The sequence below is a fragment of the Mytilus californianus genome, unplaced genomic scaffold (assembly GCF_021869535.1).
Source record: "Mytilus californianus isolate M0D057914Y unplaced genomic scaffold, xbMytCali1.0.p SCAF_1, whole genome shotgun sequence".
NCBI classification, from domain to species: Eukaryota; Metazoa; Mollusca; class Bivalvia; order Mytilida; family Mytilidae; genus Mytilus; species Mytilus californianus.
Window position 1 is genome coordinate 84,750,383 of NW_026262581.1, and position 144,179 is coordinate 84,894,561.

Below are 144,179 nucleotides of genomic sequence, written 5' to 3' on the forward strand. Positions count from 1 at the left end.
ACTTCAGGGTGTTAAAATATCCATATCTACGGATATGAACGTAGATAACTTATATTATTGACAAACTTTTTAATTGTTTAAGTCTTCCATGAAATCTTTTTTGAAAATAATTCCAAAGTACTTAGCCTTACAAAACTGTTTTATGTCTTGAGATACGAAATAAAAATCTTCATACATTGTAGATGTCTAAGGACTTGCTTTATCGGTATGTCATATTTGTATTTTGAAGATATTTATCCTTACAAAATATTTTATGTCTTGAGACAGAGAATAAACGTCTTGATACTTAATTGAAGTCTAAGGACTTGCTTTATTGGTATATCATATTTGTATTTTGAAGACACTTATCTTTACAAATATTTTTTATGTCTTGAGATAGAAAATAGATATCTTGATACTTTGTTGATGTCTAAGGACTTGCTTTATTGGTATATCATCAGTGTATTTTGAAGATAAAATGCAGTATAAATAGAATATGACAGAAAATTAACATTATCATTCTATTAATTTGTAGATTTGTATAATTGTAAAAACTTGTCACGTAGATGTATATTCATATGTTTTTTGTTTAATGTCTCACCCAGAGCCCAGAACTGTATTTTCGGAGAAGTGTAACTGCACAGTGAATCAAATTTTCAAGAAATGTAAGTATATACACAGATTCAAATGCGTGTAATTAACGTTTGTTTTCGCGTAAGATGCAATTTACACGACTTAATTATGCTTACCGGTGTTCCGATTCAAATAGACGTGTACCTAATATTTTCCTAGACACAACTGTCGTCTTTCATCGTTGAGTTTTATTCTTATATTTTGGAATATTGACATATAAATGAATATTTCAGTAATCTATTTTATTCATTATGTACATGTGTGATGTTGAATTGTTATCAATATGCGTTATACTTTGCCCTTTATCAAATCCCGTTAACCGGTATACATGTACGAAAAACTAGAATCCCTACGAAACAGCTGGGCTTTTATGATACTGCTCATGTCTTGAGACATAGACAAATGTCTTAAGACGTTTAATTTTAGTTTATTATATCAATGCATTTTTCTGTATGGTTGATTATAAATACATCATTGACAATGTCCATGTCTTGAGACATACAGTAAATATCTTAAGATATTAAGTTAAAAATATTTGTAATGTGGTCTTCTGTTGGAATTATGTCGGTCGATGATTATAGCTGTGAAAAACAGATTAAACTGGTTCTTCCAAAATGAGTTCAAAAGTTTAAGTCATAAAGTGTCGTCGAGAAACAGGTTGACGTCTCATGCAATGAATGGATACGACAATACTAATACGGTAACCACAACACATACTTATATGACTAGTTCTGAGATTATTGTTGTGCAAACAGAAATTGTCGTTGTTCAAAAGCAAAATGTTGATGGTGTTTTAATTATTAGTCCACTCCGAAACATGACCTGCGTATATTCAAACACATGATCTAGAGCGTTAAATCGCTATTTTAAGAAACATTAAATGTTACCCTTTAAAGTTTAACCTGTGAAGTGTTTACTTTTTCTATCATACTGTATGAAACTATTACCTTACTTTATATATGTTCTGTCGTCAGTATCTTCAAGAAATATATATATGTTCGATCAAATATTTGAAAACGCGGTAAACATATTTTAAAAATTAATAATTTGTGCATACGAATGTTGACTCTTATTTTTGTATGAAATAAGGACATTAAAAAAAAATATTGACAAACTTTTTAATTTGTTATGTCTTCCATGAAATCTTTTTTGACAATCGAAATAATTCCAAAATACTTAGCCTTACAAAAATATTTTATGTCTTGAGATAGAAAATAAAATTTTGATACATTGTAGATGTCTAAGGACTTGCTTTATCGGTATGTCATATTTGTATTTTGAAGATACTTACCCTTACAAAATATTTTATGTCTTGTCACATTTCAGTCAGTACTTGCAACTCATATATCCCAGTGAACTGGAAATTAAGGATACTACTGATAAAAGAAGGACTGTTTCATACCTTGATCTTTTCCTCAATATTGACACAGATGGACGACTTCACACTAAAATCTATGACAAACGGGATGATTTCAACTTCCCAATTATCAATTTCCCATTTCTCTACAGTAACATACCCTCTGCTCCGTCGTATGGTGTGTACAAATCTCAATTGATACGTTACGCTCGTGCATTTTCACACTATACTGACTTCATATACATGAGTATGCTCCTTACGCAGAAACTGCTCCAACAGAGTTATGAGGAGGAAAGATTAAAAGTGACACTCCGTAAATGTTATGGACACCATCACGAATTGGTGGATCTATACAATGTGTCTGTGTCTAAACTAACAAATGACATTTTTACCACGTCTTAGATTGTGGTTTAACATCTATGTCGTCTGTCTGCTAAGTACCGAACGTGACCTATTCCCGAAAATGACTGTTATACCGAGAGTGAATTTACATGGCTATACGACGTGTCTCGGTAGTTTGTACATCCAACATTCATGTATTTATTTTTGATGTTTTTGTTATGGTTTCGGTTGAATAATGTGTTATGCCGTATCGTTTGTTGTCCAAATAGTTATAAAATTGCCTTTCCATACCATCAATGTCATGAAAATTGTTTGGACGAATATTGTGAAAATAATTGTATAAAGTTCGAGATTGGATGTTAGTTACGTAAGCGCGTCACTGTATTTGATATCCTGTGGTGTTGGTCGTTGATGTAATACGTTCGTTGTTGTTCTGTGGTTTGCATTTTGTGTCGACTATTATATTGTTTGTTTGTGCGTTTCTCTGTTATGAATGTTCTTGCGTGTTTTTGTGCTGTATTTCTGTCACTTAGTGTTTTAGCGATAATGTTTAACATTGTCATAAAGCGGGAGGTTTGGCATGCCATGAAACCAGGTTTAACCCACCATTTTTTCTTAAAATGTCCTGTACGAAGTCAGGGATATGGCAGTTGATATCAAATAGTTCGTTTTCTATGTGTGTTGGTGTTTGTTTTTGTTGCACTTCGCTGTTCCTGTTGTTCCTTTGTTTTCCTCTTATAGTTGATGTGTTTCCCTCGGTTTTGGTTTGTAACCCGGATTTGTTTTCTCTCAATCGATTTATGACTTTTGAACACCGGTATACTACTTTTGCCTTTATTTTTGAGACAGAGAATAAACGTCTTGATACTTTATTGAAGTCTAAGGACTTGCTTTATTGGTATATCATATTTACATTTTGAAGATACTTAGCTTTACAAATATATTTTATATCTTGAGGTAGAAAATAAATATCTTGATACTTTGTTTTTGTCGACGGACTTCCTATATTGGTATATAATAAGTGTATTTTGAAGATAAAATGCAGTATAAATAGAATATGACAGGAAAGTAACATTATTCTTCTATTAATTTGTAGATTTGTATAATTGTTAAAACTTGTCACGTAGATGTATATTCATATTTTTTTGTTTAATTTCTCACTGAGAGCACAGAACTGTATTTTCTGAGAAGTGTAACTGCACGGTGAATCAAATTTTCAAAAAATGTTAGTATATACAAAGATATAAATGTGTGTATTTAATGTTTGTTTTCGTGTATGATGCAATTTACACGACTGAATTATTTTTACCGGTGTTCCGATTCAAATAGACGTGTACCTAATAATTTTCTACACACAACTGTCATCTTTCATCGCTAAATTTTATTCTTATATTTTGGAATATTGACATATAAATGAATATTTGAGTAATTTATTTTATTCATTATGTACATATGTAATGTTGAATTGTTATCAATATGCGTTATACTATGCCCTTTATCAATTCCCTTTTACCGGTATACATGTACGAAAAACTAGAATCCCTACGGAACAGCTGGGCTTTTATGATATTGCTTATGTCTTGAGACATGGAAGAATGTCTTAAGACGTTTAATTTTAGTTTATTAAATCAATGCAATTTTTCTGCATGGTTGATTATAAATACATCATTGACAATGTCCATGTCTTGAGACATACAGTAAATATCTTAAGATATTAAGTTAAACTGTAAAAATAATTGTAATTTGGTCTTCTGTTGGAATTATGTCGGTCGATGGTTATAGCTTTCAAAACAGATTAAACTGGATCCAGAATGAGTTCAAAAGTTTAAGTCATAAAGTGTCGTCGAAAAACAGGTTGACGTCTCATGCAATGAATGGATATGACAATATTAATACGGTAACCACAACACATACTTATATAACTAGTTGTGAGATTGTCGTTGTGCAAAAAGAGATTGTCGTTGTGTAAAAGCAAAATGTTGATGGTGTTTTAATTATAAGTCCACTCGGAAACATGACCTGTGTGTATTCATGCATATGATCTAGCGATTTAAATCGCTCTTTTAGGAAACATTAAATGTAACACTTTAAAGTTTAACCTGTTTACTTTTTCTATCATGATGTATGAATTAACATGATTAAGGACATTAAAAAAATTTTATTGATACACTTTTTAATTGTTTAAGTGTTCCATGAAATCTTTTCTGAAAATCGAAAATAATTCCAAAATACTTAGCCTTACCAAAATACTTTATGTCTTGAAATAGAAACTAAAAATCTTGATAAATTGTAGATGTCTAAGGACTTGCTTTATCGGTATGTCATATTTGTATTTTGAAGATACTTAGCCTTAAAAAACATTTTATGTCTTGAGACTGAGAATAAACGTCTTGATACTTTATTGAAGTCTAAGCACTTGCTTTATTGGTATATCATATTTGTATTTTGAAGATACTTAGCTTTACAAATATAGTTTATGTCTTGAGATAGAAAATAAATATCTAATGACTTGCTTTATTGGTATTTTGGTGTATGCCCTTATATTTTTCAATTATGGGTTGTTTGACTGTGAGAGAGCTTTCACATGTTTATTATATCTTTGTTCTTAATTTTCAATTATATAGTATGGTGTTTGGATGTATAAATACTCATCCATGCCTGCTATTTTTTTTTATTGCCCCCTGCTATGGTTTTACTTAGATTTCTTACAATCTCTGTTTTTGCCCTGTGTTTGTTATATGTCAGTATTGTAATACTTAAGTCTTTACGTCGGGCCTTTTATAACAGTTTTTGTAAGAGTTACTGCTTTGCCTATTATTTCCTATTCCGTAATTGTGATCCTTATTCGTTGTTACAACCTCCATTATTTCTTATTTTTCCTATACCCCTATTTAATTATCATGATTTTACGTAATGGAAAGAAAATTATTAACAACACAACTTCTAGGATATCCACGTGCTTAAACGAACGTATTTGTAATGCCTCTACAACCAGATTGTTTAACAAAAATGCACGTGGATATCCACAAATTTTCCCGTGCAATGCCAAAAAGTGACTAACCTGTTTTAGATTAACTTCACAAAATACTGTACGGTCAACAGTGAACGGGAGAGCTTTTTCGCTCTCCTTTTCCCGTGACAATACCTGAAAAACTCAAAACCTTATACATGTGGTAACTTGAGCCCAACCTAAATGTGGTATTTAATATGTGTGACAGACGGGATGAGCGTATTACAAAAGAAATCAAGAACACCTTTACCGCTTTCGTAAACCTAAAAAATTCAACATTTGGATAAGCATAATCACAATCTAAAATTTATTAAATTCCAACCACTTGAAACCGTTCAGAAACAACCAGGAGAATCACACAAGCAATTTGAAAAATCACGTGAAGTTCGCGAATTATTTTGAATAAAAAGACTTCAAACAGCTTATCCTCTCGGTCTGAATGACAAAATATTAGGACAGGGGAACATAACTAAAACTTCAATCGATGTCATTATTATTGTCGATAAACGACTTAGAAATAAAAGGTCTCATGGCAAACGCAAAAACCTAAATCAACGTATTAAACATCGTATAAATTATACACTTGCAGATCTGTTATCTATAATAAAAAATAATGGCAGACATCAAGTATTATGCAAACTGGGTCAGATACCAATAAGTAAATTATATGCTTTTTTTCTGGAGTATGATAAAATTTCTTTTTTTAGCCCTATGTATGAATACACCCGTATTATTACAGCCTTTTGTCATCATAGGCTATTTCCTGCTATCGATAAACCTGAAAATCATTAACCTCATTTTCATAAATTAAAATATATAAATAGAGGTATTGATTTTATTAACTTATCTAGTATATTCAATGACTCTACCATCCTAAGCCAAATACCTCCATATTTTGATAATATAGAACCACCTATTATTTCGTATTCTTATAAAAAAAAGACAGCAGAAGTTTGATTTTTAATTATACGTCAGTTACATTAGACGTCAATATAGAAAATAATGTTCCTTCCACTTGAGATTGTGAAACATCTAGTTTTAGATATGTTCCCCATGGCCATGTCCTTACAGGAGACCTCAACATCGTCGAAGACCGTGAGGTCATAACTTTTCTTAAGAAAGGACCGAAATATCGTCCTCCATCTAAAATAGATTGGAAACAGTGTCGTCAGGTCATTAAAGACGCTCTGTCTGTCTACTGTAAAAATTGGTGTAAACTTGAAAAATCTGATAAAAAATCTATAGACAGTTATTTGAATAAAATTATGAATACTTTTAATATTCGTATATCTCATTTTGAAAACAATTCTGAAATTAGTAATAGGGTCCATGATATTCCCATTTCTAGAATAAAAAATAAACTCCAAGTACTCGCAAAGCGGTTTGTGTTCGTACCGACAGACAAAGCAGCAAATAATGTAGTGGTGGTGTGACGCATATACTACACGGAAGTTCTCCAAAACGAAATTACAAATTCATCTACATTCAGGTCCGTACGCTCCACAGAGAGTCAAATTGTAAACAAGCATATCACTGCCACTACCAAGCTTAAAGTCTTTCCGAACATTTGAAAGTCCCTACTATGTACTGGTTACCTAAATTGCACAAAAAACCATTTAAATTCCGTTTCATCTCCGCATCTAGTAAGTTTTCTACTACCAATCTATCAGTGTTTCTAACTACCTCCCTTACTACTATTAAAAAACTTGTTATTAACTTTTGTAGTAAAGCTTATGAAAATAATGGTATTAATTATTTTTGAAGTGTTAAAAATTCTTTAGAGGTTTTAGATAAAATTCATGCTTTTGATGGTCCTTTTAATTCTGTTGACAGTTATGATTTTTCTACTCTCTATATTACACTTCCACACAATCTTATCAAGAAAAAGTTTTCATATTTAATTAAATGGTCTTTTGAAAAATCTCATTACAAATTTATTTGCTGTAACTCGTTTAAAGCCTTTTTCTGTAACGAAAAAGGAAAGTATGCTAGATACACTTACTGGAAATGTGAAGATATGACTGAAGCTTTAAATATTCTCCTGGACAACATACATGTACGTTTCGGCGATAAAGTGTATCGACAAGTAGTAGGTATTCCTATGGGCACTAACTGCGCCCCTTTAATAGCAGATTTAATTCTGTATTGCTATGAATCTCAGTTTATGACCAAACTCAGTAAAGACACGTCATTGTTACATTTGGTTGATACATTCAACAATACCTTCCGTTATCTAGATGATATTTTTTTATTAAATAATCCAGAGTTCTCTAAATATACTACCGAAATTTACCCATTAGAACTTACTTTAGCTAAATCTAACATAAACAGCATTAGTTGTCCTTTTCTAGATTTGGACATTTCAATCTCTAAAGGAAAACTCCATACGAAAATTTACGACAAAAGAGACGACTTTTCATTCCCTATTGTTAATTTTCCTTTTTTAGACGGCGATGTTCCTTTGGCTCCATCATACGGTGTTTATATATCCCAACTCGTTCGTTATGCCCGTGTATGTAGTGATGTCATAGATTTTAACGAACGTAATCAATGCATCACTGGTAAATTATTAGGTCAGGGATTTCGTTACCATAAATTACGTAAAACTTTAATAAATTCTTTCATAGATACAAAGATTTGATTAGTGAATTTGGCTGTACCTGTAGAAAACTGATTACAAACGGTATTTCACATCCTAAATTTTACGGTAATATTGTACTTAAAGCGCGGAAATCACTATGTGAACCGTGTAAACTCATCGAACCTTTAAACAAACTTATTAGTAAAGGTTATCTTACCAATGTTGTAATTAGATCTTTGAATATAGTTTACATTGGCACTAATATCGATTTTGTCATCAGCAAATTAAAACATAACTATATTTGTATTCTTTTCAAACGGGATGTATAAAGACACACCCGCGTTCATTTTGATCTATAAAGAGGTTAAACTCCTAACTATCCTACTGCCTGTCGATACATTTATTTTTGGCATTGCACAAGTCATGTCTTCTTTGACTGTCCATGACGTTAAAATACTAAATCCCTGGGATGTGTTTTAGTTGATTTTAGTCTCTGATGCATGATTTTTTTATTATTAATTGTTTTTGGCTTTTAACTAACTGTCAGTAACTGCGAGTACTCTCAAATCGTACAAATCGTACTTTCTTGTTTATTTGACCTGTTGATACTAATTGAAATGCTCTTTTGTTATTTAATGTTATTCAGGGTTATATCTGGTCTATATACCAGCTTTGATAAGTGTTTGGTATAACTATACATTTTCACTTCGTACTATGAACATCAAAATTATTTGTTTTGTAAAAATAATTCCTTTCTCTATTTGAACTGAACACGTATACCTAACAACAATATTATTTTCATTTACCTCTGTTTAAAGTAATTACAAATGGCCGATATTTTTGTTCGAGCATATTGTTTTTCTTAAATTGTTTAACATTTTTAATAGCGGTATAACATATTACTTTTATTATTCTTCCCTTAGTTTATTAATTTTGTATTTACATTGTATCATAGGTCAAATTTATTGGTTCAGTGTATGTTCACTGGTGTTAATATGTCCTTTGGTTGAGTTAAGCTATTTCAGTTGATATTTGATAGTGTGTCTTTCTATGTTGTGATGTTACACTATTAATTCAGATAAAAGGTGAAGGTACCATTAAAACGTTTAAACCCGCTGCATTTGTTTGCACCTGTCCTAAGTCAGGAATCTGATGTTCAGTTGTCGTCGTTTTTTGATGTGGTTCATAAGTGTTCCTCGTTTCTCGTTTTTTATAAAGATTAGACCGTTGGTTTTCCCGTTTGAATGGTTTTACACTAGTAATTTTTGGGGCCCTTTGTAGCTTGCTGTTCGGTGTGAGCCAAAGCTCCGTGTTAAAGACCGTATTTTGACCTATAATGGTTTACTTTTATTAATTTTGACTTGGATGGAGAGTTGTCTCATTGGCACTCATACCACATCTTCTTATATCTATATAATCATATTTGTATTTTGAAGATACTTAGCTCTACAAATATATTTTCTGTCTTGAGATAGAAAATAAATAGCTTGATACTTTGTTGATATCGAAGGACTTCCTTTATTTGTATATAATAAGTGTATTTTGAAGATAAAATGCAGTATAAATAGAATATGACAGGAAATTAACATTATCATTCTATTAATTTGTAGATTTGTATAATGGTTAAAACTTGTCACGTAGATGTATATTCATATGTTTTTGTTTAACTTCTCACTCAGAGCACAGAACTGTATTTTCGGAGAAGTGTAACTGCCCGGTGAATCAAATTTTCAGGAAATGTAAGTATATACAAAGATATAAATGCGTGTATTTTACGTTTGTTTTCGTGTATGATGCAATTTACACGACTGAATTATTTTTACCGGTGTTCCGATTCAAATAGACGTGTACCTAATATTTTTCTACACACAACTGTCATCTTTCATCGATGAGTTTTATTCTTATATTTTGGAATATTGACATCTAAATGAATATTTTAGTAATCTATTTATTCATTATGTACATATGTGATGTTGAATTGTTATCAATATGCGTTATACTATGCCCTTTATCAAATCCCTTTTACCGATTTACATGTTCGACAAACTAAAATCCCTACGGAACAGCTGGGCTTTTATGATACTGCTCATGTCTTGAGACACGGAAAAATGTCTTAAGACGTTTCATTTTAGTTTATTATATCAATGCATTTTTCTGCATGGTTGATTATAAATACATCATTGACAATGTCCATGTCTTGAGACATACAGTAAATATCTTAAGATATCAAAGTTAAACTGTAAAACAATTGATAATGGGGTCTTCTGTTGGAATTATGTCGGTCGATGGTTATAGCTTTCAAAAACAGATTAAACTGGTTCCAGAATGAGTTCAAAAGTTTTAGTCATAATGTGTCGTCGAGAAACAGGTTGACGACTCATGCAATGAATGGATATGACAATACTAATACGGTTACCACAACACATACTTATATGACTAGTTGTGAGATTGTCATTGTGCAAAAAGAGGTTGTCGTTGTGCAAAAGCAAAATGTTGATGGTGTTTTAATTATTAGTCCACTCCGTAACATGACCTGTGTGTATTCAAGCATATGATCTAGCGCGTTAAATCGCTCTTTTAGGAAACATTAAATGTAACACTTTAAAGTTCAACCTGTGTAGTGTTTACTTTTTCTATCATACTGTATGAAACTATTACCTTACTACATATATGTTCTGTTGTCAGTATCTTCTAGAATGAGATTTATGTTCGATTAAATATTTGAAAACGCGGTAAACATATTTTAGAAATTAATATATTTGTGCATACTAATGTTGACTCTTAGTTTTGTATGAAATAAGCACATTAAAATTTGTTATTGATAAACTTTTTAATTGTTTAAGTCTTCCATGAAATCTTTTCTGAAAATCGAAAATAATTCCAAAATACTTAGCCTTACAGAAATATTTTATGTCTTGAGATAGAAAATAAAAATTATGATACATTGTAGATGTCTAAGGACTTGCTTTATCGGTATGTTATATTTTTTTTTGAAGATACTTAGCCTTACAAAATATTTTATATCTTGAGACAGAGAATAAACGTCTTGATACTTTACTGAAGTCTAAGGACTTGCTTTATTGGTATATCATATTTGTATTTTGAAAATTCTTAGCTTTACAAATATATTTTATGTCTTGAGATAGAAAATAAATATCCTAATACTTTGTTGATGTGGAAGGACTTCCTATTGGTATATCATAAGTGTATTTTGAAGATAAAATGCAGTATAAATAGAGTATGACAGGAAATTAACATTATAATTCTATTAATTTGTGGATTTGTATAATGGTTAAAATTTGTCACGTAGATGTATATTCATATATTTTCGTTTAATTTCTCACTCAGGACACATAACTGTATTTTCGGAGAAGTGTAACTGCCCGGTGAATCAAATTTTCAGGAAATGTAAGTATATACAAAGATATAAATGCGTGTATTTTACGTTTGTTTTCGTGTATGATGCAATTTACACGACTGAATTATTTTTACCGGTGTTCCGATTCAAATAGACGTGTACCTAATATTTTTCTACACACAACTGTCATCTTTTATCGATGAGTTTTATTCTTATATTTTGGAATATTGACATCTAAATGAATATTTGAGTAATCTATTTATTCATTATGTACATATGTGATGTTGAATTGTTATCAATATGCGTTATACTATGCCCTTTATCAAATCCCTTTTACCGATATACATGTTCGACAAACTAGAATCCCTACGGAACAGCTGGGCTTTTATGATACTGCTCATGTCTTGAGACACGGAAAAATGTCTTAAGACGTTTCATTTTAGGTTATTATATCAATGCATTTTTCTGCATGGTTGATTATAAATACATCATTGACAATGTCCATGTCTTGAGACATACAGTAAATATCTTAAGATATCAAAGTTAAACTGTAAAACAATTGATAATGGGGTCTTCTGTTGGAATTATGTCGGTCGATGGTTATAGCTTTCAAAAACAGATTAAACTGGTTCCAGAATGAGTTCAAAAGTTTTAGTCATAAAGTGTCGTCGAGAAACAGGTTGACGACTCATGCAATGAATGGATATGACAATACTAATACGGTAACCACAACACATACTTATATGACTAGTTGTGAGATTGTCATTGTGCAAAAAGAGGTTGTCGTTGTGCAAAAGCAAAATGTTGATGGTGTTTTAATTATTAGTCCACTCCGTAACATGACCTGTGTGTATTCAAGCATATGATCTAGCGCGTTAAATCGCTCTTTTAGGAAACATTAAATGTAACACTTTAAAGTTCAACCTGTGTAGTGTTTACTTTTTCTATCATACTGTATGAAACTATTACCTTACTACATATATGTTCTGTTGTCAGTATCTTCTAGAATGAGATTTATGTTCGATTAAATATTTGAAAACGCGGTAAACATATTTTAGAAATTAATATATTTGTGCATACTAATGTTGACTCTTAGTTTTGTATGAAATAAGCACATTAAAAATTTTTATTGATAAACTTTTTAATTGTTTAAGTCTTCCATGAAATCTTTTCTGAAAATCGAAAATAATTCCAAAATACTTAGCCTTACAGAAATATTTTATGTCTTGAGATGGAAAATAAAAATTATGATACATTGTAGATGTCTAAGGACTTGCTTTATCGGTATGTCATATTTTTTTTTGAAGATACTTAGCCTTACAAAATATTTTATATCTTGAGACAGAGAATAAACGTCTTGATAACTTACTGAAGTCTAAGGACTTGCTTTATAGGTATATCATATTTGTATTTTAAAAATTCTTAGCTTTACAAATATATTTTATGTCTTGAGATAGAAAATAAATATCTTAATACTTTGTTGATGTGGAAGGACTTCCTATTGGTATATCATAAGTGTATTTTGAAGATAAAATGCAGTATAAATAGAGTATGACAGGAAATTAACATTATAATTCTATTAATTTGTGGATTTGTATAATGGTTAAAATTTGTCACGTAGATGTATATTCATATATTTTCGTTTAATTTCTCACTCAGGGCACATAACTGTATTTTCGGAGAAGTGTAACTGCACGGTGAATCGAATTTTCAAGAAATGTAAGTATATACAAAGATATAAATGCGTGTATTTAACGTTTGTTTTCGTGTATGATGCAATTTACACGACTGAATTATTTTTACCGGTGTTCCGATTCAAATAGACGTGTACCCATTATTTTTCTACACACAACTGTCATCTTTCATCGTTGAGTTTTATTCTTATATTTTGGAATATTGACGTATAAATGAATATTTGAGTAATCTATTTTATTCATTATGTACATACAGTGATGTTGAATTGTTATCAATATGCGTTATACTATGCCCTTTATCAAATCCCTTTTACCGGTATACATGTACGAACAACTAGAATCCCTACGGAACAGCTGGGCTTTTATGATACTGCTCATGTCTTGAGACATGGAAAAATATCTTAAGACGTTTAATTTTAGTTTATTATATCAATGCATTTTTCTGCATGGCTGATTATAGATACATCATTAACAATGTCCATGTCTTGAGACATACAGTAAAACTGTAAAAATATTTGTAATGGGGTCTTCTGTTGGAATTATGTCGGTCGATGGTTATAGCTTTCAAAAACAAATTAAACTGGTTCCAGAATGAGTTCAAAGTTTAAGTCATAAAGTGTCGTCGAGAAACAGGTTGACGTCTCATGCAATGAATGGATACGATAATACTAATACGGTAACCACAACACATACTTATATGACTAGTTGTGAGATTGTTGTTGTGTAAAAAGAGATTGTCGTTGTGCTAAAAGAGATTGTCGTTGTGCTAAAGCAAAATGTTGATGGTGTTTTAATTATAAGACCACTCCGAAATATGACCTGTGTGTGTTCAAGCATATGATCTAGCGCGTTAAATTGCTCTTTTAGGAAACATTAATTGTAACACCTTAAAGTTTAACCTGTGTAGTGTTTACTTTTTCTATCATACTGTATGAAACTATTACCTTACTACATATATATGTTCTGTTGTCAGTATCTTCAAGAAATAGATATATGTTCGATCAAATATTTGAAAACGCGGTAAACATATTTTAGAAATTAATGTATTTGTGCATACGAATGTTGACTCTTATTTTTGTATGACATAAGGACATTGAAAAAAAATATTGAAAAGTTTTTTAATTGTTTAAGTCTTCCATGAAATCTTTTCTGTAAATCGAAAATAATTCCAAAATATTTAGCCTTACAAAAATATTTTATGTCTTGAGATAGAAAATAAAAATATTGATACATTGTAGATGTTTAAGGACTTGCCTTATCGGTATGTCATATTTGTATGTTGAAAATGCTTAGCCTTACAAAAAAATTTATGTCTTGAGACAGAGAATAAACGTCTTGATACTTTATTGAAGTCTAAGGACTTGCTTTATTGGTATATCATATTTGTATTTTGAAGATACTTAGCTTTACAAAAATATGCTATGTCTTGAGATAGAAAATAAATATCTTGATACTTTGTTGATGTCGAAGGACTTCCTTTATTGGTATATCATAAGTGTATTTTGAAGATAAAATGCATTATAAATAGAATATGACAGGAAAATAACATTATCATTCTTACTATTAATTTGTAGATTTGTATAATGGTTAAAACTTGTCACGTAGATGTATATTCATATGTTTTTTGAATAATTTCTCACTCAGAGCCCGGCACTGTACTTTCTGAGAAGTGTAACTGCACGGTGAATCGAATTTTCAAGAAATGTAAGTATATACAAAGATATAAATGCGTGTATTTAACGTTTGTTTTCGTGTATGATGCAGTTTACACCACTGAATTATGTTAACCGGTGTTCGGATTCAAATAGACGTGTACCTAATATTTTTCTACACACAATTGTCATCTTTCATCGTGAAGTTTTATTCTTATATTTTGGAATATTGACATATAAATGAATATTTGAGTAATCTATTTTATTCATTATGTACATATGTGATGTTGAATTGTTATCAATATGCGTTATACTATGCCCTTTATCAAATCCCTTTTACCGATATACATGTACGACAAACTAAAATCCCTACGGAACAGCTGGGCTTTTATGATACTGCTCATGTCTTGAGACATGGAAAAATGTTTATATTTTGCGGCTAGGGCGGAATTTCGTAAACTATTAATAAATGAAAACTAACTATTGTTATCAAAATGATTGGGTTGCTTTTTGTATTATTCCCTTTATAAAAGCAGGCGGAATTCCAGTTGAAATTAAACAAAAGAAATGGAACTGTTTGTTAAAGAAGGTAAAAAGGCGAAGTTGGTAAATTTGAAATGTTTGCATCTGTTTCTATGGGCTTTTAAAGTTTAATAAATGTGCATAATTTAGGATTTTATGCATGTTATGGATGTGTTTTTATTTAAATTATTGAATTAAGCTTCGAGATATTTGGAAACTTTTAAATTATAGACAAATTTTCACAAAATAGTCGATTGTGGTAGGTGCAAATTCTCGTGGATCTTTTTTGTGCATGAGCAAAAATTCTGCAGAAAAAATTCCAAAGGAAGATAATCGATTTATCCTTTTAAAGCATCAATTTGCATCTCTGCCCCCGGTGACATTTTTTTGGGGAAAAAATCTCCAAAATGGGCACTAATTACATCGAAAAGAGAAAGTCGAGTACTACTTTTTAGATTCAGGCATGTTTGAGTTGACTATTCTGTCTTGAAAACGTATTAAAGAAAAAATATTTGATACATCTTCTCGCTTCAGTGAGTCATAACAACAGAGTAGGTGTGTTCGAATAACAATGTTTTACTAAAAACCAAACTTTTCTGGTGGATCTTAAAAATGCATAACTTAAAAAAAAAATCATTTTTTGTGTGTGTTATCTAGGGTAATTAATCTTCAACCTCTGAAAGTTTTTTTTTTGTCTGCCCTTCCACGAAATATTTAATTAGAATTTTTTTAAATATTTTTGAAGTTTCAAAACTTCCCCCTGACAACCGATCAGGCAATAGTTTTAAGTTGAACAAATGCATAAAAGTACATTAACTGTTAACTGATGCTCAAAAACTAGTAGATACATTTGTCTTTTAAAATACAACCGGCATATTATGATCGTATTGATACTATGTGGATAAATTTATCGGTTTTCAAGGGCTAAATTGACAGGGCGTCATCACTACAATGGCTTCCATTTTTACGATTATAAAAATTAGGTGGCGTAATGAAGAGATAATCTTGACGAAATAGAATCCTGACTGAAAGGACATTAAAACAAAAATGTTTTTTCGTGGAGAATTTATAAATATTAAAACATATCTGCCTCTGAAATATAATGCAAATTGTGAAAGAAGGTATATATTTGTGTCAATGTTTAAAATCTCGCGTAGATGTGTACCACATACTGAGCCACTTTGGACAATTAAAGACACCAGACAAATGTTATTATATAATACAATATTAAAAATGTATTTATGATTAACATTCGGGCCTGTGAAGGCAAGCTGCATGTAGTCCTCTGGTACACTGCACAAAAGAGGTTCTTGATCTTTTTCTTATATTTCGCTTTCTGTCGGAACAAACGACACAATTTCGTTCTTTTCGACCGTCGAGTTTTTTCACTCTTGCTTGCCGATTCACGTTACCATTTCTGTGTGTCAAATAAGCAGACGCTAAACTTTCTATTACAGATTGGTTGAACTGAAGTCGGGACATAACCGGTAATGATGTGTTATGACGGTACAGAATATACGCGTTTAACATAATGCGGTGAAATATGTGATATATAATTTTTTTCTATACTTTACTGCATTTCCTGTGATCATTATATGCTTCGATCATTTGGTCGCTAAGGTCGACACCGCCCATGAATGTATTATATGCGCCTATGATCCTAGGTTTACCGTTTAGTTTTCAATAGCATTGTAGAAAGTAGACATCAATGTGACGGGTTTTTTTCTGTTGTGGTCGCGGAAACGGCAAAACATGTTTTGTCTCTGTCTAGCGTAAACAGCATTCCCTGTCTGCGGACATGCATTTTTTATCATCTGTGGCATAGGTCTATTAGTTCTCATTGTGCGGGTGAGATACGTACGCTCTCTCAATAATTTGTTAGCTAAATTAAGTGAAGCAAAAAAGCTATCGGCGAAAACATGAAAGACTTTTCCAAGAAGATGCGAATTCTTCATTAAATTCATTACTTCATTTGTTCCTTGTAATGTTCCAGCAGGAGTGGGATCGAAACGTTTCCCGTGATATACATCCATTTGTAAAACATACCCGGTGACAGACTCGACCTACATATAGAATTTAACGCCAAACCTTGAACGTTTTCCTGGCATATACTGTAACATACTTGTCTTTCCTTTTGTACCAACAAGGGATTCATCTACAGCAAGTTCTCTGCGGGGATTATAGTACCGTAAAAATTTCCTGTTAACGAAATCAAGTAACGGTTTAAACCTTTGAGATGGTTTGTAAGCTGGATCATTACGCTTAGGGAGTTTTTTTTATGTCCACCTGGTGCACAAATTTTAAGATGTTTTGGAATCATAAACATACATTGTACAACGGAACCAGGGTGTAGACTGAGATGGACTGTTCTTATTCCAATATTCTTCAAATGAGACTTTCCTAATTAAGCCCATGTTAAAAAGAAACGGCAAAAATTCCCTTAAACTCAGGTATGGTTAGTTTACCCTCCTTCTGCCACTGCATTTTTCTCGAAAATCGTCTGGTTTGGCGAATGGTTTTTATTGCAAATATTCTTTGCATATCTAAAAAAATAATCAAAAATAATCATAAACATTTATTATATAAAGTCGTAGAATCTGTTATGTAAATATTTATTTTTTTAAGGGAACGACCATATTACTTTGAAAATGTATATTTTTTGGTAGTGGTGATTAAGTGTGGTGTGTGTCTGTATTATCTTCAAAAAATATTTTTAATCCCAACTTTGAAGAAAAACATTATGATCAGGGAATGTTTTTTTATTATTATCAGTTTTTGCCATTATAATTCCAATATCAAGTGTCAAGCCTGACTCATAAAGCAAACCTGAATAAAAAAAACCCATAGTACCCCCTTTCAGAGTTAAAGGGCTGTTCCCTCAAGAAATGTATTATTTTTATTTTCTTCATTTGTTTTGGTGATTTGTTGATGTCTTCGTGCCATTGACTTATATCCGTTCTTTTTAATATTTTGTTTTCGTATACTGCAAAAATAACCGTTTCTTTTGAGTTACATGACGTGCTTTTGTGTTATTTTATATCCTGTCATTGGGGCGCTTCCCCTGTATCTGAGGAAGCTGCAACGCAACCACAGAAAAACATAATGTCCATTACTCTTTATTGAGCTGAACGAACAAACAGTCGTGTTGGGCTGTCTTTCTATTATCTTGATCGGTTTACACATACCATTTCAGCAGGACGAACACCCGTTTATTTGAAGTATTTGTAGGGGGATATAAAAGTGTTCAAAATTTTCTAAATTATGTTTTAGAAAGAACAATGTCATAAATGAAAGAAATTGTACTCACAAAGACTTAAACCGTATGACTTTGTTGATTATTCTATTGACTGTGTCATTAACTTTCAAATTCAAATTCAAATGTTTATTGTCATAAAAACTCTTAACAATACGTTTATGACAAATTATATGAATACAAACATACACAAAATACTTTTCACAAACTTGTCCTCAGTTCTAATGCCTGTTCAAAAAAGGACCCTAAGCTTTCTACTTCTTTTGAGGTTGATGGGCAACATTAACATTTCAACGGCGCGTTGGTTCTACATTGATGGTAAAAAATTACAATATGGCTATGCAAGATACGTCTAGTAACTATAAACTAACTCAGAAAAGATTATTTTACCAACCCGTTTGTTTGTTTGACAAACTCTTTGATAAGGTCAATAGAAAACAGCAAATAAAAGTAAGCTATTGGCGCGGCATTTCTTGGCGGCATATTAATGGGTCCAGTGAGTGCTCTATTAAACGGTGGGTCATTCATTGGCTCTGGTGGGAGAACCCAGAACCACGGATTAGGTTCAATTGCAGCCATGTTTCCTTCAGCGCTGCTCAGAGTCTATGGCGTCACATATTACGTCATTGATGCTGCACATCGGCCAAACAGTTGGAAAGCAGGTTACGGTTTGACCCCAAGTCTATCAGCAACAATAGAGTCACGTGACCGTGAAAATTCAGTAAAACTACGGCTGAGACAAACCTAAAAACTAAAAATGACGGGCTGAATTTAAATTTAATAAGGCGTCCCACTAAGACAAACAATCGAAATGAATATCCAGGCAACAGAGTTTTGGATACGCAAACGTCAAGTTATTTTCAACACGAAGCGGTGGTTTTTTTGCGGATTTTGTGCAAGGGGTTATCTCCCCTGATATCACAACTCAAAAATGAAAACCCAACAAAATCAATCAAAAGGGGTTAACCTCACAAAAATCAAGAAAAAAACAAATGAAATTCGATTTACAACTATGGTATTTTCGTATTAACAAGAGATACCGCCCTCCTTTTCAGAGAAGGATAAGAGGTCAAAATTAAAAGACAATAAATTGGTTAAGAATTATGAAATGTCTCCTATAGTCCATTTCAAGTTATCCTGATTGGGCTAAATCGCCTCCTGCGTAAAAATTACTTACCGCGTTTATTCAAAATTATATTATCCTAACGCATTTTTTTTTGCTGTTGACTAATTTCAATAATCATTTCCCCCTCATTGTTAACATATCTGGTACCGCCGTCAAAATTGCCTCCGATAGTGATCTCACAATTGTAAAGCGGCCATTATTTTTACCGGATGTGTTGCCTGGGAGGACGGATGACGTATGTAAACAATATTTTTTCGGTATTCCCGGGAGTTATCTTGGATAAGACGAAAAAAGAAAAGACATTTATAAATAGCAGACGATCATCAACTTCTGATTACTGCAGTTATATTGTAGAAGACTTCAAGGAATCAAATATTATATAACCATGGGAAGAAAGAAAGTTAAAACCACCATCAAAAGTGTTGAGGTATAACAACCTGCGTGTAAACCAAGAATGATGTTTTCTGAAGCTCATGTGAATCATTGTCTTACCACAGTGCCCGTGGTGAATGGTCATCACACTGTTCCAATTCAACTGTCTGATCACTGCTGTCAACTTGTGTTATTGAAAAGTTCTTTCTTGATATAATACAGAATTATTGTACAAGGATTACCCATGCAGTTCAGAAAACATTATTTACAACTTTGTCCTTCATATAAACTTTTCTTCCTTCTTCTTCTGAAGTTCTGTACATGTAAGTAAATAAACCATGAATCTTTGCACATTCAAGATATTATACATTAGACATTCCTTTAAATAGCACATAATGAAATTGGGATGTGGAATATAGGGTGCAAGAAAGTGGAACCTAGAGAAAATTACCATACAAAAAAGCTGGACTGGAAAATTACCATTTCATGTACCCTCCCCCTCATATATGTTGTAGATTTTCCATAGGGAAAAGTTGGGGTTTGAATATAATTGTTGAAGGCTCTAAATATCTGCAACAGTTATTTGTGTCACTAAACTGCCATCTAAATGACATCTACATGAGGATGTGTATGGGGGTTTACAGAATAGAGAATAATGGGCAAAATATATATAAAGAATATAAAAAAAATGGATCTAACAAAACAAAGAATAGAGAATAATGTGGAAAAGGTATAAAGAATAGAGAGTAGAGAAAATGGCCTACAAAATAAAGAATACATAAATGAAGGACCCCACATCCAGACCCTCATGCATACCTTCACCTTTTTTCTAGATATCAAGGTGAACCAAATCTTACTGTTAGCCTAATAACTTTTTAATATATATATTTACACCAAGACGGTGTTAAATGAAATTGGACACCATACTCATGCTTTCAATAACATATATGGTCAAATCTCTGATTGACCCCACTTCTAAATTATTAAACCCATCATTCTGCATTGACACCAATATCTTGGAGTAAATTAAAAACACCCATTCGGGTCAACACCCTCTAAAACATACATTAAAAGAGATAACAGGAATCCTGAAAAATACCAAACAGACAACAAAAAAAAAAACCCGACATAGTCCATGAATCCTGAAAATAAACTGTTAACACAGAGATTTGTCTCGCATATTTGTTATTTTGATAATACAAATGTTGAAATTAAAATAGCAATACTTTAACATATAAGTTATGCAAATACTCAAAGTCAATGAACCATGACTGAAGGTATAGGGCTAAACAATCTCCATGGAAATGAGATATGCCAATGCTAATACAACTGCATACCAAATACCATTGACTTTTCATAATTTGTTCCCTTTCAAAAACAAACCTAAACACATACACTAGCTTGTAAACTATGTAAAAGTTTCAAAGTCAATGAAACATAATGAGGGGGTGGAGTTATTAAATCTCCATGGAAATGAAACTAGGAAATGCCAATACATGTGCATACCAAATATCATTGACTTAACATTAGCGGTTCATCTTAACTGACCTAATCACAAAGTAATACATGTAAACTAAGTAAAAGTTTCAAAGTCAATAGACCATAACCGAGGGGGCGGGGCCAAATAATCTCCATGGAAATGAGATATGCCAATGCTTATACAACTTCATACCAAATATCATTGACCTACCACTAGTGGTTCCCCTTAAACTGACCTAATCACAAACTAATACATGCAAACTAAACAAATTTTATATACAATATAGCGTTCTTGCTGCCTGTACTTACGTACCTGACGCAGATTATGATGACGCAGAGCGACAATCTCATCCCTCTCAACGACATGACGTCGGCCCGATCCTTTCTTAGAAAACATGAAAAAACACCAGTTTAATGTCATGTCTGCAATAGAATAAAACATAAATGTTGACATTGCTTAAAAAATAAATTAGTGAAATACTGGTATTGCAAATACAATGTAACAAAATTAATAGCCTTCATTCCTTGCTGGATGCATGGCTGTTTAACGTCTACGGCTTTTTCCTGGAAACAATTGTGTTTATTCATGCATGTGTTCCTATTTAGATGTATTGTATAATTGTGTTAATGTTTCTGTAGCATTTATTGCATTTCTCTTCTGAATGAGGATATAATTGCTAGGCATGAATGTTGCATTTATAAATGATTTTTCACTGCAAAAAAAAATTATTATTTTAAAATACATCGTTTCTTGCATACTGATTTCTAGTGATACTTCTTATTACAGATTCCACATTTGGTTGATGATCACAGTGTGTCAATCAAATATTTCAAGACTGTGTAGATTTCTTGTGTTTTGCATCAGGTATTGTATGTTATATACATATATGATTCACATTCCTTGTGCCAAAAAAAATTAAATGAACATTTTTTTGTCCAGTAAATTCATTTCCTTGTCTACAACAAGTAAGTTATGTTGTTTGTCAAACAAAAAGGAAATAAATTTCCTACCTACCCAACCGTACAAAGCATTGGACCCCTTAAGGAGTTATTGCCCTTTATAGTAAATTTCTTGTAAATTTTTGTAATCTTATACAAAAATCTTCTCCACTTAATCTTCTGGGCTAAAAAGAATTAAACTTAGCCAAAATTTTAAATAGGATATCTTGATTGAAAAATGTATCCGATTAACCTGTCATCCAACCAACATGGCCGCCATGGCTAAAATTGGAACATAGGGGTTTACTATAAAAGTCTAAGGGAAAATTGTAAAAAAAAACAATTTCAAATGGTCACAACTTGAAAACTAATTTAAATAATGATAAGGGGTCTTCAGTAACAATTGTAAGACTACAATGGGATAACCTGCTTTTAATTTAACTACTGGGCCAAATTAAACCAAAATTAGGCAAAATAATTATTAGGGTATCTAATACTATCAATTATGATTTTAACCTTATTTTACATGATTTCGAAAACCACAGTAGATACAAAAACCACAGTAGATACAGGTGAGCGACACAGGCTCTTGAGAACCTCTAGTTTAGGAACACTGTTGATTCATTCATTTTTGTGGGTACCAGTTTTCCTTGATTGAGAAAAATTATGTTTAACTTCGACATATGTTTGGTTGCAGAGTAAAACATTTAAGTTCATGGTTTACATTTAATGAAAAAATCAAAGAAAAGTGGGACCACACAACAATAAGAAATCCACAGTTATTTCTTTAAAAATTAACTTAAAAATGTAAATTGTAAGATATATTTACCGAAAACCCAGTGATTTCACTGTTCTCACTACTGTGGACAAGGATGCATTAATGTCTTTCTCTTTCAGAACTTCATGAAGTCTGGGCATTGACACCACCTCTTTTTCGGTACATGTCATATATTGTCCGTTTCACCACATTCCTGTTAAATTCATCCAGCTTCCAAGGCTTTGGACCAGACTTCCGTACACAAGACTTATGGACTGCCTTTACAACATCCTGCACTGGATCAAGGGCCTCTATCTTCCTCCTGAGAGTACTAAGGCTTATTCCTAAAAATAGAGAGAAATGTCAACATTAAATTGTTTTGTGTTAAATATGTGCATTTTAAGTATCAACCAAGTATGAGAGTATTAATGTTTTCAGCAGATTTCATAATTGTATAGAAATATGTATACATTTTCTAGTACAATGTTATGTTGTATGTGACTTGTGTAATGCTGTCCCTGGTAAAGAAGATACATTTTTATTTAGATTTTAAATCTTTTTTATTTTGTGCAATTATAGAACAATAAACATCATATATTGAACACCACAATTGGGATATTGAAAATAGATTTCTATTTAAAGAATTTATGCATATTATTTTATTTAACATTTTTGAACTTAAAGCAATATTACAATACATGTGTAAATAATTTTATTTTTTATACACTTGTCTAAGGCGTGAAATATGATGGTATAACATTGTTCGTCTATTGTCAACACTTCGTAAAATAACTCAAAACCTCCTTTTCATGAAACTTTGGTGAATTGTTTATATATATTGAAGCAAGCTCCCGTTTGAATTTATAAATTAAAGATCTTATTTTTCTGAGTTATGGGATTTTATTTATTAAGAATAGGGGGTTTTCCAGTTTTATGACTATAACTCATAAAATACTAGCAGTGATTTTCAAGTTTTCAGAAAATGAACAAAAAATGCATTGAGCAGTTTTCGTGAAACTTTGGTGACAAGTTTATATCTTTTGAAATAAGCTAGTTTTTTTTTATATAAATTTCTAATATGACATTGCATAGTTATGGAATTTTGTTTGTTGAAAAATTGTCGAAAATTATTTTTAGTTTAATATAAATCCATTTAAAACATTAAGGCCAGCAGAAAGGGGATTGGTGTATCATGCGCTCGTGGCGCAGCTCTTTATTTAATCTGCATTGTTAGGAGTTAAACGTTTTATTTTTCTAGTATAATTTCTGAAACTTTAAGGTAAAATAAGGATAGATGAATTTGTAGTCTTTTTAAAATTACAATAGTACCTCAATAATTCTATGTTAATTAACTGGTTCATGAAATGAAATGTCATTTTGAATCAAAATTTTTACCATTTTTCTAGGAGTTTGGGGTAATAATTTCATAGCTTCAGTCACAACTCTTGCTGTTGAAATCAAGAATTATGATTTACCAATTTCTTTACCAGACAAATTTACACTACCTGTTGCCTTCACCATGCGTGACCAAGGATCACTCAAACACCATGGCTTTCCTTTCTTCTTTTCCATAGTGAAAAATTTGAACATCTTTTCAAGGCGGTGGGACACCTGTGAAGAAATGGCAAAGATATTTTATAATTTGATAATTTCAGTTGCTATGATATATAGCGTTGTGAAATTTTTTTTTATCAATTTCATGAAAAAGTTTTAATCGGAAGTATACAGTTAATATTTTCTATATTATGGTTTACACTTAATTTTTAGCAGACCATGATAATTACTAGTTTTTTTCTTGCTTGGTTTGTTAGATTCCTGGCTAAATGACATTTACCCTATACCTGCACTAATTTATATGAATTGTATAGTATAATTTTTATATTATCTTGCATCTTATGTGTATGTTTTATATGTCTTAATATTGTATGTGTTGTTATTGTTATTAATGTCAGCAAAATCTATACAGAGCTTATGTTTGTAATGTTTCATGTAAACCGTACATGAAATGAAATTTTCTGTTCTATTCTTTTCTAATTCTATTCATGAAATGTTAGTTTTTGATCACTTGACTAGTCTGCTAGTTTGAATGAAAAATTCTCCTTAAAAATTAATAAATGTACCAGTAGCATTTGCTTGGTTGTTTTTATTCTTATGATGCTTAACTGGTATTTATATGTGTTGCTTGCAATAGAAATCTAAGCAATTAAAAGAAAAATGTTAATATTGTAGCCAACCAATTTTCAAATTAAAGGGATATAAATCTATTTCTTATAGGTGTTATCTCCCTAAGAACACAAGTCCTTTAGTTAAAGCACAACAGTGAAATGATAATTTAATAAAAGGGATTTCCGCGAAGGAATGCTGTTTTTAATTGAATTTAGGTGCACAATGGATGGAGTAATTTTTCTTGAATATTTTTATTTTCAAGACATATTTGCCTAACTGTTTATGAATTCGAGGATAGTGTGACTTTTTATTTGTAAATAAGTTTAATTTTCATATTTATATCTTGGTTATAGGATATTAGTAAGACCACATGCAAATGTGAAATCTTTAATTAACATATTATAAACATTTCAAATTGAATTTTTGATAAACACTAGCTTGAGTAAACTTTGATCAAATTACCACAAAATTTAGACTTCTTTTGAGATTTTTAAATATAGGCTTCTGTCTTATTTAAAAGATTTCTGGTCTAATGTTCCAGAGTAATGGGACTTATAACACTTATGTTTTAAGCAATAGTTATATCACTTTGAATATCTCATGAGACTTTTTCAATAGGACAGTTGAACTGACTTCTTATTCACTTTTCAAGTGCTGCAAATTAAGAAAGTATTGCTGTAATGCAAGTTTTTTTAAATTTTGGAACACTTATCTCATCACAATTTATGGCATAAAAACATTGCGAACATTTCTGAATTAACAGTATTTCATTGTAATTTTGCAACAATTTCAAATGCAAAAGAAGGGTGCATCATTCTGGTTCATTGTTTATTTAATATTTAATTATTTCTTTAATTCATATTCACGTTTAGATGTGAATATTGTTCCACTTATAATGAAGACTGAATCATTGTTCTTTAAGCTGGGTATTATAAACAAGAATGTTACTACGGTTGTCAATGGAAACATGTAAGAACTAGAACATTGAACAAGTAAATAGTTCAATTTTATGATATTTTCAATTTGGAATCCTTCTTTTTATAATCTGTAGATATAAAATATTTAACGGCATTTAAAAAAGAATGATGATTTAATTTGTTTGATGATGAGTCTGTACATCTCAGTTTGTCAACTATTTCGAGGCCCTACTCACTATTTTCTGAATTTTATGCCGATAGGCGAGACATATCTCTGTGTTAACAGTTTATTTATTTTCTCGAGCAGTAGTATCCCACTTACAGATAACTGACAGTGTTCGATAAAATATAAGGCCAAATTATGTGCCATTTTTGTCTCGCCTTGACGGAGTCAAAAAGCGAGACATAGGTATGCTGTTTCCGGCGTCAACAATGTATTAGTTTGTGATTCGGTCTAGTTTGTGGTGAACCAATAGTGGCAGGTCAATGATATTTGGTATGCAGTTGTATTTGGATTGGCAAATCTCATTACCATGGAGATTAATTTGCCCCGCCCCCTCAGTAATGGTTTGTTGACTTTGAAACTTTGGTTAGTTTACATGTATTAGTTTGTGATTAGGTCAGTTTATGGGGAACCACTAGTGGTAGGTTAATGATATTTAGTATGCAGTTGTATAAGCATTGGCATATCTCATTTCCATGGAGATTATTTAGCCCTGCCCCCTCAGTCATGGTCTATTGACTTTGAATATTTGCTTAGTTTGCATGTATTAGTTTGTGATTAGGTCAGTTTAAGGGGAACCACTAGTGGTAGGTCCATGATATTTGGTATGAAGTTGTAATATCATTGGCATATCTCATTTCCATAAAGATTATTTCGCCCCGCCCCCGCAGTTATGGTCAATTGACTTTGAAACTTTTTCTTAGTTTACATGTATTAGTTTGTGATAAGGTCAGTTTAACATCAACCGCTTATGTTAAGTCAATGGTATTTGGTATGCAGTTGTATTAGCATTGGTACATCTCATTTCCATGGAGATTGTTTGGCCCTATACCTTCAGTCATGGTTCATTGACTTTGAGTATTTGCATAACTTACATGTTAAAGTATTGCTATTTGAATTTCAACATTTGTATTATCAAAATAACAAATAGGCGAGACATATCTCTGTGTTAACAGTTTATTTTCAGGATACATGGACCATGCCGGGCTGATTGTTTTTGTTTCCTGTTTGTTTGGTATTTTTCAGGATTCCTGTTATCTCTTTTAATGTATGTTTTAGAGGGTGTTGACCCGAATGGGTGTTTTTAATTTACTCCAAGATATCAGTGTCAATGCAGAATGATGGGTTTAATAATTTAGAAGTGGGGTCTATCAGCGATTTGACCATATATGTTATTGAAAAGCATGAGTATGGTGTCCAATTTCATTTAACACCGTCTTGGTGTAAATATATATATATAAAAGTTATTAGACTAACAGTAAGATTTGTTTCATCTTGATATATAGAAAAGAAGGTGAAGGTGTGCATGAGGGTCTGGATGTGGGGTCCTTCATTTATTTATTCTTTAAATTTTAGGCTATTTTCTCTTTCTATTCTTTATACCTTTTCCACATTATTCTCTATTCTTTATTTTGTTAGATCCATTTTTTTTATATTCTTTATATATATTTTGCCCATTATTCTCTATTCTGTAAACCCCCATACACATCCTCATGTATATGTCATTTAGATGGCAGTTTAGTGACACAAACAACTGCTGCAGATATTTAGAGCCTTAAACAATTATATTCAAACCACAACTTTTCCCTATGGAAAATCTACAACATATATGAGGGGGAGGGCACATGAAATGGTAATTTTCCAGTCCAGCTTTCTTGTATGGTAATTTTCTCTAGGTTCCACTTTCTTGCACCCTATATTCCACATCCCAATTTTATTATGTGCTATTTAAAGGAATGTCTAATGATTAATATCTTGAATGTACAAAGATTTATGGTTTATTTACTTACATGTACAGAACTTCAGAAGGAAGAAAAGTTTATATGAAGGACAAAGTTGTGAATGATTTTTTCTGAACTGCATGGATAATCCTTGTACAATAATTCTGAATTATATCAAGAAAGAACTTTTCAATAACACAAGTTGACAGCAGTGATCAGACAGTTGAATTTTAATTATTTGCTAGGGTTACATTACATTAAAAATTTAATACTAAAACGGTCGTTTGAACTGAATAACTCTTAAATGCATAACATTAAGTGCAAGGGAAAATGTTATGAGTGTTTTTTTTCTTATTTGTTCAGTTTATCTATGAAAGTACGCATCATCGAGAAAAATTTATCACCCCACCAATAGCCCTATAATATGTACTCCTTTCCTAAAAGATAGAGAACATTTCTGGATAAAGGAACTAGATACTGCAATGCCATATGGTTGCAATGATTACATCAAAGGAGTAGGAAATTTGTCAAGTCCAGCCTGCAGTGATGTTAATGTTATGGGCTTATTTAATACTACTTTAAGACACCAGCGTAGTCATGGGCAAAAACGTTACCATCGGCCCAATGTAAAAAGTCTTCTTAATTTAGATTGCCCTCTGGGAGCTTTGCTAACCATCCTTCACATCTTCATCATCCGCTAGGGTTACATTACATTATAACTATTCTTTTTTCACTGCCGGTTAATTTTCTAAAATGTTTGAGAGATTATGCACTTGACAAGGGATGCATAGATATATTTTCTTCAATATACAAACTAGTCAGTATAATTTGTGATGTAGCTCTTTTTCGTCTTTTTAAACCAGTAAAATCGGAACCTTTACATGATGAAAAGAGGAAATTCCTACCATTTAAGTTTTCAAATAAAGGAATTGATGCAATCAACATCAGCAACGTTCTTCATCAGAAGGAGGTAACATCTAAAATTCCACTCTATTTTCAAAATCATCAAAAATACCATTGCACCTAACGTATTCAACTATAGGCAAGCATTGCAGGACCTTGATTTAGAAGAATACCTAAAAAACCCTCTGACATGTGACTGTTCCCACTCGCCTTATATTTACAGCCCCTCTGGCCATATTATTACTGGGGATCTAATCATAATTCAACATGAACATCTCAGAAAGGTGATATCTCATGGTCCTAAGTTCAGAGAACACCAACACATCAATTGGAACCATAACTTCAAAATAGTTATGGATTCCATTGAGGACTACGCCAGAGCAAGGGCTAAACGAGAAGAAGTTGAACTAGATACTTTGTCAGAATGGGTCAAAACAAGTAGGTCTCTGATAAAACGTCGAGTTCATAAGTTGAAAAACTGTGTGAATGATCGACCAAAGTCCGTTTTCAGAGACAAAGAAGCTGTGAAATGTCTATCATCTTTTCTCGATAAATATGTTGTTGTTCCTGCGGACAAAGTTTCAAATAATATTGTCTTTGTATGTAAATCGTACTACTACAAATGTCTTGTAAAAGAATTAGGAATAAATGAGCACTCAGGTAATTCCACATACAAAAATATATCATTTGACAAGGATGAGATTTTGGCAAATCATAAGTCCTTCACGGCTTCAATGATCATAACATTGAACAGCAAATCTGAAAACTTACCTTGTTTGTATTGGATTCCTAAGCTTCACAAAATTCCGTACAAACAACGGTACATTGCCGGCTCATCTGCATGTTCTACAAAGGAATTGTCCATTAGATTGACAAAAATTCTGTCCGCAGTGAAAGAGGGTCTTCAGAAATACTGTGAAACTGTTTACTCGCGTAGTGGTATTAACAATATGTGGATTTTAAAAATCTCTAAAAAACTTCTGGATAATTCTAAATCTTGATCTTTCTCTGAAATTAATTCTATGAAAACTTTTGATTTTTCAACCCTGTATACCACCATTCCACTTTGAAATTGAAAAAATTGTTCTCAAGAAATAATCCACAACGCTTTTCAATATGAAAATGGTTTCCAAAAATGTCCTCTACCAAGTCAGGAATATGGCAGTTGTTATCAAATAGTTCGTTTCTATGTATGTTGGCGTTTGTGTTTGTAGCAGTTCAATGTTTCTATTGTTCCGTTGTTTTCCTCTTAAAGTTGATGTGTTTCCCCCGGTTTTGGTTTGTGACCCAGATTTGTTTTCGCTTTATCGATTTATGACTATTGAACAGCGGTATACTACTGTTGCCTTTATGTAGCATAAGCTAAATAAATAAACAAAAAGGTAAAACATGCTACACAGAGGAACAAGTGATCAGTATGCTGGAGTTTCTTATTGACAACATATTTGTTGAATTTGGAGGTAGACTTTTTCAACAAATTGTCGGCATTCCTAAGGGAACAAGGTGTATGACTCTCCTTGCCGACCTCTTCTTATTTTCATATGCGTCGGGTTTCCTTCAGACACTTATCAAAAACAAGAAGATCAAAGAAGCCAGATCATTTAATTTCACATTCAGATATATTGATGATGTTTTTTCCATAAACAGTCCAAACTTTTCTGATTGGGTTCCATTAATATATCCTCCAGAATTGAAAATTAAAGAAACAACAGGCACGGCTCCCCCTCATTTTTAGACTTGTACCTCGAATTTGACATCAGCGGTCATCTCAGTACCAGAATATATGACAAACGAGACGATTTTAATTTTGAAATTATCAATTTCCCCCACCGTAGTAGCAATATATAATCTTCCCCTGCATATGGGATATACATTTCCCAACTCATTCGGTATTCAAGAGCTTGAAGCTGCTACTCAGACTTTGTAAAACGTCACCAGTGTCTGAGCAGAAAGTTGATAAACCAGGGATATGTCAAAGAACGTCTCGTCCTGTTTCTAAAAACGTTCGTCGGAAGACACCAAGACCTTGTTGATAAATATTCCGTATCAACTTCACAAATAATACATGATGGTCTTGATGTATAGATTCTGGGTACTGACGTTGTTTATAATCTTAATTACGTGTTATAGTGTTCTTTTATTTGTCTTTGTAAATTAATTACGTTTACTGTTTGGTCCATTTTTTGGTAATATCCTTTAGACGTGGCTCGGTACTTGTACATCCCGCCATTGTGTTGTTGTAAACAAAAATTATAATTTTAAGACAAACGGTACTTAAACTAACATTTCATAGTATTAAATGTTCACCTAACTTTTTTTTTCAACAAACAATCGGCATTCCCACGGAAACCTACTGGACTCCTCTTCCTGCCGATTTTTTCTTTTATTCATATGAGGCTGACTTCATGCAGAAACTTCTTAGGAACTCTTGGTTTAATAGCTTCCATGTGATGAAGTCTTGGTTTAATAGTTTCTTGTCAAAACATCAATCCCGACGTTTTCCCCGAATGTGACCTACCGAATTAGACTTATCACTGAATTCGTTCTTACATGAGCAACACGACGGGTGCCACATGTGGAGCAGGATCTGCTTACCCTTCCGGAACACCTGAAGTCATCGCGAATTTTTGATTGGGTTTGTGTTGTTCAGTCTTTAGTTTTCTATGTCGTGTTTTGTGTACTGTTGTTTTTTTAATGGTCTTTTTACTTTTTGGCCATGGAGTTGTCAGTTTATTTTCTACTACTGAGTTTCAATATCCCTTTGGTATCTTTTGTCTCTTTTTCACCTAGTGTTTACTATTTATAAATTTCATGCGTCCAAAGCGCTTTGCTGGATCAAAGCCGAATATTTGAGAGCCAAGGATGTATAAAACCGAAACAGTTGAAGAGCTATAATACCAATAAAGACCCAAAAATAGCCAAGTCCATCTAAGGTCAACTTTGCCTGAGGGAGTTGAAACCTTAGTTTCTAATAATTTCAAATTTTATAAACGGACAATTTTATAACGTTTTGTTATTAATCATGTCAGCATCGAAGTACTGACTACTTGGCTGATGATACAGTCCACCAGCAGAGGTACCGACCCAGTGCTGTAAAAAATGAAAACAACACGTTATAAATTTCATGTGTCCGAAGCGCTTTTATCTAAAGGTGGAAGTCAGTTCATGTGTCAAAAAGTTGCTTGGTAAGTACTTGGCATATATTATGTTGTACTTTAAACGTTATGAACATTTGAGAACAACACTATTCAACGACAACTAAGACAATTACAACATCGATCTAAATACACTAGCAGCAAACATCAGATTAACACATTTATTTTGTAATAATTACTAATTGTTTCTAATTTAATTTTGAACAGTTTTCTTATCAGACAATCTGTGCTCAATTGATTACGTTTCCTTCTATATCTTCGTTTAAATTTTGAATTTTTTTTTTCAATAATCCAGAATAATGCGTATCATATCATGACAGTGCATTGTAATATAAATAAGAAGATGTGGCATGAGTGCCACGGGTATTATAGGCATATTTGTCCGGCTGGAAATCCATTAGTATATTTGAACATAATTGTTTGTTATAATTTAAGTTGCACTTTAATAATACCAAAATATTTATTCATTCAGTCATTCATATATTTTGTGCATGTAGTGACTTCTACTAGTTTTGTACTGAATATTTTTTCCACAGCTTCTGATGGATTTTACATCATATAGAATACATTTTTTTGTCTTTTTTCATCATCTCCATGCAGCTTTAAAAACAAACTGTTTTAGTACTTCAAGTTGTGGGCAAAGTATATCTGAGCTCTCTGTCTAAATGTAGTATAACGGTTTTTGCATTGATACCAACTTATTGTTATGCTGTTTGAAATTAGAATTTGAAAACGGACTATTCATTTCTACATATAAAATATAATGTATGAAAGCTGAAAAGTTTTGCATAAAATATTAAACTCATTAACAACTGTCAACACAAGGTATAATGAAGCCTACAATTGGTCCCTTTCCCTCAGTCATGACCTGTTGACCTTGAAGCATTTCCTAAGTTTTCATGATAAAATCTGTGATTAAGTCAGTTTAAAGGAAACAACCAGTGGTAGGTCAATTGTGTTTGGCATAAAGTTGTTTAAGGATTGGCATATCGTATTTTAATGAAGATTATTATGCGCCGCCACAACCTCATCATGAAGTATTGACTATGCAATTTTTGATTAGGTCAGTTTAAGGGAAACCACTACTTTAAGGGCAATGATATTTGGTATTCGGTTGTATAAGCATTGGCACATCTCGTTTCCATTAAAATTATTCGGTTTTGCCCACTCAGGCATGGTCTATAGACTTTGAAACTTTTGCATAGTTTAATTTACATATCAAGTTTGTGATAATTCATTAATTGTAAGTCAACGATATTAAGTATGCAGCTGTATTAGCATTGGCCTCTTCCCCCTCATCATGGGTCATTGACTTTACAACTTCTGCATAGTTTACTTCTTAAAGTTTGTGTTTATCTCAGCTAAAAGGCAATTATGTATGACAATTCAATCGTACTTTGTATGCAATTGAATTCGCATAGGCATTTCCGAGAGGTAATTTTCCCTTCTCCTTAAGTTATGGTTCATAGACTTTAAATGTTTTGCATTGTTTACATGTTAAAATATAGCCATTTTAATTACAACATTTGGATAATATTATCAAAATAACATAAAGGCGAGACATATCTCTCTGTCTCCAGTTTAGTAACCGTCTGCACTGCTCACTAAAGAGTCTCAAGTACAAGCGATCATTTATTTATTCGTCGTTTTTATGTAGAGGGAAGAAACTCACAAACTTAAAATATTATGCTTTTATTTTCATTAAAAATAATTTCGTTTTTATAACTTTAACCCATCCCTGGGAGTCTAGGCAGACAACATTTTAGACACACAATACAAGAATACTTTCTGAACTTCTTAGCTCACCTATGCCCAAAGGATCGTGTGAGATATTGTCACTGTTCATACATCGTTTGTAAACTTTTCACGTTCTAATCTTCTGCAAAATCATTCATGCCAACTAGAACCAATTTTCAGAATCTTCATATTTGAAGGTTCTTGCCTTATGTAGATTTTGTTGTATAGATCAGAATTTTTAAATGGCTGCAAGGGCCAAATAAGTATTTTGAATACCTGAAATAGCAAACAAAGGTTTTGGTGCATACTCGAAAAATAAACGTCAGCACAGTGGAAAAATAGTTTAGCAGTAATTCATGTTGGAAATAAATACAGATAGCTTTTTCAATTCTTTAACATTATAACCAGATATTAAGTTAATGACACTATCAAGTTTTGAAAATAACAGCTGCTACAATTTCTTTGAGAAAGTCATCCTAACCAATGAACAAGTAAACATTAGACTTGGTTACTTAAAAAAAAAAAAACAATCCGAGACTCAATAATATAAATTTGAGATCAACTTGAAATCATAAACTTTCAAAAACCTTGAACAAAGTGAAATAAAGGAAAATGTAAGAAATTAGAAGATGTGGTAGGATTGCCAATGAGACAAATCTCAATCAGAGACCAAATTACATAGAAGTTAACAACAGTAGGTCATTGTACGGCCTTCAGCAATGAACAAAACCCATATCGCATAGTGAGCTATAAAAGATCCTGAAATGATCAATGTATTAAACGAGAAAACTAATAGCCTGATTATATTTACAAAACAATAAACGAAAAAAGAAATATGATATTTAGCAACAAACGGCAACCACTGCATTGCAGGCTCCTAACTTGGGACAGGCTCATACAGAATGTGGCAGGGATGAACATGTTTTCTGGGTCAATCCCCCTGAAAGTGGGACAGTGATGTGACAGAATAACTTAAAAGAACAAACTATAAAACTCTGTTAAAAAGGGCTTTACTCATCAGATACATTCAAAGTACATACAAACCTTAGCAAAAACACAAAAGCACAAATCCGAGAGTACTCGCAGTTACTGAAAGCTAGTTCAAAGCAAATAACTACTAATACAAACTCGTATGTCTAACACTAACATGTTATAGGACGGAACACATTTTTTTAGAGGTTGTTGATGTGTAAACTAGGCAAATTAACTCACAAACTGAAAAAGGTCCGAAAGAAAACATGAATTCAATCCTTATTGACTGGATCACAGTGAAAGTTACGAAAGCAGTTTCGGCAATATGGTCTATCGAATAGTAAGTCAAGGAAAAAATGCTAACGGACCAATCCGTTTCATGTTTTTGTAGATATGTTAATCATATGAAAATTATCAATCAGTACACATCCAATATCCAATGGATTTAGTTTATAAAGGATTTCATATATAATGTTTATGTATGAGCTTGCTAAACTTTCAGCATTACTTTATTCAAGGAACAGGATTCCGTGGGTAAATATATATTAGAGCAACGCCAGTATCAATCCCAGATAAAGCACAAAATTCCAGGAAAAATTGTTTTATTTCTAGTGTTATCATTTGATAGATATAACATTATGTTTTAAAGACACTTCTCGACGAGCCCCTGCGATTTAAGATGGCATGACAACTGACTCTGGAGAACTTTTTGGCGGGCCTCAAAGGAAAAAACTGAAAGCTGAATTTTACATGAGTTTATGTCCATAAATGACAGTGTAGAAATTTCTTACGCATGCACACAATTTGAAAAAGTGGTTATCTCCTTAGGATAAGTAATATATCATAGTTATATGCCCGAATGGCAGGTTATTGAAAAAAGTTAATTTTGAACCCTGCATTTTGCTATTTTTGAGCTTTTGCTACTTATCTAAAAATCCTTGATTGATGTCACCATGGAACACAGTTTAACATAGAGATCTATGAAAAGTCATAGAAATAGCTCAGCAAACACCTGCTAGGGTCACAACTAATGCATAAAAACAGTGGTGGAGAAAACGGTGAACTACTGCTTTCGAACACGTGTTGGGAGATCTGTCAAATGAGCAAATTTTGTATCTCTATATCTTGACAATAACAAATGTACATTAATGACGATAACTGCATTTTAAATAATCTTGACAGTTCGATGGTTCACTATGTTATTACTGATCATTTTCTAAGAAAACTTATTGTTTTAAGGCACTTTTATGTATTTCGTTTTTTTTTTCCTCTTGCAGTTTTCCAAAAGTTGAATCACAAGACGTTCAAGGTCAGTAATGCTTAATACCCAATATGTTTGCATAAGATATATAGCACATTAAAACAAAATTTGTCAAAAATTTATTGATTAAAGTCCTACCCATTCTGCATAGAAATGGTCTTCAAAATTAAGTATGCGTTCAAATCGTGAACCCTTTTTTGCAGCATCTTTAACGTAAACCACTTTTCCACCAGTTAAATAACCAATCCACCAGCCAAAAGTTCCTATTGTCATGATTGTATGGTCACAAGCAACGACAGTTGCCATATCAAATTCTCTTTTCCCTAAGGATATAAATTCTACAGGAACATGAGAAGGCATATTATTTTTAGACCAAGCCATGCCATCTGATATAACTAGAAATATAACAGTTGCATACCTTTTAGCGTAATAGTTCACAGATCTGTTTAAATAATTGGGTGTTGCAATATTAAATCCGTCATGGTTTCCTACCTTATCACCTCTCCTTATATGAACACCTACCAAAGTAATACTTTTGCGAGACTTAATCTTCCGTCTCTGTAGTATTTTCCAAATGGTCTGTTCTGCAGTATTCTGAATATGCTTTCGAAATGTTAATTGCTTCCGTAACTCCTTATCATACATGTGAAAATATTTCCATGACTGAAGTCCATATCCTAGTTGAATGTTATCTTCAGAACTAAAATTTAGTAAACTTTTGTTGTATGTCGGAGATGCTTTATCTAAAACTTTTCGAAACCCCTTGCATAAGCCTTTTGATTTATTGGATGTCACATTAATTTCGAACACTTTCCGGATTTCAGCATCGGGAGGTACGATAAGCTCCATTTGTTTAGTCCTTGCAACAGCAAACGAAGTAGAAAATTGAAACAATCTATTTCCGAGACCACCTTGTAAAATAGGACATATTGACCCCTTCTTTTTCCTTGTAACTCTATCAAAATGTGTTGTTGACATGTTTCTCCTGTATAAAGGAACTGGTAAATTTGTTACCCTTGAGCTATCAAACAGCTGTCTGAGAAGAACGTAAACGGAAAATAGTAACAGGATACCTTAAATGTATAAAAATAAATCAGGGAATATATGTTACAACGTTATGGCAAATATCAATACATGTTTTGATAGATATAGTTAAAACTTGAACTCATCACAAGTCTTCAACTCTCAGAAATTTACACATGCACACGCTGCATAGACATATATGTATATTATTCAAGATTTTATCCATCCATCCATCCAAAAAAGTAACACTATTTGCATTTGTACGATGGAATTAAAGTCTTTGAAACGCACAATATTAGTTGTCAATAGAAAACGACGCAAATATTATAAACACACAAAGGAGACGAACCAGATGTTGCATTCAAGGTACTCAAATGATCACTGTATGCACTGTACCGAGGCACTCAAATTAAAATACACCATTACATTAGTTGCAGTGAAAATGCCGTGATTTTCCAGAGAAATATAAATCTATAATTTCACATGTGTTTTTCATTCATATAATGTAACAAATTAAAATACGTTTTTTGCATTTTCTATTCTTTTTTACTATTATGTCATTTGTCATTTTGGAGCTTTTATAGCCAACAATGAGGTATAGATAAGGCTAATTGTCGAAGGTCGTATGGTGACCTATAGTTGTTAACTTCTACCTCGTTAGTTCTCCGGTGGAGAGTTGTCTTATTGGCAATCATGCAACATCTTCTAATTATACGACCGCAACAAAATTTTGCGCTCGTATATTGGTATGACGTTGGCGTCGTCGTCGTCGTCGTCCGAAGACACATTGGTTTTCGCACTCTAACTTTAGTTTAAGTGAATGGATCTCTATGAAATTTTACCATAAGGTTCAATACTACAAAAGGAAGATTGGGATTGATTTTGGGGGTTATGGTACCAACAGTTAAGGAATTAGGGGCCAAAAAAGGGCCAAAAATAAGCATTTTTGTAACTTCCAGACATAACTTGTGTGTTAGTGTATGGATCTCTCTGACATTGTACCACAATGTGCCATATCACAAAGGGAATGCTGGGATTGATTTTGGGGGTAATTGCCTCAAAAGTTTAGAAATTAGGGGCCAAAAAAGGGTAAAAAAACAAGCATTTTTTTAATTCCATGACAATAACTTGTGTATAAGTGTATGGATCTTTTTGAAATTGTACTACAAGGTTCCATATCACAAAGGGAAAGCTGGAATTGAGTTTGGGGGTAATTGCCCAAAACGTTTAGGAATAAGGGACCAAAAAGGGGCAAAACAAGCATTTTTCTAGTTTCCAGACAATAACGTGTGTTCAGGTGTATGTATCTCTCATAAGTTGTACTGCAAGGTACCATACCACAAAGGGGAGGCTGGGATTGATTTTGGGGGTAATTGCTTCAAAATTTTAGGAATTAGGGGCCAAAAAGGGGCAAAAAACTATCATTTTTCTAGTTTCAGGACAATAACTTGTGTGTAAGTGTATGGATCTTTATGAAATTGTACTACAAGGTTCCATATTACAAAGGAAAAGCTGGGTTTGAGTTTATGGGGTAATTGCCTTAAACATTTAAGAATTTGGGGCCAAAAAGGGGCAAAAAAACAAGCATTTTTTCTAGTTTCCAGACAATAACTTGTGTTCAAGTGTATGGATCTCTCTGAAATTGTACTGCAAGGTACCATACCACAAAGGGAAGGCTGGGATTGAGTTTGGGGGTGATGAATCATAAGGGGGTTCAAAAAATTTGGGGGGAGGGATGTTTTTTTCCCTTTTTTTCCTTTTTTTTTTTTCTTTAAAATTTTCAATTTTAAATTGGTTATTTCTGATTTATATATATTAAAGCTAATAATAATGATATGGTTTGAATAGGTAAATAAAAAATTTATAAGTTTTTACGACTTAGACCACATTCATTCTGTGTCAGAAGCCTATGCTGTGTCAAATATTTAATCACAATCCAAATTCAGTGTGTTTCAAACTTGAATGTTGTGTCCATACTTGCCCCAACTGTTCAGGGTTCGACTTCTGCGGTCGTATCAAGCTGCGCCCAGCAGAGCATTTTATTTTTAAATTGTAATCAAAAGAATTATTAATCCAAGAATTCAAACATCGAAAAATATTCAACTCGTGACTTATAACCTCTAACTATAACCCATGCGCTACAATGTGAAGTTTGGTCACTCATTGCTATATGTCAGGGAAATTTCATGCACAATATATTCTACATTCTCTCTAAGGTCTTAAGTAAAAGACACGTGTATAAAAACTTTGTAGAGTGTTTGATTTATACCGTGTATATACTTTGTATGTGCTGTTTGTTTATGAATTACAAGTGGTGAGATTGAATCTGAATCTTGTATATGCTTTCTATATTAGAATTATTTGATTGGTTATTCTTTGAATAATTAAACAGTTATCCTACCTCCTAATTCCACAAAAAGTAAAGCTAAAGACCACATAAAGCATTTGTATAGGAATACATAACGGAGAAAATCGTGATAATTGCCCTAAAAAATTGATATGTTTAACATCAATATAATAATGTTAAAGAAACTGTTCACATTTCTCCCGAAGTTTGAAACTTGTCCATCTTTTTTTCTGAAGTTGTTTGTTTCAATTATTTAATACTCACATGAAGCTAAATATAACAGCTTCTGTTTTAAAGGCTTCGTCTACAAAAAACATGTTTTGCGTTTAGAAGTATATCTATATATATCATTATATATCTAACAAACCAGCGTACGTATCTTCTCATGATGTCTAATACACATAAACATGCACACTTTAACATAAATTATCGCTATTTTGTGTATTTTTTCTTTTGTCTTTTTTTGGATAATTGTTCATATCATGCTTTTCGCTTGAGGTTGAAACGTATCGCTAGTATCTAAGGCTCGTTTACAACGGCGTGATTTATCTCAGTTGAGAAAAAGAATATATCGTATTGGCAGTCAAAATTATATAAAAAAGTAATTTAATTATCAAGATTTAATTATTTTGAAAAAAGTACGTTTATTCTAGTGATTTCAAAGTTTAAATTGTAAACTTTTCATTTCTTTATAGGAACATTCCAGCAGCGCCTGCATGTGGTGTAGATATCTCCCAGTTGTTACGATATCCAAGAGCTTGCGTCTTCTACCATTATTTTATTGATAAAGGCTTCCTGTCTGCAAAGAAGTTATTGAAATAAGGGTTTCAAGTGGTGAAGTTGAAGTCATCCCTTCGAAAAGTTTTACGGATGCCATCACGAGTTGTTTGACTATAATGGAATATCTGTGTCAAAGATGAATACGAATATGTTTCAATTGTCATAACCACAATTACGTTCTCCTTTTTCCCGATGGTGAAATCATCAAATGACACTTATCACCGAATTTGTACTTACCATTTGTTACATGATTGGTGTCACTAGTGAAGAAGGATTTGCTTAACTTTCCGGAGCAACTAAGATCACCTCCGGTTTTTATATGGTTTGTGTTGTTTTAATTTTCTGTTGAGGGCTATGTGAACGTGTTTATCGTTTCGTCGTCTGTCTTTTCTTTTTTGCAAATGAGTTGTCAGTTTCTCTTGATTTATAATTTGTTCACTTGGTATCTTTCGCCATTTTTTCCTTTATTCTAAATCTAGATTAATCACACTCTGACATTATTCTTATTCTAATTTAATACACCCGGAAATTCAAACTAGATTTGTTGATAGATTTTCATAAAACGCCGATGATTTAGTTTACATTTTAACATATATATCAAGGAAAGAACGTACACTCATTTTTACCTTAACAAATTAATTAAACTTGTTGATTTTTTTAAATTTTCATTCCTTCGCTTTTGTTGTAAAGTTCACTTTTGATAAAACGTTCGTTACCTTTTCTGTCATTGATCCCGAATTGTTTCTCATATTTTATTTTTATATTTGTACAAGATTTAATACACGGAAAATCAATCATGTGAAATCAAATCATATGTCAATGTTTATTATAAGTATTATTATCATAGATATCAACGGATAATTGAGTTTGACCAAGGAAAGCATTGCAAAACGTCACATGTTTTGCTCTTCGATCATTTGTAAACGTTTTGAGAATAGAATCTACAAAATGAAATGTGTAATGTAGATATGATTATAATTCTAAGAATTTGTTTAGTTGATCTAATTTTCTTTCATTACACAATTATTATATATATTTTTTTCTAAGACATTTGTTTATACAATTATGACAAAATGTAAGCATGCTGCTTACAGTAAGAACCTTTCTCATACATGTCGTAAATAGTGTTATTTGAATATCAATTGTTTCTTTTCCAAAACACTTCCCAAAAAACAACCGAGAAAAATATATGGTAAGGTTCAATTAAGTATCATATCTTAAAGCATCAGATAAAATTGTTAAAGAATGTGAATATCAGTCAAAACTTGATGAATGAAGTTAACTGTGACGTCATTAAATGCTTTTTCAGGTTTTGTTTGTTGCAAAAATACGCTAGTTTTTTGCAAAGAGTTCAGCACTCTTTACACGATACTTTCTGACTAGGCACAACTGTGGATTTTGACGTCCTGCACAGCCAAACGAACGCTTAACTTTTTGCATGGGTTTTACAGCCGAAAGATTATCATGGGATAAACATATTTCTACATCGTAGTCAACCCGTTGGATTAATTAATAGATGACAACAGGACCATGTCCAGAACAAGTTTACATGTAGGTAACAGACAATGTGGGGAAACTTAAAAGTTTAAACATGCAGTAATCCTGCATTGCTGAGCATTCCTACCAATATCTTTTATTGTGCAAAATAATGACATTCATAGAATCCTAAAAAATACATCAAATCAGATGAGCAGTTTCCATGAGGTAACGACCGTTCAGCTTTCTTTTGAGGGAGGGGTGTACAAACACACATTTTTCGACTTAAATCAAAAACAAAAACGTACAATTGTTTGTAATAATACACAGGATCAAGATTTTGTTTAACTCATTGTAGAATTTATATTATTCCCCTTTTACATTAGAACTATTCTTTTTTCACTGCCTGTTAATTTTCTAAAATGTTTGAGAGATTATGCACTTGACAAAGGATGCATAAATACATTTTCTCCAATATACAGACTTGTCAGTATAATATGGATGTAGCTCTTTTCCGTCTTTTTAAACCAGTAAGATCGGAACCTTTACATGAGGAAAAGAGGAAATTCCTTCCTGTTTACTTTACCAATAGAGAGATTGATACAATCAACACCAGCAACGTTCTACATCACAAGGAGGTAACATCTAAAATTCCTATTTATTTTCAAAATCAGTCTGTTCCTATTGTACCCTACAGTTACACCAAAACCATTGCATCCAAAATATTTAACTATAAACAAGCATTACAGGACCTTGATTTAGAAGAATACCTCAAAAATCCTCTGACATGTGACTGTTCCCACTCGCCTTACAATTACAGCCCCTTGACCATGTTATTACTGGGGATCTAAACATAATTCACAATGAAAATCTCCGAAAGATGATTTTTCATGGTCCTAAGTTTAGAGAACTCCAACACATCAATTGGAACCATAACATTAAAATAATTATGGATTCCATTGAGGACTACGCCAGAGCATGGGCTAAACGAGAAGTTCAACTAGACACTTTGTCAGAATGGGTCACAACAATCAGGTCTCTGATAAAACGTCGCATTCATAAGTTGAAAAACTGTGTGAATGATCGACCAAAGTCCGTATTCAGAGACAAAGAGGCTGTGAAATGCCTATCATCTCTTCAAGATAAGTATGTTGTTGTTCCTGCGGACAAAGCTTCAAATAATATTGTCTTTATATGTAAATCGTATTACTACGAGTGTCTTGTAAAAGAATTAGGAATAAATGAGCACTCAGGTAATCCCACATACAAAAACATATCATTTGACAAGGATGAGATTTTGGCGAATCATAAGTCCTTCATGGCTTCAATGAACATTGCATTGAGCAACAAATCGGAGGACTTACCTTGTTTGTATTGGATACCTAAACTTCACAAAATTCCGTACAAACAACGGTACATTGCCGGCTCATCTGCATGTTCCACTAAAGAATTGTCCATTAGATTGACTAAAATTCTGTCCGCAGTGAAAGAGGGTCTTCAGAAATACTGTGAAACTGTTTACTCGCGTAGTGGTATTAACCATATGTGGATTCTTAAAAACTCTAAAGAACGTCTGGATAATTTTAAATCTCGGTCTTTTTCTGAAATTAGTTCTATCAAAACTTTTGATTTTTCAAACTTGTATACCACCATTCCCCATGTGAAATTGAAAAACCGTCTAAAAGAAATAATCCACTATGCTTTTCATCATAAAAATGGTAGCATACGCTATAAATTTATTACTTTGGGATACCATAAGGCATATTTTGTTTATAGTGAACAAAAGGGCAAAACATGCTACACAGAGGAACAAGTGATCAGTATGCTGGAGTTTCTTATTGACAACATATTTGTTGAATTTGGAGGTAGACTCTTTCAACAAATTGTCGGCATTCCTATGGGAACGAACTGTGCGCCTCTCCTTGCCGACCTATTCTTATTTTCATATGAATCGGAGTTCCTACAGACACTTGCCAAAAACAAGAAGATCAAAGAAGCAAGGTTATTTAATTTCACTTTCAGATATATTGATGATGTTCTTTCCATTAACAATTCGAACTTTTCTGATTGGGTTCCATTAATATATCCACCAGAACTAGAAATTAAAGAAACAACAGACACGGCTTCCTCCGACTCATTTTTAGACTTATACATCGAATTTAACATACACAGTCATCTCAGTACCAGAATCTATGACAAACGAGACGATTTGAATTTTGAAATTATCAATTTCCCCCACCTTAGTAGCAATATACCAACTTCACCTGCATATAGGATATACATTTCCCAACTTATTCGATATTCAAGAGCTTGCAGCTCCTACGCAGACTTTGTAAAACGTCACCAGTGTCTGAGCAGAAAGTTGATGAACCAGGGGTATGCCAAAGAACGTCTCGTCCTTTTTCTAAAAAAGTTCATCGGAAGGTACCAAGAACTTGTTGATAAATATTCCGTATCAACTTCACAAATAATACACGATGGTCTTGAAGTATAGATTTTGCGAACTGACGTTGTTTATCATCTTAATAACGTGTTATAGTATTCTTTTATTTATCTTTATTAATATTACTTTTACTGTTAAGTCTGTTTTTTGAGATATTCATTTGACGTGACTCTGTGCTTATGTATCCCGTCATACTTTGAACGACAAAATTATTTTATTTATTAATATCACTTTTACTGTTGAGTCTGTTTTTTGTGATATACATTTGACGTGACTCTGTACTTATGTATATCGTCATACTTTGTACCACACAATTATTTTATTTTATTTATTAATATTACTTTTACTGTTAATTTTTTTTTTTTTGTTATATCCATTTTACGTGACTCTGTATTTATGTATCCCGTCATACTTTGAACGACAAAATTATTTTATGTCTACCTGTGCGAATTTCAAACCCGCGATTTTACGCCAGTACTTAAAACCTTCAATCCTTTATGGGTGGATTTTACATAGATAAATAATATCGTATAATATAAGCAAAATGAGGATGTCAAATTTGATGTATGCCATTTTGTGCTTCTTCGTTACATTTGTTTGTTTTTATAGTGATTAAGATGATAACACAATGTTGACTGCTGTACCCCTATTTTTGACATCTTTACCTATTGTGTCTGTTTGTTTTGTTCACGCATCGTTGTCAATATAATGGAATTTGATGCGACTGTCATACAAGTGAGAGGTTTAGCTAGCTATAAAACCAGGTTCAATCCACCATTTTCTACATAAGAAAATGCCTGTACCAAGTCAGGAATATGACAGTTGTTATCCATTCGTTTGATGTGTTTGAGCTTTTGATTTTGCCATTTGATTATGACTTATATCTAGAAATTGACTATGAGGGTCGGTTGAAAACAAAACTTTACGACAACAGAGATGATTTCAGCTTCCAAAAAACATCAATTAACCTTGTAAGAATATCCAGTTCTTAGCTCTGGACGAGAAACAAAAACGCTGCAATTTCACCTTTTACAAAGTCTACAAATAAACGGAATGATAATCGTTATTTTATATCATCATTTAAGCATGGTGCATTATATCTTCAAAATGCAAATATGATACACCGATAGTGCATATCTTTACACAATAACTACGTGTCAAAAAAATTATGTCATGTCTCAAGACATACATTTTTGTACGGCTAATCATTAAGGTTTGTTTTTTGTTTGTTTGTAAGACAAAATGCGAGTTAATGTACAAGTACATATGTATGATTTTGGAGTTTAATAATAATAAAGATACGCTAAAAGTTATTTATTTTTGCACAAAGACAATCTCAAAATTAGTCATATGAGTATGTGTTGTAGTTCGTAACATCTAGAAAGGTCACAAAGTAAATGTTTAAACCAGTTTAATCTATTTTTGAAATCAATATCCACCATTTAAATGCAATTATGATTCACCGAATAACATTTTGTTTTACATAATTCAACTCAATATCGAAAGTCATTAGTTGTATGTCTCACGACATAGACATAGTCAATGATGTTACCAATTTCGCATATGCACAAAAATGCATTAATGATAAACTAGAATTAAACAGTTCTTACATGTCCCCAGACATAAAACTTATCATGCAAGTCATAGCAGTTCCAAAGGAATTCTGGTATTTAAGAATAAATAAACGCTTGTAATCTGTCTGCAGATTGACGTAATATATTTTGCCACGTTTGAAAATTTGGTTGAAAATTTATTTGTATACATGAAAACCGGTTAACGAGATTAAATGAAGTGTATAGTAGAATGAACAAAATATTAGATTCAACTTTACAGATTTACAGAATGAGTGCAAGAGAGACTGCAAGTATGAATAATATGTTAATTTGGTTTATGAAACAAAGCTGGACCAATTATTTCAATATGTCTCTAAGCTTGGAATAAACAAAGCTGGACCAATTATTTCAATATGTCTCTAAGCTTGGAATTAGGGATACTTGTGTACAGGGTAGAAAACTCGAATATGTTTAAACTATTGGGAGACGAAAAACCCTTAGATTGTATTCTAACGATTTTGGATTGTTTTGGTATCAATAACACAACTTATTACTGTCTGGATCGCCCCAACAAATTCGTCTGAATCGAAAATTATGCAAAATCCTGCTAATTATTTCAAACCAACGTAACTGCAAACAAAAAGTTCTATGTTTAGACGAATTAAGCATTCCATTAGTTCCCTGTTGCTCATATAAGTCCTCATGTTTTAAGGTATTTATTTATTTATTTTTTTAAATATTTTGGTGAGGGTTAAGTGTGAAGGTTATTCGAGAAAATTGCTTTGCACGCTCAATTGTATTACATGTTTTACCATCGGTACAAGGACATCATTCGTAAATATAAATCAACATGCAGACATCTTATACGTTCGGGTATTTCACATCCAATCTTTTATGGTAATATTCTATACAAAGCACAAACATGTCGTCATTCACCTCAAAAGCTAACCAAACCTTTAAACAGACTTATTCAGAAGAGATATAGTAACGATACTGTTGTCAGGTCATTAAAGATGGCAAATTTTTGAATTAATATTGATTCACTCATAGGGTCTTGGAATCGGAAATAAACATATTTATTCTAAAACCAGTTCTTGGCATGATACGGGTTATGTTCTTCTCATATTTTTTGATGGTATGATACTAAACTCCTAACGGGAGGGATTGTGCTTGATGTTAATATGATGAAGACATAATCTTTCAATCAGTTTAATTGACGTCTGGAGCTGGCATGTCAGTAACTGCTAGAAGTCCTTTGTTAAGGGGGGGGGGGGGGGGGGGGGGGAGATCTCACAAAACATGTTTAACCCCGCCGCATTTTTGCGACTGTCCCAAGTGAAGAGCCTCTGGCCTTTGTTAGTCTTGTATGTTTTTTTAATTTTAGTTTAGTTTTATGTTTCGGAGTTTAGTATGACGTCCATTTTCACTGAACTAGTACACATTTTTGTTCAGGGGCCAGCTGAAGCCCGACTCCGGGTGTGGGATGTTCTCGCTGTGTTGAAGACCCATTGGTGGCCTTGTGATGTTTCCTGCTCTTTGGTCGGGTTATTTTGTCTCTTTGATACATTCCCCATTTCCAATCTCAATTTTATTAAATCTTTAGATACAAGGAAAGTCGTCTAATCCGAACATTTACTGGTTTGATCCTATTCCGATTGTGACATTTTGACTGACTTTGGACTCGCATGGCGGGTAATGCATGTATAGCAGGAAACGCTTACCATGTCGACGCGTCCGGTCGCGCTAATTTGTACTCATGCAAATCTCTCATTTTTTTTCTTTTTACTTTTTTACTTTGATTTTGTCGTTTTGTTTTATTGGATGCCAGTCAACTAGTGATCCTCCAAATTATTTTCATTTGCATTACAAACCATTTAAAAAAAAAGAGATATAATAGGATAATCTAAGCTAAAATGGGTTGAAGTACAATTTAACAACTTGTTAACTTTGGAAATGATATCTATGCGAAAAGAAGATTGTAAACAAAACATCTATATAATACTGTAGGTGTCTTATATTGCAACGATACATTTATTCAGTTTTTATAAAATTTGTTATATTTTAGCGATTGATGAGATCTGTATTCCTAATATATTGATTTCTTTGAATTACAATTAATACAAACATACCGAACCAGCTTTAACATATAAACCTCATAAGTGAGCGCAATTGAAAATCACATAAACGATTTTTTGTATTTCTAAAACAATTGTGCTTCTTTTTGTCTTTTTTCAACATTCTCTTCTCATGGAAAAAGTATGATAAGGCAATGTTTTACTCTTGAATTTAAAAATTGGCGTCAAAAATAAAATTTTCTAATTTTGTCGCACATATTGGTATAAGGGCTTCAAACTTCTTACATATAGTGCAACATAGCAAAAACTGCAAAAATGGATTCAGTTTGAGATAGAGTTTTTAATATAAATATATTAACAAAAGATTTTCCAAGAAAAGGTTATTTTGCTACAAAATGTATTATTAAATGATGTTGATATATGTATAAAATCTTTTGTTTGAAAGGTGTTTATATATATTTTATAAATTTACCTGTGACGTTACTTTTTGTGGCAATGATCCATTCGTGTTACAGACACACAATTCGTAATTCTATTAAGCTGTTTTTGTGTACTGTCCTAAATTATTTTAGTTATTAGTTGTTATTCTGTGGTTCACATGTCGAAATGTACTATTATATTATTTATTAAGTATTTCTCTATATTTGGTGTTTTTGCATTTATTTGTACTCTGTTCCGTCATGTAATGTTGTCATTTTAGCGGTATATTTAACATTGCCATAAAGCGCGGAGGTTTGACAAGCCACAAAACCAGGTTCAACCCACCATTTGTTCTTAAAATGTCCTGTACCAAGTCAGGAATATCGCAGTTGTTATTTAATAGTTCGTTTCTATGAATGTTGCATCGTTGTTTGTTTTTTGTTGCACTTCTGTGTTCTGTTATTTCGTTGTTTTCCTCTTATAGTTGATGTGTTTCCCTCGGTTTTAGTTTGTAACCCGGATTTGTTTTCTCTCAATCGATTTATGACTTTTGAACAGCAGTATACTACTGTTGCCTTTATTTGCACCAAAACGAGGGATCAAATACGTAAATTTCTACATGTTTATGACATTACAGTGACATCACAAAGGACCTTTCTGAACTAAAATGTCAAGATATGTTAACCTGTTCATTTGTCAATAGTATTAACATTAGTGCAATTGGTCGTTGAGAGTTAATTTTTACCATTGTTCGAATTTTATTTTGTTGTTTTCTTTGGTGATTTTTTTAACACGTGTATTGCAGTTTTATATGTGTACCATGTGTAAGGGTTGTTCCATTTTAGAAAATTTAAGGTAACGATCTATAGATAGTAACAACATAAACGGTACAAATGTTTTGGCACCAGATGCGCATTTCGACAATTAATTTCTCTTCAGTGATGCTCGAGGACAACATATTTGTGAATCAAACACCTAATACAAACAATGAATAGCTGATGAAACCAAACAAAATATAAATTACAGTTGGGTGCAGACCATGCATTACCTGTTAACAGGCAGAAAAACTTAACGCGGTGTTCATTCACGCGCACTTCATGTAGACGCCACGTTAACAAGGCGTTAAATCCAAACATTTCAAAAAAAATTTCAAATAAAGTAAACGGGCGTTTACTGTTACGTTTACCTCCGCGTTAACGTAAAAAAGGGCGTCTTCTTCTTTTGTTAGAATTAAACGCACGTTTACCTTTTGTAGCAAATGTGCGTTAACGCAGTTTGTCATGGTATCCTAGATACACTGACTAATCATGACTAGTTGAAATGCCCAACTGTCCCTTTTTGACAAATATCTGATTAATGATTACAAAGCTTGAAATGATACATATTAAATTAATTGAAAAGCATTTGCAATTGAAAATAAAACTGTTTTCTTAATATTATTGTTCGGACCTGATAATTGAGTACTGTTTATATCTACAAATGGATGGTTTGATAAAGAATGGAAGGAATTTTAGTTTGAAATTGCTAAATTTTTTGTCGGCATCAATACATGTATAAGGTGTCAATATTTTCCCTTTTGTTAGAATATTATGATGGTTCATGTCGATCAGTCTTTAGTTTTCTATGTTGTGTTTTGTGTTTTGTTGTTTGTCTGTTTGTCTTTTTCATTTAGCCATGGCGTTGTCAGTTTATTATCGACTAATGAGTTTGAATGTTCCTCTGGTATCTTTATCCTCACTTTTATGTTACAGCATCAAAATTTTGTTATTTTGGTACTTCAGGATGGAAAGCTTTACACAAATCGAGAGCTCTAAAAGTTTACGGTTACTACAACTTTTGTCGACAACGATAAAAAGTTCCAATAATTATTCTTTTCTATACTATTCATGCACTGGCCTGATAATTTAGTACTTTTTATACACAGGATTGATTGTTAGACACATAAGTGAAAGAATCAATATATGTTGCCAATATTTTCCCTTTTTCTTGAAAAACATACTGAACTCCAAGGTAAATTCAAAAAGGGCAAGTCTATTAAAACTGAGAAAATCAAACGTTATCAACCAAAGGAACGAGTGGAAAACTTAAGACTTCGTACAGGCATTGTCTTAAGAATGAGACGGATTAAACCTGGTTTTATACATAGTTAAACCTTCTACATATATGACATTTTTTATAGTTCCGTTATATTGACTAAATTTAGTGCGCAACTAAAATAGACATAATATGTTAGTTAATGTGACAACACTGTGCAAACATACATCACGGACATACAACATAACTGACTGAAATCTAACAAAGACGCCAACCAAAACAATGTAGTTGATACTAAATTTGATAATGATGTCAACAAAAAAAGTTTTTATATTTCATAAAAAAGTTTTTTGTAGTTGATAGTACATACCATATATAGTATACACTTTCTCGATGAAGTACATATTAAAGTACGTATTAAAATATAAAAACAAGGGTAAACAAATGAAAATAACACCGTAAAAGCCTCTTGTGTCCTCATCGCATCTCAGAACCCACATGCACAATGACGTCCAAAGTCTAACGTCATTAGTGTCGCTCGAATAAAAGAAAGCTTCAATCACTGAGAATCGACGCAAAAGAGCAAAATTATCCAATGGATTCGAGAAAACAGGCGAACAACGTGATGATTATAGAAAAAAATAATGAATCAATCCGGAAAACCGTTAATCAGATAAGAATGAGAGGAAGTATTTCTTCTAAACGAATATTTTAACTTAAACACATCTTTAAGTGCCAATCGTAATTTATTTCACCAATTATATCATTGATAGACAGTTGTAATGTATTCTTAATTTTTTTATTCTGATGAGTTTTTCTGAAATGTTTAAACTTAATTTTTATCACATTTAGTACTCGTAAATATCTAAAAGCTTGAAATGTTCCAGGATTATAAAACTTATGTTTTTTTCATATTTTTACTACTCGGTAATATTATATACATGATATATATTCCAAACAAAAACCTAACTTCAGTTTTTTTCAAATTTTACATTTTGCGGTACATTTCGATGTCAACGCTTCAAAATGACTCATGCGATGTTTGTATTTACTGTTTACTCATATGTTTAGTTTTTATTATCATATTGCAATCGCGGAGATTCATATAGATGTGTATTTCTACAGAAAAACTACTAAAAAAGAACATTGAATTTCAAAATAATTTTAGCTCCTACTGGTTTAATCACGACTCGGTGATGTCTTATTCTGTTCACTTGTATTGCAACGAATAACACGAACCAGAATAAGGTATATAGGAATCAAAAGAAGCGAACCGATGTTCAAATCTCGTACATCTATTTTGAAACAACAAATCAAATAAAAACAACTAAGCTTGTCCGTTATACAAAATCTTCAAATAAGATTACAAGATGTGTACATCGATGATTGCGTTTAGCTTTCAATATAATGATAATGTCAAAAACGATTGTTAAATCTATATTTGTAAAAATTGCAGATAACTAAAGTCCTATCCAGTGAGGAAAGAAATGATCTTCAACGTTTAGTACTTTTTCAAATCGCGAACCCTTTACAGCAGCATCCTTCATGTATATCACATCTCCACCAGTTAAGTAGCTGATCCACCAACCAAAGGTTCCTATTGTCATAATTGTGTGGTCACAGGCAACTAAAGTTGCCATGTCGAGTTCTCTTTGACCTAATGATATATATGCTACTGGAACATGAGAAGGCACATTTTCTATAGACCACGACATTCCATCTGATATCACAAGGAATAAAACAGCTTCATATTTTTTAGCGTAATAGTTAACAGACCTGTTTAAATACTCTGGTGAAGCTATTTTATACCCATCATCATAACTTGTCACCTTATCACCTCTCCTTATATGAATACCAACTAAATTAACACTTTTGCGAGATTTTATTTTCCACCTTTGTAGTATTTTATCAATTGTCTGTTTTGCTTTATTTTGTATATGCTTTCTAAATGTTAACTGCTTCTTAAGCTGTTTATCATACATGTAAAAATATTTCCACGACTGAAGGCCATATCCAAGTTGAATGTTATCAGTTGAGCTAAAGTTCATTAAGTTTTTATGGTATGTTGGAGATGCTCTATCCAAAACTTTTCGGAACCCTTTACATAATTCCCTTGATTCATTGAATGTCTCACTAATTTCAAAAACTTCGCTGATTTCAGCATCAGAAGGTATGATAAGATTCATATTCTTAGACTTTGCTGCAGAAAACGCAGTTGCGAATTGAAATAATCTATTTCCCAGTCCACCTTGCAAGATAGGACATATTGAACCCTTCATTTTCTCGTTCAAGCTATACGAATGTCTTGTGATTGTCGATTTTATGTATAAAGGCACAGGTGAAAATGTTTCAGTTGTAGATTTTCTTCTTAAAAACACTGATGATATAATTCCAGCCGATTTTAGTATAAAGCAAACTAAGATTAGAATCAGGCCACCTAAAATATAGAAAAACGTTTATGTGAGATTTCATTAGATATGTCCGTAAAACAAGTTTACCATTGTGGCAAACGGCAATGCGCTTGATCCTTGTTCATCCTTATCCGGTCTAATCTGTGTTTTCTTATAGAGAGCAGTTAAGAAATATCTGTTACGTTATAAATAATGCATATTTCTTGTCGTATAACACACCGAGGGGTGTCAGGATTGATCAAACGAAAGACCGACTTTCTTTAGGTAATTTTGACGCCACGAGGTGTCTTATACTTTAACAAAAACCTTAAAATATGCATTATCTGACTTATATACCATCAATACATATTATTTTCTTCAAATATTTTAAGGAATAGTATCCTATTTTCCGATCACTTTAAAAAGGGATATTCTTTTCTTAAGTCTGTAGGTATAAACACGCCTTACAACTCATTTTTAATGTGAAATAAAACTCACTTTTTGTATTGTAAATAAAAACCCAAATTGGCAACAACACACGAATTAAATGCTTAAGTACTCTGTAGTTTGCATTTTGATATTGACAAATAATGACCTGACGCAGGTCAATAGTTTATGCCTTGCAGCACATTATATTGAAAGTTGGTATCATCCAGGTTGGTTCTTCAAAATAATGACTTGTCGCTCTGAAAGGAAATAACTCCATAAAGGTATATAATGTTTGATAATTCTACTAAGATAAAAACTTTGTAAAGGTAAATATACATTCTGGTATATACACATTATGCATTTTTGTCTCTATAATCTGTCATATTAACATATACTATAGATATCTATATTATTTATCTTTTGGCAAAAAAAGGAGATGTGGTATGATTGCCATTAAGAAACAGTCCAACAGACACCAATTGACGTGAAAGTAAGCTATATAGTTACTATAGGTAAAGCCTTAAGCAATAAGCAAAATCGATAATGTATAGTAAGCCTTAAAAGGCTCGATCATTACAAAAAGTTAAACAATTTACTTGAGAAAGTCAAAACAACAGTTGAACATTCTGGATAGTTGTCTCATTGGTAATTAAACCACCTCTCCTTATTCTTTACTGTAAAACTTAGTTGGAAAGGACTTGTTAACTAATCACACACGAAAAAAGTAAAATAACAAAATTACCGAACTCCAAGGAGAATTTCAAACGGAAAGTCCCTTATCAAATGGCAAAATCAAAAGTTCAAACACATCAAACGAATGGAAGACAATTGTCATATTCCTGACTTAGTGCAGGCATTTCCTTGTGTAGAAAATGGTGGATTAAACCTGGTTTTATAGCTAGGAAAACCTCTTACTTGTATGACAGTCGCATAGAATTCCATTATATTGGCAACAATGTGTGAGCAAAACAAACAGACATTATAGGTAAAAATGACAAAAATTGGGGTACCGCAGTCAACATTGTAATATAATCTTAATCACTATAAACACAAATAACTATTTCAACAAATAAAAACATATCGGCATATAGACACTCTATAGACAAAGTACATAAGCATAAATGAAAGACAAGAATACAAAATTGACCATAGCACAGTAACACAATAGCGGGATGTATAAGTACCGAGCCACACCAAAAGTATATAACCACACAAAATATTTTGACATTTCCATTACAATTGAGTAAATGGTGATGTCCATATAACGGCAATCTAACAACTTTAAGCAAACAGTTTTCTTCAATATACCAGTATCTACAGCAATGCTTAGATTTCTGTTAATTAATTTTATAACCAGGCCAAATGAAGAAACAAATGTTGGGCTATATAACACTACACCAGAAAATACCTCGTAATAATCATATGTTTATAGTATGTAAAACAACTGATAACTATTTAAGTCTTGTATTACAGTTGGGTTGTTCAGTTTAATATAATGTTTAAAGGCTATAACACCATGATCAATTTAAATTTTTATATATTAATGTTAAAGAAAGCTTATTTTGTTTACTTACAAAATGTAATAATCTTTTTCTAAAAGTTTGACTTCAGTTGGTTAAGCTAGAAAGATAAGAATAGTGGAGAAACTTTTTAAGGAAAGGAGATATTTGAAACTAATTATTTGATTGTACTCATCAGTTCTGCCTCTACTTAAAAGCTATGTAATGATGACGAACAAATACTGTGAAAGGCATAGTTACTGAAATCTAGTTCAAAGCCAACTTTAATTAATAAACAAATCATATTTTTCAAGACTATTTACACTTTCAGCGGATTTAGTGTAAATAATTCATAAAATAGCCCGATAAAAACATGACAGTGTGTATAAATATAAGTATAAATATGATGTCAGACCATAGGATTTCATACCTGTAAAGCAATACATATTTTGTAATGGTTAATTATATCAAGACCAAATGCAATGTTAGTACCGATAAATTTTATAATTATTCAAACATCGATCTGAATGCAGTCTAGAAATGATAACAGTAAAAAATAAGTTTATAAAAAATCAATAAGTTTACGTAAATTGTGTTTAATTTTAATGGCTTTATACTCAGCATCACCGTAAGAAGTAAAATATGATTTCGAGTGTAATAAGCTGAAGGTTTCTACATATACAGTTAAATTTCAGAACCAGATTATTGTATTGATGAAAAAATTTAGTAAGGGGTTTAAGTGACTTGTTGGCACAGATAAAGCAAATGAATCGAAAAATATAAACACCTTGAGAAGGATTTAAAGGAACATTATTTCTTAATTTAGGAAAATTGCAAAACGTGAACAAACCATCCATTTCCAGTACAGTTAAATTTCAGAACCAGATTATTGTATCGATGAAAAAATTTTGTAAGGGGTTTAAGTGATTTGTTGGCACAGATAAAACAAATGAATCGAAAAATATAAACACCTTGAGAAGGATTTAAAGGAACATTATTTCTTAAATGAGGAAAATTGCAAAAAGTGAACAAACCATTTTTACAGTTTTTTTTTATAGTTGCCCATATTAAACAGAAACAATAAATTCCAGAAAAGGAAAAGTATTGCGGTTTATATCAAAATTCGTTAGAGTCAATTGCCTTGGTAAATTTTGGCAGTAAAAATAGAGAACTTTTGGTTATCTAAACCAAACATATAATCAAGATAACATTGAGTTTTAATACCTCTTTCAATGCAATTAGACATTAGACGGCTCTGTATAATACTTTTTTTATTGAGATTCATTAATTGTCATTTCTGATTTTATTCTTTGCCGTTTCAAAAAGATATAGCGTCATGTGTGCTCAAGCGGTGGTTAGAAACTTATTGAGAAGAAGGAACTAGTCATCATAAAATCCGAAACCGATGATGACGACGGAAAATAAATCCTGATCTTTTTTGCTTATCTCAAAATAGATAATAAGAAGGGAGGATAACAAACTGCACTTTGTATACTATATTTAGGGGAGAGAGCCATATTGTTTCCTCTGATCAGGAAGACTAAGGGGTGACACACAAAAGAGTTCTCCTCATTTAGTATCATTGATGTGTTCAGAAAGAAGATTTGCAGCCTTAATAATCTCAGTAATTAATTTCAAAGTATATTTGGCATATTTAGAATTTTCATTAAAGAAGAAGGTATTAAATGAGTTGTAGCAATATGATTTCCATCAGATATTTCAAAGAAACATTTCATCAAATAAGAAAACATCTGTTTGATTGGATTTTGTGGACGTGTATTGTAGAGGTTCGGAAATCAAAACTGCCCATCAAATTCACTATTAAACTTTTTTTTTTTATCTTAATTGGTCATTATACTGCGGTTAAGTCACTACTGTTCAGCCAATTCGCTTGTAGTCAATCAAGATCTGTTCAGACTGTTGTTATTTACATGCACACATCAACATCATACTGAACTGTCCGAAAAGCTACAGAATAGAACTGAATTGACTGCAAGCTAATTATTTGAACAGTGCTGCATTTACCACAGTGTTCAAGTCTAAAACTTGACTGAAATACTGAACATGACTGAATAATTTTTTGTTTAGACTTTTCAAAGTTGTTTAGATCAAAATGGCCATTTCAGACTAATATTTATTCATTAGTAATTGCTGAGATCATCAGCAGCACATAATTTGATTTAAACAACCAAAACGTTTGTACCCTAAAACATAATTAATGCCATTATTTGTACATGCCTCTATTACAAAAGTTAATTACAAGTTGTAATAGTTTAGTAAAGGATTTCAAAGACATATTATGTACAATATAGGTATATACATTCTGAAATTCAAACTGACCACAGCTACGATATACAGACGATACACGTATGGAGAATGATCGGCGAGGGGAAGAGTAATGCACTGTGAATGATGCACGCACGATGAGTATTGGGCGTAACATGGATGATTAAAAGATAAGGAGCGATGAGATTTACACGGACGATGAATGCACGAAGAGTGATGAGCGTTACATGAATGGTTAACACAATATACATACGCGGTGATTAATGAGTATACAAAAACTATATATCACAAAGTAGCAACACGCAAGCATGGTACATACATTGATATTGCAGCCGGTACATACATTGTGTAGGAAATTACGAGTGATATCAATATGTTCGCTTTTTTCCTATGCATTGTAGTGACGTTGTCATAGAAAGCACTATCATCTCCTCCTAGTTTCAAGTCATTTTAGAATTATAAAGAGGTAGACCCATACACGATTTTTAGGTAGTTAGAAAACATGTTGAAATGGTATATTGTATTACCGTGGTTACCTTTTGATACGAGATTAGGATACAATTAATTGGTCGATGAAATGAGCATAATCAAAAAACAAAACAGACAGGGCAAAATTATCTTATTTTTTACTAATCATTATAGTACTGGTTATTACTACGAATTTCCATTTGGCTATCTTGTCTGCCATAAAGAAACAAATCACGGGGCATCGACTTCTTTCTGTGTTTTTTGTATTTCAGGCTTTTTGCTCAAGTTACTTTGTGAGTTTTTGATTTTCATAGTAAAACATGCAGTCGCTTTGATACACATTTTCTTTTTCAATTAATATATCATCTTATGCGTTTATTTCCCTCCACTTAAGGAGAAATGAAGATAACTTCAACAAAAGAAAACAGATAAATAAAAGATTTTGATACATAATGAACAGATACCAGTTAAAAAGTGACATTATAAGGTATTTAAAGGACATAGAAATTTAATCATGCCAAGAATATGTCTTTCATTAAAGACTGTTTGAATTTAAAACAAAAGTGACCGTTTGATGTATAATTGTTTTTAGTGTTTTTTTTTTATTATTTTGCAATAGATTAAGGAAAATTATCTTTTTACATGTGAAATGCCAAGTAATCGTGACGTATGCATTTGATTTAGTGGGTTGCCAGTACATTTATTTCGGCCTCCAAACTACAGTGCAAATCTGCAATTGTTTCATGTAGTTTTCAATGACATGCACATTATAACAAATATTAGCATGATTTTAGCATTAGTTGCATTTGATAGTTGGTTGTATTACATTCAGTGGCAACTATAAGAGGCATAATTATAAGGATAAAATTTAATATGATATAAATATGAACCCGGAAGTACTGATTTGCCACTTTATTTTAAAAAGACATTGTCATGTCGAAAACGAATTTTAGGACTCGGTGGCCGAGTGGTCTAAATAGTCAAACTACTGTATCACTAGCCTATCAACACTGAGGTTGTGAGTTCGAATCCCGCACGTGGCAGGTGCGTTGATTCCAATCTTAATTGAGTCGGATTGTAAGTTTTCCTACCGAAGGTCGGTGGTTCTCACCTGGCAATCCGGGCACTTCGGCTTCCTCCACAAATAAAACTGACCGCCGCAAAATAGCACAATAGTGCTGAAAGTGGTGTTAAACACCAACCAATCAATCAAAAAACATTAGACTTGTTTAAATATATGAAACATACATGACTTTCTTTAACCAATGTAAAGGTTTTTGAATTCACTCCACATTTCTAATAATGATAACGACGAAGTTGAGTATTTCTAACATTCAAGTCAAACAAATATACCTTTTGAGCTATTAAACCAACATGATCAATGAAGAAGGATACACATAAAAGCTACATGTGCAGATACAGGTTTTGAAAAGACGGAGGCGGCAAAACAGCGTTAGGATTGAAACTAGTATAAACTCTATGCATTAAACATATATGTAGCTCCATGAGAAGGACTTGGGTCCCCTGCCCCTTCAATCAGCATCTGAGCTAACAATTCACCTTAATTATGTCGGACTTAAGTCAACAGTATATGACATATCCATGTAAAGGACTAGATTTGATGGATGCATTCTGTATATATAAGTGTTGATCTTTGGCTTGACGTGATGGGGGACAGAACTGATTTATATATGTTTGTCTATCAAAATAACTATTGTACCTGATAATGAAGAACAGAATCTATTGAACAAAAAACATTCTCCAATGGAAAAACAATCCTAGAGTTAACAATTGAAATAATTCATAATACATACCTTTTAAAATAGTGCGTCGGATTTGCATTCAAGAAAAATGCAATTAAATCTGAGAACGTGTAAAATATTTATTTTAATGAAATGCAAACTTATACCCTGAATTTTATTGATCTAGCCGAAAATTAATATATATATATATATGTATATATATACAAGTCTAAATTGAAAACAACGTTCAAACCTATGATTGCGTTGGATAAAAACCGCAATTTCTATACCTGTGCATGCAAAAAAATTTCTTTATAGAGGGGTCTAAATACAGCACAAATAACATTTTTCAAAAGACCAAAAAAGTGAAAAAGTATATTTTAACAAAACGCATTTGACTAGCAGGTCGAACAACGGGTGTTCTTAAACCCTGCTGACTGCCATGGCGATTGCCAAATAAACACAATGGATCTTAATTATTAATTTAATACCAAACAGAAAACAATAAACTTGCGGAAAAGATGGTATACCGCAAACATGAGGTTCAAAAATTTGTACACCATATCCGGACTTCGACAATTAATGTCTCTTCAGTGATGTTAGGAATCGAAACGGTATTTGGAAGGCTATATAATTTACCTCAATTTGGGATTGACTCTTGAATTTTGAAGAGTCGAAATAGGATGAACGGATCATATAAACCCGAAGGCAAATATAATACGAAAACATATAAACAAGACTTAATTGAAAACAACGTTCAAACCTATGATTGCGTTGGATAAAAACCGCAATTTTTATACGTGTGCATACAAAACAAATTTCTTTGTAGAGGGGTCTAAATACAGCACAAACAACATTTTCCATATATATATATATATATATATATAAATTGGAAACCCGTTAAGACAATTTGAAATAAAAACCCTTGTTTTTTTTTTATTAAAAACGTTCTTTTGGGATTCTTGAAATATTTGCATGTTGATTTACAAAAGTTTTTAAGATGAAACACTTTTTACAAGATATCTATTCGTGTAAAATCGCCACTACGAATTAAAGTTTGATATTTTACCTATTAATCCGCAGTCCACATAAATTGCTTGAAGACTTGACAACCTTTTATTTGTATATCCTTGATGAAATGCCCTCATATGCATTTGAAAATCAGGGTATGAGACAAATTAAACGCATACTAACGGGATATCTGTAAGGATATGGTCAAAACTTCAATTAGAATATCAAAGTTGAATACAAATTTGCCAAATACGTTAGAATAATCTAGGGTAGTTCAACATTGGAAAAAAGACTCTGGTTGAACGTTATTAAAAAGATATATTATAAGAAGTTCGTTACTAGGACTTATGTAAATTTTATAGAACAAAACCGAAAACAGGAGATTTATATTTGCCTTTTCAAGTATAAGGCAACTAAATAAAGTTAATTAAGTAACAGAATGCACATGAGAGTTAACCTATTTTTAAAACAAAACAATATACGTGTAGATATGAAAAATAATGCTTTCATAATATCTCGTTATTCAAAAGATTTTTTCCAAATCCGTACGTAGTGGTTATTTAAAACTGAAAGCATTCATAAATGTTACAAAATAAATAGGCTGAATGAATGACACCCGATTTAAAATGAAAATCCGTTGAGTGCACATTACACGCTTAAGGATGAAGGCATAATGAGCGCACGTTACATGATTAAGAATGAATGAACATTGAGCACACGTTGAATGGAAAACACACGTTACGATGCAAGATGAGCGAACGTACGATGAATGGACGATGAATGAAAGGAACTTGAACACAGAATGGACGATGAATGATAAATGCACGTAAAATAGGCGCGTTAAAGAATCTAGTCAAAGTTGCAGATAAACAAAAAGTTGCTTGGCCGAAAATAAAAAAGGACAAAAGGACAAACAACAATAACTAAACATCACATAGTAAACTAAGAACTGAGCAACATTAAACCAACCAAAACTGGATTGCCCCGGGAAATTGTGCAGTTCTTGCTCCATATGTAACACTTGTCGTTTTGCTTAATCAAGTAAAAATCCTATTATAACAATATATAAGTAGCTTTAGGTAATGTAACAATCACGAAGACGAGGACGGAATTGTTGTTAAGGCTAGTGGAAATATTCGTATTCATATGCGACACTGGTATTCCATACAGGGCAACCAACCCATGATGGCGTCCGTAAACCTTTCAAATGGATGACTTCTCCTTTACCACTTGGATACAACAAACATAGATACATCATATATAAACACATGATTTCCAATATAAGGGTGTTGATAGGCTGTTACATAACCATAGGTTCAAACCGTACTGTTGCAAGAACAAAGATTTCTTCATCAATTTTAAGTTGAGCTAAAGGGGTTAGTATGATAAGAACAATTGATTTGCCCCTTAAAATTGTAAAAATAGTGAATTCGTTTGAGCCTTTCAAAATTGTATTCTAATGATAATTTAACATGTTAATTTAATCAGGACGTTTTACTGCAGAGAGGTCACTTGTGATGTCACCATGATGTAATTAGTCTGTTTCAATGTTACACCTTATTTTTTGACAAGATAGATATGAGCAACAACTTTATTCAAAAGTATATTTTACAAAAAAGAACTTTGTTGAAAATAAATCGTTTTGTTTAAGCAATTGCATCTGAATGATAATGCCAAGATCTCGAAATTAGCTATTTGGCAGTTTTTGCGGTTTTGCTCCTATTTTAGGAAGTCTGAAGCTCTGATGGAAAAAAAACAAAAGAAATACTGATGTCTGACAGAATAATGTCTTAAAAAGCATTTGAAGCATATTATTTCGTAGATGTATTTTATACCTTCCGATTTTCTGAATCAAGGGGCAAAAATAGTGGACTTATCATAAATTCTCCATAAAGACGAGGAATATGTAATCGTTAATTGTATGCTATTAAAAACCTAACTGAAAGCCTTAAACAGTTCATCACGTGTGTTGGTCTTAAATATCCATTGAATTCACATGTTTGTGCTTTTGTGTGTTTCTAATGACCGTTACTTCATATGAGCACTTCGGATACACAAACGTAATATATTGCTATAAAATTGAGAATGGAAATGGGGAATGTGTCAAAGAGACAACAACTCAAACAAAGAGCATAAGACAGCCCAAGGCCACCAATGGGTCTTCAACACTGCGAGAAAATCCCGCACCCGGAGGCAGTGAAAATGGACGTCAGACTAAACTCCGCAACATACAAATGAACTAAAATTTAAAAAACATACAAGACTAACAAAGGCCAGAGGTTCCTGATTTGGGACAGGCGCAAAAATGCAGCGTTAAACATGTTTTGTGAGATCTCCCCCCCTCCCCCTATACCTCTATCCAATGTAGAATAAACAAATACTCAGCAATACGCACAGTAAAACTCAATTGAAAAGAAGTCCGAGTCCGATGTCAGAATAGGTAACAGAAGAAACTAAGCAAAATGACAATGAAACATAAATTAACAAAGGATTACTAGCAGTTACTGACATGCCAGCTCCAGACCTTAATCAAACTGATTGAAAGATTATGTCTTCATCATATGAAAATCAAGCACAATCCCTCCAGTTAGGAGTTTAGTATCATACCATCATAAAATATATGAGAAGAACATAACCCGTATCATGCCAACAACTGGTTTTAGAATAAATGTGTTTATTTCCAATGCAAAAACCCTATGCGTGAATCAGTATTAATTCCAAACTATGCCATCTTCAATGACCTGACAACAGTATCTTACCTATATTCCTTCTGAATAAGTCTGTTTAAAGGTTTGGTTAGCTTTTATGTTCATTTAAATCGATGGAGAACGTCTGTTGCAAAGTTATCTTGTATTTTAAATATATTGAAGTATGTTATAAAATAAAATTGATGTCACTACATTACATGCACTGGAAACAGGTCAAAATCAGCAGTGATGATTGTTTTTGCATTCTATTTGTTTATTATTTATTATCATAGCACGATTTAATTTATTGAATAACATGTTGTTTTAACCAACAAGTGTTATTATCCAAAACGACAGAAACAAAAACTATTGATCTGTATGTTTGACCATTTTCATGACACAATGTAAGCCGAAGCTTACAAGGCAAGGTATTGCTCGATTAATGATAGCTTCATGTGTGTTCTCAAGTTATCCTGTCATTGGAATGATTTAGTGAGGGTTGTGATGACTTGATGTCACTGAAGCATGGGTTCAAACCCCGCTTAAAGAAGAAAACAATAGTTGCAGCAAATTTACAGAACTAAAATTGTTAAACTCAATTTCAGACGAAGTCAATACAATTGTATAGTTAGACCTGTATAACCTTTGTTTGCCAAATGGATAACGTCTTGCAGGAAGTTGTTACATATAGATAGATGTATGCAATATGTGCGTGCATGGTTGATATAATCATCCTTTACGAAATAAAATAACAGTTCATATTGAAAGTCCATTATCTTCTTACCGCAATAACTCATGTGCAGTGTTACAACCCTAAGAATCATAAGAAACATTTTTCAACCAGAAAAATCAATCGGGTGTGACCAGGAAATATTGCTGTTTGAGCACAAATACCAACATAATTTGCAAATGTGTATTGAAGCATCTTTATAGAGAATTCACAATTCACACAATACACAGATATATAAGTGGCCGTTCGTGTCATTGGCGGTATAAACATACCGTATGAAATTTTCAACGCGTTGGATTTTACTGTCAATGAGTTGGTTTTCACTTTCAACGCGCTGGTTTTCACTTTTGACGCGTTGGTTTTTATTTCCAACGCGTTGGTTTCACTTTCAACGCATTGGATATCATTTCCAACGCATTGGTTATCATTTTCAACGCGTTGGTTGTAAAAGCTAACACGTTGATTTGTAATTCATACGGTACGAAAAACCAACGCGTTGGTTTTCAATTCTATACCGTAAGTTTTTCATTCCATACCGTAAGTTTTTCATTCCATACCGTAAGTTTTGCACTTTTGTCAACCAATCAAAAACTTTCTTACAAAGTATTATCTAAATAAGAGTTACACTAATGACTGTACTGATGACAAGACACTGACAGGACCAAATGAGAAATGCTAATAATTTTTTTATTTCTCAAAGGAATTATCTCAAATTTGAAATATACTAAGATTTCATCATTTAATACATAAATGTATTAAAGAAAAAAAAAAAAAAAAACGAAACCAATTATCAAAAGCTTGCGAAAACATGACCTGACCAAAGTTGACAATGACCTGAACAACATCGACAATGACAGGATCAAATGAAAATGCTAATAACTTTTTTTTGTTTCTCAAAGGATTGTTAAGGCAAGACAATTAGAATATTTATGATTGCCAATGAGACAACTCTCCATGCAAGACCAATTGTAAACAATATGTCACAGTACAGCCTTCAACATGGAACCTAGGCCAGCACTGCAAAGTAAGGTAAAAAGGGCACTTTAATGACCAAAATGAAACAATTATAAATAAAGAAGGGTGCTTTTGCAGAATTTGTGAGTGATTTTGATGAGTATACACAGTAATTTAACTCTTCTTATAACATGACCTCTTTAAAAGCTTTGGAAATCTCTCTTATAAAAATAAGGAGATGTGGTATGATTGCCAATGAGACAACTATCAACCAAAGTTCAAATGAAGTGGATGTAAGCTTGTTTTTTATGTATCATTCTTTAGGCAAAAATTAAAAAAAATAACTTTAAATAATCTTGATTGGTAGACATAAGTGCAAAACTTACGGTATGGAATGAAAAACTTACAGTATAGAATTGAAAACCAACACGTTGGTTTTTCATACCGTATGAATTACCAATCAACGCGTTAGTTTTTACAACCAACGCGTTGAAAGTAATACCCAACGCGTTGAAAGTGAAAACCAACGCGTTCAAAGTAAAAACCAACGCGTTGAAAGTGAAAACCAACGCGTTGAAAGTGAAAACCAGCGCGTTCATAGTAAACACTAACGCCTTTAAAATTTCATACGGTATGTTCATACCGCCAATGACACGAACGGCCACTCATACAGATATTACATAACAGCCAATTATTTATGATAAACTCCATAACACATTCGAAAAGTTGACTTCAGATTGACCATCAGAACCCAAGAAAAGTAGTTTCAAATCCATTGAATCCAGATTTTTAAAAGGATTGTTTTGATATAAAAAAAATAAGGAGATGTGGTATGATTGCCAATGAGACAACTATCCAACAAAGTTCAAATGCAGTGGATGTAAGCAAGTATAGGCAACCATACGGTTTTCAACAATGAGAAAAACCCATACCGTATAGACGGCTATAAAAGACCCCGACATCACAAATATGAAATAGGTCAATTGAGAAAAATAACGGCCTAATCTATGACAAAACAATTTACGAAAAACAAATATGACAGACATTAACCAATAACAACCATTGAACTACAGGATAGATCCTTGGAACAGGCACATAAAAAATATTTATGAGCGCTCAACCCTCCCTTTTTCCTGGGACAGTGGTGTTTCAGCATAAAATAAGAACAAACTATAAAAATCAGTTGAAAGGGCTTAACTAATCAGATTGATACAATGAAGAAAAACATCTAATAAACACAGCTAGTTCAAATCCAATAATATCTGATAAAATAATAGCATGCATCTAAGACTAAATTATTAATCAGTACACATCAAACATCAAATAGATTTAGTGTAAAAACATTAACTGTCAGACAAAAACATGACCTTGTGCAAAGCGAAACTATGTGTATCGACAGATTGTAGTACCGTGAAAGTGCGTAATGTGTAAAACAATAATATTTAGTACAGTTTTAATTTACTGATAACAAGATCAGTATTTAAACCAATGACAACAATTTTCAAAGATCTAATTACAGTATTTAACTGGAGGATTGATAAGTGTATCTAGATCGTGTATAAATTTTGTGTAGAATTTCTCGTGTTCAATTGAGATATCTAAATCTGGGAAAGGGCAGTAAATGCTGTTTATATTTGATTTATTGAAAGTAAGTTTCTTTGGGTAAATTTGGCAGTATATTTAGACAATTCTTGATTATATAACAAAAAAAAAAAATGCCAAGATAACGGTAAGTGTTGTTGAATTTATCAACTAAATGGAATTTAGACGGGTCTTTACTGAGTTTGGCCATAAACTGTTTCTTTATAGTACAGGACCAAGTCTGCTATTAAAGGGGCACAATTGGTGCCCATAGAAATACCTACAACCTCTCAACAAACTTTTTTTGCCGAAACGTACTTAAACGTTGTCAAGGGTAAAATTTACGGCTTTAATCATCTCATCACCTCTGAGTACGTTTTTATGCAAAACACTTTAGGATTTCCAACTTAGTTTTAATTTCATCTCCTGAAATTGCACAATCTTCCAAAATTAAGAACTTAAGTAGGCATTAGTAAATACTCACATTTAACTAAGGCTTTTACCTCCTTCGCCTTAAAAAAAAAACATTGTATTGATTAATCTAATGTTTAGTATATACTTAAACACTATACACCAGAATATAATTAAGGTCTTTCCTTTCTTAATGGAAAGACCTTACTGTTATTCGTTTGTTTATTATTATTATTATTATTCTTTTTCCTCCGCCGTTTTCAAAGTCAAAAGTCAAGAAAAGTACGCAACGTATCAAAATGATCTTTGGTACCAAGTATCGGGTTAATAAAAGCTATCTTGTATTAGGGGCACTAAAGTGTACTATTTGCCTTATAGGAGTTATCTCCCCAATTACAAAAACCATTGTTATCGCTACTCTTCATAAACTATAAGAGTTAGCGGCAAATGTTTTTTTTAGAATGTTCCTTGCCATATGTCGCAACTTTAAATAATTTTAACCGAAGCGATCCAGTGACTTCTTATAGGAGTTATTTCCCCTTGAATATTTTACTTTTCAATATGCATATGAATCTCATGAACCGTAAGTTGTAAAGGCATAGGGTCTTTTGATTTGAGATCATTGGACCATAACTTGAAAATATAGGTCAAGGTCAAAGGTCAAGGTCATATATTAGATTTTTATATGTCTTTAATTTCCCTATAATTCCCGAATGGTTGTAGATACAGAAAATTTACATAGTGAAAAATGCTTGGTACATGAAGGGGCAACTTTGTTACATTATGACTGTATTGATTTTACCAATGTGTAAGGGACATAATCCCCATTGATGGTTTCTAAAAAGACATTATTAGGCAAAACTCTTAAACAAAAGGTCTTACATCCATAGAGTCTTGTGCAATTACATTGTGGAGCAATGACCTTGACGAAGGTCACAAGGTCAAAGGTCAAGGTCATGTAAAAAAGGCAAATTATGTGTTTTTGGCACTATTTAAAGAGTTTTATGTGTGGTTTAGTGCTTTTGTAGGTTGACATTGACCTTTAACCTTACTACTTGTTAAGTGATCTCTCAAAAGATAAATTCCATGTGTTTAGATATAGTATTTAGGCTTTCTATTCCGTCTTTGCATGATCAAAGTGGATCCGTTTTCTGTGTTAACCAACCAACCAACCAACCAACCAACCAATCAATCAATCAATCAATCAATCAATCAATCAATCAATCAATCAATCAATCAATCAGTCAATCATTGCATGCATGTTTCTGTCTCATGTGTTTAATATGGGGACCAAGATCTTATTTGTTTCTATTTCGATTGTTTAAAGAGACCATATCCCACGTGTTTAATCAATCAATCAACCAACCAACCAACCATTCAATCAATCATTGCATGCATACATGTTTCCGTCTCATGTGTTTAATATGGGGTCCAAGATCTCATTTGTTTTTTTTTCCCGCTTGTTTCAAGAGACCACCATATCCCACATGTTAAATTTATTAACCAACCAATCAATCAATCAATCAATCAATAAACCAACAAACCAATCAATCAACCAATCATTCATTCATTGTATGCATGTTTCCGTCTTATGTGTTTAATACGGGGTCCAAGATCTCCTTTGTTTCTTTTTCGCTTGTTTCAAGAGACCCTATCCCACGTGTTTAATTAATCAAATAATCAATCAATCAATCAATCAATCAATCAATCAATCAACCAATAAACAAACCAACCAACCAACCAATCATTCATTCATTCATTGATTCATTGTGTGCATGTTTCCGTCTCATGTGTTTAATACCGGGTCCAAGATTTCCTTTGTTTCGCTTGTTTCAAGAGACCCTATCCCACGTGTTTAATCAACCAACCAACCAATCAATAAATCAATCAACCAACCAACCAACCAATTAATTAATTAATCAATCAATCAAGAAACCGACCAACCAACCAACCAACCAACCAATGATGATGAAAATAAAAATAGTATAACAGTAAAGATACATATATACAGCTTTGTTTGGATTAATTAATTTAGAGTGTTGTTTTAATTTTTGTTCTAGATTACCAATATTTCTTCTTCTTATAACATATAATGCAATGTTATTTCTGATTAGTTATTTAAAAGGCCTCAAGAAAAGTTTCTTTGATAGAATTTAAAAAAAATAAGTATTAAAATACTTAAACTTTAATTTGTGCTGATTAAAGATGCAATCATTTCATTATTTTGTACTGTTTGTACATCAGGATTGGTCGTTTTTCATAAAATATGCTGAATTTCAGGAAAAAGATACTAAATGTTTGTTCGCGTTGCTTAAATATGCAAATATTTCTTCTTTCATATCAGAAATAATCCAACTTTAATTGCAATCAGTCATAGTTAATGCATTCAGATAATTACTTATATTGTATAAGATATGAATAATTTAAGGATAGATATACAGACACTATTGTTTTTATTAAATAAGAATTCAATAATTTCTTTTTTTTAATGGAAATTATTGGAACGCCTATGGCTTTTTGTACTTTTTATGGTTCAGGATTGGTACTTTTTTTCTAAAATCAAAATAATATCTGAGAAAATATACTAAAATGTTGTTCTCATTGATTAAAATTACCAATTTTTCTTCTTTTGATAAAAAATAATGCAATGTTATTTGTAACTAGTTAATTCAAAGTTCTCCAATAAGATTTTTTTGTAAGAATTTTGATATGTAGGGAGAATTTTACTCAAACTTTTGTTTTGTGTTGTATACAAATTAAGTAATTTCTTTATATTGATAGAAATTATGAACCGTCATTTGATTTCGGTACATTTTGTACATCAGGATTGATTGTTTTTCATAAAATATTCTGAATTCCAGGGAAAAGATACTAAATTTTTGTTCGCGTTTCTTAAATATGCAAATATTTCTTCTTTTATACCAGAAATAATGCAACTTCAATTGCAATCAGTCATAGTTAATGCATTCAGAACGGTAGTTTTGTATAAGATATGAATAATTTAAGGATAAATATACATAAACTTTTGTTTTTGTTAAATAAGAATTTCATAATTTCTCTATTTTAATGGAAATTATTGACCTCCTATGGCTTTTTGTACTTTTTATGGTTCAGGATTGGTTGTTTTTTATAAAATCAAAATAATATCTGAGAAAATATACTAAAATGTTGTTCTCATTGATTAAAATTACCAATTTTTCTTCTTTTGATAAACAATAATGCAATGTTATTTGTAACATGTTATATTAAAGTCCTCCAATAAGATTTTTTTTGTACAAATTTTGATAATGTAAGGAGAATAATACTTAAACTTTTGTTTTGTGTTGAATACGAATGCAATAATTTCTTTATATTGATAGAAATTATGAACCGTCATTTGATTTCAGTACATTTTGTACATCAGGAGTGGTTGTTTTTCATAAAATATGCTGATTTTCAGAGAAAAGATCCTAAATTTTTGTTCGCATTGCTTAAATATGCAAATATTTCTCCTTTTATATCAGAAATAATGCAACTTCAATTGCAATCAGTCATTATAAATGCATTTAAATAAGTAATTTTGTATAAAATGTGAATCATTGAAGGATAAGTATGCATAAATTTTTGTTTTTGTTAGATACAATGCAATAATTTCTTTATTTTGATAGAAATTATGAACCGTCATTTGATTTTTCATAAAATATGTTTAATTTAAGGGAAAAGATTCTAAATGTAATGTTCGCATTGCTTAAAAATACAAATATTTCTTCTTTTATATCAGAAATAATATTTCAGTCATTATAAATGTTGTTCGCATTATTTAAAATCACAAATTTCTCTTGTTTTGTTAAAAAATAATGCAATGATATTTGTAACCAGTTATTTCAAAGGCTTCATGATTATTTTTTTTATAAGAATTTTAATATTGTAAGTAGAATAAGGCTTAAACTTTTGTTGGTGTTGAAAATGAATGCAATAATATCTTCATTTTGATAGAAATAATGAATCACCATTTGATTTCAGTACTTTTTGTACATCAGAATTGGTTGCATCTTATAAAATATGTTGAATTTAAGAGATCAGATACTAAATTCAATATTCGCATTGCATAAAAATACAAATATTTCTTCTTTTATATCGGAAATAGTGCAATGCAATTCCTATCAGTCATTATAAATGCCTTTAGATAAGTAATTTTTAATAAAATGTGAATAAAGAAGGATAAATATGCAGAAACTTTGTTGAAATAGAATGCAATAATTCCTTTATTTGAATGGAAATTATTGACCGTCATTGGATTTTTGTACTTTTTATAGCTTAGGATTGATTATTTTTTATTAATTTTAAAGACTATCAGAAAAAATATACTATAATGTTGTTCTCGTTGTTTAAAATTACCAATATTTTTTTTATTTTTAAGAGAATTTGCAGCATTTTTATTTCCTATTTGTGATTTGTTATTTTAATGGCCTCGAGATAAGTTTGTTTAAAGAATTTTAAGATTATAAGGATAAAATACTTAAAAATATTTAAAAATAATACATCGAAATTTGCAGTAAATGATCATTTCATTTTATTTTCAAGAGCATTTTCGGAAAATAATAAAATCAATGAAAATCGCGATAAACACCGTTTTAGAAATGTCCGGGTTTGAAAAAATATTACCTAAATTAAAACGAAAATGGCCATTCTTTAATAGTAATATTTAAATTTAGTTTTATATGCATATTTTTTTTCTTTTTAAATTCTTAAAACTGTGCTAAATAATAAATAAAAAAAGATGTTGATCATTTGTACTTGAAAGTTTTGTATTTTCCATGTCGCCATTTTAATTAAATGAAACGAAACTAAGATTTCGTAATTTGTATTAGTTTATCATGTGACGTAGTAGAGTTCAATCCGTCAGAAAGGTCGATCGGTCCTATCCGTCCAATCCGTCCGATCAGTCAAATACTTTTACTATAAGTCTGACGGATTGGTGACGTGAGTTTGACGCGAACTTGACTGATCGGTGACTGATCGATGACCGCTGATTGATCGCTAAAACAGTAACGCCTAAGGTTGCAAGTACTGTATATACAACCCAAAAATATTTCAAGAATCAGGATAAGTGTTATATCGTGTATTGAAATCAACCTTTAATATAAATATAAGGAGATGTATTATGATTGCGAATGAGACAACTATCCACCCAAGTTCAAATGAAGTGGGTATAAGCAATTATAGGCACCCGTACGGCCTTCAACAATGAGAAAAACCCATACCGTTAAGCACTGTACATGTATTAATAAATCTATTAGTGAAAATACCAGCAAATACAAGTTAAATCTTAACTTTTGTTCACACATTTGTCCATTTCAGAAGACAGTATGTATAGCTGTATTTGGCTTTCAGGTTTTGATATTTAGTTCCATTATTGCGTCATTGCTTTTTTTTTCCTTTGTTTTTTTTATTTCCCATTATTTTCTGTAAGTATGATGTATGGTACTTTTTTTTCGTTACCTTTCCTGTCATTGTTTGTAAATCGTGTGTCATTCCTTATTGTTATTAACTAATCGAAATATTAAATGCCGATAAAATCACTCATGGTAAACATTGTTCTCCTGCGTTTATTATCGTTATTGTTAATATATATATCAGTTTGTAAGTCGGTTGAACAATTTACCATCAAAAACATCGCAACAGGAGTGCTTTTTCGTTTATCGAACTTTTTAAATCTTTAGGAAACAAAATGCATTGTGCATGACGGTAGTTCATTCTAAATCCCTTATATACCAGGTAATAAGCTATGAGAAGGTATGATCAGGACACTTCTTGACCCCCTCATTCGACAATGAAAAAGTATTATGAACCTAATAAACCACATTATTTTGTTGTTTAAGAGAAATTTTGTCTGTTATATCATTATTTATAATCATGAATCAAACCTTAAAAATTTGCTCTAGTGATTAAAACTTTTTGCATTTTTAATGAAACACTGCATAGTCGGAAAAAAATATTGTCAATCTGAGAGGATTTGTCACTTATACTTACAAATGACCCTAAGCTTTACCAGAATACATATTTTGACTCAAGATGTCTTACACAAAGGTTTGAATAAGGCCTAAACATATCTGTGCGTAAGGGCTTGGCTCATAACTTATATTTATCGAAATTACGAGTCAATTACGTCAAATGCAACACGAGTTTAATGTATAAATAAATATATTTCTTTTCGTTGTAACTTATTGGTTTCTACTGTGTTTAATATAGTTATAGTATTTATATATTCAAAACTGGTAATTAAGAGCAGTTGTAAACGGGTTCTTGTAATATTAGATTTAGATAAATGGGTGATATATGCACGTTTAATCCTTTGGCGTTTTAAAGGATCGAGTTCTTTTATACTATACAAGTAAAATTGTTGAGTAATCAGTTCATCGAAGGTGCTCACAGTAACTGCAACGTACGGTTAATCGTTTATTGTCATATTCATGAAAATGGATCACAAAGAGTTTATGTGCATTTACATATAATGATGTGTTGGACAAATTGTTGTATACAAAATGTATATTTCAATATTAATAATCATATTAGATAATCATATTGTTAAACATTGTTTGAAATAGAAAATAAATAGTAATGCGAGCAACCACATCTTAATTAAAGTTTTGTCTTATAATGTTATAAGGAATCTAAATGAGGTCAAGCTATTGGCTTGCAAGTCAGTTATGTATCATCGCGGTTTTCATGGCTCATTTTTACGAATATGACCAAAACTGATTGCCAATAAAGAATAAATATTCAATATCCCCTTCAAGTAAAAGTTTGAAGCAGAGAATAAAATGCTTGATTTTGGTGGGTTTGAAATGTGACTTTTGGAAATAAATTGCATAGTAAATCTCTCAAAACAATTATGTTATGGAATAATTTGAACATTTTTTCAAGATTATGTAGCAAGTGTCTCTAGATAACAGAAAAGTCTCTGATCTGTAAGTTGACCGATTTTGTTCTATTCCCGATTAAAACACCCGATATGGCACTAAATGGAGTGATTTCTTCAGTTGTTGGTATTTGCCTTGTGGCCAAGAAATTCTCAATTTTCTGAAGCACTAGGTATATCCATCTATGTTGGGTTGGGTTCGTGTTGCTCAATAATTGGCTTTCTGTGTTAAGTTTTTTTTTTTGTTGTTTCTTATCTTTTCGTTTTTACTGATTTAAGGATTTTCATTTGCCAATTTGTTTCTTTTCTTTTTTAAATGGAAACGTTTGTATTATAAAGGATCCATTTTGAAATCGAATACAATAACAAAACATACAATGGTGTGAGCACTTGACAGACAAAATAAGCAGGTTATTTATTTAGATCAAAAAGTTTTGATACTGCATACTGTTTTCACATTTACACTGTAGGAGATATACAGTTTTTGTAGTTTTGCAAGTAACATAGCAAAATATTGTGCATTTCGAACCAGTGGAGTGACTGTTAAACGTCTGGGTCGAAAAACATCCTACATTATCCAAAATTTTTTCCGAGCCACCAGTACTGGCTTTCAGTAAGCCCAAAAGCCTTAAAGACTTGGTTGTGAGAGCCGATTTATCATCTTAACCAAGTTCTTTGTCAGCAGAATCTTGGTAGGGTTGTGCGACTGCAAGCAAAAACTGAACACCAAGACGTTAAACAGTCATTTCAATGGTACGAAATACACTATATTTTCAGAGTAACTTGCAAAACTACAAATACGGTGTATCTCCTAAAGTTCAAATTGGTAAACAGATTGCTGGTGAGTCAGAAAAGCTATATCACGAACGTATGAACGGACATCGTAGTGACAATGAGTGTAAGCCAGAACGTCCTCTCGGTCGACATTTGAGATCCCCTGGCAACACTAAGGCAGATCTAAATCGACCCACTATTACCATCTTTGACTACACAACTGCTTGATCTATAGAGGAGAGAATCACTCGAGGAAACATTATGGATAAGAAAATTAAGAACGTTGGTACCAAATGGGATAACTGAAAAGTTGTGAGTCTAATCACGTAGTGCTATTCATTTTGGTTGTATAACTAAACAGTCTCTGTGGTAACTGTTTTACCTTCGTCAACTCTGAAATTCTAAATTCATATCAATTCAAATCGCACAGTGCTATCAATTTGGGATGTATGATTACGCAGCCACAGTTGAAATTACTTAACCTTTGTCAACTTTGAAAATTTATGATTATACCAGTTCAAATTGAACAGTACTACTGTAAATTCAGAAATTATTGCGTACATATATTATTGCGATTTTTAAAGAAATGCGAGATTAATATTTGCGATTTCGGGAAAAGCTGCCTACAGAAATAAAAATCAGATATCATAATGCGACTTCTTATTATTGCTATACGCATCCAGTCGCATTATTCGCATTTATTAAAACCTCGCAATAATTTCTGAATTTACAGTATTCATTTGTGATGTATAAATACGCAGCCTCTGTTGTAATCACTTAAACTTCGGCAACTTTGAAATTTTTGAAATATACCAGTTCAAATCGAACAGTGCATGAACTAAGTCAGAATAGATGTTTTCCATTCGTTTGATGTGTTTGAGCTTTTGATTTTGCCAATTGTTAAGGGACTTTCCGTTTTGAATTTTCCTTGGAGTTCGGTATTTTTGTTGTTTTTACTTTTTATTCATTGAGGATGTATGTCTAAGTTGTTTCTGTTGTAATAACTTTTCTTCCATTTCCAATAATAAGAAGTCGCATTATGATATCTGATTTTTAGTGACTGTAAAATGTAAATATACTTATTTCTAGTGACTGTATAATGAATTGAATCATTATCCCATACGGTATATAAAAATTGTTGAGTTAGATTGCTGACAAATAACAAATACATATTAAATAATAATATAACATCTTCACACGCTTAAAACACATGTCTTATGTCTATCTCTAGATTCGCCTTACGTGACAAGGTAACACTACGACTATTGAAGTTATATTTTTATATAGCGGATGTGGTCGTGTGGTCTAGAGCGCTGGACATGAGGCTAAGCGATTGGTGCTGTAGTGTATCAAAGGTGTGAGTTCGAATCCCGTTGAGGGACAAAAATTTGTCAGCATAAAAGTCTAATTCTAACACTGTTGGGTGTAATTTTCAGACTTATATATATATATATATATATATATATATATGTATATATATATATATATATATAACCAGTCTAAAAGGGTACAACATCACCAAAAATAACAATAAAATGAACAAATGTAACTATAAATATTTTGGATAACAGATATCCTTCATCAGTATGATCACGATGTAAAATGAATCTTATGAATCTAATCTGATTATGAAACTATAGCAATCTTGAATTCTATACAAGAAAGATATTTTAGAGTCGGAAATTTCATATGTAAATTTAATTGACTGGTGGGCGTTGTTTGCATGTCTGATGAAATAATCCAATTTTTGGGATTCAATCCATTTCATATCAACATCTTCGATGAAACGGAACCAAGACAGAGGTTGGGATAAAGATGCTGAAATAATTTGTTTCTCTAATTTGCCCATGAAAATATTGGCGTAAGACGGTGCCATTTTCGTCCCCACCTGTTTATCTGTAGGTAATGTTCATGAATTAAATTTACATATGAAATTTCCGACTCTAAAATATCTTTCTTAGACACTACTACATCTATAAAGGACGGTGCCATATCAACAGACCTCTACTGTAAACCTACAGATAAACATCAGTACCTTTCTACCCAAAGCTATCACCCAAACACTGTACAAAAAGTATCCCGTACAGTCAAGCTCTCAGAATAAGGAAGATTTGCTCCTCTGAGGAGGCTGTCACTAAACGGTTACAGGAACTTCGCGGATTTTTGACCAAACGAGGTTATAAAAAATGTGACATAGATAAGGGGTTTACGCGTGCCAACAATAACAGCCGCAATGACCTGTTACAGTACAAACAGAAGAATCGCAGTAAAATAGTTCCGTTTGTTTTAACATACAATCCTGCCTTTACTAACCTTTCATGTTTGATCCATGCTAATTGGCAAACTATTGCCAAGCACCCAAAATTATCCAAGATCTTTCCCAATCCTCCTGTCTTAGCTTTTCGAAGACCAGCAAGTCTCAAAGACTTATTTGTGAGAGCTGATGTCTCCTCTAATAAAAGCGGTTCAACTGCAGGATGGTGCAAGTCGTGTGGAAACAGATGATGTCTGACTTGCCAACAAATACTAAATACCTAAACATTTACTTGCCACTCCACTGGGTCTGTGTACACTATATTTTGTAATGTAACTTGTAAAACCCAAAATGTCGTACTCCTTCTTGAGTGTCGATGTGGCATGCAGTATGTTGGCGAGACAGAACCGCCATTCAACAAACGCATGAATGGTCATCGAAGTGACTATACCTGCAAGCCCGACCTCCCCGTAAGTCGTCATTTGAGATCACCTGGGCACGCCCAAGCTGATCTCAAAAACCTTACCATCACAATCATAGAACACAACGAGGGTTGGTCAAGGGCCGACAGACTTGCTCGGGAAAGGTTTTGGATAAGAAGGCTAAGGACAGTTTCCCCAGAGGTCATAAATGAAAAAACATAGAATGTTTCACTCATTTACCCAACCATCACTCAATTTCCTGCCATCACTCATTTTCCTACCATCACTTATTTTCCTGCCATCACTTGTTTCCAGTAACTCCGGCTTCTGTACTAGACTCCTACATGTTTAAGGATTTTTTTAATTATACTAGTTTTAATTACAGGGTTCATTTTGGGATGGATGTAAAAGTACGCAGTCACGTTCAATTATTTTTCTTGTCATTATCAAACTGCTATTTATTTGGGGTGTTTAAATACGCAGCCTCTGTTTTAATTACTTTTTTTTTAAAATATTATACAAGCTTAGATCGGTCACTGCTGTTTATTGGGAATGTATTTCCACGCAGTTGTTGTAACATCTTAACTGTCGTCACCTTTGGAATTTTAAAGTTGTGCAAGCTCATATCGCAAATTATTACTATTTTTATTTTAGGTATGTCGTTGCGCCGTGTTTGGAAATTTAAGAATTGTACTAGCGTCTCTATGATGTTCTGGTAAAACTGTTTTTTGTATAGAATTCAAGATTGCTATAGTTTCATAACCAGAATAGATTGATAAGATTCATTTTACATCGTGATCATACTGATGAAGGATATCTGTTATCCGAAATATGTATAGTTACATTTGTTCATTTTGTTGTTATATTTGGTGATGTTGTACCCTTTTAGACTGGTTATATATTATATTTTGTAGTGTACTGTATCATAATTATATGATCCATCGCCCCGTAAGATTTATCGTTGGCTATTATTCAGTCATTTTATATATATATATATATATATATCATATTCTTTTTGTGTAGGGGAGTAATTATTCACCGTTTGTTCTATTCTTATATAATATTTTACATATTCAGTACTACTTTAAATTAGTCAGGTCAGGAATATGAAAGTCATTTCCATTCGTTGTATGTGTTTGAGCTTTTGATTTTGCCATTTGATCAGGGAATTTCCGTTTTAAATTTTCCTTGGAGTTCGGTATTTTTATCATTTTAATTTTTTACAGAAAGTGTTTCTTCTGAATTTTTGTCCCCAGCGCAACGGGTTTCGGTGGACATAGAAATACTTGGCGTCCGTCCGTCCGTCCGTCCGTCAAGTCTTATTAGCGGTCTCACGTGTACAATTATTGCCAGATTTTTATGAAACTTATATCATAGGTTTATATTAGCAATGTCTTGGACCAATGCGAAAATCAGAGCCGATCAATTACTTTCAAAAGAGTTCTGCCCGTTGGCAACATTAATTATATGGAAAATTGCATCGTTAGCGCTCTCATCTCTACAATTCTTGCCAGAATTTTATGAAACTTATATCATAGTTTTATATCAGCAATGTCTTTGACGAGTTCGAAAATTAGTGCTGATCAATTATTTGTAAAAGAGTTATGCCCCTTGGAAATCTTATTACACGTTTATTGATAGGTGAACTCTTCAATCCGTTTAAATCCCCGAGGTCATGTTATGACATATGTATATTAGTTTGAGATATATAATGCAATTTGAATGCTTTTGTTAACCTTGGGACCGTAAATTTGGTTCGAGTCATCCTAAAATTCGACTCATCCAATTTTGACTCATCAGGAGTCGACACACAGATGTTTATATAGAACAAAGTTCAGGAACACGGAAAAACTTCGACTCATTCGAAATTTGGAGTCAACCGAGTTTGAGACAACGAGAGTTAACTGTATATGGAAAATTGCACCGAAGGCACTCTCATTTGTACAATTCTTGCCTGATTTTCATGAAATTTATATTATAGGTTTATATCATCAATGTCTAGGGCAATTGAAAAATCAGTGCCGGTCAATTATTTTTAAAAGTTATGTCCCTTGGAAATATTGATTAAATGGAAAACTGCATTGTAAGCGCTCTCATGTGTACAATTCTTAGCAGATTTTTATGAATTTTATATTATAGGTTTATATCATCAATGTCTCGGACAAATTCGAAAATCAATTATCCGATCAATTATTTTTAAAAGAGTGGTGCCCTTGGAAATATTGATTATATTGGTAGCGCTCTCATGTGTACAATTCTTGCTAGAATTTTATGAAACTGTTATCATATGTTTATATCATCAATGTCTTTGAACTTTCGAAAGTAAGTGCTGATTAAATATTTGAAACTTTTTTTTAATGAAGGCTTCAGAGCAAATGCAATGCGATTTCCGTTATAATTAATATTTCAAAGGGGCATAACTCGTTAAAAATATTTGTTCATTTGTATTATACTGTATGACACTACTACCTCACTACCTTATTTTATCTGATGTCATTATCATCAAAAATAAATGTTCGACCAAGAATTTTAGAATGCGGTAAATATATTTTGTAATATCTGAAGACCTGAACTTAAAATATTTTACATATGGTTGTCGTCTTTTATGGATAAAATAGTGTCATCAAACAAAGCTATTGACGACATATGTAATAGTTCAATGATGAGTTAATATTGATATTCAAAGACCTCCAAGCAAAAAAGGACGTTAAGATCCACGAGCCCTGACTTACAAACCTTCAAAAATTTCCAGAAAAGTACAGAAAAGGCACTTGCATAAGCCTTAATACCTTAAAATGGACGAGTCTATATTGGATTGAACTTATATGATAGATAAACAGTACTCAAACTGATGTATACAGATAACAGTTACTTAATTGTATCGAAAACGGAACGATTGGATGACAGTAACATGGTTTAGTTATTCAATTATTTAACAGTTTATGATCCCAATAAACACCATGGGATGGGTTAATATAATTAATGGGGAAAATCTATATTTTCAAACTTCAAATTTTTGAAATAATCAGAGAACATTTCGTACAAACAATACAAATATTTCGGACTTAATTAATATTTCAAAAAACAACGGCAGACATTGTCTGTTAAAACAAGCTCTGTTCTTTACCTGTTAATAAATTACATCAATTTTTTGGAGGATTGCAACACAAGTCCATATCGCAGTCATAAGTATGAAATCGTTCAAATTATAATGGGATATTGTTATTCTAAACTGTTTCCCAAAATTGATTGCCCTGTAGATCATAAAAACATTTCATTAAAATCAAATATGTCAATAAAGGTTCTGATTTTGTAGATAGTGCCGGTATTCTTAATGATCATTCCTTTAAAGAACAAATTCCTGGTTATTTTGATAATACTGAGCTCCCTCTTATTTGTGATGTTTACAAAAAATATATCCGGAAATATGTGTTTAATTATAGCGTGTGTAAAGATGTTGATATCAGTGACCATATACCTACGTCATAAAGTTGCAGTAATTCCAATTACAGTTATGGCCCCAGTTCCCATGTTATAACAGGAGACCTTAACATCGTCAATGACCGCGAGTTGAAATCATTCCTTAGTAAAGGTCCTAAATATTGCACCCGTCAATTATTAATTGGAATGAGTGTCGTAACATCATCAAGGACTCACTCCGTACTAACTGTATGAAAAAGATAAAACGAGAAAAAGATGACAAAAAATCCTTAGATTCTTTTTTATTTCAGTAATGCACATAGTTGATATTCGTATGAAACATTTTAAAGAACATTTTACTCCTAACAACAACCATAATAGCTATTTCTTGCATCAAACATAAGCTAAAAGAACTCGCCAAGGAATTTGTTCTTGTCCCGGCTGATAAGGCTGCCAATAATGTCATTATTGTTTGACGTAAATTTTACATTGAGGTTCTGCAAAAGGAAATCACCAATTCGCCAACATTCAAACTAGCTCTAATTTTGGAAAATGATATCTGTAACAAACATAAACTTTAAGCTACCTCTTTACAAGCAGAACCGAATAACGTGAAAGTTCCAACTATGTACTGGCTTACGAAGCTGCACAAAATACCTTACAAATATAGATTTATTTCGTCTTCAAGCCATTATTCCACTACTAAACTGTCTATTCTACTAATAACTATTGTACTTGGTACAATCAAAAACATAGTAATAAATGGTTCAAATAAGGCCTTTGAAAATAGTGAATTTAATTACTTTTGGCGTGTCAAAAATTTGTTGGAAGTACTTAATAAATTGCATGCTTATATTGGTGATTTCGAATCTGTTCAAAGTTTTGATTTTTCTACCCTATATACCACTTTGCCTCATAATCTCATTAAGAAAAAAATCACATACCTAATTGAATGGGCATTTAAAAAGTCAAAATGCGAATATATACCTTCAAACTCTTTTAAGTCTGTTTTTAATAACAACAAACAAAAGAACTATATCAATTGGGCCTGCTTTGATACCATAACTGCACTTGAATTTTTACTAGATGACATTTTTGTTCACTATGGAGATTCCGTATATCGTCAAGTTATCGGAATTTCAATGGGGACTAACTGTACACCACTTATTGCGGACCCATTTCTATAATGTTACGAGTTACAATTTATGACTAAAATCAGCAAAGACCCATCGAAACGACATCTGATACAAAAATTTGATATCACTTTTAGATATTTGAATGATATATTGGCTATCAATAATGACGACGTCAGTATAAACACTAACGAGATTTATCCTGCTAAAATGATTTTGAATAAAGCAATACTAACAATGAACACTGCCCTTTCCTGGATCTAACTATTTTTATCTTTATAATAGGAAGCTTAATACCAAAATGTACGATAAAATAGATGATTTTTCATGTCCTATTGTTAATTATCCATTTGTAGATGGTGACGTTTCCTTGTCACCATCTTATGGTGTTTATATATCTCAGCTTCTTCGATTCGCTCGTGTATATAACAACGTAAAAATCTCTGTATTACTAAAAAAAGTATTGCACCAGGGTGTTCGATATCACAAAAATGATACTTAATTTTATCAATTGTAAATATAAATCAACGTGCAGACATATTAAACGTTCAGGTATTTCACATCCCATCTTTTATGGTAATATTCTGTACAAAGCCCAACCGTGTCGTCATTTACCTCAAAAGCTAACTTAACATATAAAAAGACTTATTCATAAGGGATATAGTACACTACTATTGTCAGGTCATTTAAGATGGCATTTTTTTAAAAATTAATATTGATTTACTAATTTGGTCTTTGCATCGGAAATAAACAAATTTATTCCAAAACCAGTTGTTGGCATGATACGGGTTATGTTCTTCTCGTATATTTTATGATGGTATGATACTAAACCCCTAACTGGAGGGATTGTGCTTGATTTTCATATGATGAAGACATAATCTTTCAATCAGTTTAATTGAGGTCTGGAGCTGGCATGTCAGTAACTGCTAGAAGTCCTCTGTTAATTTATGTTGATTTTTGTCATTTTGCTTAGTTTCTTCTGTTACCTATTCTAACATCAGACTTTTGAACTGAGTCTTACTGTGCGTATTGTTGTGTGTTTGTTTATTCTACATTGGCTAGATTTATAGGAGAAAGGTTGAGATCTCACAAAACATGTTTAACTCCGCCGCATTTTTGCGCCTGTTCCAAGTCAGGAACCTCTGGCCTTTGTTAGTCTTGTATGTTTTTTTTAATTTTAATTCATTTATATGTTTCTGAGTTTAGTGTGACGACCATTTTTGCTGAACCAGTATACATTGTTGTTTAGTGGCCAGCTGAAGCCCGCCTCTGGGTACGGGATTTTCTTGCTGTGTTGATGACCCTTTGGTGGCCTTGGGCTGTTTTCTGCTGTTTGGTCGGGTTGTTGTCTCTTTGACACATACACCGTTTCCATTCTCTATTTAATTGCTTATTTTATAGATGATTTAATTTAAATCCCCTCAGACCCCTTTTCCAACTGACCACTGAATGTTCTGCACAAGAAATTTTTGTTATATCTATTTGGCGTTTGTTTATCTGTCAGTAATTAGGAAATAAATTCTCAGCAATCTCTTTGATATTTCCTCTTTACACTTGTTCATTTTTATATCCACGGTATACCAATGCCAAAAAACGGAAACGAATTTATAGGCAATGACGGTTATCTAAACATGTAAGTAAAATTAGACGTGTACTTATTGTGTACATTATTTCCAACGGGTTTCGGACAGGTTTGAATGTTTATGTCTGAAGACTTTAAAGGAATATCTTGAAACTAAATTGATTTTTATAGACATGAACTATCGGTTTATCATGCTTATATGTTGAAGATGAAAAGCAGTATTAATTAAAACATGACAAAAATTTGAATTCTAATTCTATCAATTTTTTTCGTGATTTTCTTAACGCTTACAAAATTGTAATCGTATACATATTCAAATGTTTTTTTTTTATTTCTCAATCAGAGCTTTGAACTGGGTTTATGACGAGTAGGCTTTCAGGTCATGTGTATTCTTAACATATGTTATCGTGTATGATCAGATTTACGTCACTGAATTACATTGACCGCTGATCGTCTTAAAAAAGACTGGAACCTAGTACTGTAATACATACAAATGTCGTTTATCTTTGAATTCTTTCATAACTTTTTTTTATATTGACATATTTATGATACTTTCGTCATCTATTTTATTCGTTCTGTAAATCTGTGCTGTTGAATCGTCATTAGTATGCATTGTACAATGCGCTTCTTTTTCACCGTTGTGCATGTAGAAAATTCAACCGAAATAGAAAAAACATGTCTCACCCGTAAAATATATACCTTATGATATTAATTTGAATCTCGAAATAAATCCGTGTATTGTCTGTATTATACTGGAAATTAATCGGTTATTACTGATGTCTTAAACAGAATAAACTGTTGCATGAGTTTAAGACAATAAGTCAAAATATTGAGTCAAAAAACGGTGACATCTCAAGAAATAAAGGCATTCTACGATTCTAATATAGTCACCACAACACATACTCATATGGCTAATTTTAAAATTTCTTTGTGGAAAAATCAAAATATTTATGATGTTTTAAATATTATTCCAATTTACACCATAAACACTGTGTATTCAAATATATGATCTTGCACCTTGAATTGCCGTTTTCACAACTTTTGACTGTGTACTATTGACCTTTGTCATCCTGTATTTCACTACTTTCATACTACGTTAGTGTTGACGGTAAAGATGTTTTAATGTTTCAAACGTGGTAAACTGATTGTGTACTATCTGAAGACTTGTACTTTATGTTTTTGTGCTTAAATATTTAATAAATAAGATTAATTTATTCATTCTGAAATACGAGAATCTCTGCAAAAAATTATTACCATCCTGTAATACACTACTTTCTTACTACATTAGTGTTGACGGTATTCGTTATTTGAAGAAAAACAAAATATGTTTCAAAAAGATGCTTTAATGTTTCAAACGTGGTTAACTGATTGTGTACTGTCTAAAGACTTGAACTTTATGTTTTTGTGCGTATGGCTGTCTATTTCGCGTTTCACTAAATCTATTTTACCGCTGTGCATGTACGAACTTAAATACAAGAATCTCTGCAAAAATGATTTGGTGTACATTATATCAACCATATCTCGAGATATGATGTTTAATTTCAGCTGATCAGATGTCCATTGTCGTGGATACGCAAATTTATGTATTAGCCAACATTTCGTTAAATTTTTCCATAAGTCAAATAATGATGAATATAATGCTGTAAACAAATTAGGTATTAGGCTCAACAATATAATATCACTTACATCATGTTAAAACGTTAAAAGTATATTGTTATTAAATGGGTGTTTTGATATTTATCCTGTATTATGTTCAAGTACAGTCGAATATGAACGAGGTTGTCTGTATTAGCTCGAGGTATATCAGAAGGCCAATACAGCAAATCGAGATCCACTATGACTGTACGAGGACATAATACAGGATTAATATGAAAACACACATTTGTTACACCTTATTTCACCAATGACTTAAAATAACTACCAAAAGCTGATAGAGGACAAATACGACTGTTGAAAGACTATCAAAGGGTCAGAATGATCCAAACTACTTATTTTATTTTCATTTAAGCATTTGTTAACTGCAAGGAAAGTACAATAACCCTAAACATTAATTGATCCAAAGTGTTTGGTATTTGTAGGATAATTATCCCACGGCGATAAAAACATATCTAGTTATTTTAACATTGATACATGTGCTGTATTCGTGTAATAAATATTAAAACAAATCATGAGAGGCGGTTGACTCTACGCTGCATGCTTATTTTTTAAATGAAACTGTTAATTATTAAGAACACATCAACAGGTGTTATCTTTATCGTGAATTGGCAATGTTTACTTTGATTTGTATTATACATCAATGTTATGACAATATAATGGTAAAAACTTAACACGACGAAAAGACAAACATTAATAGCAAACTTTAAAACAATAACATAAGATAAAAAAAAGTCGCAATTATTGATAAGAGACGTTTTTTTTTTTCTTTGTCTGAATAATCTTTACATGAATAAAGAATATATCGGAGGAAATCGTGTATTACATGTCTTAATTTATTTTCAATGCTGTTTTGAAATCGTCTTATCACTTTTTGTTTCCTTAGATTTTATGTTCGAAGAGACGACTAAAAAACTACCTTATTACCTATGTTATAAGCATTATGAAAAATATTCATCTTAATATTTTACTATATACATGATACACATGAATACATATTTGAAACTGATTCAATTTGCATGATTACATTTAAACAGATCAACAATAACTAATGAGTTACTCATACGTCAAATAGTTACCAACGTTTTGCAAATTTATTGAAAAAAAACTCTATTTCAATCTTGAAACAAAAGTGTTTTCCATGTAGGTAATTCATAAGGGACAAGAACATTTTACTTGTACAGGTAAAGTTTTGATTCAGAATGTTATTTAAACACCTGATTAATCAATAGATAAAATCATTGCAGTTCTTTAGATAACTAATTACAGTGAACACCAGCCATCGGTTTATGACTGTAATATATAGCCAACATCCCATGTTTTATGACCCATAATAAACGGTCACCATTTGATGGTGACCATACCAGATGGTTGACATCTATCAGAGTATGTCAGTTAGTGTACTCTACTTCGTTTACACTTCAAAATACAATTACGGCACACCGATAGTGCATGTCTTTAGGCACAAAGTAAGTTTCATTATATTTTTCGTGTCCCAAGATACATTTTAGAGGGGCTGAACATTTAGGAATTATTTTCGTGTTTCAGAATAAATAGGAATTAGTAAATAATCAATATTTTGTCAATGTTTGTGTTTAATGTAACAATATTATACGAAAATAAAGTACACAACTATATTGACAATGATATTAGCTTCATCTCTCCACACATTGCAAATCATAATCACCACGTTTTGAAACATCTGGTCGAACTATCATTTGATTGTTCATAAAAAGTGTTTTAACGTGCAAGAACATATATGTGAATACGCAAATTTGATAAATCGGAGTGAGATGATAATTAATATAGTGTACAGTTTTTTTCTTAAATGACAAGGACAATCTCAAAATTATTCATATGTGTATATGTTGTGGGTAGCGTATTAGTATCGTTGTATATCTTCATTTCTGAAGACGTCACCTTTTGTGAACGCCACATTACAGCTTTATTGTTTTAGTTCATTCGAGAAGCAGTTTAATCTAGTTCAAACACAATATCCATCATATATACACACGTCCAATATGATATCTGGAATACAAATTTACAATTTAACTTTATATTCCTAGGTAGTAATTGTATGTCTCTAATCATTGTTAAACTGCATACATTTATGTAAATTCAACGGTGCACAAAAACGAATATATTTTTAATTAGAAGTAAATGTCTTTCGTCATTTCTTTCATGTTTCAAGGAATAAACAGTACAATTTAAGTCTTTGCAATTCAGAAGGGATTCTCGTATTTTAGAATGATATAATTATGTCATACTTTACATCTTTTTACCTTGGTAAGTACAATTTGTATCATATTTTACTTATACTACATTTATATTGCTTTCATCTTGAAGTTCAATGAAATCTTACCATAATCCGGGGGTGGATGAAAGAAACAACAGGAACAAATGTTTAGAATTATACACACAATGATTTCTTCTGGTGGAGAACCCAATTTGAGGAATAAAAAGGGTCGCAGATTCCTACCTTTTGCAACGATCAGGTCTTATTCGACGAGCGCAGTCCAGGTAAACGTTTACATATTTTCAGGAATGGTTCCAACTTCTTTCAAGTTATAATTGCAATCATAATAATAATAAAATGGTAAACAATTCTTTTTTATGATAAATCCAATGTACGTTACCACATTAATGCTTGATATTGGTTTTTGAAGACATTGATTCAATAAGCTACATGCAGTATGTTGTAGCTTATTCTAAGTTTCAAAGACTTTATAACATCTCAATTGTCAGGCCATCATTCTAATAATTCTCGCCAAAAAAATCATCATACATTTTTTATCTTTTGTTTCACATGATTAAGTCGTTAATATTTGATAAGAACCGAAAGGAGCAACTGTCATGTAGTTTTTAGTCTACTTGGATCATCTGTACAATATACACTTATAAATCAGATGCGGATCCAGGAATTTGAAAAAAAGGGCCCAAACTAGGCAACGTTTGGAGTAGGACCATGTGAAAAGTCTATTGCATAAACCATATATGTAGCTCCAAAAAGAGGGCCCTGGCACACCCACTCACCCCCCACCCCATAAATCCGCATCTGAAAATATTGTTCATGCAGATGTCAATTGCTCAAAAGAAAAAAAAATGGTTTTGTGTATTTTAGGATTCAAATTAAATTCCCACATTTAACAAATTACCTTTTGTGAGCCTGCTTTAAATTGTTGTTTGTCAACAATTTACATGTATCAATGAATTCACTTTTTATTTTCTTCTGATACTTTGAGAAACATTAGTTATATCAGAGAGCATGCTTATAGTTTGATTAGGTTGACTAAATGTAATCTCTGCACTTGACATTGTAAAATTTGAGGTACCATTGCCTTATAAGTTATCTCGACCGGTTCGAGTGTTCATTGAAGCTACTGGAATTGTATCATTTTACTTGCAGTGGAGTATAACCCTGGAGGTGTATATTACATTGGATTGAAGAGGGCTGAATATGTGGTAATTGGCAATACTGTAGCCTCCTGATGTAACAGATGCAGTTGGTGTTGGCAACTGTGGTACAGGTACTAGCATAGCTAATACCATTTGATGGACTTTATTGTTAATCGCCTGTTCTGAGCTGACATGACTGCTTCAAATAAACTCAGAATTTAGGAAAATCTTTTAAAAAATATACATTTTTATAATTTTCTCCATACTTAATGACCTATAAAAATGTTCCTTGCTTGACAACAATAACGAACAATTCAAAATTCTGAATATTAACACATTAGGACTGATTGTTACTTGCTTAACGTATTAAAAGGCAAATATACTAATACTGATATATATTTTAAATATATTGAAGAAATTCCTATAGACTGGATAATAACCTGGCTTGACGGGCCTGTGGTGAATCCTGAAAATTGATACAGTTTGACTGTCCCTTTGGTATCTTTTGTCCCTCTTTTGCAATTCATTTCAGTAGAATAAACACAATCAAAACATTTAAACATAAATTGTAACAAATAATAGACAGATATCTTAATTATTATAAAGGCTGTATCCTTTTGCTTATTCAAAACATGTTAGGCACAAAAAAAACTCTATATTCCGTCCTTAATCAATGACACCCATATTTCAATGATCACATGTTTAAAATTACTCTATTGCTATTAGAAATAAAGATCATTGGTCAAGAAACAATATTATGCCAATGATAGGTACAGTAACCGTGCATTTTAATTAAATGTTGACAAATTCCGCAGTAGTCAATTCATGAATCGCGATTGAAAGAAAAAAATGGGGTTTGGGTGACAGTCACATGATGAATTCAGAATATTCAGTATTAACTATTTTCTTCTTTATTGAAAAGAGCCTCGATCTAAAAATAACAAACACTTGCTTCAGATACATTAACTTGATAATAAATACATTCGAGAAACTTTTTTTCACCATGTGGTCACATGTGCTTCTGTGGGTCAGTCGGCACACTGTTGATAATTAAATGCATAACTATCATTCGTTATGACAAAACAACTCACTTATGTTTGTTAAACTTCAACATACGACTTCAAAGGTTCAAATAGTTCTTAATACTTCCTGACAATATTGGAAAATAAACAAATTATTTTTGTATCATATTTTTGTTCGATTTTCTTCTGCCTTCCTTCTTGCACCCAAATTGAGAAAGGCCCGTTACGTCAGAATTTATGGCTCAATAACCACCAATTCGACTTAAACTTATTTAGTTATAAGTATGTCCGAAAACGGCACTATCAAAGACCATGCTGCACGTTTAGAAGTTCAGTAATTTCATATTAGTAGATTTGACACTGCGGATAATTAAAGTATGTTCATCAATGTGATCAAACGTGTATTAGCTTTTTAAACCAATAAATCTTTTGACTTTCACAAATTGATATGTCAAGAAAATCTATAAACTTTTTATTCATACGGAGAATCCTTACAAAATTGAAGATGACTTTTTTGTTATTGAATAAGCATTTGAATAATCAGAGACTGTAAACCAACTTATTTTCATGAACACTTTATTTCGCGTTTAGCATTTTCAACGACTTAGCGGCGATTTATTTTCGCGGTTTTCACATTTTCTTGGCATGTTTATATAAGGGAAGACCAAAGTATTACATATTTTTGACAATTTATAGTCGCGATATTTTTCTACTTGCGAAAGTTGCGAAAAAATCGCTCAAAAAAAAATTGGTATATAGTAATCGAAAGCTTAAAATTTAAAATATGAATCACTAACGTGAAGTGAAGCAGATATCAACATATATCATGTATTCATACATTCAAGGCAGACAAGACTTTGGAAATTACATTCCTCTAGCAGCACTGCCTGTTTTTATTAAGCTCAATTTTCGTTTGACAAGAATTAAGATGAAGGGTATGTAGTATTATTTTTTGTTGTAAGAAACCGTCAGAGGCCAATGGTATACGATTATTTAGTGAATAATGACATTGGTATGTATCAATCGAATTCGGTTAAATGATGTTTTGTCTTGACAGAATATACTGAATAAGAGATTTATTGTTTCAAAAGTAAAAGAAAGTCTGAAATATGTTGTTTCAACTAAGTTTGTTTCAAACTCATTTAAAACCAATTTAAAGATCATTTTCCACTTTAAATTCTAATCTCGGCGCTTTGTGAATTTTGAACTTACTATTAACTTTGTCATCTAACAACCATTTTGTTACAATTGCATTTATCATGTTTATCATAGACATGATATGCGGATAATTAATTCAAGAGGACCAATGTAAAAACAGAGGGCAGGTTGGAATGTGCCGGAATTGTTATAAAATAAGTGTAGTGATATTTGTGAAATGGATGGAAACATCATATATGTTTTTCTACTTTTCCATTACATTGTCTATTGTAATGATCAATAAGTAAAGATATAAGATACAAGTAAGTTTACAGTAAAAAAATCTTGAAACCAAAACAGATTCGGTAAATAACACTTGACACCCCTAGAATATCAATTTAAAATCTGTTTATTTCTGTAGATTGGCAGTTCTTTAAAATAATCTTGATATTTAAAGTAATAAGACAATTTATTTGTAATGCTGCATAGAAAACAGTCTTCAAAGTTATCTGTCATTGCTATATAAGTATATTATATATTTAATGAAAAAGAACAAAAACTCTAAAATAATGACAATAACAACAGAATATTTTGAAGGTAGCAATAACAGAATTCTAAAATTCTTTTTCGCAACGAATCTATTGTGATCGATATCAAATACTTATGCTTCAATAATAAAAGACAATGAAATACATATACAATAATACAAAATGTTTGATGTTTTGAAATACATATATATTATTTATCAGGATAATATTACCAGTTCATGACCACTTTAATTGTTTCAGGTTTTAAATATAAATAGAAAATTACAAGTCATTTTATATTATTTGTGTTGATTTCCAAACAATTAATTTCCTAACGTGTATTTAACAATCCTCCTTTATAATTGATAACTTGATACAAGGCCATTTTGACTATTTTTTCGTGTTTGTAACTGATAGATTTGGTTCCTTGTGCTACAACAGCATCACACGATTCGTTAGATCTATTAAATATCCATCGCTCTCAAAATACACAAAAGAAAACTCAAGAAACTCATTCCTTTGTATGACCTTGATCCTTTAAGATATAAAACAATCACTTCATTGAAATACAAAAAAACATAATAAAGGTAACTGTTGTCCAGAGTTTATGATATCGGTCACAAAATATATTCATTCCACCAGGAACAAACTGGTCGAATGCAAACGTGTTATAATGTCAGGCCTGAATAATCTACGACGCTGTAAAGCCATATTCATTAAAACTGTGAAATATGAAATATGAAATATGAAAAATATGAAAAATAAGCTTTTGGGTAATAAAGTTTATATTCTTCACATGTATTAAAGGTTTTGATTTGATATGAAGACGTGATATCTAGATCTATATTTAGGAATCCTAAAAGAATAATCTTAATCAAAGGCATTTAATAATTTTTAAACAATCACTGGCTATAACCATTTTTTAAGAAGAGGAAAAAACAACCAATTACCAAATCGAGGCATTGGTCCCAACATTAACTGCACTTTTCGTACAAATATTTGCTATAATTATTTTACTTTTCTTCAAGAAAGCTAACATGTTATCTTTTAACTTATTTTCAAACAATCTATGGAAATTTATCAATCTTCTGTTTGTGTGATTTCTTGTCTTTTTTTTCAGCTTTATTCATTTCCTCAATAACGTATTCTATTGGCTTATTGTTCACATGATTCAATTTGCCTTGTCTTGCATATTTCTTTTGTTGTTTGGTGTTTTCGTTAATACGTAAAACTATTTGAATTTGTTTTAATACAGTTTTTAAAAAGTTTAAAACGACAAGAAGCATCTGAATACAAATGTAAAACGTTTGTACAGTGAAAGAAAACAAAATGTATAGTAACTGTGTTAGATTATACACATAACCAACTTTGAAAACAATTCATACTTGTATCAAACTTTAATGTCAATAAGCAAAAGAAAAAATAAAAATAAAAGTGTACCATTACTAAAATCGGCCTAACTTTTTATCAGCCAAAACCGTCCAAGTGCATTTAAGGCATAGAAGCAGCGATACCGATCATGTTTTACTAAACAAAAAGTCAGAAGAGAAAATAAACAGAATTAAAAAGAGTTCGTAAGAATGAGAGGATCATCTAAGAATGATTCGAGCGATGCTTAAGGTTCTTTATATTGAAATGAGGACATGTGGTATGATTGCAACTATCCGTTTTAAAACAAAAAACAAAGAATTGAAAAATAAGTTTCAAGTGATACTTTTCTTTAATAATCATTTGTGTTGCTTCTTGTATTTTCATTTTAAATATTAACCGCGCAATACTATATTAGATTTAAAATAAAACGTATGAACGTTTCTCAATATGTATTGTTTATGTATATTCATCTGTACTCAATTCTCTGCAATTTTTTTTTTTAAAGGCTGAGCTATTCTAAACTCTATGTTTTGTAAATGTTTCTCCCCCCAAAAAAAATGATATCTAACGGTTGTCAGATGTCTGTTATGAATGGTTAAAAACTTACTTTCATAAGGATGACCAGTGACATCGGACAACCACTAGATATCAATTTTGTTATCTGTAATAGTACTTACGTATATCTCTTTCAATCCAGTTCCTTACATCAAGGAACACATTTTGAAATTATAGCACAAGGATAACATATTCAAACCATATCATATCTGATATGCTACTTTATTCATCGAATTTAAAGGAAAAATCAGATGCATTACAGATATCAAAACTTTACATTGAGTGCCTGAAGCTCTTAAGGGGAATGAACAGAAAATGTGTTGCCTCATTCGGAATCATACCTAATATAAAGCTTATTATTTTTAAGAATGTATTTATCTTTTCGTGATTATATTGGAATAATAATCTCAACCTTTGTTTGCATCTACATGTATGAACTATGGCACGTCATTTAATGGTCTAAGGCTGTATATATGTCCTAAATAATGTGTTAGAATTTTTTTTAGTTTTGCAAAAGTCAATCGTATCGTGTTGTAAGGACATCAAACTACTTTTCTTAAAATTGCTCCATTATTATCACAATTATTTCCTTTTGAAATTATTGGAGTACAATTTTTAGCATTTTAGAGTGTTATCAAATGAACCGCGAAATCTCTTTTGAAAAATAGCTACCGTTTGCATATTACTGTAAGAAAGACTCCAAACATTAAACTATATTCATATACTACTACAACTTTTTTTTTTATTTCTTTTTTAAAAACATATGAATGATGTATAAGTTTGATTTGTAACTCTTTTAACGAGTTTTATTATCTTTTTAGAATTATCTGTAAATGACATTTTTACTGTTTTGTGGAAATTTGTTCTTTGATATTTTCCAAGTTTCCCATTGCGAAACAAGATTGTGATGTGCAAGAAGCGTAAGTTATCAGATTAAAGGAGTTGGTTCACTAACTCATTATTTGGCCCTATTTATTTTCACAGCGAAAATGTGGTGAAAATTTGATGAAAATATATGTTAACATTTCAAATTGTTTCAGGTGGAACATATTTTTACCAATTGCGTCATAAGAAACGTATATGTGACGTCATAGAGTAGGCGAATGTCGTAAAAACCTGATTTTTTGCAGAATTTTGTAAAATTTATAACATTTTTCTGAAAAATTAACAGTGGCGCCACCCGTCGCCTAAAATATTTTTGCTGAGATATTCTTTATATACATGTACCATATTCTTTACTTTTCAACAAAACTCTCAATGGGCAAAGTTTGGCTCTATGTATTAAATCATGAAAAGAAGGTCGTAAAACTTGGCAAATATCTAGAAAAATCGATGGAAATGTAATCTATTCCTGCTTCTAACTAATATATTTATAAATATGAAGCAGATATACATGTTTTCTTACTATACTTACAAAATATGAATATCATACATTTAGCAATACATACAAAAGCTAGAATTACTTTAATATCTAAAGTTAAAAAATAACTTTACAAGGCTGTTTATTAGAGTTCCTGGTTCTACTCCTCTGTTGTTGCACCTTTCAGCACATTTTGTATATGCATGTTGCTGTCGTAGCTACATAAGTAAGTAATAAAGTTTGATTTATTGCTAATTGGAATACCGGCAGAAATTTTGTATTGTATTTCAGAAAATCAGACCGATGCATTGGGTCAAAGGTTAAATCAAAAATGAAAACATTAATATTAAAGTTTCTATTAGAGGGTACCTTCAAATAGAATATAATTATAAATGTGTTTAAGAACACCCTTCAGAAAAAATGGGGCAAGGGTTCCCCGACCCCAGCGTACCGGCTGGGTCTGGGGTATGTGCCCAATATAAGTGTTCTGAAAAAAAAAACTATGATGGTCAATAGAATAAATAACACTGAATAATGCTGACAATGGACCATATCAAGCAGAAATTACTTTCAGGCCTCCCCCTCCCCCCACACCCGGAAAAAAACTCAGATCATTCCATTGTAGACTTACTATAGGTTTCACTTTGTAAATACAGCTGTTTCTCAAACCACGCTTCTTTTGGGGAGATATAGAATATTCATAGATAATTAATTTTGTTTACATACTGGTTCCCAGTTATGATCTCTAGGTTTCATCTCATAGATACACTATTTGGGAATGATACCAGTAAATATACATATGCATATTGTCTATATAGAAATCTGTGGTAATCCTACAGTCAAGGTAGGGATAGTTAAGAAATTTAGTGTTAATTTAAACTCTTAGAAGTTCGGGGCATATAAACGTTGAAAATATGCTGCACAGCCCTATATTTTGACCTTTGAAAAAAATTGTAGTGCATATGAACTTTCCATTCTAGGATATGATTTTTTTCAAAACTTCATAGTAAAAGTGGTACAGTTTTGGCCGTAAAAGGAGTTCCTGTGGGAAATTGCATTGTCAATATTTACCGAAATGCAACCTATAGTTACTAAAGACCCCTTATTATTATTTTCATTAGTCTCAATTTGTGACCATTTGAAATTGTTTTTTTCATCAATTTTCCCATAGACTTGTATAGTAAAACCCACCCCCTGTTGACACCCGAAGAAGAAAAACTGATAATTACATTTCTCTGCGTCCATTACTATCCCGTTCAACTAGACATAGGTGTTGGGGTTCAATTTGAATAACGACAATTACATTACTCTGCGTTCATTACTATCCCGTTAAACGAGACATAGGTGTTGGGCTCAAGTTGAATGATGGGTTAGTGCCAAATTATCCAGAATTCTTTTCACACCAGAAGAAAACATTCATAGTTTTACAGTCTAATATGTGTACTCTAACAGTATTTTTAAATGATTTCTTAAATAAGGACCGAATTATAAATACCTCCAATCTTGAGGATTTACGAAAGTCTCCCAAACGAACAGCAATTGAATTCCCGGTTTCCGAGATCCACCTTCAGCTGCGAGAGAGAAATAATAATAATTAATAAAGAAAAAGAAGAAGAAGAAGAAGTAGAAAAAAAACTAAGCAAAACCATTAAGTCTCCAAACTTTGTTAGGGAGAATTATTTTTAACCATTATCTTAAGTATCTGATACAGTATAAACTCTTTAACATTTAATATCTAGTAGGATTTGACAACTTTTAGATTATGACCATGAGAATGAAACAAATACAGGAGAAACTGGACCTGCCTCTTCATTTAGATACAGAATCACTAATTTGGGCCCGGTCAGAACGAAAATACACGACACTTGTACATATTTTAAATAAGTTATTCCTACGCATTGTCAATAAGTAAAATATTTGGGTAATTTTGGTATCAAATGAAAGCTTTTAAGACTTGGGATCACTGTAAAACCCTTGTTGAAAGTTTCTTTTAAATAATAGAAAAAATATGTATGAGATTGTAAATTTGCCCGCCCTTTTGTTCAGATCAGAAGTACCTGTTTTTGTACTACCAAACTTTCGGGAACCGGTGCGGTCTAATATGCAATTTAAAGGAATGCTGAATTTATCAGCACAAGTCAGGATAAGGTATATAGTTTTGACATGAGATGACTGCCACTTAATGTGAACTTAAGACAAAGTAGCCATTAATTTTTGAAATTGCAGAATTTAACATAGAAAGCAATGGGCTATGTACTGGTGGTTTTATTCCTTCAGCATCATTTTAATTGTAGTATTCCAACATTAACAATTGTTATGACTTTATTATCAATGATATATAGTTTTTCATTATTTGCTAGATTTCTTTTACTGTTATTTTGCAGTATTTTCTATCAACAAATTTCACTGAAAGGACAGCGAGTTCAATGGGACACTGAACGAAAATATGCATGTACTAGGCAAATTTGCTGCAAAGAAGTATCTGCAAGAACTCTTTCCTTTAAGATGAATGAATACAAAATTGTTTCGACTTAAATATCGAGCGAAAACAGTTTTAATCAAAATATCGAACCTCACGTTGTTAAGATCAGTAGTTTTGATACTCAGTATGGTTTTTATACAAAACAGTTGCACGCATCAATCAGTAAAAATCATATATCGGTATCACAAACCAGTAAATATAATGACTGAGGATATTTTTTATCATTTAATGGACAGCAATATTGGTACAAAATGACCACAAAATGTAGTCAGCTTTACTTCGAAGTGCCAACATGTTATTCAACGTATGCAACTTTCATTAAAATCATTAATTTGTGTCTAAGAACTGGTTATTAACACGGGTCTTATACATTATTTTAACTGGTCCAATACCGGGTTTTACTTTCAGATATTTGTTTCGAAAGGTGTCAAAGAATGGAAGTGTGTATTACGCAAAATGTTAGATTTCAACAATTTTGATGTGAAAGTTGATGTTACTTTTTATATGTGATACTTTTTCATATATACAATTATGGGCCATAGAAAGGGTGAATATCGAAAATAGTCAACCGTAAAAGATATTTCTCTGACGGCGTAATCTCAAATAAAATAACTTTTAGGGTTAACAATTTAGGCTACAGCTGTTTTTATTATAACACACTTACAGTTGAAGACTCTTTTGAACCATTGTAAATACATACCAATGGAGTTTCTGCACATGTTTTAATGTAGTAAGAGAATGTCAACATTCTTACATCAGATAATTGGGTGTGTCTTAACTTGCCTTGTGTGTGCACCAAAGATAGATACTTTCTGTAAGATATTGATGGTCTTGAATAGTGCCGTTTGTAAAACCCTTTTCGGCACAGGATGATTTTTTGTTTTCTCGTAACTCGACGGACGTACAACCAGGAATTTGTCATTTTGTTAACATACGTCAGTGACGTCATTTTGATGGGAGATAATCCACCTATAACTTGAGTGACTCAAAGAATTATCCACAGTTGAATGAAAGAGTATTTCGAACGCACATGATTATTCTATTAGGTTTATTCGCCATTCCTTCATTTGTATAAAAAAATAACCCAATAAGTTCATATCTGTTGTATTTCTTCAAACAGTTGTATTTGTTCTCGGTCAGCTTATTGGGTTCTAGTTAAGTAATTGGTTAATACAGCTGTCATTAGATATATGTTTTATATCAATTTTGTCCTCGTACAGTTGTATTGGGTCTCGATCAGATGTATACAGGTATAGGCCCTCGGCTACGCATCTAGCCAATACAGCTCACCTCCTATCAATACGACTGTATTTGGACATATACTAAAATATGAATATGAAAACACCAATTTAATAACACTATATTACAAATGGTAAAAGTAAATCGACTTAAACTTTAAATTAGTCCTACCTTTATACATTTGATTTTTTGGGAATTGAACACCTTCACAAAAGTGATAAATCGAATGCACATGATTATTGTGTTAGGTTTAATCGCCATTCTTTGCTTTTGTATAAAAAAAAACCAATAAGTTCATATCTGTAGTAGTTCTCCAACAGTTGTATTTGTTCTCGGTCAGCTTATGGGAGTCTTGTTAAGTCTATGGTTAAGAAAGGTGTCATTAAATGTGTGTTTTTATATTAATCTTGTATTTTGTCCTCGTACAGTTGTTGTGGGTCTCTATCAGCTGTATAGGCCCTCGGATCTGCCTCTAGCCAATACAGCTCACCACCAACCAATATGACTGTACTTGAACATATACTAAAAGATGAATAAACTTTAAATTAGTCCTACCTTTATAAGTTTTGGGGAAATAAACACCTTCACAAAAGTGATGCTCATTCTTAATAAGTATAATGTGATAAGGAATACCACTGTTTGTCACTTAACTGCATTGCATTCATATTGTTAATTAGTTTATTCTGCCTTATTGATATATACATACCATACACATGTATACAGACATCAAAGGTATATGCACATAAAGAGGAGTTAATATTGGATATATGGCATTTCGAAAATAAACCAATTAAGTGCCGGAATACCTGTAGCTGAGGTGTTTACTTAATCTTTAAGAATACTGCCCAATCATAAAAAACGACAGGCTTTTTCTCATCTTCTACCAGTTAATGTATATTATATTAAATGTTTTAAGACTTTCTGCAATTTCAGCCATTCCACTCATAGTTTCCACACCAGAATATCCCCAAATGACATTTAATAAGCAAAAATGCTTATAAGGATTACATTTAGGATGTCATTCTTCCATACGGGAAATACCAGGGTGTTGTGTTGCCAGTTAGTAAACGCCCCATTCCATATTTTTGTAAAAAAAGTACAATTTAAAGATTAATTCACTAAAATCATGACTTTAGAAATATAAAGAGCACAGAAAGGATTATCACTGTAAACATTGTCTTACTGTTAGACATATATATCACATGATTATACTGTACATATTTTTTATATTAACCTGGTTACTTGATTTATACTTTATCATGGCTAAGCATAAACTGACCAAACCCAAAACATTTCTATAATATCATAAAAATTGATTTCCAAATTTTCAATTCCATATTTGATTTTTTTGGTAGATAAAACATGTTCATTCTTGACGTCGGAGTAACCGAAGCAAATCAAACAATATAACCTATGCAGCTGAACTTCTTACATTTACATGTACATATGAAAGATGTGTGGTGGTTTTGTGTGGCTTAATACATTAGATAAGGCAAATATTATAATTGTTGATTAATTCAAGCTGTTAAATGTCTCCCCCTTAGATCCCAGTATTTTTTTCTACATTATTAACTATATCATACCTACCCAATTTCAGTGTTGGTGTTTTTTATCCCCTACAATTGTCCACATGCAGACGAAACTCAGTTTTACCATGTCTGGGATCCATACAAAGAGCAACACATCACTCAGGTTGAGCAGATACAGCGTTAGGCAGCCAGATTTGTTTATAACGATTATAAAGACAGAACACCTGGAGCAGTCTCTAACTTGATAAATTCTTAGGAATGGGAAAGTTTACAAATTAGAAGAAAAAAGGCTAGATTAACTATGCTATATAAAATTAATTGGGGGTAAGTTGAAGTTCCAAAGGACAATTTAACAAAATCTGATAGACGTACTTAGGGGAAACATAAATTTAGGCAAATAGCAACCAATAAAGATTTCTACTAATTTTCATTCTACCCTCACACTATTTCTGATTGGAATTCACTACCTGAAGCAATAGGTATGTCTGACACCCTGGAATCCTTCAAAAGTGGCATATCCACTCTAACATTTGAAGGACCCACAACATCATATTAAACTACCATGCCACTGCATATAATGTATATATGTTATTGTAAACTATTTTTCTTTATTATATTAATTTTAATTAAGTCCATATGTACATAGCACACAAGTTCCGGGAAGTTTTACACTCCTACCTAGGAATCTATTCCCGTATTTGGAAGAAGAAGAAGAGGATAAATGGAGAAAATAGTGGCGAAACATACTGCTGATAGTGTTGGAATGTTGTGCCTCGTCAACTATGCAGCAAAACCTGTGTACCTACAACACAACACACATGAAAATAGAAAGACTTGTATTTACACGTTCAATATATGTATTCATTCCTATTTGCTGTTGATATTATTGTTTATATACGTAATTTACACGGCATATACACTTTTACATTAGTACATTGTATATACATGCATGTTCTTATGGTACATTTTGTAATCCTTGCAGAAACATACACCGGTTAAATATGCGCATAACTTCTAAGATACTTATTATTGTTACTTTACAGATGCATGCATTGATACAATATTTTATCACTATTAAAGTAAGAACAAGATAACGATTATTATACTAAACAAAAAAATTAAATCTAAAATAATGAAGTATTCTGACTTTATCATGTGTTATTTAAGCAAGTGTGCCAGAAAATAGTTGTAAAAAACATTTTGAAAAGATCAAAATTTACACATACATGTCCATTGTAATTTCAAACTGTTATATATACATGAACATGTATTCAGTTGATCTTATCTTTGGAACATACATCAAACCATTGGCATCTCTTTTTTGTTCTGCACAAAGGATGAGGCAACCTGCCATGGATAACGAGAATAGTGGATTTGATGTGTATAGTCAATACTGCAATGCAAAACAGCATCTACATAACATGGGTTTTCCCCTACAATATTAAAAATAAATTATATTAATGTGATTCCTACAATACTAAAAATAAAATCTGCTTTCCTTTTTTCTTTTATCTGGATAAAGCACCACTTATGATTCTTCATTGGAAGAAACAGAGACGTAAGACAAATTAAACGCTGGATATATAAAATAAAAGATTCTGTATTCGTTACACGTGTTACAGGATTTTTACAAGTGAGAAGTTTAGCTAGCTATAAAACAAAGTTTTAGCCACCATTTTTTTCAAAAAATGCCTGTACCGAGTTAGCGATATGACAGTTGTTGTCCATACGTTCCGTTAATAAATATAGTCAAACGTCTGATATCATCAAATATTATGGGCTTCTTCCTTATTGGATTAACCTTGAAGTTTGGTATTTTCGTTAATATTTTTGAAAACTTCATATAGTACAATGTTCAATGTAACATTTTTCGTGTCAGATTGGAATTAATCTAGTTCTTAATTAAACTAAAGATTCACTGTACAAATGTACGCATGATACAACTTCGGTATAAATGTTCTTCTTCAATGTTTTAATGCACAAGAAAATGACTACATCATTAATAAATATTTACATTTTTACCTCAACTTTTTTTCTGCTGGTAAGTTACTGAAATCTCTTTTTTGACATCTTCACATTACTTCCTTTTCCTTCACTTTTTTTCTTGCGCTGTTTAGTTGTTCCGCAAGAAATCGTTTAGATCTTTGGTATATGATATCGAACATTCAATGCGCTTTTGAAATTGACAGCGCTCAACCGAACACTGTTTTTCTTTTTGTTACCTCTACTCCTTCTCAACCGTACACAAACGACACATTTATTTTTATCAAATTGCTCGTTACATCCTCGGGATGTCAAAAAAATATTTTTGACTGAAGCGATTCGGAATCTCCATATGAGAGTTATTTCCCCTTATAGATTTGATATAAGTTATATGTATTTGTAACTGGTAAACCTTAATCGATAGCAACATGAGGTTATTTGATTTGAGTTCCTGGGTCCACCAGAAGGACAATGATTTCAAAATGAGGTCAAATTTTGACATTTACTAAATATTGCTTTTACTCAGAAAGAGAAATAGATAACCGACAAAAAAAATACAAAAATGTTAGCCGCGTCATGTTATGGAGGGGTCAATGTCCCAGAAATGTTCAAATCAACAAATTGACTAATTATAACTTCAAACTATACAGCTCTCACTATGTAAGTATACCTTATCTCAATCAATCAGTCAACCAAACAAACAATGAACCAACCTAGGTCCATCCCCCTTCTCGGGTATTTTTTTCAGATTGATAGGAAATCAAAGAACTCTTTATTTGAAAATCGCCTTCTGGTAGAGAGGTCCCGTTCGGTTACTGTGAAAATGCAACCCGATTTATATACTAACATCTGAAATAAAATCTTCCCTTTAAAAATCTGCTTCATTGTTTTTTTTTTTCTTTTAGGCTATCAGTTTGACTATATGTGCTTAGTGACGTCACAGCGCGTGCTATTTTAAATAAAAAGGGGGTTTCCACATTCGAATTACACAGAGACGAAGGATACTAAAGGGACATTCAAAATGTACACCTTAATTATTCAAAATTAAATATCCATGTCCGATTTCCTTAAAAAAACTGAAAATAATCAACACAAAACAAATAAATGAAACATGAAGTCCTAGGTTCCGTAGAAAGTAGAGAAAATTTATAAAAGGAAGATGCAAAGATTTTTTTTTTCATTACGGCGTCCAAAGAATTCGTTTGACTGTTCGGGAGATATAAACACGTTGCTACGTTTGGACAGAATGGGGAAGTGAAATACGATGTCTCGCGTAGAGAGTGCACAATTTAAATCAATGAATGAATTAGTCAATCAATCAATCAATTAATCAGTTTTCGGTCCCATGTGTAAAATAGGGGATCATGGATCTCCATTCGATTTTTTATTGTTCTAAAACAACCCTGGTAGAGACCCAATTGAGATTCCATATGAGATTTATTCCCCTTTCTGTATTTTATAATTATAAGTGAAATGTATTAGTTAATGGCAAACCATAAGTGTTCAAGATCAAGATCATATTTTTAATTTTGATTATAGCTTATATGATCTTACCTTTGACCTTGACCTTATTTTCCTTTTATTTGACCTTAAATCAAAAGACCCCAGATCTATATCACTTATGGTTTGCCATTAACTAATACATTTCACTTATATGTATATTTCCACCTCAATATTGTCTAATCTATAAATACTCCAGAATTGAATATCTATATTGATGACAAAAATCTAGTTTTTTGTGGAATATGTATGTGTTTAATATGTGGTTTCCATAGAAACAAAACAATAAATATTCCAGAACTTCTTTTTTTATATTCTCCAAACGTCTCAATGTTTACAAATATTTTATGTGTTGTTTCTGGTGATAATGTACTGTCTACATGTCATTTTCCCTAAATCTGTATTTTTTTTTTGCATTGATACTTTGAAATTAAGTGTCCTTTTTAAGTTTTGGTTGGTTTTCAATGAGTTGCTTTTTGTTATCGTATGTTTTGAATGTATTTTTTGTTTTTATAAAATATATAAAAAAAGATGTATCAAAACTTCCATCAGATTTTTTTCATAAATTAAATGAAATAAAAACTTAAACTTAGTGGCATTGCTATGGAAAATGTCTGTACCAAGTGCAAGATATTCCAGTTCTCTCCCATGTGGTCAATTTATTAACAACTAAAAATGTTTTGACTTTGCTGGTGACATTAGCCTTGAAAAATTACATATTTTCAAATTTAAAAATAATTAGAATAGTAGACAAAACAAACTTTGGTACTTTATTTCATAAAAAGCTCCGTTCTTGATGGACATTAATCTTTATTGGATTCTCCTTTATCGGTCAAGTCCACTCTGATTTATAGCAATGGCTGGCTTTGGACAGACTATGTCATTATTAGTTTCATTATAGCAATATTCCCGGATTTATTCATAGAGATACCACGGTCTTGCTGCATTTAATCCATTGTGTGATAAGGTGTTTGGCATAATAGATTGTGAAATTAAAGTGTTCTTCTCTATAAACATATTGATGATAGTAGGTTATGAGTCACATGATCCTTTACATGTTAGTATGATGTTATAACTCTGTGTTTTGATGAATCAACAATAAAGTGGTGATATGTGCTTTATATATGCTGCAGTGTTAAAATATTGCTGAAGGTATTGCTTCCAATTTTAATATATGACAGGTTTCTCCATATCCTTGACTAACTAGGCAATATTATGGCTATTCCTACTGGACTTGATGACACTATCTGCAATCTGCAAAATAATAAAATATAAATGCAACTACATCATCAACAAATATTGTACACGCAGTATGTTTTAAATGTAGCCAGATCAGGCACTACATTCAAAAATGGTAAGCATGATCTTTTCCTGCAATGGATATAGGATGCATATATGTATAATCTTTCAATTGAATAATTATATCGTTATGGTTAATCAATCAGTGCCACGTGCACAAAGCTAAGCGAGTGATAAGACTCAGTGACAGATCCAGGGGTCAAGAGGGAGTGTTAAAGCCCCCCGCCCCCCTCACATACTTATGATTGCCGAAAAAAAAAATCATGTTTTTCTCTATTTCATGATATATATAAATTTTAGTATAAAATCATCCAAAACATTTTTAATGTCACACATTTTTGGGGGTGATCAATTATTGGGAATTACACTCCCTTTTAAAAAATCCAGGATCTGCCCCTGAAACTTAAGGTAGTCTGTAAATGCAAGCACATTTAAGAATAAGATATGTTGTGATGATAACAGAAAATAATCTTTCTTATCCTTATTTTAACTCTTATTGAATGATCATGATTATGCCAAAATATTTAAATATGCTTAAATATGTACATGTGTTTTGACATTATCACATAAGTGTTGACACAGTTAAAATCTAGTACTTTTTATAAGTACATGAAGTAAAATGTAAATACAAAAAATTAAACAAAAACATGATATGAAATCTTAAATTAATAAGAAAATTAATGTGAATGTTATTTGTTTGTAATAAATGAACTCATTCTGGTTTTTATTAAGTATCTATATTGAAATCAAACATTTTAATGAAAATAGAATATAAAAACTTAAGGGAACTTATATATAAAAAATGCTTTGGGCATAAAATCAACAAACATGTTATGTTTTGAATTATGTATAATATTATTGGCATCTTATTATGTCCTTATAAAAAGTCACTTTGAATTTTAGCTCACAAATTTTATCTTGTTTACCTTGACCTACTTTCTTTTAAAACTCAATTTAGAAGTAAAATAAAAAAAAACACTATTCAACTCAAGTTTGAAATTAATGTCATTAAATGCACTTCTTTGCACTTAGGTGAAAATGTGCTTATACATGTTAAACAGCTTTCCTGATAAAAACAATTATAAACCTTAATTAAAAAAAATGAGGAGATGTGGTCTGATTGCCAATGAGACAAGTATCTAATAAAGTTAAAATGCAGTAGTATAAAGCAATTTTAGGCACTACATAGCCTTCAACAATGGAAACCTATACTTTATAGCTGGCTGTATTAAAAAGTCCAGAGCATAAATAATGTGAAATGATTCAAACGAGAAAACTAAGAGCTTAATTCATAACAAAATAATTACAAAAAACAAATATATAACATGATTATACGACAACCACTGTACTACAGGTTACTAACTTTGGAACACCCCACCCCCCTCCCCCCTCCCCCTCCTCATCTTTTCCATCCAACTTAAGACGGTGGTGTGCCCAACAAATGAACAAACTACAAAAATCAGTAGCAATTTGCTTAACCTAAAAGATCTGTAGGAGGCACACAAACCACTAACATAAGAACAAAAGACAAAAAGAGTCAACATACATGTACATGTATATATTAAACTGTGTTTTTTAACTCAGCTTTTACTTCTAGACTGAGTTAAAAGGTCAATGTATAGGTTGAGTTAAACAATTAAGTAAGTTTATGACTAAAATTACAAAGCCACTTCATAAATGTGTACATTTTATAAGGACATGTAGATGCTGGTATAATATGCATATGTAGATGCTAGTCATGCTCATGCAGTATACTATGCATATTCAGACTATAACATAACGATTCATCAGATTGGTGCTGCCAGTATATTCATTCTGTTGAATTTAATTCATAGGTGGTGTAAATTTAACTTTAACCATGTTCGTAAACATCTGATACATCCATTTTTGGGAATATATTTATGATTTGTCAATTTCAGAGAAAATTAGCTAAAACACTCTTTTTCATACTGATACTAAACTACAATTTTGTGCTTTCATCATAAAAAGTCAGTATGTACATGATAGAACATCATAATGCTATCTGCATGATGTGTACAGTGTGATAAAAAAAAAGTGCATCTAAATTTATAAATGATTTAGAGTCAATAACATTTTATTAATTTCAATGTGTACATAGATTTCTACATATGCTTTGCATATAAAAATTACAAGTAATATTTAACAAAATGAAAGTACATTTTTGAATGCATGTAATATGCATACATGTATATTATGCATACATGTTTGTTCTAAATGAATAACATGCAAGTTGTCAGTCACATTTTCATTTACTTTAGCTGTTGAAAGGGGTACACAGCCTGAGTTATCACAAAATTTATTGATTTTACTTAACAATTTCATTTAATAAACATGATATAACAAGATAAATACTAGCAGAAAATGTAATATCCAAATATATAATTTAATGGTTTTAATCTGATTGTAATTGTTCAATATAATTACCTGTATCTTGGCTGTCACCTGGGAGTTTGGTATAGTTATCTTTGCTGGAAAAGCATTAGTCCCTTTATTATGTTGGTAGCTGAACATGTACATTTATCAAGTAAATCAGGTTTTCAGTACATAGTTTTGACACCACAATGTTTGGAAATCTTTAGAAAGAGCGTAATCCAACACTTTTGTATTTCACTTCTGCATATGTTTCATACATTCTGTTATCCGAACATACGGGCATTTTTTAAATTAGTGACCACCCTTTCTTAGTAACGCCGATTTCCGTTTGTAAGGCGGTGAAACATTGTTAGCTTGTCGTGTTAAGAGAATAGTCTTGATTGTTATCTTTTGAAAGAGTTTCACCTTGAATGAATCGGTGTATGCTTGTTTCATGTAAATATCCTGGTGTGATGTAGGATGTAAAATTCATAACTTGCCAGTTAAAAAGATTATAAACCATTTATGCTAAAAATGAAGCCATGCACGTATTTCCGATAAAGTCTATCACTTTCCTGTGTATAATCTTCCAAAAAATAAATTGAAATTATTCTTATTATTTCATTTATTTTTTTGTCTTTCTACTGTCATCTAACCCCCTTGTTTTATTAATTTTGTATTTAAATTGTGTCATAGATCAAATTTATTCGTTCAGTGTATGTTTCCTTTTTTTTTTTTGTTGAAATGTCTTTTGATTGAGTTAAGCCATTTCAATTGCTATTTTATAGTGTGTCTTTCTATGTTGTGATGTTACACTATTGTTTCAGATAGGGTGAAGGTTGGCGCCTATTAAAACGTTTAAACCCGCTGCATTTGTTTGCACCTGTCCTAAGTCAGGTACCTGATGTTCAGTGGTTGTCGTTTGTTGATGTGGTTCATAAGTGTTTCTCGTTTCTCGTTTTTTATATAGAATAAACCGTTGGGTTTCCTGTTTGAATGGTTTTACACTAGTCATTTTTGGGGTCCTTTATAGCTTGCTGTTCGGTGAGCGCCAAGGTTCCTTGTTGAAGGCCGTACTTTGACCTATGATGGTTTACTTTTACAAATTGTGACATGGATGAGGAGTTGTCTCATTGGCATTCATACCACATCTTCATATATCTATTTGTATTTTCCGATGTATATATCAAAATATTTCTGTATTCTTTAAATTTTTCTGTATTCTTTATATATCTTATTTGTTTTATTCGTTGTTGTCATAGTGATTAGTTTGATATTCTTTTACAAGTTTTAGAGACGTATGACTTGGCCTTTGATAATCATGACAACATTCATTATTCATTATGTCAAAATAATTCACAAAACAAATCCTGTTTACATGTTTAAACTGTCACTTTGTTTATAAACAATAAAAACACTTATTATCTTTATTTTGTAGGAATGCACTTACTAAAGTATGATTCCATAATTATTCAAAACATAACCTTAAAAAGGGTGCATGCAGACTGTAAGGTGCGAACAAACCCAGGGTGCGAACGTGTGGGGTGGGATCGTGAATGGGAGCGAACGTGAATGGGAGCGAACATGATTTTGGGCGAACGGACCCTGATCCATTACGATTTACCCTTGTCCATCCGTACGTCCCGAAATTGATTTCCGTTCTCTAACTTTGCTATTGCCACAACCAAATGTTCTGAAACTTATACACAATCCTGTTTACCACTAAACACAGATCAAGTTGGAAATTGGGTGGCATCATTTTCAAAATAAATCTCATGTTTCTCACCAATTTTGTAAATTTAAGCATAAAATCTTTCACTGTTCTGGAGTCATGTCCCTTTATAAGTGGAAAAATCAGCGATTTGCGTTTCCGTTCTCTTAATTTACTTTGTCACAACCAAATGTTATGAAACTTGTACTCAATGCTTATTACCACCAAAGACATATCAAATTTGAATTAGATTGGTATATTTTTCAAAATAAATCTCATGTTTCTCACCAATTATGTAAATTTAAGCATAAAATCTTTTAAATCTTTTTTCGGTATATTTTGTTTTGTGAAACTATCCCCCCCCCCCCCTCTTTTATAAATCATGTATCCGACCCTAATACCAGAAAAAATGTCCCATAGTAGAAAATACGAAATGATCAGATTTTGTTATATAGTATGTCTATCTAAAATTTCATATTAAAAACAAAACTGCTCTCAAGAAAGTTACCGTTGACTCCCTTACAATATGGAGTTCATTGCTTCTGGATTTTTTCAAAAGTTAAACTTACGAAAATAATAATAGAAATACATGCTACTGATTCATAAGCGAAAAAGTAAAATTCATAAAGGCATAAGAATGTATAAATCAAACTTTGTCAGAAGAATACAATTCATTTTGAAGTCAAATTTCTGCTTTTTATTGCTTTGCTTGGCTATGAAAAAATATGAAATAAACTATCGTACCAACATTGCACCAAACACATTTTTTAAGGGAAGTTTGATATATATGCACTTGTCAAATTGTTAAAATCTCAAATTTGTGCAAGCATGGTGCGGTGGTCAAAATATAGTAAACCATCCCAGTTTCTGTTGGTTTTTTTTTGTTTATTTTCCCGATTATGACGTCATTGGCACCTACCATTATGACGTCATTAAACCTTGTTAGATAAATTTTTTTTTTTTAAATAATTGACTCATATTCTAATAATTTGTGGAGAAAAATCTGCTCGATTTAAATTTTATTATTTTGTAAATGTGGAGCCATTTTAGGCCATTATAGCTCCCACTACTTTGAATATTAAAACAGTGATACATGAACATATACACACAGGTATGTGTATGGTTACAATGAAGTTACACAAAGGATAACAACAGTAAACAGCTATCTGATATTTTTTAAGAATCAGTATGTGTATATATAGAGACAAGCGTAAACAACGAGACAACATAGAAGTTCAGTTAAAGGTCTGTTGATTTGATTTGAATTGCTTATTATTTAAAGGATCATTCTTGAATTAAATTCCTTCACTTACATCTTGAATGGTGTGGTTTAAAATTGCGAGCTTTCATCAAAATCTTCCAAGCGATGTAGAAGGAGTATTGCTTATTGTAAAGTTTATAGACGACTGGAAGATACACATGCATTTAAGGAAAATACAGACATGTGTCAGTATAAGTTGATTCCTACATCTCGGCAAACACACACACACACACACATATAAATTTATATATAGATATGTATCTAACATAAGAGATACCGTTGTGAAATCATTGCATTACTATTTTTTCTACAAACTAGTTATCCTTTCTTTAGTTGAAAAAAGGAAAAAGATAACAAACCACGAATTCAAGAGACAAATATAACACTATGACCAAAGCAAACGAAAATTAAACCGACAAACAACCGTCCACAAAAAACACCGAATTGTAAAAACAAAAACTACCTTAAACCAGGGGTGATTTCATGTGCTCAGATACAACAATGACATTTTTAGTAAAATTCAATAAAACAACTACTTTTTCATGCTAACATCCTGTTTTCCCTGAATCTGCCCTTATCTTACCCTTAAGAATGTAATAATCATTGATTCAAATCAAAGTCAAATAAAATGATTAAAGTGCTTCTTTATATTGTTAAAAGTCGTATAGGTAGTGTGAGAAAAATTAGATAGAAAGTTTGATAACCTTTGAATTAAATGTCAGCTTATTTTTCAGTGACATCATTTTAAAAAACAATATTGTATGTTACATGTATTGTATACCCAGCCAGCCTTGAATGGTCGTTTTAGGAAGACTTGACCACATTATATGATACAAAAGACTGTACAGATGTAATTTTCAAGTAATGGATTTACTTCTACAAAGGGGCAAAAGACATGAATGTAAAAAAGGTACACATGTATAACTTTACAAATTGGGTAGAAATAGGGATTGCAAAATGCTGACTCTTACACCAACATATACAGACTGTGTGGATAACGACAGGGTTATACAATATGATAACTAATTGCTTAAAAAATCTAATGCTATCACCGGTTTTTCTTCTTTTATAAAACCATCAAATGAACCTTAATCTTCGTATTTTAAGGTCTTGTATTTAAAATGTCATACTTCATTCACAACGTATATTTATAATTTCCGTCTATAAACTGAGATCGAGGCTAAGGTAACTGAAACAAAATAGACGCCGAAGAAACATCGAACGGGCATAACAATCACTGCTGTGTGTCAATATGCAATGGCAACGGTCGTCGACAACCAGAAATACAGTTTATACATGCCACATGAGTATATATTGACATTATTAGTATGTAGCTGGAAAAAAAATTGGCACCTAGTTTGCCAACTATTCAGCTTAAATTTATAGTTTACTACTTACTGTTCCTTTTTTGTTGGCCGTTTTGTTAGATTAATGTGTGTGTTTGCTTGAATGTTTTAGTCAGTTGTGTTGTATGTCTGTGATGTATGTTTACACAGTTTTGACTGCTGGATCTCAATTAATTTCAAATTAACCTATCATGTCTGTTTGTGTTCTTAACTTAATTTTGGCAATATAATGGATATATAAACAACTGTCATACAAGTGGGGGTTGGTCTATTATAAAAATCAGGTTTTACCCACCATTTTCTTCCGAAAATGCCTGTGACAGCTTTATTTATTTTTACTTGTTCCGTTATTCGATGAAGTGTGATTTTGTCAGTTTTTATGGACTCCCCTTTTTGAATTTCCTTAGAGTTCAGTATTATTGTTATACTTTTTTCATCAACATACAATGTAGTTTGCCTCATTGTCAGAAAAGTAAAAATAAAGTAGATTTGTATGCTACAGTTAATATGATCTGTATGAATACTTTGACAAATTATGTATTTTTAAAACAGTTTGATAATTAAAATTTTTTTTATATGCACACCAATTAAAGATATTTTGATAATTTTAAAATGCCATACGTATATAGATATTAAATTCATATCATCAGACACTACGAACACGCAAGCACTGACAAGCACAATCGTCGGAAAACACAGTTTTTGACTCTGAGTGAGAAATTACAAAAGACACAGGAATAAACATTTACGTGACAAACAAAAGACTTTAAAATTGGTATTTGATAACGATAACGATAATGCATGTCATGATTTAGTGTCAAGCCATGTCTCTTGTGTCTTAAGACATAAACATATGCATTAAGGAAGGTTTTTAGAATCACCTAAATAGAAACTTTATTACTCTATGTTTTCAATACTTTTGTACAATGTCATAATATCATACACAATAGTCTTCATACTACGTTTTGAAACATTTGTTCGATAATTTTTTCTGACATCAGATAAAATATATGTAGGGAATACACAAAAGAGAGGCAAATGATACCAAAGTGCATAATTTATGATTGGTGCAACATGTGGAGTAGGATTGGTTTACCCTTCCGGAGCACATGATATCACCTTCGGATTTTTAGTGAGTCTCATGTTGATAAGTGTTAGTTTGTTTTTCTTTGCTTTTTGTGTGGACGATTGTTTGTCTTTTTGTTGGTTTTATTTTTTAGGTTTTTTGTCTTTTGTCAAGGCCACGAAGTTCGTTTTTGACTTATGATGTAGACTATCCCGTGTATTTTCCACCTCTCTCTAATTGAACATATGTAGTGCGGTAGACTGAGTATAATAAAAAGAAATCACACTTTATAGTGTTTCATTAAATAGTTCCTAAAATAACGATTTAACGCGCATATGTATACACACAGTCCATAGTCCAGAGTGGGATGATAATTAATACATTTTGCTTTTTGCACAATGAAAATCTCAAAATTAGCCATATGAGTATATGTTGTGGTTACCATACTTGTACCGTTGTTTGCCATTATTGTATAAGGCATAAAATATATTTTTAAGGCTTATATTTTGAATTATTTTCGATTATCAGCGAAAAAATTACACGGAAGAATTAAGTGAACGACAGCTTGTATATACTTTTGTTATTATTTCACACAAAAGAATAAAGGTAAATCGTCGCTTGCACAGAAATCTTACGTCCTTGTCTTTTGACATTACAAAATTTGTTTACCAATTTTTAAAGCAATTTGGTCGAACTTTTTTTTGAAGATATGATAACAGATATAAATTATGAAGTGAGGTTTTAGTATCATATAGTATAATAGAAGGAGTAACCATTACACAGGTAACATTTAATGTGAAGAAACGTATTGGTTTGCGGTGGAGCCGCTATGTTTGTGACGTCGTGTTATTGTGATGTATATAATTTTATTATTCAATAGAAAGTTGTATTGGCAGACATGTGTGAATCTGTAACGCCTTGAGATCACTATTTACAATACACAACGCAATGCATTTACCTACTTTAGTGCAGTTACAAACAAAGAGAATTGACATCAGACGATTAATGTCGTTGAAAGCGGAAACAGAGTAGCGGTGACGAAAGTAAAAAATAGACTGGAGGACAACACTGAAAATTCGCAAATAGACAGGGAAGAAATTTTAACAAGCAACCCCTTTTAAGCAGCAACCCTCTATCAAGGAAATCATTATAGGAACTGCAAGCTCTGGATTATCGTATCAATTGAAAGATATATATATACCCCATATGCATGTTCTGCTGGAATGTTGCTAATTTATCTCATCGTAAGCATCACACGTCACTATGCAAGATGTATTCATACTCAAATAAACATGCGTTTGAAGCTGAAAGACCTCAGTGCAAGGTAAATACAGAACTGCGATGTTTTATACCGGTAAAGAAGAAAAGGTCCACTGTTCTATTGAAAACCACATTTCAGTCCAGTCGTTTACAAAAATACATGTATTGATGCAAATATATTTTTTTACGATATAGCTCATTGTTCCTTTATTACGGAAAAGCGTGCAGCAAATTTAGCATAACAACTAGTATGTGAATATAGAGTATAGCTGAATTTGATATTACATTTAAAAAAAATGAGAATCATGATAAAATAACAATTCATCTCAAGTCTATCGAAGGAAAATGAACATTTTAATACTACAAACAATTGCTTCGCCACTTCAAAATCACAACATAAGAATAACACAGACTTTTCTATATTGACGTGGTCTGCAATCAGAACATCAAGTCATGGGAGGACGACAGCTTGAGATCGATCTTAATCGGATGTGATTTTTACTGGGACAAAGTTAAAGATAACAAACAGAGTGTTGTAACGGTCCAAAAAGTAAAATAATAAAAAAACCGAGCTCCAAAGAAAATTCAAAACGGAGAGTCCTTTATCAAATGACAAAATCAAAAGGTCAAACACATCTAACAGATGGAAAACAACTGTCATATTCCCGACTTGGCACAGATTTTCTTATGTAAAAAATGGTGGATTAAACCTGGTTTTATAGCTGGCTAAACCTCTCAATTGTATAAAAGTCGCAAAGAATTCTATTATATTGACAACAATGTGTGAGCAAAACAAACAGACGTAATAATGGTTTACTTTTACAAATTGTGACTTGGATGGAGAGTTGTCTCCTTGGCACTCATACCGCATCTTCTTATATCTAAATAATAGGTAAAAATGTCAAAAATTGGGGCACAGCAGTCAACATTGTGTTATAATCTTAATCACTATAAAACAAACAACTATTTCAACAAAGAAAAACAAAATGGCATTGCCACTCTATAGACAAAGTACATAAGCAAAAACTTAAAGACAAGAATTCAAAAATGACCATAGAACAATAACACAATGGCGGGATATATAAATATATATTACCAAAAATGGATTAGACAGTAAAGGTTAAAAATATACAAAAATACTAAAAAGAACACTATAACAGGTAATTTAGATAATAAATAACGTCAGTACCTAGAATCAATGCTTGATGACCATCATGTATTATTTGTGAAGTTGATACGGAATATTTATCAACACGGTCTTGGTATCTTCCGATAAACTTTTTAAGAAAAAGGACGAGACGTTCTTTGACATAACATTGGTTCGTCAACTTTCTACTCAGACATTGTTTTTATACGTTGAGATGACCGCTTATGTCAAATTCGGGGTATAAGTCTAAACATGAGGCGGAGGATGTCGTGTCTGTTGTTTCTTTTATTTCTAGTTCTGGAGGGCTATATTAATGAAACCCAATCAGAAAAGTTTGGATTGTTAATGGAAAGAACATCATCAATATATCTGGATGTGATATTCAATGGTCTGGTTTCTTTGATCTGATTGTTTTTGATAAGTGTCTGAAGGAACTCAGACTCAAATTAACATAAAGCAGTCGACAAGGAGAGCGCACAGTTCGTTCCCATAGGAATGCCGACAATTTGTTGAAAAAGTCTACCTCAAAATTCAACAAATATGTTGTCAATAAGAAACCCCTGCATACCGCTCACCTGTTCCTCTGTGTTGCATTTTTACCTTTTTGGTCACTATTAACAAAATATGCCGTATGGCATCCCAAAGCAATACATTTATAGCGTATGCTCCCATTTTTATATTGAAAAGCATTGTGGATTATTTGATTAAGACGATTTTTCAATTGCACATGGCGAAAGGTGGTATACAATGTTGAGAAATCGAAAGTTTTGATAGAATTAATTTAGGAGAAATATCGATATTAAAATAAATATCCAAAGTTTTTTAGAATCCACATATGGTTAATGCCAATAGGCGAGTAAACAGTTTCACAGTATTTCTGAAGACCTTCTTTCACTGCGGACAGAATTTTCGTCAATCAAACAGACAATTCCTATGCAGAACATGCAGATTAGACAGCAATGAACCGTTGTTTGTACGGAATTTTGTGAAGCTTATGTATCCAATACATCTTTTTCAATGATGAATATGTCAGCAGTCAGAAACAAAATGAGTGGTGTCTTGAAAACAATTTGAGAGATTGATTTGTTGGAAATCGACACAAAAGAACAAAATGATCCAGAATTGACCGTATCAATTGAATATTACATTTAAACGTCATTACGAATAAAAATACATTACGACATTGCCATTGAAAGAGAATGCACAAGAACTACCGACCAATGAAAACATTAAAATGTAAATTTTAAGCGTTTCTAGTCGCCTAGTGAAGAATCCAGAGAAGTTTTGAAAGTACGTTGACATAGTTACAGAATAAGAACAATTAGGATTCATTGAATAGGTATCTGATTAAATTACATTTACAAACAAGGTTCACTTCATTCCGTATCATCTCGTCAAAACGGAATCAGCCACCATCCCGATACGTATAGTATATAATTGTAGCAGTAGAGCAATCAACAATAGCCCGTGTTGCAACGATTTGCACCAATTATGACTGATTTAACGGAAAAATTGGATGTATTTGGATGATATGTCTATGTTCTTTTTGGTTTTTAGCTCTTCAACTGTGTCGGTTCTTATACTTCCTTGGTTTTCAAATATTTGCCTTCGACCGTACCTGATGAAGAAAAATCTAGAAAATCGCTTCGAACGCTTGCAAAATAATTAAAAAGGGTTCGACTGTCAATGTATCTTCCGTGGCCAAAATACTTGAAAATCCAAAACATAATACAAATATTGAAGAACTTATAGAACCAAACAGATACTAAGGTGTAGCCAAACCTGAATAAGATTCTTTTTGCTTTAGATTCTCATTTACATGGAAAGAAGATTGATTACTTTCAAGTTTTGGATTGTACTTTTCTGTTCGCTTTTTATCCTTTCGCTACGTTCATGAAACATTTTATAGACAATCCGTTAAATACATCAACAGATTTACAGAGAAAGGTATACGTGTATAGAGTCCTGACCAGTTTTAGAGATGAACAATCAGTTTTTAAATTCTTCACATTAAAGGAAAATATTGCCATAGGCTTGGTTCAACTGACAGTATTGAAATTATAAAAGTGAAGAATTACAACGTCGTTTGACGAGAACAGATCGCCGACAATGATACCAAAGATAAACTTTAACGCATGTGATTGGATACGGAACACGACGACCTGAGACTTCAACAAATTTATTTCATTGAAAAGGACAAAATAGTTACAAAGCGTGAGATTTTTAGCACATCGTTAATGACTTTATACCATAGGATTAATCACACCAAGAGCAGTAATGGATTGGGATAAATGTGTGTTCGACAGATTTAAGAATAAATGACAGGTTATCGCATTAGATATTAAGGATGCTATCAAAATCCACGAATGGTAACGGAAGGAATCAAAAGCGAAAGAACATCAACACATTTTTTTCACGAACGCCAGCCAGTAAGCACATGGAAATTGTGCGTATTAAGTGACAGCAAATTCATCGGTCTTTCTTATAGCTAACTAAAAACAGGATATCAGCATTGGAACCGATTTCACACCCACGCTGAAAACTATGGATGTGCTAATCAGAGCCAGATTAGCCGATCATGTTCTTCCAATCATAAAAAACGAACGCGTATATATGTGGTACGATCGTCAAAACTTGAAACGGTTCGTAGCACATCGACTAAATAAAATACTTGAAATGAAAGTACAAGGTTAATGGAATTACTGGATGACAAAAAATAGTTAAGGAACGATATAATGCATTAAACGATCTTGATGAGCCATATATCATGAACATGAAAGGACGACATTGATAGTCTGACTTCATCTTCACAGAAAAAAAGTATCGCTTGTACGACAACTTAAACTGAATTGAGACAAAATAGATTTTTGTAGCGGGAGAACACATAACGCACCTGATAAAAAGGATACACAATATCGATTATTATGGCGGACGCATCACAGTTTTGCGTCGTTAATCATCATTGATGCACACTAAGACATACCGGCCTTAACTGTACAATCGCTTTCCTTAAACAGAGATATCGGATACCCCGAATAAGGCAATGTGTACAACCACAACTACGTAGGTGTATTAAATGCATAAAAATTTTCGGATTGCCTTACAGCGTACGCAAACCGCCACTGCTGCCTAAAGACCGAGTTAATTACCATTATCCTTTTTCGGTAACCAGTGTTGATTTCACATGCAATTTGTACACACAAAGAAAATATGACGAACTAAATGAAACATATATGTGTTTATTCACATGCACCGCAACCCAATATATACACTTAGTCCCATATTTGACTGAGGAGTCTTTCTAATTTACAGTTAGGAGATTTGTTGCCAGGGAAAATGTTCTAAGAATTGTGTTTTCCGATAACAACATTAAAGGCAGCTGTCAAAAAGATAACGAGACCGAACCGATACAACCGTACTAAACAAAAACTTGCTGAAAGTGGAACCAAATGAAAATTATACCTAGCAGTGAACGCCTAAATGACTCATGAAAAAGCCGATTAAAGATTAACTATGAAAATTTAGTGTTACTACAGAAATAATGAATAGAATTGTGACTGCAATCGAAGAAACCCTAAACATTCGTCCATAACTTACCTTTCTGCTGACATTAAAGTTTAATCGGCGCTGACATCAGCGCACCTGTTATATGGCCGTCTTGAAATCATACTTACAGCCCTTGGATGGTGTAAACTTCCCAAAAAAACGTGTATGGTGTAATGGTGTATGGCATATGGTGCAATGGTAGAAGATGTATGGTGCTATGGTGTATGGTGTAAGGGGAATGGTGTAATGGTGTAATGGTGTAACGTGCGGTCGGGAATGGTGTGAATGAATGGTGTACGACATTTAAGAACTGATTTTTAATTTTATACATTAATTTACAATATTGTGATCAAAATTCGTTTTTTAAAATAAATAAATAATTTTGTAGTCGCACGCTTTCTTTGAAATTAAATTGCATTATGGTGTAATGTGTAATGTGTATGGTGCAAAGGTGTAACGTGTATGGTGTATTGGTACAGGGTGTATGGTGTAATGGTGTATGGTGAATGGTGTAATGGTGTATGGTGTTAGTGGGAAGTTTACACCATGCAAGGACTGTATGTTTTGGAGTTTAAATGGAGTATTAATAAAATATGATTCAAAATTTACAAAATCATGCTGTTGATTTGTCGAGTTTCGTAATGGTACAAAAATGTAACCTACAAGTATATTTATGTCATTTTCTAAGTTATAAGAACCAAGTGTCCTCACAGGGAGAATCGATATTTTAAGAAATGTAAGTAAAGTCAAAGGTTAACATGGGTGTTCCTAACGTTTGTTATCGTGCTTTGTACATTTTACCCATCCGTCACATGAGTACATGACTAGGATACAATGGCGAAAAAAGGCCGTAAGAGTAGGCCATCGAGGAGCCACAAGAAAATGTATTTCCAAGATAGAAGAAGAGTTGGAAAAATCAACAAGACAACGCGACACACTTTAATGTGTATGTGAGACTTTAGAATAAAGGAGAATTATTACGCAACAGGACAGTGAAACTCTAGAAGAGATAAATGAGGAAAACATTGAAGCTGAAACAAAACACGCAGATCGGTATTTTTTAGATATAGAACGTAGATTGACAAAAGAACGCAAAACATCAAGCTCAAAATAGAATAACAAATCAAATGAAACTAGCTTAAATCTGAACTTAAATCCAAATGCACCAGATTTCGTATATATGACATTCACATCTACATGCAATATCTAATATTCCAAGCAAAATAATGAAATGCAATACAGATTGTTAATGATGACAACAAATTATAGTACATGTATCTATCCCAATCTACCAACATTAAATCTTCCAAATTTTAATGGCAAATTATTAAACTGGCAACTTTTCTGGGATGCGTATCAATCAACAATACATGATAACTAATCATTAACAGACGGCCAAAGTTTATGTATTCGCAAAATTAAATTCAGGGCATAGCCGCACAATGTATCGTCGGATTACCCCTCACAAGTGCAAGTTACTATCAAGCCGTAGGAATATTGAGAGAGAGGTTTTGTCAGACCCTCAAAATCACGACTGCATATATTCAAATTTCATTGATTTGCATGCACCGACGTAATACGCAGACAGCTTGAGAAATTTTTCAGAAAGAACTGAGAGTAACATACGCGGTTTGGAATCTTTAGGAACAAATGAGAGCATATTTGTAACCTTTTTTTCTTCTATTATGTACAATACGTTGCCTTCCGATGTACAAAACATACTGGGACATCTAATAATTGAGTGTAGCAATACAAAGGAAAGTATGCGTTTTTATTTTACTTCACCAATATTTTCTCTGGAAATCCTATGTTTGTAAAAACAAAACATAATAAAAGAAGAAAGTTCCAATGTCCCCTGTGTTGCATATGTTTTATCTGTCCAAAGACAATAACTAAGATATTTAAAAAAAAATTGTCCTTTAGAACTTTTAACAGTAGGTCATAGGACGATCTAGAAAGATCAAGAGCACACCAGATATATCAAAACACACTGTATACCAAAGTCAGATGAACCCAGTTAGCCGACATGTAAAACTTACAATGATCATGTACACAATTAACTGTTACATTTAATAAATAAGAATCTGATGGTATAGTAAAAATTTTAATCAATCAATGGTGAAAGTGAGGTCAAGGTCAGTTCATCTGGTTATTCATATGCTATTGTATATGGGTGTTGAGCGCACCGTGAATCTGAATGTGGTTGATACTTGTACGAGCTGCAACTGAAATGGCCCATTAAAAACTCATCAAAGATACCAGACTTATAACTGTGTTCGCTAGACTTGCATTTTGTCTTCAAAAGACAGCGACGATCGAATAAAAAAGTTAAAAGTCAAAATCAAGTACGAAGTTAAAGAGCATTGAGGACCCAAAGGTAATCTATACGACGTCTAACGAGATGCACACGGTATTGATGAATTACTGCGAAGAGATGTCTTGGTACCTCATTATTATGGAGTTATGATAGATATGAAATTCTTTGTACCTCCTTTCTATCATATTGGTATCAAGCATATTAATATAAGATAATATTATGAATAATTCTATTTTGTAAACACATGAACACGTTGAATCCCTGTCCCCAAATAATGTTGAATCCAATTTGTTGTCAGATATGGGTATCTTTTTCTACCATAACACCTGTGTGCATTGAATGTAATGTAATCTCTATTTATGTCGTATAGTACACCGAGTACCAGAGATCCATTTGTTTTTGTTACACACCAAGCCCTAGCCACTGCTATTAAATCGCCCCACGGATTCAGAGCATCCCCATACCTTCCTAGTCCAGAATGTTCTATGGAACTAAATGATACAACTGCGTCAAATAATCCTAATGTATTATCTAAAAATGTTCGTCTATATTCAGATGGAACCATAGTTGTTATTTGCTCATGTTCAGATTTGATCCTTCCATATTCAAGTGTAACAATACTTTTTGCACCTATCTCAAGTAAGCATGCTTCAACCCATGGTTTTTCAGATCCTATGACTAGGACACGCCCTCCTTTCACTCCTGGTGCATGTTGTAGTCCGTCCCTAAGTGCGTTAGTTTCAGATATTCCATAAACACCAAACAGTTTACCTTCTTTTGCTCGCGCTACATACTCCTTGAGTAAAGATTTGGTCCAAATAGGTATCCTCGCATTACTACCAAGGTAGGGTTGGTTAAAATAGGCCGTGTGCACTTTTATTAGGCCATTCATCGTATATTCTTTCAATAAAATTGAAGGTATTTTTCTTGGAGCATGCGCAAGCCCATGAGATGAATCAACATATTCGTTTAGAAATAAAGCTTCACAATTTATAGTGGCTGTAATTTTCTCAAAAAAAATTCCTGGAGTTCCTTTTCGTGATGTATTACATAGCTGGCCACATACTAACCTTGTTTTGTTTATTTCCTCTAAATATGTAGAAAAATATGAACCGCGTTTGCTAGCCGTTTGCTCAGTGAAAGGTTCTACAAATTTTTCAATAGTTCTTAATCTCGTATGACGGAACAGAATTATAAATAAAGAAATGAAAATAATGATTAAAACAAATTTCGAATACTCCATCCATTTTCCCATTTTTTTTGTCAGCAATACTGAAAAAATGTATCCTGCAAAGGAAGAAATATACAGGTTAGTGGTTATCAATCTTGTTAAAAGGTGTTCTCTGGAGCCTTGCGTTATTCCTTTTTACCAATTAATTGAACACATGATAACATGTTTGTATTTGTTTTATTATTATAATGTAGTTCATTTGCCGCCTGTTTACATATTAGCAAAATAAATTCACCAACTGATACAAATATATCCATGAACGTTAAACAGATAATAATCAATACAGTCAAAAGTTATAAGTAGAATCAATTTACAAACCACCTATGAATGTAATACATACTAACAACCCTAGTCTACATCGATTTTATTAACTCTTACAAGAAAACTTTACTGATCTCAACTCACTTACAACCTGTTTTCGCAGTCTTATATCTCTAGATACCAGAATACCAGTAGCCTGATCTTTAATTTTAACGAATGTGTCATATTCCAGATTGTGACATTTTAACTGAGTGTTGATTTGTATGGCGGGTGATGCATACACAGCCCAAGAGGCTTAGCTTACCCTGTCGAATAACCCGGTTTTAGTTCCTTTTAGGAGTTCATGAGATTCCCTAAGCTTTTGTTTGTTGCTTTGATTTGCCTTCTCAATCAATTGATAAGATTTGAAGATCGATAAACTACTGTTACCCTATTTTACCTGACATTTTACAATCGTATGGCTAGTAAATGAATTTTAGTCGTAAACGGTTATTTCGATCTGAACATCTTCTGAAAAGTCTGACCAATAAATTATGCAGTCATGTTCAGTCCTTCAGTACTTAACCATTCTGGTAGATTGAACATATCTTAATTTACTGCAAGTGAGTTGCCTGAACAGTACTGAATTCGTCGCAGGTATTTAGTCTGAAAATATCATAAAAGTCTTCAGAAAAATTAAATTTTTTTTCAGTTTTTTAAGAGCTGTTCAGATCGAAATGACCATTAAAGATACAAATTGGTTTACTTATGCATGTAATGATGTGTTGTTTAGTTTCATTATGTAAAGTTGAACTGTCGCTAATATTAATATCAGATCAGAAAGGTTAAATAGTAAAATAGATAATAAACGTTTAAAACATGAACTTTACTAAATAATTAACCATAATTGTTAACAACGATATACCAGATTATTTTTTTTAAGTTATACGGATAACATTAACAAATAAATAGACTTATTAATCAGTAAAAATAAATGAATAAAATCAGATTTGTACACAGGCAGTAAATATTCTTACTACACGAAAAAATGCTAAACATCAATGAATAAATTGAAAAATTATATAAAGAAATTAATAAAATAGACAAAGGAAAAAAGAAATTAAGACAGAGCTCAAACAAATTGTTGCAGAGATAACACTGCCAGGATCTGTTTTAGTGTAGAATTATTAGAATCAGTTCACCGGTACAGCTGTCAATAAATGTTCAAGGGTAGAACTGTTTAAAAATGTTCTAGGGTAGAATTTTCGGAATCTTTTTAAAGGAGGAACTGTCTTATAAAATAAGAAGATGCGTTGTGATTGTTACGATACAACCCTCTACCAGAGAACAAATGATGCAAAAAAGTTAAAGCTATAGGTCACCGTTCGGGCTTTAATAATGAGCAAAATCCATACTACGTAGCAAGCAATGACAGGCTATGAAATGAAAAATGCAAAACAATTCAAACGGGAAAACTAACGGCCTCTTTTATGTACAAAACAATAAAAGAACAACAACGGCCACTGAATTACAGGTTCCTGACTTGAGACAAGAACGTACAAAATGTGACGGAGTTAAACATGTTTGAAGGCGTGCCAACCCTCCCCTTATCTGGGACAGTGGTGTAACAGCACAGCATAAGAAAAACTATAAGGTTAAGTCAACGTGCTGTTGCTAGACAATTTCAAGACAGATATTCCCCTTTCAGTTCTTACAACAAAGGTACAGGCAGACGGGATTTAAAAATTAACACACATGACCAGGTAAACCCTTAGTTAAGACACTACATCTATAAAATTCAATTACGCAAGACCATTCACGATAGGGATCTACGAGTGCAATTTTAACTGCTAACCAAATCGCCGGATGTCATGGCAAACTGATTTACGCTAAAAAATTTCCCATATACTGAAATTCCACAGAATCTACTACAGAAGATTATTTTAAAGGTTACAGTTTAAACAGCATCAATGCAAAAAAACAGACAGCTATGGACGAGATACAGGCAAAATGAGCAGGGACAAAACTGTTAAAATATCTCCCACATTACTTGTCGAGTTTCCTGTCAATCATTTATGCGTATGTTACAAGCAGTGCTTGCCTTCGACGGCGAACACTCTAATTAATAATAAGAAAAACTAGGATTCCAGTGTCATGCATGGGGTAATCATAGAAAGTAATCGTAATCAGCTGTAATCGATTACATTTTGTGAAGTAACCACATGTTATCAGTAATCATACAACTTCTGATTACAAGTAATCGAAATCTAATCGATATCAGTACAGAAACAGATGTTTATATGATAACTTTGGGATTAGTTTTAGATTACATTGATACGATTCCTTCCTGATTACACATTTTGTATATGAAAATTGTTTTGGTGAATGTCAACGTAGTTTAAACAAAATACTGTGTAAACTATATTTGTAGTCTTATTCTCTAATTAGAGTTACTATCATAACTGTTCCATAAGGGATCATAAAATGTTTTCAAAGCAATCTTATATCAGAAGGATTCAATCTTAGAATGAAACATTTGAAAAGGTTAAACTATTTTGTGAACTGTAAATGCTAAAAGTAATTCTAAATAGGATTAATCATATTGAACCATAATAAATCATTTACTGACGGACTTTAAAAACGCAATACTAGATTATACTATTTATTTCTCATTTTCAAATAAGCAATGTCTGTAAAATAAATGTATTAGCATACATTTCATTTATTACTTCATTGCCTAAAAAGTTTGCAATTCGAAAGTTGAATTCAATACGTTATGTTAATGTTCAAATCATGTGGTATGCACTAAAACCGTGTTTTCCCCTTATGAATAGATTTGTCACTGTCGACGGCAATGGCTGCCTGTCACCGACGCCTAAATTATTGACAGAAATTTGAACAAGTTATTTTGGGCATGGTTTGAGTTCTGTTTTAAATCTTCTGATTTGGACTCGGTCCAACCCATAACATTGTGTTTTGGCAATTTTTCGGTGAAACATTTATGACGTTAATCTGTCTGCAAAGGGATTCGACGACTTGATTAGCAGTTCACATTGCTGCCGTAAACATGTCTCGCAAATGACGTTGCTTAGTAAAAATATATTGACGTAGCGTTAACACTTTATAAAGATCTGGTCAGAAAAGGGAGTGGGTCATCAACGAATTCCGTCTGCCTGTACCGTTGTTTTAAGGTGAGTAGGAATAGTTTCTGGCGTGAAAAAAATCATTCATGGGTGTCAAATATCGCTTTTAGAAATTCGTGCGACTTCAATAATCAATAAATCAGGATAGTCAGGTATTGATTTTTTTCTAAACAGAAAGAAGAATGTTAGCCATGAATTTTAGTTGAAAAATCACCAAAGTGTGTGTTGCGTTATTAAAGTCCGTCAGTTTATTGAACACTAGGTTGATCAATTTTGTAAACATGCTTGTACATTGTTCAGTTCTTTTTGTAAATTGAAAATTTACATTGGGCTCAAAAATAAGTAAAAACAACGTTATTTTGATCATAGAGAAAGGAAATTTGTTTTTGGTGGGGTTCGAGTTGCTCAGTCTTTGGTTTTCTATATTTTGTTTTGAATACTGTTGTTTATCTTTTGTACTTTTTTTTTTTTTTTTGCCCTGGCGTTGTCAATTTATTTTCGACTATTGAATTTAAATGACTCTTTGGTATCTTGTTGTCTATAATATCAGAATGTACACATGTTACACTGCTCTTGGTCCAAGTTCTGAATAACATGCATATATATTAAAGATATTAAAATCACAATCGTAATTGTAATTTAATCAATTGCTTTGAAAAGTAATCAACACCGCCCCTGTCAACTGCAAACCAAATGATTTTAACTTTAAACGTGACGTAGTCAGTTCAACTTTCGAACTGCAAACTTTATCTAGACTATAAGTAATGAATAACATGTTTGTTTGTTACTGGTTTTTTTCCAAGTATTGCATATTTGAACAGGAAAATGAAATCTAGGGTTGCATTTTTTAAGTGCGTCAGTAATTTAGAATTGACGGGCTAGCTAGATTCTATTAATAGGAGAAAAAGGAAGTATTTGTGGGTTTTTACTGTAAAAAATTTTTTTTTCAAATTAAGGGACGACCATTTTCTATACAGGAAAATGTTTTCCACACACTCTTATATAGTTTTATCATTGTGATGAACACGTTGTACAGACACTGAATATTTATTTTATTTTTCATGCACAACTTTTTCAAAAATTTTGCAGTAAAGGATCTGTTCTTCTATCCCAAGGAATTTAAAGGGGTCCCTCCTAACACGTGTTATCATGAATCTGTACTTACTTTGGTGTCTGTGCTCGACGTTTGAGACCAATCAATACAAAGAAATAAATTATTTGCAATTAATGTTATAATAATACATTCTTGAAAAATCGAGCCACACAAAACTGATCAACAATAACGCGTAATAATTTGTGATTAAGTATGTCAATATACACCTGCTATCAATACGCATTTTTGAAGTGTGAATTCACATTTTTATGTGACATATCCAATACCAAATACTTAAATACATAATTCGTAATATCATATATGCAGTACAAATCATTCTTACCTTCTATTCTTTATTTTCCCTATTACTTAGACCCTACAACAAACCATAATAGACACCTATGTGGCATTTGTATTGACCAATTACAATTAAATTATCTGACATCTCGTATTTGTGTTATTTGAGTATAATTCGTGAAGATTATCAAATAGAATGGACCCAATGCATTGTATCAACATACATATCCATTTCTACAGTTGAACGATTTTCTATTCGCTTTTTGAAACAAACATACATGCATTTACAGAAAAGGCTAATCGAAAATACACTAATGGTATAGCAATGAAAACAGAAACGACTGAAACGGTAACTTAAATCTATTTATTTTATAAACCCAGTTTTTAAACATGTATTGCATGCTAGTTTGTCAAGGAGTTTCCCATGATATTGATTGATTCATCTCTGTATAGGTTAAACATAAATTGCATCAAAGTCCGCCTCTGGGAACAAACTCCGTATATTTAGAAATGACATAACTCCTGAAAAAACAGTTGATTGGTGCTGATTAGCGAATTCGTCCAAGACCTTAATGATATAAACCTTTAATACTAATTTCATAAAAATCTTCTTTTTTATGAGGGAAATAAATTTGAGAGCGCTTACAATGCAATGTTTCATACAATTTCAAAGGAACATATTAATTTGATTTACTTGATCAGCACTAATCTTCAAACTCGTCTAAGTCTTTGCCAACATACACCTTTGATGTCATTTTATAAAAACCTGGCAAGAATTGTACGTGAGAAAGGGATTACAAGACCAACAAACGGGATCATGGACAGAGGGACGTAGGCCCATAATTTCTATGTCCACCAACTCAAACCCCCAACCGCGATTTGGCGAGGAATGGGGAACAAACAAGTTAATGAATCGTAGTGGTACTTAAACATTTTAATAATTTTTCAAACAATTTAGTATATCCATAAAATATACGTTTTATTCAGACTTTTGAATTGCTGATAAATACAATTTTGATTACCATGGGTATTCATTATCTAAATTAAATGCAAATGTCCTCGATATCGAAACTACATCGTGTTTGGACATACCTTTTCAGCCTTTAGTAATGTTTTACAATTGCGTTACTTACATGTTGAAAAATATAAAACACAATGTAGTAAGAACTCAAAAGTACATCAAATAATAGTAAATATTGTACAAAGACATTGTTGAAGTCAACATTACTTTGATTCCGAAGACCACAACATTCTTGATGTCCTCAGTTTGCTAATACTATGGCGAGATCATTTAAACATTATTTCAAGCATCTCACCTCTTCAAGCTTTGTCCGATATGACGGTTCATATGCTAATAATGAATGTTTGCCACCCCTTCATGAATCCGCTAATGATTATTGGCCTGGCAACGCAACAGTAAAATAGCAGTTCATCATCCAAACAATATGATTTTTCTAGAATTTTAAATATATTGACAATTTTTCGAACAACTAATTGCACGTATGAGAAACTTCTATATGCATTCATTGATATGTGCACATAAGGAGATGTGATAATACCTTAGGAGGTGTGATTTGGGACAGGCACATACCGAATGTGGTGGTGTTAAAAAAACGCATATGATATTCAGCAACAAACGACAAACACAGATTAACAGGCTCCTGACTTGGGACAGGCACATACATAATGTGAATGGGTTAAACTAGTTTGCTGGCGCCAAACCCTCCCATAATATGGGACAGTGGTTTAACAGTATAACAAAAGAACAAACTATAAACATCAGTTGAAAAGGGGATTACTTCATCAGATCGATACAAGCAGAAAAGCATCTAACATAAACACAAACGTGGCATGGTATTTATACATCCCTAACAAAATAAACCATAAACTACAGATTTGAGAATACACTCAGATACTGACAGCTATTAACGCCAAAAACAACTAATAAAGTATATCATGTATCTAAGACTAAAATATGAATCAGTACACATCCAGCGAAATCTTAATATTCATTTTCCTACCACAGACGAATGATAAAAATATAATGAGGATGCTTTTGTTTACAAAAGAAAGTTTGCTTTGTAGGAGTAAAACCTTATACGTTCGTATAGTGTTAAAATACCGAATGTAACGAATTGACTCAAATATGTAAACGCCATGCGATGGAGCAGAGGGTATGTTACTGCTGAGAAATGGGAAGTTGAAGATTGGAATGTTGAAATTATCATGTTTTTCATTGATTCTAGTTTTAAGTCGTTCATCCTTGTCGATGTCGAGGAAAAAATCAAGATATGAAGCAGATCTTCTACGTTCGGTAGTATCCTAAATCTCAAGTTCTCTGCGATGTGTGAGATATTAACACTCAATGGTGTGTGGTTTATTGAGTGACAGAACATCATCAATATATCTGAAAGTGAATTTGAAAAAACTTTGAAAAATACTTTGTGATTAGCATAGACCTCACAAAAAAGAACCTTATAATAAGATTGGAATGCGGTAAAACTTCTTTAGTGAATATTGACGCAATATTTGTTCTGTCTAGAATAACTCGAAATATGTTTAAGAAATGATAACGTGGCAAATTCGAGTTTCAGCCATCTAAAACTTTCAAATATCAAAGCTTATTCCTATATTGCAAAACCTACTAACGTCAAAATGTTGCAATAAAAGTTTATACTAATTGATGTCATATCTGCTTTGTTTTTTGAAATTCGTATTAGACATCATTTCAAAACTTAAATTTGCTTCAGGATTTAATAGCAAAAAAAATCTAGTTGGAATGACTCAATTATCCATAACAAATACCTCAACTATGATTCAAACTTACTTCAACAAAATGTAAATCGATGCAAAAGTAAATAAGAAAAAAACTTCTTACCTTAAATTGGAAAATACATAATAAAAATAATGCTGCTAATTTTGAACAATTGTAAGTATGTCATGCTCTGTGTTGTACTGATTGTTGTACCGTTAAAGATTGAATTGATCTATTAACATGTATACCAAATTGTATTTTAAGATGTAACTTAAATATGTCTTTGTATTAAATATCGTGCATGAATAATTGAAATAACATTGTATGTTATCCTGTATGCTGAACTTTTCTTTGGAATAAAACAGAGAGGCGAAAGATACCAAAGGGACATTCAAACTTGAGTAGAAAATTAACTGACAACGCCATGGCTAAAAAAGAAAAAAAAAACAGACAAACAGTACGCAAAACACAACATAGTAAACTAAAAGACAGAGCGACACGAAGCTCACCAAAAACTGTGGGTTATCTCAGGTGCTCCGGAAGGGTAAGCAGATCCTGCTCCACATGTGGCACCCCTCGTGTTGTTTATGTTAGTACAAACCCGGTAATAAGTCTTATTCGGTAGTCACATTCGGAGAAAACGGGACAGGACTGTAGTTACGATAGTTGGAACATATCTGCTATCGTCTGTGAAACGGACATTCCATAACGGTCAACCAACTCGTGATGGCGTCCGTAAAATTTATACAGGGGTGTTTTCAACTTTACCACTTGGAACTCCTGGTTTAACAGCTTCCTTGTGAGCAGCAACCCTCTATCAAGGAAATCATGATAGGAAATAAAAGCACTGGAATATCGTTTCAACTGGGAGATTTATACTCCGTATGCAGGCGCTGCTAGAATGTTGCTACATAGAAATGAAAAGTTCACAATTGTGAAGTTGAAATCATATCTGTTGTCGTGCACTTTTGTTTTTTCAAACGACCCTCATTGGCAATTTCTAGATGTAAGTCAAGATATGAGACAGACTTAACTGTATCTGTTGTATCCTTTATATCAAGTTCGATGGGATAGATGCGTTCAACATGGTCACCAAATTTTGAATTATTTAGTGAGAGAAATATAGAACATCATCTTTATAGCGGAAAGAAAAGTAAAAGGATACTGCTGATTTCCTTTCTTTCTTATGTTTGCTTAAGGATAGCCTGACAATATATTTATATCTTTGCCATTTGTTTGCTTAAGGATAGCCTGACAATATATTTATATCTTTGCCATTTGTTTCCCTTCAATATATTCCAAAAGTTAAAGTCAAATATTGAATAAAGATAACTCTTAAACGCTCAACGTTTTGACTTACTGAAAATTTAAATTTGCATATGCTGTTTGAAATACGTGTATATACTCAATAAGCCGAAAATGGCATTAGTTAATCCTTCTCACTGATTTTTTTGTCCTTGAATGAAACCTAGTCTAACCAAAGGAAATCATCTGAAATTTAATCCTTTGAACATTCTCATTTAAAAGTACTTTACAATATAAAAATGTTACATTATTTAAAAAAACATACAACAGAATGGCCCTTTAAAACTTTAACATATTTAGTCTTGAAAGTCCTAGAGAAATGACTGTTTTATTCTGGAAAACTAATTAAAGGAATGATAATTTGTTTAAAACACAAGGAGATAATCCAATTAATGAAGACCTCTTTCTTGGTCCAGTTGACACACGGGTGTAAAACAATGGATACATAGTTTGTATAAAATAGAGGTGGAAGATATCAAGGGGTCTTTCAAGGCTTAAAAGTCGAAGGGGAGTTAACAACGCAATGACATGAATGACAGAAATTGAAAGATAACAATTGACCTAACAAGTCTACAAAACACTACATAGAAAACAAAAGAATGAGCAGCACTAGATGCCGATACTAAGCATCAACTGATAGTAATATCATGTGCTCAGGAAGGTGATATATTAAATAGCAAAATGTTTGGTCAAATGCAATTTTTGTTGTTGTAATTGCAGCGGTTGTTAATTCTAAAATTCAGCATGAAAGTTTAGAATTGTGAATGACCTACAATCTTTAGAAGTTCAATCTCTTGTTACAAGCAATCATATTTAAAGGATTGATACACGTCATCTTGCTGCATACATGACTCATACATTGAGTAAGTAAGATGTACGCTTCCTGCTCACCACAGTTTAATATCTGATAACATATATAGATACCAGTTTTGTACAAGAAGAAATCGGTAGACGCTAATATGTATCAAGAGAGTATAGATATGGTTTGAACATCTTCATACTGATCTTCTGAAGAAGAGAGCTTTCTGGTCAATCAATGAAACAACAAAATTGGAAGTTAAAAAGGGGACATCAAACGCAGGTACAACAGATTATGTTTATGTTCCTTCCAAAACAACTTGCCATTACTTAGAATGATCAAGGACGAGTTGATATTGAAAAGGAGCAATTGACAAATACTCATAGCATTCACTTAGTGCGAGATACAGTGATGCCTAATAGTAAAGCATAAACCAAATGGATACAAATAGTTTTACCGATTTCTTAAAAATTTATATCCATTCATATTCATATTACAATAGGCTCGATAGGTTTGTATAAAAAAATATATTATAAATGTTACATTTTTGTAAATGAACTTAAGACAAATTGACAAATACGAACATGAGCATTATGATTTATTACATTATTTGTCATATTGAATATGTCATATAGGTTGTACACTTAGATTACGCAAAGTCATATTTATCATATGTGTTTTGTCCAATAAAATATTTGAATTTGAAATTTGAGTTTAATAATTGAAAAAAAAAAATCTAACAAAGAGAAAAAGACGAGGAAAAACTGAAAATCTTGTTCATTTTCAGAATTGGACTCTTCGTAGGACTCGGAACTGCGTTTGGGACGCAGAAGTGCCGTAATCATGTCACAACCACATCTCAACTTAAGGCCTCTTCTGAACATTTAAAGGTCCCCACTATGTATTGGTTACCTAAACTACACAAAACAACCCGTAAAATATCGTTTTATCTCGGTCTCTAGTAAGTTTTCTAATACTATACTTTCAGTGCTTTCGTTTGATTTGGTTGACAGTTTTGACTTTTCCACTCTTTACACTACACTTCCACACAATCCTATCAAAGAAATGTTGTCCTATTTAATTAAATGTTCATTCGATAAATCTGATTGCAAATTTATTTGCTGCAACTCATATATAGCTTTTTTTCTCAAACGAGAAAGGTACATATTCTAAATATATACTGAAGTTGTGATGAGATGATTAAGGTGGTACCTAACACTACAGGGAGATAACTCTGTAAAAATCAATTAAACGTTTTAATTACGTTGTATTGTTAAGGAAATATTAAGCTTATCAGTGATCAAAATTAGTGTTTGTCAAACTGCTATATAACCAGTGAAATTTTTCTGATAAAGTGGTTGGTTCAAATTATTTGAAATTTTTATATTTCTGTCAAAGGGTCAAAGTTAATATTTTGTCAAAATTTTATGAAAATTAAACGAGCCAAATTAATATTAGTCAAGGTGTTGGGTACCACCTTAAAGCCATAAATTTTCTCCTTGACAACATTTATGTACATTTCGGCAATTAAGTTTATTGATAGATTGTAGGTATTCATATGGGTACCAATTGTGCCCCTTTAATAGCAGACTTGTACCTGTACTGTTATGAATCATAGTTTATGGCCAAACTCAGTAAAGACCCGTCTAAATTTCAGTTGATTGTTGAATTCAACAGCACTTGCCGTTATCTTGATGATATTTTTTGGTTAAATAATGAAGAATTCTCTAAATATACTGCCGAAATTTACAAATATTAACAGCAATTAGTGTCCTTTCCTAGATTCACTGATTGTTTATAGTTTGTTCTTATGTTGTGCTGTTACGCCACTGTCCCAGGTTAGGGGAGGGTTGACCGCTCACAAACATGTTTAACCCCGCCTCATTCTCTATGTGCCTGTCCCAAGTCAGGATCCTGTAGTACAGTGGTTGTCGTTTGTTGACGTCTGTCATATTTCTTTTCGTAAATTGTTTTGTTATAAATTAGGCCGTTGGTTTTCTCAATTAAATTGTTTCATATATGTCGGGGAATATGGCCGTACGGTTGCCTATAATTGCTTACATCCACTTTATTTGAACGTTGGTGGAAAGTTGTCTCGTTGGCAATCATACCACATCTCCAGACTTCTATATTAATTTTTTTTTTTCGATAATATAACAAAATGCAATTTTGTTGTTAATGTACGATGAATTTTCTGAAAGTTCATATGAACCTTATAGAACAGGATACAATAATTCCAAATCAAAAGAAAATTGAGAGGTTTGTGGCACAATAGTTATCGAAAACTTAAATCCTTCAAAAATGTGAAAAATTATCTAAAAGCGAAATTTATCTTAGGAAATCGATATTAATATGATAAAAAGTCAAATAAATGTATGGTTTTTAGGTCATGGTAACTTTTTTTCATAATTTCAAAATGCAATCGATACGTATTGTTCCGGGAACAGCCTTCTATAAAAGTTTTTGCAGTTGCTCAAAATACTGATATCTGCTAAAAGCGATCATTTTGCTTTTCTAAGTTTAGATAACACATCGCTTGTTGGCGATATCATAGAGAACAATATATTCCCATAATTGAAGAATGGGCAATTCAAGTTCTAAAAGAAATATTCGAGCTAATTACAAAAACAAATAAGTTTTTTTCAAAGTCGATCTTATATACCTTATCGAATGTACTCCTAAATCCTGCTTTTTTGTTTAAAAAAAAGTGTTAAACATCTTAGATTTGTTAAGATAATAACATTAACAGTACCAATTTTACTGCAGCAGATGCACATTTTGGCAGTAAATGTCTATTCGGTGTTACTCAAGGTCAAGATATTTGAAAATCCAAAACGCATTAAAATATTGAAGAGCTGATCAGACCAGAAAGGACAAAAAGTATAGCCATTGGCAGGCAAGCAATCGGAGCTTTGCATGAGGGAGAAGTTTTATCTCGTTGAATATTCGAATGAATAGGTTCAATATTCGAATGAATACTGCCTTTACCATAAACTTGTAGAACTAAAATGCAGATACCTGTGTGTTGTGTTTGTGGACTGTTGTTTGTCTTTTTGTATTTTTTGTTTTGGTCATGGTGTTATCTTAGTTTTTTTATTTAATTTATAGTTTGATTTCGTTCCCTTGGTATCATTTTAATTTAAAGACACTTATTGCAGTAATGAGATCTTGATAAAAAAAGGCAACAGTAGTATAACGCTGTTCAATAGTCAAAATTCGATTAAGCAAAAACAAATCCGGGTAACAAACTAAAACCAATGAAAACATATCAACTATCAGAGGAAAACAACGGAAGAACAGAAACACTGAACTACAACAAAAGCAAACGCCAGCATACATAGAAACGGACTGTTTGTTAACAACTGCCATATTCCGGACTTGGTACAGGACATTTTAAGAAAAAATGGTGGGTTGAAAAAAAAATATATACCATGCAAAGCATTATTATGTGAAAAGTTGCGATTTTACTCATGCTTCGGGTTAATTTTTATGGAACTACTTTAAAGTCTAATTTTTTAAAAATATTAATTCAAACTAACTTGTTTTAGCATTCTAATTATGTACGCAAATTGTATGAGTAGAAAAATAAAACAAAAACAATGAAATCTTATCTTTTTTAATATATAAATAGAAATTGCGAAAATCGCCAAAAAATTGCTGCAAAGTAATTTGAATAGGATTGAATGCAGTAAAAAAAATATCCGCAAGAATATGTTAATATAGTTACGCTGACATATAACCAATTCGAAACCATGGTAAATTCATTCACAATTTTCAAGCTTTCATTATTGAAACAGCACTTTTGATAAAAAATATAATTAAGCATGTTTACCATAGAAATTAAAGGACGACGGTTACCCAGTTTTTATTCTGATTAAAGGTAATGTTGAAACTGCAATAAATCGAAAAAACTTTAATACAACGAACTAATTAGAAAGACACGATCTGCAAGAAAGTCAAAGTCGTCTTTAATAGTCAGTCAACTTTCCCCCTATAATGATGATTGTATCCTTGATGGTTTGGTTAAAAAAATGGTTGATAGAAACTGCACACAGCTAAAACATTCAACAAACAAAATATGTTAAACAACTATAAATAAAGGAGAGAAACTTCAAACATCAATGTCAATCAGCTATATAAGATCTACAGATATGTTATCATGATCGAAATCAGTCAGAAGACTCCTTAAAAGAGTTATTGAGTAATTTTCTACGTTTTGGTTTTTTTCTTTCTTTTTTTTTAAAGAAAGCACTTTTAGATAGAGTAAACTGTTATCAGCAACAATGTTCAACAAATAAAGATCTACAAATAAGTCAATTGACAATCGGCTCAAATAGCTATTCAAAGTATAGTTTAAGAGAAACTGAATCAAGGAAGAACAAGCAGAATTAAAGTTCTTAAATTAATCATCACATGAATCGAATCATTATGAAAGTTTTTGGTCACTTTTAAGATAACAACTTTTCTCATGATTGTTGTGTTTTATGTATCTTCTTGATTGAAGATATAAAGAAACTGTTATAATTAGCGGTAATGGATCAGTCATATACGATCAACAAATAAGTGAGGACAGCTTAATTGGAAATCGAATCCCTATATCAGTTAATGAACTAAGTTCATTGGATGTTGGACGTGTACTAATTGATATAAAAAATGAAAACAACACTTTATAAATGTCATGCATCCGAAGCGCTTTTCTGGATTTACCTTCATCAGGAACGCTCAAAGCCGAATATTTGAAAGCCCATGATGTATAAGAACCGAAATAATTGAAGAGCTATATTTCCAAAAAAAAAACATAAAAACAGCCAAATTCATTTAATGTCAACTTTGTCTGAGGGAGTTGAAACCTTAGTTTTTTTGTAATTTCAAAATATATAATCGATATGTTAGTCTTAGACACATGATTGTAATTAGTTGTTATTTGCTTTGAATTAGATTTCAATAACTATGAGTACTCTCAGCTCTGTACGTTGTGTCTTAAGTATTATTGTTAGGGTTTTTACAAAATGGATGTGCTTTGTATCGATCCTTTTCAACTTTTAAACTTTACAGTTTGTTCTTATGTTTTACTGTTACACCACTGTCTCAGGTTATATTAGGGAGAAGGTTTGGTGTCAGTTAACATGTTAAATCCAGCCATATTCTGTGTGTGCCTGTCCAAATTCAGGAGCCTGTAAGTCAATGGTTGTCGTTTGTTGCTTTATATCATATTTGCTCTTCGTTTATTGTTTTGAACATAAATCAGACTGCTAACACATCTTCTTTTTTTATACTATCAGTGCTTTTATATTCCAATATACTCAACAGCAAGATATGTTGCCTGGAGTTGGATACATCCTTTACTTACTTGTGAATAAATACATTTGGTGATTCACAACATTGCTTCCAGGCAGTGCGACGTAAGATTTTCATGATTCATAAATGAGCTGACATATACTGTTTTTATTTCGCTTTAAACGACATCTTATGTCTCAGTTAAACCTATTTTGTAATACTTTTATGTTTATTCTACGAGAAAAGTTTTACTTGCATAGGGCAAACTTGGATTCATTTCGATAGATTTCAAGATACTTACATCCGGGTAAACCTCTCACTGAGGTTTGCGCGAACTATGAGGCCGTGTTCACATTGAGTTCAACTCGATGTGGTGTAAGTGTACTCAACACTTAAACTAAACTCTATTACGTTCTCATTGATAAACATCAATGTTTGCATGTAGTTTAAAACAGATTTTGACTACATGCAGTCGATAGTCAATGTAGACCTTTGTATATGTTAAGTGTATATTAAACTAGATATTAAGAACGTGGATTTTATTATGAATATTTAAGGAAGTTAAATATATTGAATAAAAATGATTATAATGTTATTATGAATTAAGTTATTTATCTATTGATATGACAAAAACTACAAAAATACTCATTTAAAAACATGATTAAATTTAAAAGCCTTAGTGGACCATTTGATTCGCAGTGGGTGTAGGGATTGTTTGCTGATAGAATATTCATTTTTTTTTCGGTTGCTAGTACGGTTTATCTTTTCAGCGCAAAATTATCTTGCCTTTTTTGTACTCGACAATATCTTGCAAAGTCTTGTATGAGGTACATGTAGGACAAAATATTCATTTTCATCATGTCTTGGACAAGATTATTTTTTAAAGTTAGTTCTAGTCAAGACTATTCATTCCAAAATCACCTCGAGGATGTCTTGAGAAAAGAGATATGGTCACTAAGGGATTCCGATCAGCTGTAAAACCCTAAAGTTGGGCGTCCGTTTGGCTGTGCGGGCTGTACACGTACTCAGCCACATCCGGTCAGAATAGGGACATAAAATCCGATGCCTCATGTATAGAGAGTGCCACGCTCTCTGCGAGTAAAGATCCTTTGCAACAGTTTTTTGAGGGATCCGCAGGTGTCCTGTTGTAGGGCAAAATTTCTGTCCTTATCCAATATACTGTCATTTTCCAGTGGCAGTCCAAATTGTCCAGATCTTCATCTCGGACGGCCTCTATTACATGACCTACCTATACTTTTTTGGGGGAAATTTGTTCTCGTCCTGAACATGAAATATTGGTCACTGGACGTCAAACAACCGACAATTAATCAATCAACCATTTTCAAAATCCTGTGTTTGCATATTGTTACACTGTTTTAGCCTGTTTTGATAAAATGGAATGATTTTCTAAGGTACCTAACATTAATCTTCGTGCGAAAAGCCATTTTTTTTCATTACATTCATAAAAAACAACCTTAAAAAATTAGAATATAGGAAAATTTTCAAAACTAAACTGAAACCCCTTGTCCTTCATTTTCAATGGAATCAAACGATTGTTATCACTTCCCTCCTGAAACAAAAACAAAAAGTTGAATTTCCCCCTCGTAAACAAATATTATTGAAAAATTAAACAAAAATACGCATTGGCCTGCGCCTCACAAAGTTTACAGAGAAAATGTCCATTCAATTCTATATAATGTACATGTATAATAGAGATTTTCAAAATTTTATATTTTCAATAATCTGTTTAATACAATCAAATATTTGTTTGGTTGTGTGGGTGTTGCAGCCTTTAGCTCATTGCCATATTTGGCATGGCCATAGATGGCGCTCTCAGGTGGAATCTGAATTTTGGAATTCCCGTATCTTCTTGTTAATTTGCTGTCGACAACAAAGCAGCTGCTGCAGAAATTAGTTAAATTATTTAAACGAAAAGATGCCAAACAAAAGAAATGCCAGGGGATCGCCATCAAGGGCCATTGGAAAGAAGAGGAGGACGACCAGCAGGAAAGAAGGACAGAGAGTGCGGTACGAAGAAATCACTCAAAAGAAGGACGGAGTTGGACGGAAAAGAATGGTCAGGAAAACACAGGAGGTGGGACACGTGGAGACACAAGGACCAGACGAAAATGCTGAAATATCATCAGGTAATGAGTCGGAGGAGGATGCACGGGCATTCCCCTATTTAAGGCACGACCCGTTACACAAAAATTTTGAAATTGCAAATAATTCCATTGATTTCACTCCGACACAAGAGTCTAGCATTCATGACACAGTAGGGGAACACGTGACTTTTAAAATTAAGGAAAAGATTTAGGAGGGAAAGTTTATAGAGCTTCATTATCTTTTGAGAACGCAAAAACATGAAAAAGAAATGGAGGAGGTTGACGAGGGCGATCTGAAATTAAAAAGGGAGAAAATTTCCATTTAAAAAAAGATCGTCGGGTGTTTATTTGTCCATAAATGAATGGACTTCAGCATTCATGGTTTTTATGAGTGTCTACATTGAGAAATACAGGACACGGGCACAGGAATTGTTTAAATATATGCGCGATATAAGATTAGCGGCAACGAGGTCAGAAAACTGGGCCACCTATGACGAGCAATTTAGGCTAAAAATAGAGAAGAATCCAAATTTATCTTGGGGAAACATACACGGTGAATATTGGCTATTACACATCACATCTCCCACAGTACAAAACAATGTGTCAGTGCAATCACAGGGTTATAGATCAAATACACAAAATCGTGGTCATTATTACTCAAATGCAGCTACACTTTCAAACACTAACACGAGAACACATCAACAATCACAGGTAACTAGTGGAAGTGTAAATATGTCATGTAAATACTATAATAATGGTAATGACTGTCCCTACTTCCCTCAGTGTAGGTTTAAACATGTATGTGAAATATGCAGTGGCAAACACAGAAAGGCCCAATGTAATAACCGGGCCCAAGGAAGAAGTAACAAAAAGTATTAATTTTTATTCATTAGGAAATACTCCTGTTAAAGTATCGGTCTTGGAAAATTATTTAGAATTTTACCCACATAACAATGTAGCACATGAAATTATATATGGTTTCAAATATGGTTTTTCATTAAAATATTTTGGCTCTAGGGAACCAAGGGAGAGTTCCAATTTAAAAAGTGCATTACAGCTACCCAACATTTTTAAAGAAAAATTAATGAAGGAAGTTAAACTTGGTCGCATTGCTGGTCCTTTCAGATACCCGCCTTTTCCCACACTTCAGGTATCACCAATGGGGCTAGTGTCAAAAAAGGATGGTGATTTTAGACATATTCAACATTTATCCTATCCTGAGAATAATTCAATAAATGATTTTATTGATAAAGATCATTGTTCAGTGCAGTACAGTTCAGTGGACGAAGCAGCATGTTTGATTAATAGACACAAAACATTTGCCCGTTTAAGTCAGTGTGCTGTAAAACCGGCTTTTCGCTTGTTGCCAATTGCACCGCAGGATTTTGACTTGTTAGGGATAAAATTAAAAAGGTGAACATTATCTTAATTAAATGATGCCAAAGGGGGCCTCAATAAGTTGTTCCCTGTGGGAGAAATTTGCAAAAGCTTTGCATTGGATAATACAGCAAAAAAGCGGAAATGATAATATCCTCCATTATTTAGATGATTTTCTTTTTGTCGAGTCGAGCCAAACATCAAAAGTTGGCAATACCTTGAAGATATTCCAAGAGGTATGCGACAAAATAGGTATTCCTCTTGCTAGTGACAAGACTACTTTGCCTACAACATTACTCATTTTTTGGGGTATAGAATTTGATACACATAATTTAATCACGCGGCTTCCAAATGAAAAACTTGTCAAACTCTCACAAAATATCAGAGATACCTTAGACAGTTATAAAATAACTCTTAAAGATATGCAATCTCTTCTTGGGCTCCTGAATTTTGCTTGTAAGGTGGTTGCTCCATGCCGCACCTTCTGTCGCAGACTCATAAATTCAACAATCGAGGTAAGAAAATCATATTACAACATTCGAGTAAACAAGCAGATGAAAGCAGATTTAGAAGTTTGGTTAGACTTTTTAAACAATACAATGGTGTCACTGTAATAACCGACAATGTATGGGTTAAATGAAAAATTAGAGTTGTTCACGGATAGTGCAGGGGGTCCAAAGGTGGGTATGGGATCTTTTTTGCAGGTCAGTGGGCCCAAGGCATATGGCCAAAACATCGGGTTGAAACTGTAATCACCAGAGATATGACATTGTTAGAGTTGTTTCCAGTTGTAGCAGCACTTATGTCCTGGGAATCATATTTTGTTAACAAAAAAGTTATTTTTCATGTTGATAATCAGGCGGTTGTTCAAATCATTAATATGAAAACTAGAAAATCAAGTAGAGTTATGACTTTAGTAAGACAAATGGTTTTAATGAACTTAAAAAAACAATACGTCAGTTAAGGCAATTTATATCCCTTCAAAACAACACCAAATTGCTGATTATCTTTCTCGTTTTCAGTGGGGAAAGTTCAGAAGCCTAGCTCCAGAAGCAGACCAGTGGCTAACCAAAATTCCAACACAGATCTGGAACATTTAAGTTAGGTGGCGGATTATATTGTCAATTAAGGTGTGTCCAAAAATACACAAAAATCATACAATTTGGCTCTGTCAAAACTTTGTAATTTTAGATCATCTTACAAATTGAAACAGCATTGGCCAGTGCCAGTCAATGATTTGCTAAATTTTATAGCTTTTTTGTCAGTACAAGGTCTTTCTGGGGGTACCATATCATCTTATATATTAGGGGTTTCATACCATCATAAAATACAAGGCATACAGGATACTATAAAATTCTTAATAATTGGCAAATCTTTAGAAGGATAAAAAGCATTCAAGGAGGGAAACGTAATGACATGAGAGCACCAATTACAGTGCAATTGTTAGCAGATATGATAGGTTGTTTAGATAAAGTATGTAAGAATAAATATGAAGCTGCTTTATTTTCAGCAGTTATTTTCAGTTGCCTTCTTTGGTTTGCTAAGGGTAGGGGAAATCACTACTTCAAAAACTAAGTCTGTTATAAACGGCTCCAACTTTACAATTTCTGATGTTTTAGTTAAGAAAAAAGTCCTGGAGCTAAGAGTAAGGTGGTCAAAAACTGACCAAAAGGGAAAGACCGTTACTTTATTGATACCTGAGAACAGAAAAAAACTACTGTCCGATACGACTCATTAACGAATACTTAAAGGTACGACCTACCTGTAACAATAAAGATTTGTTTATTCATTATAATGGTATGCCTTTAACTAGATACCAATTCAGCAGTATACTGGAAAAGGCTTTACATTTTCTTCATATTAGTAAAGGTCATTTTATGTCACATAATTTTAGAATTGGGGGAGCCACGGAACTAGCCAGGCAGGGGGTCTCAGAGGAGATAATTATGAAAATAGGCAGATGGAAATCGCATGCTTATTCTCGCTATATCAGGTTGCAATTTTTCTAGTTTCAAAAGGCTAACAAGCTACAAGTTTTCACAGGTCCCAAGATTTTATGGATTGTTGGAAGTTCCCTTGTTCATTGGACCAATGTAGAGGCGAATAAATCTGGTAGGACCAACCTGGGACTGGAGTCCAAAAGGTGTTACAACATACTGGATTGGGCAACCTGGTATACAGATTAAAGATTTGGACTCCCTACTGGATGCAAAAAGAAAATTTGTACCTTCTCCTAATCTTATTATTATTCACTGTGGAGCTAATGATTTGACAGATTTAGAATTGACAGGGAAGGGTTTAATTGAAAATGTAAAATGTTCTATCTTACGTTACCAGGCTTTATTTAAAAAGGTTATTATAATATGGTCTTCAATGCTACAGCGCAGATACTGGCATTTTGCACCCTTGAATGCGGGTGCAATAATCGAACAGATGAGAAAAAGAGTGAATTCAGTGGTCAAAAACTTTGTAATAGAAAATTGGGGGGAAAGTTATTTTACATGAGAACATTAGGGCAAGTGCAGTGTCTTTATACAGAACAGGTGGAACTCATTTATCACAAACTGGAAATCAGGTTTTCTTAAATAATATACAAGGGGGGGTTGAGTATTTCCTACGCACACCAATTTCAACTTTTCCAATGCTTCAATGATGAAAATTGTGTGGAGGTGAGAACCGAAGTCAGATTTGGTAGCTGACTTGGGCTCTCATGTGGCGGTCCAGGGAGACTGGTAGTGATTGTGGAATTATTTAACTCGGCCCTTGCTCTGGGCCTGACAAGTTCTACAATTTGCAGGTTTGGAAAATGTGGTTAGTGGTAACGGTGGGGTCTACAGATGGGTAACTCTGGGACCTCCTCCACCTCATCTTATAGAGGAGAGGCCTACATCTGCCAACAGGTGGGGCACTAATAATTGGAGCATTGGTAATACGATAGTTGTCCCCGGTCACTACCCATGGTAGGTGGTGGTGTAACCGTGTTTAACTACCAGGGGTTTTATGGCACTATGTCAACATAGGTCAGCTGATAGCCATTGTGTAAAGGTAATCGGTAGTCACCCTGGCGCCTCAACAAAATATTATAGAATACTCTGTAGCCAAAGTAATGCCACAAAGTTAAAATGTATATTCTAGTCATGAAAATTTAAATACAAGTTGGTGTAATAAAATGTATGTGTAATTAGAATGATTGTTTTTGTATAAGTTGTAAAAGTTATAAATGAAAAACAGAGGATGGAATCTCTACACAAATGAGTATAATATACAGAAAGTCTGTAGTATTTTAATTTTGGTATTTGTGAGAGAGACAACTCTAGAACAATTTTTTAATCACTTTGTGATTAAAGGAAGGACTTCATTATAGTTTAGAAAATACGTCAACAACTCTTGATCGTTGTTCTTCATCTCATTGTTATTCATTCAGTATTAATATAGGGTCTTCTTCTTTGAGTATTGCAATTAATAGAGATTATCAAAATTTTATATTTTCAAAATCCTGGTTTAATTCAATCAAATATTTGTGGGGGTATGTGGGTGTTGCAGCCTTTAGCTCATTGCCATATTTGGCATGGCCATAGATGGCGCTCTCGGGTGGAATCTGAATTTTGGAATTCCCGTATCGGGCACTTGTTAATTTGCTGTCGACAACAAAGCAGGTGCTGCAGAAATTAGTTAAATTATTTAAAACCCGCCCACCCTCCCAAATAAGAATAGTTCCTGCTGCTTTTTGTTTTATATTTTCAGGCACTAGTTTGCTGTATTTGGTTGCAATATTATGGTTACCAGTATCCAAGCAGGTCCTCCATGGTATTGGACCAATACAGGATAGTTTGCAGTAAACTTGCGTTTCTTTGATTTGGACATTTCCGTTATTAAGCACTTTATTTACATATGGACTATTGTGATATAAGCAACCAGAATGAATTTAAGTTTATATTAATTACTTATTTTATTAATTGGGAAGAAAACAAGACATTTTAAAGAAATTAATTTTCTTCTTCTATCCTTAGGCGCAGGGTCAATTTTGAATGGGGGGAGGTCCAGGGAGACTGATAGTGATTGGGGGATTATTTCACTCGGCCCTTGCTCTGGGCCTGACAAGTTCTACAATTTGCAGGTTTGGAAAATGTGGTTAGTGGTAACGTTGGGGTCTACAGATGGGTAACTCTGGGACCTCCTCCACCTCATCTTATAGAGGGGAGGCCTACACCTGCTAATAACTTGTGCATTGGTAATACGAGTGTTTTCCCCGGTCACTCTCCATGGTAGGTGGTGGTGTAACCGTGTTTAACTACCAAGGGTTTTATAACACTATGTCAACATAGGTGTGCTGATAGCCATTGTGTATAGGTAATCGGTAGTCACCCTGGCGCCTCAACAAAATATTATAGAATACTCTGTAGCCAAAGTAATGCCACAAAGTAAAAATGTATATTCTAGTCATGAAAATTTAAATACAAGTTGGTGTAATAAAATGTATGTGTAATTAGAATGATTGTTTTTGTATAAGTTGTAAAAGTTATAAATGAAAAACAGAGGATGG

General features: G+C 32.3%; 3 protein-coding genes and 3 long non-coding RNA genes across 10 annotated transcripts; 3 read left to right on the forward strand and 3 right to left on the reverse strand.

Moving 5' to 3' along the window:
• The first annotated feature begins 334 nt into the window (after positions 1–334).
• Positions 335–25,182, forward strand: LOC127725237 (uncharacterized). 2 transcript variants are annotated; one of them, XR_007992880.1, is made up of 7 exons: positions 335–644; positions 9,582–9,641; positions 11,251–11,310; positions 12,920–12,979; positions 14,599–14,658; positions 22,146–22,223; positions 23,195–25,182. It is a non-coding gene; the product is annotated as an uncharacterized LOC127725237 (long non-coding RNA). The 2 variants fall into 2 exon arrangements; XR_007992883.1 differs by lacking the exon at positions 11,251–11,310.
• Positions 25,183–35,433: 10,251 nt separating this feature from the next.
• On the reverse strand, positions 35,434–41,066 carry LOC127725246 (galactoside alpha-(1,2)-fucosyltransferase 2-like). 2 transcript variants are annotated; one of them, XM_052232111.1, is made up of 3 exons: positions 40,976–41,066; positions 39,744–39,783; positions 35,434–37,182 (listed from the first exon to the last, which is right to left on the reverse strand). In XM_052232111.1, exons 1-3 carry the CDS (start codon positions 41,006–41,008, stop codon positions 36,236–36,238), a joined length of 1,020 nt encoding a protein of 339 aa, XP_052088071.1. In that variant the 5' UTR covers positions 41,009–41,066; the 3' UTR covers positions 35,434–36,235. The 2 variants fall into 2 exon arrangements, with proteins under 2 accessions (XP_052088071.1, XP_052088080.1); XM_052232120.1 differs by lacking the exon at positions 40,976–41,066 and adding an exon at positions 40,497–40,877.
• Positions 41,067–51,539: 10,473 nt separating this feature from the next.
• Positions 51,540–72,358, reverse strand: LOC127725258 (galactoside alpha-(1,2)-fucosyltransferase 2-like). Of its 3 annotated transcripts, none has more exons than XM_052232138.1 (3): positions 71,930–72,030; positions 66,522–66,549; positions 51,540–52,697 (listed from the first exon to the last, which is right to left on the reverse strand). In XM_052232138.1, the coding sequence occupies exons 1-3, from the start codon at positions 71,960–71,962 to the stop codon at positions 51,721–51,723; spliced, it is 1,038 nt and encodes a 345-aa protein (XP_052088098.1). In that variant the 5' UTR covers positions 71,963–72,030; the 3' UTR covers positions 51,540–51,720. The 3 variants fall into 3 exon arrangements, 2 of the variants coding, with proteins under 2 accessions (XP_052088098.1, XP_052088091.1); XM_052232131.1 differs by lacking the exon at positions 71,930–72,030 and adding an exon at positions 71,737–71,908; XR_007992894.1 differs by lacking the exon at positions 51,540–52,697 and adding an exon at positions 62,794–63,313 and having other exon boundaries at positions 71,930–72,358.
• A 12,635-nt stretch (positions 72,359–84,993) lies between these two features.
• LOC127725275 (uncharacterized) lies at positions 84,994–100,699 on the forward strand. Its single transcript, XR_007992895.1, has 3 exons — positions 84,994–86,873; positions 87,994–88,114; positions 99,274–100,699. It is a non-coding gene; the product is annotated as an uncharacterized LOC127725275 (long non-coding RNA).
• Positions 100,700–119,788: 19,089 nt separating this feature from the next.
• LOC127725279 (uncharacterized) lies at positions 119,789–126,222 on the reverse strand. The gene is made up of 2 exons (XM_052232160.1): positions 126,065–126,222; positions 119,789–121,301 (listed from the first exon to the last, which is right to left on the reverse strand). The coding sequence occupies exon 2, from the start codon at positions 121,267–121,269 to the stop codon at positions 120,244–120,246; it is 1,026 nt and encodes a 341-aa protein (XP_052088120.1). The 5' UTR covers positions 121,270–121,301; positions 126,065–126,222; the 3' UTR covers positions 119,789–120,243.
• Positions 126,223–126,306: 84 nt separating this feature from the next.
• On the forward strand, positions 126,307–128,702 carry LOC127725280 (uncharacterized). Its single transcript, XR_007992896.1, has 2 exons — positions 126,307–126,367; positions 128,104–128,702. It is a non-coding gene; the product is annotated as an uncharacterized LOC127725280 (long non-coding RNA).
• The last annotated feature ends 15,477 nt before the right edge of the window (positions 128,703–144,179 follow it).

Excerpts from the sequence above, each read along its gene's own strand:
- LOC127725246 (XM_052232111.1), bottom strand. The coding sequence starts at position 41,008 with ATGAGAAACAATTCGGGATCAATGACAGAAAAG. Across the intron at positions 39,784-40,975 it reads CGGGATCAATGACAGAAAAG|ACGAAGCCTTTAAAACAGAA; the intron begins GTAACGAACGTT and ends TGTTTTTTGTAG. Across the intron at positions 37,183-39,743 it reads GCTGTTATATTTAGCTTCAT|GTATCCTGTTACTATTTTCC; the intron begins GTGAGTATTAAA and ends TATACATTTAAG.
- LOC127725258 (XM_052232131.1), bottom strand. The coding sequence starts at position 71,775 with ATGTGTGAACAAAAGTTAAGATTTAACTTGTATTTGCTG. Across the intron at positions 66,550-71,736 it reads GATTTAACTTGTATTTGCTG|GCGAAGGAGGTAAAAGCCTT; the intron begins GTATTTTCACTA and ends TTTTTTTTTAAG. Across the intron at positions 52,698-66,521 it reads GGTAAAAGCCTTAGTTAAAT|GTGGCCTGATTCTAATCTTA; the intron begins GTGAGTATTTAC and ends TCTATATTTTAG.
- LOC127725279 (XM_052232160.1), bottom strand. The coding sequence starts at position 121,269 with ATGGGAAAATGGATGGAGTATTCGAAATTTGTTTTAATCATTATTTTC.